Source organism: Parasteatoda tepidariorum, chromosome 10 (assembly GCF_982258835.1).
Source record: "Parasteatoda tepidariorum strain Cologne lab strain chromosome 10, Ptep-v5.0, whole genome shotgun sequence".
NCBI classification, from domain to species: Eukaryota; Metazoa; Arthropoda; class Arachnida; order Araneae; family Theridiidae; genus Parasteatoda; species Parasteatoda tepidariorum.
Genome location: NC_141764.1, coordinates 6,314,532 through 6,458,710, shown reverse-complemented (window position 1 = coordinate 6,458,710; position 144,179 = coordinate 6,314,532). Strand labels below are relative to the sequence as shown.

General features: G+C 31.3%; 5 protein-coding genes across 6 annotated transcripts; all 5 read left to right on the top strand.

The window, feature by feature from the left end:
* The first annotated feature begins 27,835 nt into the window (after positions 1 to 27,835).
* LOC122268295 (lysosome-associated membrane glycoprotein 5) lies at positions 27,836 to 64,667 on the top strand. 2 transcript variants are annotated; one of them, XR_015429955.1, is made up of 8 exons: positions 27,836 to 28,062; positions 34,019 to 34,077; positions 35,810 to 35,849; positions 37,029 to 37,156; positions 41,017 to 41,136; positions 41,222 to 41,315; positions 43,806 to 44,106; positions 44,307 to 45,726. XR_015429955.1 is itself a non-coding variant. In XM_087153987.1 (8 exons), exons 1-8 carry the CDS (start codon positions 28,026 to 28,028, stop codon positions 64,003 to 64,005), a joined length of 783 nt encoding a protein of 260 aa, XP_087010113.1. In that variant the 5' UTR covers positions 27,836 to 28,025; the 3' UTR covers positions 64,006 to 64,667. The 2 variants fall into 2 exon arrangements, 1 of the variants encoding a protein (XP_087010113.1); XM_087153987.1 differs by lacking the exon at positions 44,307 to 45,726 and adding an exon at positions 63,887 to 64,667 and having other exon boundaries at positions 43,806 to 43,991.
* A 10,034-nt stretch (positions 64,668 to 74,701) lies between these two features.
* Positions 74,702 to 83,139, top strand: LOC122271658 (uncharacterized). The gene is made up of 3 exons (XM_071184177.2): positions 74,702 to 75,120; positions 78,765 to 79,174; positions 83,004 to 83,139. The coding sequence occupies exons 1-2, from the start codon at positions 75,109 to 75,111 to the stop codon at positions 79,122 to 79,124; spliced, it is 372 nt and encodes a 123-aa protein (XP_071040278.1). The 5' UTR covers positions 74,702 to 75,108; the 3' UTR covers positions 79,125 to 79,174; positions 83,004 to 83,139.
* An 18,705-nt stretch (positions 83,140 to 101,844) lies between these two features.
* On the top strand, positions 101,845 to 109,274 carry LOC107445771 (neurotrophin 1-like; the record flags this gene model as incomplete). The annotated part of the gene is made up of 3 exons (XM_043053666.3): positions 101,845 to 102,251; positions 104,318 to 104,575; positions 107,052 to 109,274. Coding segments are annotated over 3 exons (837 nt in total), but the record flags the coding sequence as incomplete, so codon positions are not given.
* A 1,541-nt stretch (positions 109,275 to 110,815) lies between these two features.
* Positions 110,816 to 111,703, top strand: LOC107445769 (cilia- and flagella-associated protein 161-like). The gene has a single exon (XM_016060244.4). The coding sequence runs from the start codon at positions 110,816 to 110,818 to the stop codon at positions 111,701 to 111,703; it is 888 nt and encodes a 295-aa protein (XP_015915730.3).
* Positions 111,704 to 114,892: 3,189 nt separating this feature from the next.
* On the top strand, positions 114,893 to 133,563 carry LOC107445770 (lysosome-associated membrane glycoprotein 5). The gene is made up of 8 exons (XM_087153986.1): positions 114,893 to 115,114; positions 118,422 to 118,480; positions 121,297 to 121,336; positions 122,549 to 122,676; positions 129,252 to 129,371; positions 129,457 to 129,550; positions 131,173 to 131,358; positions 133,286 to 133,563. Exons 1-8 carry the CDS (start codon positions 115,078 to 115,080, stop codon positions 133,459 to 133,461), a joined length of 840 nt encoding a protein of 279 aa, XP_087010112.1. The 5' UTR covers positions 114,893 to 115,077; the 3' UTR covers positions 133,462 to 133,563.
* Positions 133,564 to 144,179: the final 10,616 nt, after the last annotated feature.

The following is a 144,179-nucleotide window of genomic DNA, read 5'->3' as shown; positions in this document are numbered from 1 at the left end:
AATGGCGGGAAAAAGGCTCAAATTTCAAGTCCGTCTAACTTTCTTTAATATTAAGCTATAATTTTCAAACTCGGGCGGAAAGTTGGCCTCTATGAGCCAATCCACCCTACCGAGAAAATTTTTTATAGACCATATAGGGGGGCCACAAAGGCCCCTCAAGTATTTTTTTTAGCTAACCGGGAGAGGGTACTTGAAGCTATGTAGTTGCCTGATCTCCGTATAAACGTGGTACAACGGCTAAGACCGCGTGCTAGTGACTTACGCCTTAAGCGAGGGGGTGCAGGTTTGAATCCCGGCTGAGGTCAATTTTTAAAATTTTTTTTATATTTTTTCTTTTTTTTTGCATTATATTATTTATTTAATGTGTTTTTCGATACATTAAAGGATCCTGCATGCAAAAAATAAATTTTTTTATTCGAGAAATTTCAAATACAGCTTAAAAACTGAAAATTTCCCGGAAAATTAGTTTATTTATATTATTATTTTTTTTTACTCCTGTTACAATATTTTCACGAAAGTTTAGCATCCGAAAAATGCTCTATGTTTAAAATCAAGCGTCTTTCTCGGTGACAGAACGGGTGGAGGAATAAATAATAAAACAAAATAAAATGGCGGGAAAAAGACTCAAATTTCAAGTCCGTCTAACTCCCTTTAATATTAAGCTATAATTTTCAAACTCGGGCGGAAAGTTGGCCTCTATGAGCCAAACCACCCTACCGAGAAAATTTTTTATAGACCATATAGGGGGGCCACAAAGGCCCCTCAAGTATTTTTGTTCAGCTGACCGGAAGAGGGTACTTGAAGCTATGTAGTAGCCTGATCTCCGTATAAGCGTGGTACAACGGCTAAGACAGCGTGCTGGTGACTTACGCCTTAAGCGAGGGGGTGCAGGTTCGAACATCGGCAGAGGTCAATTTTTAAAATTTTTTATATTTTTTTCTTTTGTTTTTTTTTACATTATATTATTTATTTAATGTGTTTTTCGATACATTAAAGGATCCTACATGCAAAAAAAAATTTTTTTTATTCGAGAAATTTCAAATACAGCTTAAAAACTGGAAAATTCCTTGAAAATTAGTTTATTTATATTATTATTTTTTTTTACTCCTTTTACAATATTTTCACGAAAGTTAAGCATCCGAAAAATGCTCTATGCTTAAAATCAAGCGTCTTTCTTGGTGAAAGAACGCATAAAGGAATAAATAATAAAACAAAATAAAATGGCGGAAAAAAGGCTCAAATTTCAAGTCCGTCTAACTCCCTTTAATATTAAGCTATAATTTTCAAACTCGGGCGGAAAGTTGGACTCTATGAGCCAAACCACCCTCCCGAGAAAATTTTTTATGGACCATATAGGGGGGCCACAAAGGCCCCTCAAGTATATTTTTTTAGCTAACCGGGAGAGGGTACTTGAAGCTATGTAGTGAACTGATCTCCGTATAAACGTGGTATAACGGCTAAGACCGCGTGCTGGTGACTTACGCCTTAAGCGAGGGGGTGCAGGTTCGAACCCCGGCTGAGGTCATTTTCTAAAATTTTTTATATTTTTTTTTTTTTTTTACATTCTATTATTTATTTAATGTGTTTTTCGATACATTAAAGGATCCTACATGCAAATAATAATTTTTTTTATTCGAGAAATTTCAAATACAGCTTAAAAACTGAAAATTTCCCGGAAAATTAGTTTATTTATATTATTATTTTTTTTTACTCCTGTTACAATATTTTCACGAAAGTTTAGTATCCGAAAAATGCTCTATGTTTAAAATCAAGCGTATTTCTTGGTGACAGAACGGGTAAAGTAATAAATAATAAAACAAAATAAAATGGCGGGAAAAAGGCTCAAATTTCAAGTCCGTCTAACTCCCTTTAATATTAAGCTATAATTTTCAAACTCGGGCGGAAAGTTGGCCTGTATGAGCCAAACCACCCTACCGAGAAAATTTTTTATAGACCATATAGGGGGGCCACACAAAGGCCCTTCAAGTATATTTTTTCAGCTAACCGGGAGAAGGTACTTGAAGCTATGTAGTAGCCTGATCTCCGTATAAACGTGGTACAATGGCTAAGACCGCGTGCTGGTGACTTACGCCTTAAGCGAGGGGGTGCAGGTTCGAACCCCGGCTGAGGTCAATTTTTAAAATTTTTTATATTTTTTTTTTCTTTACATTATTTATTTAATGTGTTTTTCGATACATTAAAGGATTCTACATGCAAAAAATAAATTTTTTTATTCGGGAAATTTCAAATACAGCTTAAAAACTGAAAATTTCCCGGAAAATTAGTTTATTTATATTATTATTTTTTTTTACTCCTGTTACAATATTTTCACGAAAGTTTAGCATCCGAAAAATGCTTATGTTTAAAATCAAGCGTCTTTCTTGGGGAAAGAACGCATAAAGGAATAAATAATAAAACAAAATAAAATTGCGGGAAAAAGGCTCAAATTTCAAGTCCGTCTAACTCCCTTTAATATTAAGCTATAATTTTCAAACTCGGGCGGAAAGTTGGCCTCTATGAGCCAAACAACCCTACCGAGAAAATTTTTTATAGACCATATAAGGGGGTCACAAAGGCCCCTCAAGTATTTTTTTTTAGCTAACCGGGAGAGGGTACTTGAAGCTATGTAGTAGCCTGATCTCCGTATAAACGTGGTACAATGGCTAAGACCGCGTGCTAGTGACTTACGGCTTGATGAGCGATGGGGTGTGGGTTCGAACCCCGGCATAGGTCAATTCTGGAAATTTTTTATGTTTTTTTCTTTTGTTTTTTTTACATTATATGATTTATTTAATGTATTTTTCGAAACATTAAAGGATCATACAAGCAAAATAAAAATTTTTTTATTCAAGAAATTTCAGATACAGCTTAAAAACTGAAAAATTCCCGGAAAATTAGTTTATTTATATCATATTTTTTTTTACTCCTTTTACAATATTTTCACGAAAGTTTAGCATCCGAAAAATGTTCTATGTTTAAAATCAAGCGTCTTTCTTCGTGAAAGAACGCATAAGGGAATAAATAATAAAACAAAATAAAATGGAGGGAAAAAGGCTCAAATTTCAAGTCCGTCTAACTCCCTTTAATATTAAGCTATAATTTTCAGACTCGGACGAAAAGTTGGCCTCTATGAGTCAAACCACCCAACCCAGAAAAAATTTTATAGACTATATAGGGGGGCCACAACGGCCACTCAAGTATTTTTTTTTAGCTAACCGGGAGAGGGTACTTGAAGCTATGTAGTAGCCAGATCTCCGTATAAACGTATCACAACGGCTAAGACCGCGTTCTAGTGACTTACGCCTTATTCGAGGGGATGCAGGTTCGAACCCCGGCAGAGGTCAATGCTGGAAATTTTTTATATTTTTTTCTTTTGTTTTTTTTTACATTATATGATTTATTTAATGTATTTTTCGATACATTAAAGGATCCTACAAGCAAAATAAAATTTTTTTTATTCAAGAAATTTCAAATACAGCTTAAAAACTGGAAAATTCCCGGAAAATTAGTTTATTTATATAATATTTTTTTTTACTCCTTTTACAATATTTTCACGAAAGTTTAGCGTCCGAAAAATGCTCTGTATTTAAAATCCAGCGTCATTCTTGGTGAAAGAACGCTTAAAGGAATAAATAATAAAACAAAATAAAATGGCGGAAAAAAGGCTCAAATTTCAAGTCCGTCTAACTCCCTTTAATATTAAGCTATAATTTTCAAACTCGGGCGGAAAGTTGGCCTCTATGAGCCAATCCACCCTACCGATAAAATTTTTTATAGACCATATAGGGGGGCCACAAAGGCACCTCAAGTATTTTTGTTTAGCTAACCGGGAGAGGGTACTTGAAGCTATGTAGTAGCCTGATCTCCGTATAAACGTGGTATAACGGCTAAGACTGCGTGCTGGTGACTTACGCCTTAAGCGAGGGGGTGCAGGTTCGAATCCCGACTGAGGTCAATTTTTAAAATTTTTTATATTTTTCTTTCTTTACATTATATTATTTATTTAATGTGTTTTTCGATACATTAAAGGATCCTGCATGCAAAAAATAAATTTTTTTATTTGAGAAATTTCAAATACAGCTTAAAAACTGAAAATTTCCCGGAAAATTAGTTTATTTATATTATTATTTTTTTTTACTCCTGTTACAATATTTTCACGAAAGTTTAGTATCCGAAAAATGCTCTATGTTTAAAATCAAGCGTATTTCTTGGTGACAGAACGGGTAAAGTAATAAATAATAAAACAAAATAAAATGGCGGGAAAAAGGCTCAAATTTCAAGTCCGTCTAACTCCCTTTAATATTAAGCTATAATTTTTAAACTCGGGCGGAAAGTTGGCCTGTATGAGCCAAACCACCCTACCGAGAAAAATTTTTATAGACCATATAGGGGGGCCACAAAGGCCCCTCAAGTATATTTTTTCAGCAAACCGGGAGAAGGTACTTGAAGCTATGTAGTAGCCTGATCTCCGTATAAACGTGGTACAATGGCTAAGACCGCGTGCTGGTGACTTACGCCTTAAGCGAGGGGGTGCAGGTTCGAACCCCGGCTGAGGTCAATTTTTAAAATTTTTATATTTTTTTTTTCTTTACATTATATTATTTATTTAATGTGTTTTTCGATACATTAAAGGATTCTACATGCAAAAAATAAATTTTTTTATTCGGGAAATTTCAAATACAGCTTAAAAACTAAAAATTTCCCGGAAAATTAGTTTATTTATATTATTATTTTTTTTTTACTCCTGTTACAATATTTTCACGAAAGTTTAGCATCCGAAAAATGCTTATGTTTAAAATCAAGCGTCTTTCTTGGTGAAAGAACGCATAAAGGAATAAATAATAAAACAAAATAAAATTGCGGGAAAAAGGCTCAAATTTCAAGTCCGTCTAACTCCCTTTAATATTAAGCTATAATTTTCAAACTCGGGCGGAAAGTTGGCTTCTATGAGCCAAACAACCCTACCGAGAAAATTTTTTATAGACCATATAAGGGGGTCACAAAGGCCCCTCAAGTATTTTTTTTTAGCTAACCGGGAGAGGGTACTTGAAGCTATGTAGTAGCCTGATCTCCGTATAAACGTGGTACAATGGCTAAGACCGCGTGCTAGTTACTTACGCCTTGATGAGCGATGGGGTGTGGGTACGATCCCCGGCAGAGGTCAATTCTGGAAATTTTTTATGTTTTTTTCTTTTGTTTTTTTTTTACATTATATGATTTATTTAATGTATTTTTCGATACATTAAAGGATCCTACAAGCAAAATAAAATTTTTTTTATTCAAGAAATTTCAAATACAGCTTAAAAACTGGAAAATTCCCGGAAAATTAGTTTATTTATGTAATATTTTTTTTTTACTCCTTTTACAATATTTTCACGAAAGTTTAGCATCCGAAAAATGCTCTGTATTTAAAATCCAGCGTCTTTCTTGGTGAAAGAACGCTTAAAGGAATAAATAATAAAACAAAATAAAATGGCGGAAAAAAGGCTCAAATTTCAAGTCCGTCTAACTCCCTTTAATATTAAGCTATAATTTTCAAACTCGGGCGGAAAGTTGGCCTCTATGAGCCAATCCACCCTACCGAGAAAATTTTTTATAGACCATATAGGGGGGCCACAAAGGCCCCTCAAGTATTTTTGTTTAGCTGACCGGGAGAGGGTACTTGAAGCTATGTAGTAGTCTGATCTCCGGATAAGCGTGGTACAACGGCTAAGACCGCGTTCTGGTGACTTACGCCTTAAGCGAGGGGGTGCAGATTCGAACATCGGCTGAGGTCAATTTCTAAAATTTTTTATATATATTTTTTTTTTTTTTTACATTCTATTATTTATTTAATGTGTTTTTCGATACATTAAAGGATCCTACATGCAAAAAATAATTTTTTTTATTCGAGAAATTTCAAATACAGCTTAAAAACTGAAAATTTCCCGAAAAATTAGTTTATTTATATTATTATTTTTTTTTAATCCTGTTACAATATTTTCACGAAAGTTTAGCATCCGAAAAATGCTCTATGTTTAAAATCAAGCTTCTTTCTCGGTGACAGAACGCGTAAAGGAATAAATAATAAAACAAAATAAAATGGCGGGAAAAAGGCTCAAATTTCAAGTCCGTCTAACTTTCTTTAATATTAAGCTATAATTTTCAAACTCGGGCGGAAAGTTGGCCTCTATGAGCCAATCCACCCTACCGAGAAAATTTTTTATAGACCATATAGGGGGGCCACAAAGGCCCCTCAAGTATTTTTTTTAGCTAACCGGGAGAGGGTACTTGAAGCTATGTAGTTGCCTGATCTCCGTATAAACGTGGTACAACGGCTAAGACCGCGTGCTAGTGACTTACGCCTTAAGCGAGGGGGTGCAGGTTTGAATCCCGGCTGAGGTCAATTTTTAAAATTTTTTTTATATTTTTTCTTTTTTTTTTGCATTATATTATTTATTTAATGTGTTTTTCGATACATTAAAGGATCCTGCATGCAAAAAATAAATTTTTTTATTCGAGAAATTTCAAATACAGCTTAAAAACTGAAAATTTCCCGGAAAATTAGTTTATTTATATTATTATTTTTTTTTACTCCTGTTACAATATTTTCACGAAAGTTTAGCATCCGAAAAATGCTCTATGTTTAAAATCAAGCGTCTTTCTCGGTGACAGAACGGGTAAAGGAATAAATAATAAAACAAAATAAAATGGCGGGAAAAAGACTCAAATTTCAAGTCCGTCTAACTCCCTTTAATATTAAGCTATAATTTTCAAACTCGGGCGGAAAGTTGGCCTCTATGAGCCAAACCACCCTACCGAGAAAATTTTTTATAGACCATATAGGGGGGCCACAAAGGCCCCTCAAGTATTTTTGTTCAGCTGACCGGAAGAGGGTACTTGAAGCTATGTAGTAGCCTGATCTCCGTATAAGCGTGGTACAACGGCTAAGACAGCGTGCTGGTGACTTACGCCTTAAGCGAGGGGGTGCAGGTTCGAACATCGGCAGAGGTCAATTTTTAAAATTTTTTATATTTTTTTCTTTTGTTTTTTTTTACATTATATTATTTATTTAATGTGTTTTTCGATACATTAAAGGATCCTACATGCAAAAAAAAATTTTTTTTATTCGAGAAATTTCAAATACAGCTTAAAAACTGGAAAATTCCTTGAAAATTAGTTTATTTATATTATTATTTTTTTTTACTCCTTTTACAATATTTTCACGAAAGTTAAGCATCCGAAAAATGCTCTATGCTTAAAATCAAGCGTCTTTCTTGGTGAAAGAACGCATAAAGGAATAAATAATAAAACAAAATAAAATGGCGGGAAAAAGGCTCAAATTTCGAGTCCGTCTAACTCCCTTTAATATTAAGCTATAATTTTCAAACTCGGGCGGAAAGTTGGCCTCTATGAGCCAAATCACCCAACCGAGAAAATTTTTTTTAGACCATATAGGGTGGCCACAAAGGCCCCTCAAGTATTTTTGTTTAGCTGACCGGGAGAGGGTACTTGAAGCTATGTAGTAGCCTGAACTCCGTATAAGCGTGGTACAACGGCTAAGACCGCGTGCTGGTGACTTACGCCTTAAGCGAGGGGGTGCAGGTTCGAACCCCGGCAGAGGTCAATTTTTAAAAATTTTTATATATATTTTTTTTTACATTATATTATATATTTAATGTGTTTTTCCATACATTAAAGAATCCTACATGCAAAAAATAATTTTTTTTATTCGAGAAATTTCAAATACAGCTTAAAAACTGAAAATTTCCCTTAAAATTAGTTTATTTATATTATTATTATTTTTTTACTCCTGTTACCATAATTTCACGAAAGTTTAGCATCCGAAAAATGCTGTATGTTTAAAATCAAGCGTCTTTCTTGGTGACAGAACGCGTAAAGAAATAGATAATAAAACAAAATAAAATGGCGGGAAAAAGGCTCAAATTTCAAGTCCGTCTAACTCCCTTTAATATTAAGCTATAATTTTCAGACTCGGACGAAAAGTTGGCCTCTATGAGCCAAACCAACCAACCAAGAAAATTTCTTATAGACTATATAGGGGGGCCACAAAGGCCCCTCAAGTATTTTTTTTAGCTAACCGGGAGAGGGTACTTGAAGCTATGTAGTAGCTTGATCTCCGTATAAACGTGGTACAACGGCTAAGACCGCGTGCTAGTGACTTACGCCTTAAGCGAGGGGGTGCCGGTTCGAACCCCGGCAGAGGTCAATTTTTAAAATTTTTTATATTTTTTTTATTTTTTTATTTTTACATTATATTATTTATTTAATGTGTATTTCGATACATTAAAGGATCCTACAAGCAAAATAAAAAATTTTTTATTCAAGAAATTTCAAACACAGCTTAAAAACTGGAAAATTCCCGGAAAATTAGTTTATTTATATCATATTTTTTTTACTCCTTTTACAATATTTTCACGAAAGTTTAGCATCCGAAAAATGCTCTATGCTTAAAATCAAGCGTCTTTCTTGGTGAAAGAACGCATAAAGGAATAAATAATAAATCAAAATACAATGGCGGGAAAAAGACTCAAATTTCGAGTCCGTCTAACTCCCTTTAATATTAAGCTATAATTTTCAAACTCGGGCGGAAAGTTGGCCTCTATGAGCCATACCACCCTACCGAGAAAATTTTTTATAGACCATATAGGGGGGCCACAAAGGCCCCTCAAGTATTTTTGTTTAGCTGACCGTGAGAAGGTACTTGAAGCTATGTAGTAGCCTGAACTCCGTATAAGCGTGGTTCAACGGCTAAGACCGCGTGCTGGTGACTTAACCTTAAGCGAGGGGGTGCAGGTTTGAGCACCGGCTGAGGTCAATTTTTAAAAATTTTTATATTTTTTTCTTTTGTTTTTTTTTACATTATATTATTTATTTAATGTGTTTTTCGATACATTAAAGGATCCTACATGCAAAAAAAAATTTTTTTATTAGAGAAATTTCAAATGCAGCTTAAAAACTGGAAAATTCCCTGAAAATTAGTTTATTTATATTATTATTTTTTTTTACTCCTTTTACAATATTTTCACGAAAGTTTAGCATCCGAAAAATACTCTATGTTAAAAATCAAGCGTCTTTCTTGGTGAAAGAACGCATAAAGGAATAAATAATAAAACAAAATAAAATGGCGGGAAAAAGGCTCAAATTTCAAGTCCGTCTAACTCCCTTTAATATTAAGCTATAAATTTCAAACTCGGGCGGAAAGTTGGCCTCTATGAGCCAAACCACCCTACCGAGAAAATTTTTTATAGACCATATAGATGGGCCGCAAAGGCCCCTCAAGTATTTTTTTTTAGCTAACCGGGAGAGGGTACTTGAAGCTATGTAGTAGCCTGATCTCCGTATAAGCGTGGTACAACGGCTAAGACAGCGTGCTGGTGACTTACGCCTTAAGCGAGGGGGTGCAGGTTCGAACACCGGCAGAGGTCAATTTTTAAAATTTTTTATATTTTTTTCTTTTTTTTTTTTTACATTATACTATTTATTTAATGTGTTTTTCGATACATTAAAGGATCCTACGTGCAAAAAATAATTTTTTTTATTCGAGAAATTTCAAATACAGCTTAAAAACTGAAAATTTCCCTTAAAATTAGTTTATTTATATTATTATTTTTTTTTTACTCCTGTTACAATATTTTCACGAAAGTTTAGCATCCGAAAAAAGCTGTATGTTTAAAATCAAGCGTCTTCCTTGGTGACAGAACGCGTAAAGAAATAAATAATAAAACAAAATAAAATGGCGGGAAAAAGGCTCAAATTTCAAGTCCGTCTAACTCCCTTTAATATTAAACTATAATTTTCAGACTCGGACGAAAAGTTGGCCTCCATGAGCCAAACCACCCAACCAAGAAAATTTTTTATAGACTATATAGGGGGGCCACAAAGGCCCCTCAAGTATTTTTTTTAGCTAACCGGGTGAGGGTACTTAAAGCTATGTAGTAGCCTGATCTCCGTATAAACGTGGTACAAAAGCTAAGACCGCGTGCTAGTGACTTACGCCTTAAGCGAGGGGGTGCCGGTTCGAACCCAGGCAAAGGTCAATTTTTAAAATTTTTTTTATATTTTTTTTTATTTTTTATTTTTACATTATATTATTTATTTAATGTGTTTTTCGATACATTAAAGGATCCTACAAGTAAAATAAAAAAAATTTTATTCAAGAAATTTCAAACACAGCTTAAAAACTGGAAAATTCCCGGAAAATTAGTTTATTTATATCATTTTTTTTTTTACTCCTTTTACAATATTTTCACGAAAGTTTAGCAACCGAAAAATGCTCTATGCTTAAAATCAAGCGCCTTTCTTGGTGAAAGAACGCGTAAAGGAATAAATAATAAAACAAAATAAAATGGCGGGAAAAAAGGATCACATTTCGAGTCCGTCTAACTCCCTTTAATATTAAGCTATAATTTTCAAACTCGGGCGGAAAGTTGGCCTGTATGAGCCAAACCACCCTACCGAGAAAATTTTTTATAGACCATATAGGGGGGCCACAAAGGCCCCTCAAGTATTTTTGTTTAGCTGACCGGGAGAGGGTACTTGAAGCTATGTAGTAGCCTGAACTCCGTATAAGCGTGGTACAACGGCTAAGACCGCGTGCTGGTGACTTACGCCTTAAGCGAAGGGGTGCAGGTTCGAACACCGGCTGAGGACAATTTTTAAAATTTTTTATATTTTTTTCTTTTGTTTTTTTTTTACATTATATTATTTATTTAATGTGTTTTTCGATACATTAAAGGATCCTACATGCAAAAAAAATTTTTTTTACTAGAGAAATTTCAAATGCAGCTTAAAAGCTGGAAAATTCCCTGAAAATTAGTTTATTTATATTATTATTTTTTTTTACTCCTTTTACAATATTTTCACGAAAGTTTAGCATCCGAAAAATACTCTATGTTTAAAATCAAGCGTCTTTCTTGGTGAAAGAACGCATAAAGGAATAAATAATAAAACAAAATAAAATGGAGGGAAAAAGGCTCAAATTTCAAGTCCGTCTAACTCCCTTTAATATTAAGCTATAATTTTCAAACTCGGGCGGAAAGTTGGCCTGTATGAGCCAAACCACCCTACCGAGAAAATTTTTTATAGACCATATAGGGGGGCCACAAAGGCCCCTCAAGTATTTTTGTTTAGCTGACCGGGAGAGGGTACTTGAAGCTATGTAGTATCCTGATCTCCGTATAAGCGTGGTACAACGGCTAAGACCGCGTGCTGGTGACTTACGCCTTAAGCGAGGGGGGGGCAGGTTCGAACACCGGCTGAGGTCAATTTTTAAAATTTTTTATATTTTTTCTTTTTTTTTTGCATTATATTATTTATTTAATGTGTTTTTCGATACATTAAAGGATCCTACAAGCAAAAAATAAATTTTTTTATTCGAGAAATTTCAAATACAGCTTAAAAACTGAAAATTTCCCGGAAAATTAGTTTATTTATATTATTATTTTTTTTTGCTCCTGTTACAATATTTTCACGAAAGTTTAGCATCCGAAAAATGCTCTATGTTTAAAATCAAGCGTCTTTCTTGGTGACAGAACGCGTAAAGGAATAAATAATAAAACAAAATAAAATGGCGAGAAAAAGGCTCAAATTTCAAGTCCGTCTAACTCCCTTTAATATTAAGCTATAATTTTCAAACTCGGGCGGAAAGTTGGCCTCTATGTGCCAAACCACCCTACCGAGAAAATTTTTTATAGACCATATAGGGGGGCCACGAAGGCCCCTCAAGTATTTTTTTTTAGCTTACCGGGAGAGGGTACTTGAAGCTATGTAGTAGCCTGAACTCCGTATAAACGTGGTACAAAAGCTAAGACCGCGTGCTAGTGACTTACGCCTTAAGCGAGGGGGTGCCGGTTCGAACCCAGGCAAAGGTCAATTTTTAAAATTTTTTTTATATTTTTTTTTATTTTTTATTTTTACATTATATTATTTATTTAATGTGTTTTTCGATACATTAAAGGATCCTACAAGTAAAATAAAAAAAATTTTATTCAAGAAATTTCAAACACAGCTTAAAAACTGGAAAATTCCCGGAAAATTAGTTTATTTATATCATTTTTTTTTTTACTCCTTTTACAATATTTTCACGAAAGTTTAGCAACCGAAAAATGCTCTATGCTTAAAATCAAGCGCCTTTCTTGGTGAAAGAACGCGTAAAGGAATAAATAATAAAACAAAATAAAATGGCGGGAAAAAAGGATCACATTTCGAGTCCGTCTAACTCCCTTTAATATTAAGCTATAATTTTCAAACTCGGGCGGAAAGTTGGCCTGTATGAGCCAAACCACCCTACCGAGAAAATTTTTTATAGACCATATAGGGGGGCCACAAAGGCCCCTCAAGTATTTTTGTTTAGCTGACCGGGAGAGGGTACTTGAAGCTATGTAGTAGCCTGAACTCCGTATAAGCGTGGTACAACGGCTAAGACCGCGTGCTGGTGACTTACGCCTTAAGCGAAGGGGTGCAGGTTCGAACACCGGCTGAGGACAATTTTTAAAATTTTTTATATTTTTTTCTTTTGTTTTTTTTTTACATTATATTATTTATTTAATGTGTTTTTCGATACATTAAAGGATCCTACATGCAAAAAAAATTTTTTTTACTAGAGAAATTTCAAATGCAGCTTAAAAGCTGGAAAATTCCCTGAAAATTAGTTTATTTATATTATTATTTTTTTTTACTCCTTTTACAATATTTTCACGAAAGTTTAGCATCCGAAAAATACTCTATGTTTAAAATCAAGCGTCTTTCTTGGTGAAAGAACGCATAAAGGAATAAATAATAAAACAAAATAAAATGGAGGGAAAAAGGCCCAAATTTCAAGTCCGTCTAACTCCCTTTAATATTAAGCTATAATTTTCAAACTCGGGCGGAAAGTTGGCCTGTATGAGCCAAACCACCCTACCGAGAAAATTTTTTATAGACCATATAGGGGGGCCACAAAGGCCCCTCAAGTATTTTTGTTTAGCTGACCGGGAGAGGGTACTTGAAGCTATGTAGTATCCTGATCTCCGTATAAGCGTGGTACAACGGCTAAGACCGCGTGCTGGTGACTTACGCCTTAAGCGAGGGGGGGGCAGGTTCGAACACCGGCTGAGGTCAATTTTTAAAATTTTTTATATTTTTTCTTTTTTTTTTGCATTATATTATTTATTTAATGTGTTTTTCGATACATTAAAGGATCCTACAAGCAAAAAATAAATTTTTTTATTCGAGAAATTTCAAATACAGCTTAAAAACTGAAAATTTCCCGGAAAATTAGTTTATTTATATTATTATTTTTTTTTGCTCCTGTTACAATATTTTCACGAAAGTTTAGCATCCGAAAAATGCTCTATGTTTAAAATCAAGCGTCTTTCTTGGTGACAGAACGCGTAAAGGAATAAATAATAAAACAAAATAAAATGGCGAGAAAAAGGCTCAAATTTCAAGTCCGTCTAACTCCCTTTAATATTAAGCTATAATTTTCAAACTCGGGCGGAAAGTTGGCCTCTATGTGCCAAACCACCCTACCGAGAAAATTTTTTATAGACCATATAGGGGGGCCACGAAGGCCCCTCAAGTATTTTTTTTTAGCTTACCGGGAGAGGGTACTTGAAGCTATGTAGTAGCCTGAACTCCGTATAAGCGTGGTACAACGGCTAAGACCGCGTGCTGGTGACTTACGCCTTAAGCGAGGGGGTGCAGGTTCGAACACCGGCTGAGGACAATTTTTAAAATTTTTTATATTTTTTTTCTTTTGTTTTTTTTTTACATTATATTATTTATTTAATGTGTTTTTCGATACATTAAAGGATCCTACATGCAAAAAAAATTTTTTTTATTAGAGAAATTTCAAATGCAGCTTAAAAACTGGAAAATTCCCTGAAAATTAGTTTATTTATATTATTATTTTTTTTTTACTCCTTTTACAATATTTTCACGAAAGTTTAGCATCCGAAAAATACTCTATGTTTAAAATCAAGCGTCTTTCTTGGTGAAAGAACGCATAAAGGAATAAATAATAAAACAAAATAAAATGGCTGGAAAAAGGCTCAAATTTCAAGTCCGTCTAACTCCCTTTAATATTAAGCTATAATTTTCAAACTCGGGCGGAAAGTTGGCCTCTATGAGCCAAACCACCCTACCGAGAAAATTTTTTATAGACCATATAGGGGGGCCACAAAGGCCCCTCAAGTATTTTTTTTTTAGCTAACCGGGAGAGGGTACTGAAGCTATGTAGTAGCCTGATCTCCGTACAAGCGTGGTACAATGGCTAAGACCGCGTGCTGGTGACTTACGGCTTAAGCGAGGGGGTGCAAGTTCGAACCCCGGCAGAGGTCAATTTTTAAAAATTTTTATATATATATTTTTTTTTTACATTATATTATATATTTAATGTGTTTTTCCATACATTAAAGGATCCTACATGCAAAAAAAAATTTTTTTTATTCGAGAAATTTCAAATACAGCTTAAAAACTGAAAATTTCCCTTAAAATTAGTTTATTTATATTATTATTTTTTTTTACTCCTGTTACAATATTTTCACGAAAGTTTAGTATCCGAAAAATGCTGTATGTTTAAAATCAAGCGTCTTTCTTGGTGACAGAACGCGTAAAGGTATAAATAATAAAACAAAATAAAATGGCGGGAAAAAGGCTCAAATTTCAAGTCCGTCTAACTCCCTTTAATATTAAGCTATAATTTTCAAACTCGGGCGGAAAGTTGGCCTCTATGTGCCAAACCACCCTACCGAGAAAATTTTTTATAGACCATATAGGGGGACCACGAAGGCCCCTCAAGTATTTTTTTTTCGCTTACCGGGAGAGGGTACTTGGAGCTATGTAGTAGCTTGATCTCCGTATGAACGTGGTACAACGGCTAAGACCGTGTGCTAGTGACTTACGCCTTAAGTGAGGGGGTGCAGGTTCGAACCCCGGCTGAGGTCAATTTTAAAATTTTCTTACATTTTTTTTGTGTTTTTTTTTTACATTATATTATTTATTTAATGTGTTTTTCAATGTATTAAAGGATCCTATATGCAAAAAAATTTTTTTTTATTCGGGAAATTTCAAATAATGCTTAAAAACTCGAAAAATCCCGGAAAATTATTTTATTTTTATTATATTATTTTATTTAAACTTCTTTTACAATATTTTCACGATAGTTTAACTTGCGAAATGTATTCTGTGTTTGAAATCAAGTGTCTTTTTAGATGAAAGAACGCATAATGGAGTAAAAAATAAAATAAAATGGCGGGAAATAGGTTCAAATTTCAAGTCCGTCTAACTCCCTTTAATATTAAGCTATAATTTTCAAACTCGGAAGAAATGTTGGCCTCTATTAGCCGAAACACCCTACAAAGGAAAATTTTCATATACCAATTAGAGGGGGCTGCAAAGGCCCCTCAAGTATTTTTTTTAGCTAACCGGGAGAGGGTACTTGAAGCTATGTAGCAGCCTGATCTCCGTATAAACGTGGTTCAACGGCTAAGACCGCGTGCTAGTGTCTTACGCCTTAAGCGATGGGGTGCGGGTTCGAACCCCGGCTGAGTTTAGTTTTTAAATTTTTTTCTTTTGTTTTTTTTACATTATTTTATTTATTTAATGTGTTTTTTGATATATTATAGGATCCTATATATAAAAAATAATTTTGTTTTATTCAGGAAATTTCAATTAATGCTTAAAAACTGGAAAAATCTCGGAAAATTAGTTTATTTATATTATAATATTTTTTTTTACTCCTTTTACAATATTTTCACGATAGTTTAGCATGCGAAATGTGTTCTGTGTTTAAAATCAAGTGTCTTTCTTAGTGAAAGATCGCATAATGGAATAAAAAATAAAGTCCAAGGAACTAACGCTTCACCGTTATAAATTTTGAACATTTTAAGCCAGTATTATAAACGAAAAGGAGTTAGAGTTATAATTAAAATATTTCAAGCATGATTTGGCCTAGGAGAATAAATTAGATAAATTTGGAAGAGATGCATAGAATAGTAAAAAACAACAATCTCGAAGACACTTTTCCATACATTGACGTTTGTCATATGTTTTTCAAGTGTGACATTGGGCAATTGTCATTCATGATAGCTAGATGCAGTGGCGCACGCTCATTCTCCATACTAAATTTGATAAAAAATGACTTAAGAAAGAATGAGTCATCATGAGCATTGAATATGATGTGCTGGAAAATGATTTTAGCAATGTGATAGAAGGCTTCACCTCTCAAAACGCGTAAAAAGTTTTGCTATCTTAAACTTTTGATGAAAATGATGTAATTAAAGCTTTTATAATAATGTACAAATGTTTTACTTTCTTAAAATTATTCAAAAGTAAAATTTTTTCTTTGAAATTACTCATAAAGAGCCCCCTAATGAAGACAGGCCGAGGGCTCCCAAAACGGCTCTGCTTTTTGGATTATAGATTTTCATTTAAAAAAGTTTAATATATTACCTTAACGCTAGTTTCGTGTACAAAATGAATAAATAATGAAAATTTGATCGAGCTTACACTTTATCGTTCTCATTTATCTGCTATATAACTTAAGTTTTTCTGGAGAGTATGCATAGCGCTATCGAAAGGCGGAGCTCCAAAACTAGCACAGCAGTACGTTGTAGTTCTGGGAGGTAATGTACCAATAGTTTCGTCAAGAAAGCTGTCCAAAGTTTAGAACAATTAATGTTAATTTTACTTTGTGTGTATTTCACCATATCTCGAAAACTTATAAAAAGAATTTGAAAAATTTTTGCTCTCAGTTATAAAGATCGTTTATCCAAAAGAAAATTCTATACAAAATATAACTTATAGCAAATGCTAATTATTTTATTTAATAATAGTCGAAAAATTGAACTGCAGGGTAGAAATTTTTTTCAAAATTTAACTTTTTACTAATTGACCGATTTTGCTACTTAAAATTGCATTCTTTAAAATGATGTAAAAAAATTATCTACTATACAATTCAAAAATTTTAAGACGTATATTAAATAAAAAACCAATGATCATTTACTAAAATATATATTTTGAGTGGAATTAAATTAAAATAAACGAATTTTACAACTGTGAACAAAAATCTTTCAATTCGTTTAAAAAGTACTAAAAAAAAAATTAACATGAAGGAATCCAAATTTTGGAATTCTCTTCTGTCCAAACTATTGGAAGCATATTTCCAGAGTTCCGGCTGCCCCCAATATCTTGGGGGTCAGACATCTACATCACTAAAAAAAAAAGTTGGTTTACTCAGAGAAAGTGCATTTTTGTGTCTGATTTCGTAAAATATTATTACTGTAAGACTGTATTTTTTGTGTTAAAAGGGCATTTATACTCTATTCCTTTATTACTTGTTAAAAGTGCCAAATACTGTCTTTGGAGATTCTGGACCTCATTTCAAATCAACTTAAATAGAGTTGAACCGTTTAATGCTCATTATATGAATTATTTGCTTATGCCTTACTGCTACTTTGTATCCTGAATTAATAGTGCTTTGTTTTTTTAATAAAGTGGAAAACTGTATTCTTTCTTCTTAGAATAAATCAATTATATTTTAAATGGGAATAAAAAGTACATTAAGTGCTTAATTTCTGGATCACTTTTATCAATATTAATGTACTTAAGTGTGTACTCAATAAAAGTTAATTTAAAAAAAGGAGCTGTTTTTGTACAATTGTTTTTAAAAATTCTGCAAAAAAAGTTTCGTTTTTTTTTTGCCTACTACGGCAGGTAACACAACTTTTTTTTTTAATTACAATTAATTTAAGGCAGAAAGTAAGATTTGTATACTATTGAATTTGTAATTTTTGTTGAGAAGAATATAATTACATGCAGAGAATTTCATATTGGTTCAAAATCAAAGTCACTGATCCTAACCTATTTCAAGCATTGATTTGAAATAAATACTGTACTAAAATTTGGATATATGTCCAATTTTATTGTGTTTTTAATCGATTTTATTAACACACTGCGTTTTTAATCGAATTTATTAACACAGAAACTGTTCGTGTAGAACAGTTTCTGTGTTAATAAATTAATTCAAATATGGTGTTTTATGCTTTTTAAAGTGTTGACCACGCTGTAATTGGTCTTGTACCAGGAAGGTTCTGCGTTCGAATCCCGCTAAGTGCATAGGTGTAATCTATCTGTCCTTTTAATGGTGACGTTGATCCACCTTAATGGGACCCACAAAACAGAAATAAACAATAGTGCCTGTCACGTGCCATATGTTGCCAAAAGTGGTGGGCATTGAAATGATATTTCTGAAAAATATTAATCTTTGGAATATCTGGCACATCATTAATACAAAGTCATCTTAAAGACTAACAGTTAAAATTGAGTCAGCGACTTTAAAAAAAAAATCTTTCTTGTGTTTCAAATTTTATAAATTAGAATGTCTTTAAAGATTAACAGAATATTGTATTTTAAGTTTATACAATTGTATAATATTTTTATGCTCAATTGACTGAATTAAATGATAAATTCTATATTATGCCTTTTGAGGTAACAATATGTCTTTTTAAATCTGTTCTGGCTTTTTTTTTTGTTGATGTGTCACGTTGATGCATTCTTTTATATATATATAACGTCGTTGCCGAGAGGAAGGATAAAAACAGGTCTTAGGCAGGGAAAGAAGGTACAATATTTAATTTTTAGAGAGAGAACAATCATCAAAGTGTCACAAAATTGTTGTGTTCTTCAATGAAAGTTAGTTTCCCAAAACTGTGGCTTTTCTTCAAGTCAAGTGTTCTATTGTTCAATACTTATCAGTGTTTCAATCAAATGACTTCTACAATCGTACTATTGGACATATTTTCTAAATTTAAGAAGTTTTTAATTAAATACAGTAGTATTAAATTCTAAATTGAAATTTATTTCAACTGAAACAGTTGCAGTGAAATAGTAGTAAGCTTGTATATAAAGTGAACTAAGTACCTTGGATAGATAGTCTATAAAATAGCAGCTTTCCCTTAATCTTCAAGAAATGATAAATAAATGAGATACATTTTCTTTTGATAATTTTTATTTTTACCTCTTTATTTATTTTTTAGTGGTAAGTAAGAGTACAGCATATATGTAAAAAGTACAAAATAGGATACAAAAAATAAATAAATAAATAAATAAAGTTAGAAAAATTGAAGCATGTCTATTTTTTTTCGTTCTTATACAATAGACAAAGAGTATTGGTAGACAGCTTGACTCTATGATGGTGCAATCACATTAGGTTTATGACAGCTACTAGTGGCAACATCCTGAGAAAAGGAGCAGCTAAAAGTCTTGTCTGCTTATTCAGCTGTAAAATAGAAGCATTTTTCTTGATAAAAAAATTTAAATCATGTTACCTTAAAGTTCTGCAGTGGGTCAGAATCTAATCTAAGACATAAATTATATTAATATCTGACAACTATGCCGAATAATGAAGAGCTTAATTATTTTTATGAATTTAAAATATTTACAATTATATCTAATACATATAACAAAATTAATGACTAAATTTTGACTTGTTATGGCACAGAGATATTCTTCAAAGCGAATGAAAAAGAAAAAAAAAGGTGCTTGTAAAGGAGGTATAAATTTCATGTTAAGGAGATTTTGTGTAAGTGGTGAAATTAAAATTTTTGATTTGCGAAATTCCGAGAAAATTTTGTTGAAATATAAATTATTGATTTACGAAAGTCCGTTAATCAATAATCTTGAGAATCGCGGAATTCTGCAAATTAACAGAAGAAACACATGCCTAATAAGAACAGAAATTCCCAATAATCCCAATTTAAAATGAATTTTAAAAATCAAATTGAATAAGTCAAATATATTAAAAAAATAATCGTAGATAAATAAAAAGGATTCTACCTATACATTATTAGCCCTTACTGTTTATATTCAAAACTGCAATGAATTTATCTTAAAAAAAACATACCTTTGGCATCTCCAAGATTAGAAAATATAGTTTTGATTTTACAAAGAATATTTTCAGTAAGTTCACGAGATTTTACTATCATTGGAAAAATATTTCTCTGATTATACATCAATTCCTAAAAGAAACAATATATAGCTGTAATGAAATATTACAAGTTATAAAATTATAATGTTAAGTTTTATAGTGTAATGAATAAAACAGTTCAACACATTGACTCAGCAATAATATATATATATATATATATATATATATATATATATATATATATATATATATATACACACACACAACAAAATAAATAAATACAAGAAAACACGAAGAAAGTTAAGAAAAACAATAACTTTCATTTATTGTGCATAAGCTGCAAGTAAACAGAACTCATTAGATAAGTTCAAAATAAAGATAAAACAAAGGAAAATAATAGACATAAGAAGAAAAGAAAAAAAAGGGGGGGAATAACTTTTTTTCTCTTTATTATTCCCCCCTTTATTTCTTCCTATGTCTATTATTATCCTTTGTTTTATCTTCATTTTGAATATATATATATATATATATATATATATATATATATATATATATATATATATATATATATATATATATATATATATATATATATGTATATATATATATATATATATATATATATATATATATATATATATATATATGTATATATATATATATATATATATATATATATATATATATATATATATATATATATATATATATATATATATATATATATATATATATATATATATATATAACAATTGCATTCTAGAGATTAAAAATGCAATCTGAATATTTAGTAAAAATGGCTGCTCTAGACACAGAAGTTACCCATAAGATTTCTTTTTGCGAGTAATGCAGATTTTTGCTAAACATTTTTAAATAAAAAAATTACAATAATAAAAACAAATTCTGAACAAAAAAAAAATCACATTTAATTTAACAAAAAATAGCTCAAAAATAATATTGACCCAACGGGGGAACGATTAGGTAACAAGCAATTGTCCTTAATTAAGACAAATAACCTATTAAAAATACACATAAAGCATTTAAAAAATTTCGTCAAATAATGTTTTCTTTTTCTGAAAAAATTCCCCCCCCCCAAAGTTTTTTTTTTACATAAATGAAAATTTCTTTCGGGAATATCAACTTTGCTATTCTCTCATAAAAAATAGAAGTATATTAAATTTAGAAATATTTTCATAATACTCTTTGTTATCTTGTTTTCTCATTTAATACTAAAATATTACTAAACATTTACATTCATTGTGTAAAACATTTACAAAAAAAAATGGATAGTTTTAAATCATATATTGAATAAAAATAGGGTAATTATTTATACTTAATTCATGAATTTATTATAATAAATAATACAGATCTCAGTCAGCAATGAAGTGAACTCAGTGAATTGATATGTCAAAATAATTACTGTTTTTTGAAATAAATTTCCCTTCAAAGTATAGAATTTTTTCTCTAGATACATCAAAAATAAATTTGAAAGCTAATTTAGATCATAGTTTAAAAAGTCTTTATTAACAAATTTCCAAACATAAATTTCTTCTCCTTCAATTTTTTAAAGTTGCAACACCCGATATTTTCTTTATGTTTCTCATGGCCAATCATAAAAAATGAATCATATGATCAGAATAAAAATTGCAATTTAAATATTGTTTTAAAATCACTGAGGTTTAAAGTAATTATTTCCTTAATTAAAACTTATCTTTAAAAATTATACTTACATTTAAATTATAATTATATTTTGTTAAAAAAATTCATCAACACAAAAATTGTAGTTGGGTATAATATTAGGCAGGTGAAAAACTGAAAACTTCAGCCAAAACACCATCTTCTTCACGTATAAATAAACAGCAAATTCACAAAATACAGAATATGAAACTTCTCATTGAAAAACAAATTATGAAAATAATTTTAGAAACTAACAAGTAGTAATAAAAAATTAAAAAAAAAACTAATTATAAAGCTTAAGAACACAGACTCATTTCTTTTAAAAAAAATAAGTGATATAATTCAAAGATGATATGAAAAACTTGTGATACCTATGATATATTAACAAAACTCATGATATACTAAAAATTTAGAAATGCAATAAATATTACTTTTAATATTTATCTGTGTTTAGAAATAAACACTTGTTGTTAAACAAAATTTGAAAATATTTACAACATTTAGATAAATTACTTAGTTTAAAAGAAAGAATGTATGTGAAATATTCAATTTACAAATTTTTTTATAACAATGAGCTCATAAGTAAATTATCAATTTATTTTAAAAAAATGATATCAAAAGGGATGAGAGCAGTTGGAAAGTAAGAAAGAGGAAATTCAAGAATATATATATATATATATATATATATATATATATATATATATATATATATATATATATATATATATATATATATATATATATATATATATATATATATATATATATATATGTAATACAAAAATTATAAATACTTTTGTATTAATAAAAGAATTAAAACTCTTTCGGTTTCATAAAATGTCTTTGTTAGAGAGTAAGCGTAGAGGTATTCTATTTTGGGAATTCAAGGCTGAAAACATACCCAGGGTTGCCACAGAAAAAAATGAACAAAATAGTTGCTTTTAGTAGCCTAAAGCATGAAAATAGTAGCCAAAAACTAGGAAAATAGTTGCCTAATAAGAACAAAAATTCATCAAAAATATGACTAAAATTTTGTTAATGACTTAATTGTCATATACCATCATCCATTCAGTCAAGTTGGTGGCAAATATGATAATTTTCATATAAATGTTTATATATATATATAAAAAGTGATTACTAAAATTCGAAATTCATGCATTGTAATACCGTTAAAATTTCTTTTTTTTTTAAAAAAAAAAATTAAGAAAATCATGCAGAATTTTTTAGTGATAATCATTGAAAAGGTGATCGAGATATGAAATAGATTTACAATGGAATTTGTGCAGATTGAACGAATTAAAAAGTGAAGACTCAAATTTGCAATTCAAAATTTTTAACACTTTTTATTTTTTATTCATTTTTTATTTTCTTTCACCAATTTATGCTTGAAAAAAAACATCTCTAGGAGTACAGAAAAGTCACCCAATAGTTTCCTTTTCTTGAAAATAGTTGCTTTTTTAGCTTTTTCAGGCAAAAAAAAGTTGCCATAGTCGCCTATGTCAAAAATAGTTGCAAATAGTTGCATTTTGGTCGCCTGTGGCAACCCTGTAATCAGGCATAATGACCACAGATTTGATAAACATTTAAAAAAAAATATTTTACAGATTTCAGTTTTTATTTTTTTATTTCTTTAAAGAGCTTATTGATAAGAGAATAATAAAATTTTGCAAAATTATTTCAAACATAATGTTTGACAAACAAAACTACTTCATTGGAATACAGCTAGTAAAAGAGAAAAATGAAAAATTAAGTGAAGTAACAGAAATAAAAAAATTAGCATAAAATAATCCAAATCAAGACGTTTATTTACTGAAAATAATACCAGGACAAGAAGTTTGCTTAAAATTTTGTAAAAATATGTTAGTGCTCAGAACTAGCATTCAACTTTCTTAGTTTTGCTGACTAGTAGAAATTAAGACAATTAACGCTCGTTAGCACAACTCTCTCTATTACTACAACCCTTCCATTTTAATGACCAATATATGAAGTATCACAAGCTTTTCGATTCCATAGACGTAATGTTATTGTAATGTCCATCAGAGAGCCCGAACTGAACTGTTCATTTCAATATAGCACCTGAAATTTTATCTTTTTGCTTAATTCTAAGAAAATTACTTCGAAAACAGAGGTTAAATATTATTATGTGCTTTTGAAGTAAACATTCTCTCCAGGAAATAATTCAAGCTAATATTTAGTTTGATGTTATATTATAATAGTTTTATGCCAATAAATCTCTATAAATAAAAAAAAGGACACTTTATTCTTACCCTAAGTAGTCAGGCCTACTTTATAGTCAAAAAGAGGGTGAAATATTGATCACTTTTCATTATAGAGATTTTGAAGCGTATATTGTGCTCCTATACGAAAATCGGAGTCACACCTGTATGCATTCATAACATTTATAAATTTCTGTACAAACGTTCAATTAATTCATGAATCTTGTTTTTTTCATTTGAAGGTGGCATTTACTCTTTTGCAATGTGATTAAGTGGCTTATTTTGGAATAAAAACACATAGTATTTATAACATTCTTCTTAATTTTATTTTTGCAAAGTATTTCTTTGGAGGTATGTTATTTAACGAAAATGGCTGCTTGTAACTAATGTAAACATCATACGTTTCAAACAAGAATTAAAAATGTTGAAGGAAGCTGATAAAAGAATAATCGTTAAATTCTTTATCAATTATTATAATTGTTTCTTCATGAAGAATATAATGTAATAAAACTGGATGTTTCATTCTTATGATTTATCAATAATATGAAAAAATTATTGCTTACTCATCCATTGAAGTTATTTTTTTCACATTCAACAGAAGTTGCTTTAGCACCAGACTTTGTATTAAATCTTTTTCACCAAAAACGAAGAAGGAAATATTTAATGATTTCAATTTTTATAGGCTAACCATAACAGAAAGAAATATTTTTTCAGTTCCAAAACAAAGAATAAAAGCAGTGGGTTTGCTTTTTTGGCAATGTCATAATAATATAGATAAATGTGAAGATAGTTAAAAGTAATATTAATAAATGTAATAGGTTTGCTTCCAATCAGTAGTTAGTGAAAGTCACCTAGGAGTTAAGGGCATCAACAGAAATTTTTCTCAGGGGGTGCAACTAGCAAAATGTTCCTTTAAATAATTCAAAAACCGTTTCTTATTGCAAAATATATGTGTTGTAGATCAGAAATTTTCACAATTTCAATAATTTAACTGCAGCTACAAAGCAAACAATTTGCAATTTTTATTAATATGAAAAAATTAAACAAATAATAAATAACAAACTTTATTTAAGTTTTTTAATTAAAATATAGTATGAGCTCAACAGGAATAAACAGAGCTCTAGTGTTCCATAATTTTAAATTTAATATTAAATAATTGTTTTTGCTATATCTTCCAATCAGAAAAAAATATATTCATCCATCCATCGTTTCAACAATCAATGCAGGTATAATAGTTAATTTTAAAGATATAAATTTAAAAATGTAACATTTGCAATAAGTTTATAAACCAGAAATTTTTTCCCTCAAAACTTTGATTTTTATTGATTCTACAAATAACTTTACTAAGCTAGTGTTTTTTAAATTTAACCCGTTTAAGAACCAGTTATCCAGTTGAATTAATTATGTCTTAATTTTCTTGAAGTGATTATTTAAATTATATAAATGTCTGTCCTCAAGACATTAGTATGTTCCTGATTTTGTTTTTATGTCTTGTTATGAGCTATTATGCAATATAGAAAACAAATGTTCTTCCAAATACTACAGTTTTCTTACTTGAAAGTGACCTCATTTTTTATGGTTTTAGAATTGGTTAACAAAGAGAAATTTTACAACTGTTAAACTGTATTACGTAACTAAGTGCTTATTTCTCAAATAAATCAATATTATGTATCAATTGTTATATTGATACATAAAGATTTAATGGCAAAGAAACTAAAAATTTATAAAAGTTTTTAGTTAAAACAAATTGTTTTATTAAAACAAATAATTATTTAATATCTACAAAATTAAATAAATATAAAAAAGAATGGGTTCAAAACGAGAAATTTTCAATGTTACATTGATACATAAAGATTTAATGGCAAAGAAACTAAAAATTTATAAAAGTTTTTAGTTAAAGCAAATTGTTTTATTCAAACAAATAATTATTTAATACCTACGAAATCAAATAAACATTTATACACTCACATATTGGTTTGTCAAATATTGGGGGACGGGTGCTGCTTGCTCTCCATCTAAAATTTTGATTAGCAAGAGAGTCAGTTAAAAACCTTCTAATACTGTCTTCAGCAGATGTATAACCATCATCCTTTTTTGGGGGGTTTTCACAATGTACCCTAATATAAACAGAAATTAACAAAAATGTATTACATAATGAAAAAATGGTAAACAGTAGAAAATTAAGTGTAAAAAAATACAGAATTGGAATAAATATACATCTCTAAATGAATACTTTGTACGCATAAAAGGCTAACATAAGCCTAAAAAAAGGGATGGATTTGTTTCTTTCTGTTGGCCACAACAATGCCTCAATTGCATCAAGAAACGAAACACGAATAATTCCTGATCGCGAGCACTAAGTTAAATAGCAATGACTTAATGAAATTTGAGGATCAGAACCAAAAGTCATAGAATAATTCAGTTTTTGCCACTATTTATCGCGACATAAATGAAAATTTTTGAATAAATTATTTAGGCCTAAATGTGTGGAATTATGTTCCTTTTCATTCAGTTAAGAAACCAGTAAAATACAGATAATTGAAATATGCAAGAAAGACAGAAGTAAATGCAAAACATTTCCATGACTTGCACTAGAAACTTGCAACAGAAAAACTTACATTGTACTACGTTCCCCCTTTTATATAATTTTTCACCGCATCTCCAAAATTCTCGAATTGTCTCAAAGACGACAGAACGTCTAAGATTCCAGAATCATCGCGTGAAAACCTCGCGAATGACAGCCAGTCTCGAAAACTATCGCGACTGGCAGAACAGAAAGGAACCAGTCCATAACAGTATCACGTAAATTTGGTTTCAAAAGTACAACCCTATTATAGTAAATGTTTTTTTCAGTATTCTGAGAAATACCGTGAGATAAAAAGGTAGGCATAAGGCGAATAAAAATATATAGTCTTAAAAATAATACCCGCATAATTTCTACTAAAATGTTTATTTTTGCCATTTTGTCTGAGCTCAAGGGGGGTGTTCAAACCCCTAAATCCCTCCCTTGCGTACGCCACTGTCAAGATTAACCGGTCGGCAATACTTTAGCCACCCATTCAGAATATCTGATATATAATGTTACAAAAAAGGGTCCATAACTAAACATCAGCTAAAATCTGGAAAAAGTTATAAAATCAACTTGTGTATAGCACTTCAATAACCAATAACAAATTATTTAACTGCCCTAATATACTGCAATGAATAAGAATGATAAGTAGGATGATGAACATATCAGAAGATAGAAATCGTTTCGGTATCAAATTTTGAATAGATGATGATATTTTGCAATGGGTAGATGGGTACTTTGTACTACATATTATATACCGGTACTTTTCAATTTCGCACGCGCTAGTAAATTCGACTATTTCATTTATTTATTTACTTTTTTTTTAAAATATATCCTTCAACTAAAAATTTTTTTTTTAAAAAATTTAATTACTTTGGCTGACTTGGCATTATAGACCTGATAGCCTACGCCGGCGAGAAAAAAGTACCTGCACAGATTACACATAAAAACATATTAACTTATAGTTCTTTCATAAGAACTGGTCAGGTAATGAAACATTTCTTCTAGGTCTGTAATATTTACAAGAAAAGTTGTTAAAGAATACACTTTTCATAAGAAAACAATGCACTTCTTACTGTTCATTATTATTTATTATGTTACACGTTTATTTAACAAAAAAAAATTCAACAGCACTTTTAAAACTCTCAATGAAATAGCCATTGTTAATGTAAATTAAAAATAGTCATTATTAATGAGTTAAAAAGAAATCTAATTGAACTAAGCTGGAAAAAAAAATATCATATTTCAAAAGCAACTTTTAAAGCAGGCGATAATAAACAATTAATCTTTAAAATTTTTCACTACCAACTCTTCTCATTCCTAACTTATGTGAGGGAATTTTATAGCGATTAATTATTAGCAATTTTGTTCACAAAATTACTGCATATAAATAGTTCTTTTTGAATTCGTTTCGAGACTAAATGTCCCATCATGCTTTACGTTAAGCATGATGGGAGATCTTTCGTACGGGACATGCGCAAACTTGTGTTCTCTAAGGCGCGATCGATTTACAATATTGGACGTCCAGACAATATTCTTTACTCTTCATCCATGATACCTATAAAATTATCTTACTCTTCTAAATTTAATATTCTATTTCATTTTATTTCCTGATTGCTCGCATTATTGAATGAATCGTTTAGCATCCTAAGCAATGGCAAAATTCTGCTGCACTACAACAACCATAACAGGTAAGTTCGTGCTCTATTTCATTTGATTTGGGCTCGGAATTCTTTTTTTAAATAAATTATTGAAAAATTGTTCGTAAATATAATGATTTACGTTGAATACCAATGAAAAATACTAAATCTGACAATAATATGCTATTAAAGCTACGCATTCTGGAAACTGACTTTTAAATATTTAAAAAAATAAGTTAACATTAAACTTTCTTCTTAAATATTTTAACACTAGTCTAGATTTTTACTGATTTAATTATCTTTTAAAATATTTTTTTTTCCAGAAATGTGAAGGAAAAACTAAATTGAAAAAAGTTTTAAAATTTGGAAAGTTGGATGATATATATTTTTATATTGGATGATATATAGTTAGAAAAGAACTCGAAGATATTGGATATAATTTATATTGGGTTGAGAGTTTATTTAAATATAGTTGAGAAAATTTTATGCAAATTAAATAATTAAGTATAAAAACTTTTTAAATCTCGAAATAAGTACAGGCGATTCAAATAAGAGCAAAAAATTTAAACTTTTAATAAAATATGCCCTTTTTAATTGACTATGTAATTTTTTTTATAAAAATCTCAGAATAAACAGGTTGCAAATCTATTAAAAAACATGTATGGTAAATGTTTCTTTTTTTTGGTGTGGAATGCTGGATATCATTGGACTACTTCTTTAAATTTTTTGTGTAATCTTCTGTTTCGACAAAAAATTAAATAAAAATATAACGAGTAGATGCAAAGGTTTTTAATACAAAAAGAATTTTGAAATAATTTTCCAAATGAAATCTCTAGCGTACCTTATGTACCTAATTTATGATACTGAAATCTATATTAATCTATCTCCTCAGAAATTCAGTAAGAGTCTTATAATAAGATTTATATATTTTTTTCAGCTTTTATATTCTTTTTGTATCACAAGCAATTAAATAGTTTTTTTTATAGTGCATATATATACTTTTAAACTCGTGAGATTTAATTACTTTTTTATCAAGTCACACAACTATACTGCTATATTTATACTTAAAATTTTTTTGACAATGTTCAGAATTCATAAACGTATTGTTTTAAGATGAAAAAAACAAGCTCTCTGTTCATTTCAATCATTTTGTTCCCAGCATTCTTTCTAATGAATTGTACCTCATCTAAAAGGTTTGATTGTTTTATTATTTATTGGCTATCTCAATACCCTTTTCTTTCTATGATGTAAAGAAAAATTTAAATAATCAATGAAACAGTATCATTCATAAACTACGAAATGATACACAAAACTGAAAGGTACATATATACCGACACAATTACAAAATTTAAAGTAGTTTAAATTTATTATTATTATTTTACTTTTTTGTTTTTCCCGAGAACTTTACTTTATAAAAATAGGAAAATTATGCCTTTAGAAATTCAATGCAAAACAATATAATAACAATATAATATATATAATAACGTACTTAATATTTTTTGGCACCAAAAATGATGCTAACACATGACAGACGATTTTTATTTCAATCAAGCAATTTTATGGATGTATCAACTCTTTAATATATAATTTATTTTTAATTACTATTGACTTTACTTAATAGAAATGCGTTTAAAAAATGTCACTCTAAACAAAATGAACACGTGATTTTAGACAGCTTTCAAAATATAATGTGGGGATGTCACTCCCACCCACATGCCATGCACATGGATTTTTCTTGTGCTCATGTGACATAAAAATCAAAGGTAAATAGATCTTTAAAAATGAGTCATTAATTCCTATTAAAACTCATTTTTCATTAAACAGAGCTGTAAGCTGACAAACATTACTAATACTGTCTTATAAATAACTGCACTTTAAATTGCAAGAATGTGTAATGGTATTTGCATTAGAAAAACTCTTCCATAAATCCCTTCAAAAAGATAAATTTAAATTTTTAAACGATTTTTATGATTAGGGGCTAAACTTTCTTCGTGATAAAATTTTAAACCTTCGCTGTTCAGATTCCAGGATCCCTAGTACGTAATAAACACTGTAGGGGCAAAATTAACTCTCACCACCGGCCACAAAGCGATTAAGTCTAAAAAATAACAATTAAATATTTGCTTCAAAATCGCCACTCGATCACCGATTGCTTTTGTCACCGAAAAAGTACATCATGTGCTCCAAAATATGTGCTTTCAACTTCTCGTATTATTCATTACATAAGAAATTCGTAATCATCAGTGTACGCTATTTTCAGTGGCGTAGTGAGGGGTGGGCAAGGCGGGTCATCATGCCCCGGGCGCTACTCACAAAGGGGCGCCAAATGGTCCGCAAAACAAAAAATTGCTGGATAATTTTTATTTTTATTATAATTGGTTTCTGGAAAATATATTTTAATTTTAGTGCCAGTGTAATATAATAAATGTTAATTCATAAATAAAAAGGAACACTGATAGTCTAATTCAAAGTGTAATAATATATTCATAATAGACGTCTTGTCTACTGGCAGCAGGGCTGACTCGACAAGCACTTGCTTATGGCATCAACGCTGTGTGGTTACAGAAATTATCTCCTTTCTTGATTTGTCTGATGAAACAATATGTTATAAAAAATATTTGAAGTTTACAAAGTACAAACATTCTTTCTTTCAGAACAATATTTATTTTCATTTCCATAAACGCAATGTAGCTTACGCTTGTAAAAACGATAACAATAACACTCTAATGTACTTATATGTACACGGAAAAAAGTAGCCGGAAAATAACAACTAAAGGATCGAAAGGAGACACACTACAAATACAGCGTTTTGCCGTTTCTAGGAAAGAACGCCGTATTTGTTGTGTGCCTGAGAAATATCTATATTAAAAAAATAAATGATTCCTTATTTGTTACCTTCCGGATACTTTTTTTCATGACTGTACGTATCTTTGATACTTACGACAGGTTGTGGAAGTCTGCAACAAATTAGGGAAATACTCGAAATATTAACGTTTAAGTTATTTCGCGCATTCAAGACATTCTTGGTAAGTAATGAAACAAATAATGAAGTCATGTTAAAAAACTAGCACTTCAAGTTGGTACAAAAGTTGGAAACCTATTATCTTTACTTAAACTTGTAGCTCAGTTTGATCCGCTATTAGCAAATCATCTTTAACATGCCACAGAAACTCCAAAAACTGTCTCATATTTGTCAACACAGATCCAAAATGAATTCATTCATCTTCTGGCATCTACAGTTCGAAATCAACTAATAAACGATATCAAAAGAAATAAATATTATGGACTTTAGTTTGATTCAACTCCTGACATCTCTCATCGAGAACAAATGTCCCAAGTTGTTAGGTATGTAGATGTTGATTTTATGAATAAAAAACTTTCCATCAAAAAATCTTTTTTTTTGGGGGGGGGGGTTATTGAAATACATGTTAAAGATGCAGCCTCGATCAAAAATACAATTATAGAATAATTAATTCCGATGAAATTTCTTTAACAAACTGCAGACCACAGAAAACATACATCTGTTTTTCTCACGTTCAACGTTACAATGGGAATTATTAAAAAATGCTTTAACAAAAACTGCAAAATGCAAGCTGTTAGCGTTATCATCAATGGGCTAAAGAATATAGTAGAACTATTTGAAAAATTAGCAGAGGACACTACCACTACAAGTTACACCAGAAGTGAAGCTACAATTCTGTTTCAAAATATACTAACTTTTAGTTTCATAACTTTAGTTCATTTCTAATATGAAATCTTAAGGAGGATTGATCGTGTGCAGCTCAGATTACAAGATCCTAGAATGAATTTTAGAGAAGGGTTCAATGATCTTGAATCATTAGCGACTGAACTACCTGAAATTCGAGACAAGCTCTGTGAAGAGGCAATAGAAAAAGCGAAGTCTCTTTGTGAAAAATGGGATATTGATGCAACAATACGTGTAAGAAGACGCCGCAAAATACTCGCAGAATTGGCTAAAGCTGTTGTTTTTTCCACAGAAAGTGAAATTTCTCGCTTTACGAAAAGCGTTCTTGATCGCCTGCAACAAGAAATATGTACCTACACGATTAAGTGACCTTAATTTCAAATTTGGATTTCTACTAGACATTGAAAATTTATTAAACGAGGATAATGTTGATAACGACCTTGAAAAAAAATTGCAAAAATTTGGGCGAATTTTATAATACAGATTTCAATGGAATAGAACTTTTTATCGAAATATGTGACTGTAAAATGGTACTCCGCAGTAGAAAATAAATTGAACCTAAAACTCCGTACTTTCATAATCTCGTATGGAGAAGATGTTTTTCCAAATCTGAGAGTGGTACTTCTGACTATCTCAGTATCAACTGCTAGCTGCGAACGTTCATTCAACAAATTAAAATTAATTTTGACATATCTACGATCTACGAAGGAACAAGATCGTTTAAGTGACCTAACATTAAGTGTGGAAAGAAACAAATTTGTAATTATCAACTTTGATGATATTATTGATAAATTTGCTTCATCAAAAGCAAGGAAAATTTATACATAGTAATTAGTTTTATTAATTTATTATAATCATATCATTATCAAATATATGTATCCCTTTAGAGATAATAAATATTTACTTTTTTATTGTTTTATTACTGCGTGTTTTTAAAATATTTCTTTATAAATATGTAAAATAAATAATATGTATCTTTTGAACTAATTCTAGATGATCATATACAATTCAGAATCTAGTCTTGTTTTCTCAACTGCATTTTTTGTCTCAAATTTAAAGTCTAGCTTGAGCCTATGACTTTATTTATTTTACATTATTTATTTAATAATTCGGGAGTATATTTTATATATAATACTATATGGTTTTCGAATGGGGGGGGGGCGCTAAAAAGGTATTGTGCCCCGGGCGCGAGTTAAGCTCGCTACGCCACTGGCTATTTTACACTGATTCAAAATTTCAGTGAGGACTGAATCTGGTTATCAAATGTTCCCTTCGATTTAAATTCATATCGTTTTTTAATTGCAATTGTATTTGATCTACTCTGTAACGAATAAATTTTATGTTGCAGTCTTGATTCAAAAACTCAAATATTAAGTTTAATTAGTTGAAAACGTTCTATACAATATTTAAATCTTGCATTAAAAAGGTAAGGAAAATGTTTCTTCATTTTAAATATGACTTTTTGCGTTTACCATATTTTTGAGAAATGCTAGGTACAAAAGAAATGAATTACATGAATAATGTCAATAATTTGTTTGGCAATAAAAATTCAATGTAATTTTTGTAAAAATGGCCATTATTAAAAATAACTATGGAAATATCCTGTTTTGTCCTACAATTTCTTATAGGTAGGTAGCCATATCCACAAAACTTCCATCACATTTATAATAATAGACGATATTAGAAGTAGACTTATTTGAAAATCTGTCACTTTACAAATGAACCAGGTGGATCTAATTGGAAATGTCTTCAATATTTTCTAATTTAACTGATATTTTTTAACTTATTACAATTAGCCTGTGTCTCTTTCGGCTCATGTATAAAGAATATCTCGATCCGACTGCATTAGCTAGTTGGCTTTAACCTCTAAGAAGGCTATTTACAATAAACCTTCACTGCTCTAAGCTTATTGAAAAGTGTTTGAAATAAGCTAAAGCTAATTGAAAAGTGTTATATTTTCTAATTAGCCTAAATGTTTGTGAGCTAACTGCAATAAGCCTAAACATTAGGCCGATAAGAGAATACTGGAGACTTTTCCAATTACTTCTGGAAAATATTCCAAAATGACAACGAATGTTTTTGAAGAGCCTAGATATTTAATTAGCCTACAATATCAAAAACACTAACTAGATCTGTGATCTTTTTATTAAATGTAGTTGATAATTCTTTTGATTAATCCAGAAATATTAGTCTGTATTTAAAAGAAGTACTACCTAATATGTAGTAAACTCTCTTCTTCATACAATTTTTGACTATAAATATTTTTAATACAATTGTAACTATGTTTTTTCCTTAAAACAGTCCTTGTAACACTGCTGAAGCTTTGTAGAACACAATCTGATTCTAAAGATGCCACTACAGTAAGTATTTAGATGTAACCATTTTAAATTTTTAAATAAAATACATATATTTTAATGGATTTTAAATGCACTATGACTTTAATAAAAATATTTCAGTTTGGCTGAAGTGTTAATACCTTCTGTATGAGTACTCTCTCCGTATTTCCTCAAAGCATCAAATATAGAAATTATTACGATATCGACGAAACTATTTTTGGTAATTGAAGAAGTACAGTAATAAAAATGATAATCATTCGATTTAACTATTGAATGCCCAACCTACTGTTAAGTTTAGATTTTGTTCTAAGTGTTCAAAATTTTGCGTGCACCTTTCGTGTAGATTAACTTCAACACTATAATAGAAACTAAAGAGTTGTAAGAATCATTAGAAATCACTCTAAAATAAGCTTAAATCTAAAAAAAGAAGAAAAAAAGGCAGACGTTGTAGGCATTGTAGAAATTGATTGTTTTCCAACCTGATCTATTTTTATTTTATTTTTATCAACGTGCACTTTCTATGTTTTTCCATGATATTTAATTTTAAATAATGTGATGTTATTTTTATGATTGACTTATTCATAATTAGTATCTCAGTGGAGATTTTAATATAAAAATGAATACTGATCCATACAATTATCGCCACTAATTTATCGCCGTTTCATAATTGTAATGAATCGCCATCATATTCTTACGTTTTTGATTCTGATTAATTCTATAACTTACTAATGACTATTCTAGAAAATTCCTAGTCGAACGATTTTCCTCAAAAATGGAAAGAACAATGATGTTATGTATAAACTAAAAACAACCCAGAGACTCTGATGGAGCATTAATGTAGGTTGATTATTTGAATAAAAGTTATGTATTAATAATTCTTAGGTTTTCTTTTTTTTTTAATATTTATTTTTTATATTACCAAATTTGTATTTCTTTGGGATTACTAAACACAGGTAATTTACTCCCAAAGAATATTTATTAATACTTTTAAGTTTTTAGTAAATTTGTTTTGCTTAAAACTCATATCCTATAAATTTCATTTTCATAAATAATGAATGCATTAAAATTTCATATTTTATCGAGAGCATTCATTTAAATGGTCCAGTTATAGTTATAATAAAAGGACATAATAACTATTTTTTCACAAGTAACTTTAACTTTTAAAAAAATTATTTATTATTTATTTATTATTAATCATATTACTCAGCAGCACAGGTGTAGAATTAGAGGGCACCACTTTCCAACGCTTTCTGTAGTTTTCCAAAAATGTAGAATTTTTTCATTTTTTAAAAATCTTTTTTTTTTCTTCTTCTCTTAAAGTTAGCACTTTCGCTTCAAAAGAAAAGTGTGTTCGATCTTTGTTTTTTTTATGAATCTCAACATATTTTTTTAAATAAAAATATTCTCGATCAAAATATAAATTTTTTTTAATGAAAACTATAGCGTTGTATAATTAAATTCCTTAAGATCCTATCTCACTTTCGATGCTGAAAATACGAGAAAATGGCAGTTTGAAAAAAAGTTGTACAAATAATAATAAAAACTTAATTAATTTCATTAGTGAAAATCTCAATTCAAAATGCCCTGCATAATGTTTTTACTGTTTTTTTTTTCTTCTCTATAACTCTCTTTCTTCCTTTTTGACCAAATATTACTGAAACACTTTCCGTATTACACTTTCCATATTACTTAAATTTAGAAAGATGTCCTTTTTACAATATTAATCACACATACATTTTCTTTTCTCTTTTGACAGACTCCAGTACCTATAGGCCATTTTCTCACACCAACTGACGGTAAGTTTTCTTCTCTTTTTTCTCAATTCTTATTTAAATGGGCTAAGAATTAATTAATAATTACAAGACAAAAATGCTCATCGATATTTGTTTTATGTGCTTCGTTGATTATATAGAATTTTAGCTTAGCTTTTTTTTCCCCTGACATTGTGTCACACAAGTCCAGAAAATGAAAGGTATGCATATGCATGAAAAGTAAGATGATATATGGATAGTAAGTGGTCCTGCATTCAGGATTCACCGACGGGTAAAAATTAAACTAGATTTTAGAATCTGAAAATAATCTAATAATTAAAAATAACTATTAACTTACTGTAAAATGATGCACGTTTTGATAACGAAAATATAAAATAAATCCTATGAGCTTTGGCTTTTCGATATCAGCAGGCTTGCTTGATGAAACCAAGGCAAAGGATGCATTTTTAAGGCAAAGGTAGCGTTTGTTTTTTTCTACAAGAATGCGACTTCAGCCACACACACGTCACAGCCCGTTTATAGGGTAGACCCATTCATACATTCCTCCAGAAAAGGATCAATCTCTTCAATACCTCCAGTGTTATGATTTGTTATGGGAACATAGAAGACTTTGTGACCTACTGATTTAACATTCACCAGTCACCATTTACTACATGGAGAGTCTTCGGCAGGCTGGGATCAAACTCACGACCTCTTGGACATGGGCCAAACACCCTACCAACCAAGCTATCCCGGCCCAACGCTTCGGTATGTTCGATACCTAGCTAGCTTCGGTATATTTACTCTACAACTGTTAACAATTTAAAACTTTCTCGTATTTTTCATGAAGGTAAAATAGTCGCGAGTACTTTTTAGTCTGGCTAGTAATTTAAGGACTGAAATTTCCTGCTGTAAGTCTTCCAAATTCTACACTTTTTGCATCACCTTCTGTAAATCTTGAGGAAAAAGATCTACAAATAATTCTTTTATATATTTTAAACTAAACACTATTTAAATTATAATTAAATTTTCTCCACATCAATATTTCCAATATAAGCCTTTTGTCTATCAACTTTAAACACTTTAACTTGATGGCGAGCATGACTTTTTTAAGATTTTATAAATTTTTTTGGAGTGAACTGCCCGTTAAAATATTTTTTAAAATTATTGTTTAATAAATAATAAATTCTGTGTGTTAAAAGTACTTATATAATGATTTTTCAGATGTACTGGCGAAAGATGTAGCACCAGATTTTACTTTTGCTGTGTGGGATGGAAACGGTAAAATATGCATATTAGCGAAATTCGCAGCCTCTTTTAAGATCACATATCCTAGCATAGCGGGGGAACAAGTAAGCTCCTTTATTTATGCTTAAGTTAAAGTATACTATTTCGAAAATGTTTACAGTACAGGAAAGAATAAAACGGAATGAGTTATGATCCACGTCTCTCCCGTGTACTACTAAAGTGTAGCCGCGATTGCAAAGTTTTATTTTCACGTGAAAAGTTTAATTTTTAAACTTTCTGCTTCCGTCAGCTTTTTATTTTTATTTTATAATCAGGGCATAGATGTTGATGATTTAAAATAAAAAAGTATTTAATGCAGAACTTGTACTAATTTATAAAGAAAAAAATTCATTCTCTTTCAGAATGCCCTTAAAATGAAAAATATATTTTAAAATTCATTAAAAAAGGGATTAAAATCTAAAAGGTGAAAAACTGACCGAAAAAACAGTTAATGATTTCACATCCAAATGTGTAATAAAGACAATAAAAAAATTAATATCAACATAGTCTAGTCCTGGTGACGACGTTAAGACATTTCGATATAAACATGTCGGGACAAATAAAATTAAAACAGCTTGGAAAAAACATTTCGAACTGACGCCGTTTATATAATACCACGCGATCAAATAAATATTGAAGAGCTTTTTTTTCTGTTAAAAATTGCATTTAAGCCGATCGTCATATAACGATAAAAAAAAAGTTGTAGAATGTTCCAGAAAATAGTTGTGATTCGTGGGGGGGGGGGGGAAATGTCACAACACTAGGTAAAGCCATTAAACTGCTTTCATGTAAAGAATCTCTGTAGCAATGATTTTAAACAGTAGATTTTCACTAATTTTTTTGTATTCAATACTGCGCAAACCACAGTTTCCTCCTTTAGAGGAAACTGAAGTTGGGTGATTGTTCTAAGAACTATCCCGTGGAAATTTGTGAACTGCAGGGAAAAAGAACGCGATCCTAATGGGTGCACCCACACTTGAGAAGTTAAAGTACATTCGCAAATGGAAACAAACTTTCAATTTTATGTGTTTTAACCGGTGCTGATAAACCAACCCAATTTTTAGTTTACGATTTTCAATGTTTTACTCCGTGCCTTTGCAATTTTGAATCCAACTCAGAAGACAAGGCAACTTCTTTCTCAAGCATTGGGACAAACATGCCTTCGTGATGGACTTTTTGATAGAACTAACCAGCATTTGCGTTACATGGAGATAGAAAACCACCAAAACTTTCTACTATTTGTCCGATGGCAAGGGGGGGGGGAATCAAACCACTGAGAATGTTTTACGTCAGCACTGTGGTCGGTGCAGGCAGGGAGTAACAACCATCACTGGGAGTCGAACCTGGGTCGCCTTTTAAAGAGGGCCCCGCGACCCCCAGTATTATGCATTGAGAGAAATGATTTGCATGAGTCATTTTAATATAGTTACCTCCTTTCCTCAACTTATCACATGTCACCTACCAAAATCACACATTCCTTTAATTATCCGTACTAATTGGGAGATTTAGAGAGGCCATTTTGCATATCATCACCTTTACGTACTGATATGTGATAACTGAACATGCCTACAACGGAAACTCCTCAATTAACGGATTCTTAGTTGCTTTAAATCACACGTACGTGAACGTTAAGTGAGGGGAAACAAATCTCTCTCGTAAAAACCTAAAAAAAAATTTCAGTACAAACATTTTGGTGACAATAAAAAGGAAATCCCAACACAAGGTTGGCGTAAGGTTACATGCTTTCCGAGCAGTAACTCACGAAGCAGAAATAAAAATTATAATTAACTTAATTCTGATATTAGGTGTCACTATGTAAAAGTAATGAAGCAATTATGAAATAGGATACTGCAACTTTTAGAAATATCCAACTTTTTGAGCTTCGTTAATTAAAAATCCTAATGAAGATAATTTTTGACGGAAAAATGTAATTCTAACTTTAAATATTATAGAATATTTCGTATTTCAATGAAAATTTACTAAAAGTTGCTATGTAAATGAGTGCAATGTAAACAGTGTACAATGTTTACAGTGTAACAGATAGTTACAATGTAAATTTAATGCTACACGCTGCATGGCTCTTTTCCACTTCCAAACTCAGTTTATGTAGTTGAAAGTCCTTTCACCTCATCTACGGTTTTGCTTTTAAGATTGATTGTTTTTATACATCGAGCTTGTGTCTTATGTTACAAGATAAAATCGACAATACATCGTTCGGCCAATTGAATAACCCAATTCTATCTAAATGTTCGCCTTCATTTTGAAATGTACCAGGCTAATGACCAACTTCACAAATTTTCATGTTGTGACGTAGCTAAGTTAACTGTTAACCGAGCTGGGAGTCAAAACGTAAATATTTTCTTCGTGAAGCTACAGTTTGTCTATGGTAAGAACTCCTCCCGCCACAAAATCTGAAACCATATGCAGCTATGGAAACAAGAATAGTGCATTTCAGGGAGGGTAGCTTCTCTTCTCTCTAGTGCTAGACCGAAGAAAAAAATTCCCTTTCTCACGCTGACCAGAGCCAAAACCTGTCCTAAACAAAAACTCCCTCCTACTTGAAATAGTTATACCTCGTTACCATAGTCACCGCCATGGGTCTGGACGAATGGCTAGGGGAGCTCTTACTTTAGACAAACTATACTTCATCATAGCTTTGAGTGCGAACAAAAACCGATTCTGAAGCGTGCGAGAGGTTTTCCCTTTCTAAAATATACACAAAGCAAATCTTGTTTCGTAAAAGACGGTAAAACCTCTTTCTTCGGAGATCACCATTACTGAAGTAAACATAAATATTTAAACCCAAACAGTTAAGAGGCTCCAACCCATTCTCGTTGCGAATTGAAAAAGTCTCCAATATTTTCTTATTGCAGTGAACTCACATAACTTTCCTTAGATTAATTAAAAATGTATCATTCCTTACTTAATTAGTCCCATTTATTTCAAGAAATTCATAATAGGCACTGAGTTCCAAAGGCTTATTGTGAATGTCCTTATCAAAGAAATATATTGTAATAAGCCTAAGCAAATTTAGCCTCATGCATTCCAAAATGACATTGATGATTTGAAAAAAACTTAAATATTCAATTAGCCAACGCAAATGTAAGACAATCATTGAAGAGCTTTTGCAGATTAGGAAATACAGAAGACTTTTTCATTTAGCCTAACTCAGAAATGGCGAACCATTTTCGTTCAGTGTACCAGTAAAATTACAATTTATTATTTTCAGATGCACAGTGTGCCCCTTGTCACAGCTCTTTAAAATAAATAAATAAATAAATGAAAATAGCTGTAATCTACTGGTTTGATTAGAATTAAATTGCGCAACACATTCGCTGTTGTTAACTTTCGTTAAATCTGAAACAAGGTGGTTTCATACAATCGGGTTATATACAAAGAAATCATTTTTTCCACATCATTGTGCAAATTTTTCTATTTTCTCATAATTGAAAATTTAATTTGGGTTCTAACAACTCATTACTTCTTACTTACTTCCCATGAAAGAACAAGCCGTCTCTGGTTTTCCGTACTGTAGCATAGTCACCCTTACGTCCTAGAAAATGCCTCTCTTATTTTTTCTTTTTTCAAACGAAGAAATTTTCAATGATTAAGTAATTAAAATGTTAAGTAATTAATCAGTACTAAAAATATTATTTAATAAGTACTTCTTGCGTAATGCATGCGTGCCAAAGATTTCATCTCTCGACAGTGACAATTGGTATTTGCAAAATTATTCAATGTGTCAGATATTGCTGATCTGAGGTTGTTTCTCTGTTCTTCATTTTTGATGCTGTTGTCGTTTCTTTAAGGCAGTTTTTTTCCCATAGCAAGAATGGAAATGTGTTGTGGTGAACCCTATAAGAGATGGGATCATTTCCTTTACCATTTATTTAAGTGTAAAGAATTTTTAATCATTTGTTTGCAGCACATCTCAGTGAATATGACTGAAGATGCTAAAGTGAAGGGAAGGTGTGGGACTTTTGACAGAGAACCCATACTTGAATTAGCATGGCCAGGATTCCGATTTTGTATGTCTTTCACGGTGGTACGTTTCATTTCTTCTCCTTCCCTTTTTTTTTTCTTCGTTTAAAATAGAATGTGGATTTCTAAGATGTTCTTCTACTTAACAGGTTAATCCAAAAGAAAATCAAAACACTTGGGAGTTATTGTCAATGGAGCTCTTGTATGATACAGCAAGTCCACTCTTTGATGGGGCAACAAATGGTATGAAAAAGCTACGCAAATTATTAGATTTTAACTAAAGAAAGAAAAATATGATAGAGGGTTAGCTTAAGTGATTCATATAGTTTCAAAGGAATATCTATGTATAAAGTTAACGACGTACAAATACGGGGAATACATGGAAAGATCAATCATCCAGTTTTTCATGCATACTAGAAATGTAAGTGTTCCAATGGTTATCCAGTCGTCCATATATTTAATAGCATAATTCTATGAATGCTAGTCAGAACAGCAATGATGCATGTCTGCAGTGTTGTCGGCCTTGTTTGTACATAAACTTTGTCTTTCGCAAATTGAAAGTGAGGGTATGTGTCTTTCTTTTGTTTATGAAATTTCAATGTCAACAGCATTGCAGAAAACGCGTCATTGTTACTGTGATGGAGATTGATAAAAAATATGCAAGGATTAAACTATTCAGAGATATTAGAATGTGATGTTAGATGCCAAAGGAGGTAAAAGTGGGGCTTTTGTAATAGGTTGCAATGAATGTATCTTTCCATGAACGAAACATGCAAGAATACGAGTGATTTGCTTTGTAAACGAACGAGTCTGTTTCCCTTTATCTATTTAAAAATTCTACTCATTGAAAAATGATGCTTTAAGGGCAATTTGCAACTAATGCAAAAACAAAAATTACAATTTGTTCATTTTCGCAATTGTAGTATGACAACAGCAAATTATTGTTATGAGTGTTATTCTCCCATCTCCGACATAATAAAAGGGAATTTATGACAGTTTACGCAGCAAATATTGCGACATGGCAATTCTGCATATCGTAAAATAGTATATCCAGCGATTGAACTAAGATATTTAACGTCATTATAAAAAAAAACTTTTCTTAATGATAGTTAAATAATTAAGTCCAGGATCGTAACCCTACACCGCGGGGGGCACACGATTTTAAGGGTGCTCAATCGAGAAATATTACTCTATGACAGAGATGCAAATATTTGGTTGTTGCTGTTGTCGTTCATTTGCGTCGCACTAGAGCTGCGCAATGGGCTATTGGCGTCGGTCTGGGAAACATCCCTTGAGGATGATCCGAAGACATGCCATCACAATTTTGATCCTCTGCAGAAAACCAAGTGGTCACCAAGTCGAGCACTTACCTGTAGAACAGTTTAACGAGGACCCATACCGCACACCCTCGGTCCCTACGCAGACTGATTCAAGTGGTCACCCATCTGCTCACTAAATTTTGCAGGGGAGCGCACCTAAGTCTAGGTACCCCACTGCCCTCTGAACTCGGTAATGAAAATCCCCCGGTAATTTCAGAGCCAGAAAACTCCACTCAAGATTAGGCCGTTAGAAAGCTAAGTTAGTACTACCGCCTTCCGATCTAAATTGTGGTACTGTTTGTGCTCGCTATTATAAATGATTAATATCAGACCATCGCCAGATGTGCATTAGTGTATCTGTGGTGTGACGTCAACAACCAAACCAAACTAATCTAAATTTCATAAAATGAAACCATTATTTCGAAGTTAAGAGTACAAAACGTTTTTCCTCTGCGAAATAATAGTTTTGAAACTTACTTATTGTCAAATAATAAATGCCCGAATCGCGAAGCAAAGATTTAGTTTTAATTTATATTTACTATCTTGCCGTGATCTGTGCTTTAGATAGGACAAATAGCTTAGATTGTTAAAAAATAAATATTAATTTTTTTTAAGAAAATCGCCAATTTGTGACATTTTTACATCTTGGAGAAAATTATTAAAATAAATGAATATTAGTTTTCTACTTCTGAAAGTTTTTATAATCCTAGACAATTTAACATTGGAGCACTATTCAGATATTTTATTTTATAACCGTTGTTGAACAGCCAACCCAATTTTTTGGGTTTAAGACTATTAATATCTACTCCGTAACCTTGTCATATGAATCCAGTCCAGAGGACAAACTCCTTCCTGGATCAAGTATTGGAAGAAATTTGCCTTCGTGGTGGACTTTTTGTGTGTGAAACTAACCCGCATTTTCGTGACATGGACAGGAAAACCACGAAAACCTCTCATGGTTAGCCTGACGGCAAGAGAACTCTAACTCACAATCCGCCTACCACTGAGAATATTTTTAAGTCAGCACTGTGGTCAGTGCAAACCGAATGCGGAATTCGTATTGCCCAGCCATCGCTGGGATTCGAACCCGGTTCACCTCATTGGAAGGCGATCGCTCTATCCTTTGAGCCATTACGGCTCACTATTCGAAGATTGAAAAACGACAACTGCTTTTCATCTTTACAAAACTGTGAGTTTCCTTCACATTTACATTTTCAAAATTATTATAGGGTGCATAAAAATAGGCAAAATTTAACCTGAATAACTTGCAAACGCGCAGAAGTTACGACTAAGCGTTTTTCCATATGAAAACAAAACGCTTCGAAAAACATCCTTAAACTTTGAGGTAATGTAGGGGTTAGTCATGAAATTAACAGATCTTGGAATAATAAAATGAGTGATTTTTGTTCATTAGTTGGGAAAAAGTTCGTTCGTACCCTGGAGGATGGATTATTTGCGACTCCCTACGGCAAATCTTACTTCTGCCCGTCTCCTGACGTCATTCCCATGTACAACTCCAGAAAGGAGAGAGTTGTCTTGACACGAATGAAGGACGTCCACCTACAAATGTACGATGTGCAAATGGGCAAATTTTCCCAATGTAAGTAAAGTATCATTTCATATATAAAAGACCTTGCGCTCTCTTTCCAGCAATTTAACAACTCTGTTGTATTTATTTATTCGTTCTAAGTCGATTACGTTTATGGATATCTATAGTTTGTCAATAGAAAGAACTCCCCTCGCCACGAAGTCTCAGGCATTCTGCTGCTACGGCAAACAAGCGCATTTCAGTGAGGAGGGCTGCTCTCTTCGCTGATTCACTTTCTCTCACACGATGACCCAACATCCCGACTTGAAATAGTTAAACCTCGTTACCATGCTCACCGCCACTGCTCCAGACGAACGGCGGGGGGAGTTCTTTGCATAGACAAACTATATGTAGATGGTTAACTGAATTGAAGTAATAACAAACTTTCTCAGACCGGAACGAAGTTTAGAAAACTTCCGGTGTATCCCTCCGCTTATAAGGCGATGTGTGAACAGGCTTGATATTCAAGTAAGTTCCATTATTGTGATTTTTTTTCCTTCAAATTTACGGGAAATTTTACCAATCATAAGAGTTTTCTATAATTTATAAATTCTAACCGGTCGTGAGCCGAAGAGAATTAATATCACAACATAAATATAGTGTTCGGACTTCTAAAAAAAGTCCAATGTCATATGGGTGGGAAGTAACACTTTGAGGGCCACTTTCACCTTCATCAGATTTTGTTATGCTAGAAACGTTTTCTTAAACGGAAACATCACATTTCTGTACAACAGAAAAACTTATATTGGTACTAGATGCTGTCACCTCACTAATTTCAGGTCGCGGTTTTTTCGCAAAATAATTAAAAATTGTTAAATTCTTGCGTTTTGACATCCTAAAGATCCAAGAACAGCAAATATATATATGGATTGGTACAGAAATATCCGCTATGCTACAATCTCAAAGTTTCGAGCTGGAATGAATAACTTCAACGAGCTCCATATCTCCAATGGTATTGTTACTGATTTCTTCACTAGTCGAAATAGTGGCGACAACGGGTTCGGCGGTTGAATGAATTTTTTCTTGAGATAAACCAAAACAGATTTAGCGGCAAGCTCCGAAAGACAAGTGGCAGAGATAAGTCTTAGTCTGACTAATTAACCCCACTGTACTCCGTTCCCCCTTTTATATAATTTTTCACCGCAACTCCAAAATTCTCGAATTGTCTCAAAGACGACAGAACGTCTAGGATTCCAGAATCATCGCGTAAAGACCTCGCGAGCCAGTCTCGAAAACTAAACTGGTAGGACAGAAAGGAACCAGTCCGTAACACTATCACGTGAATTTGGTTTCAAAAGTATAACCCTATTATAGTAAATGTTTTTTCAGTATTCTGAGAAATACCGTGAGAAAAAAAAGTAGGCATAAGGCAGATAAAAATATATAGTCTTAAAAAATAATAGCTCGCATAATTTCTACTAAAATATACTAATTTCTACTAAAACTATAACTTAATATTAAAGAGAATTAGACGGCTTCAGAATTCGAACCCCAGCCCGCCATTTTATTTTATTTTTTATTTTTTTATTATTATTCCATTATGCGTTCTTTAACAAAGAAAGATGCATACTTTTATTCAAAGAGCACCTTATGCATGAGAAACAGTCGAATATATTGTAAAAATAATTTAAAACAATGGAAATTAGCCAATTTTCCTGGATTTTTCCAGTTTTTACATATTATTCGAAATTTTAACAATTTAAAAAAATTATATCCTACATGTAGGATCCTCTAAAATATAGAAAAACACATTGAAAAAATAATACAATGCAAGATAGGCGAAAGAAAAAAAAAAGAATTTATTTGAAAAGTTGATAAAGCTGGGTTTCGAACCTGTGCACCCTCGCCCCAGCTGTCAGTTTCTAGTCCGGAGTCTTGACCACCAGACCACTCGAACACTAGAAGCCAGTCGCGATTTCGCTTCAAAAGCCCTCTGACGGCCAGCTATGCAATAGACCTTTGAGGGGTCCCCTGCACTCCCTAAATATCCTATAAAAAATTGCTTCAACGGACATGTTTGGACCATTGACCCTTACTTAGGGTCCGAGTTTGAAAATTATAACTTAATATTAAAGAAAGTTAGACGGCTTTGAAATTCGAACCCCAGAGCGCCATTTTATTTTATTTTTTTATTATTATTCCATTATGCGTTCTTTAACAAAGAAAGATGCACGATTCTACTTATAGAACACCTTACGCATCATAAACTGTCGAATATATTGTGAAAATAATTTAAAACAATGGAAATAAGCCAATTTTCCAGTTTTTACCCATTATTTGCCATTTTACTAATTTAAAAAAATTATTTCCTATATGTAGGACCCTCTAAAATATGGAAAAACACATTGAAAAAATAATATACTGCAAAATAATCGGAAGAAGAAAAAATGAAATTTGTTTGAAAAGTTGACAAAGCTGGGAATCGAACCTGCTCCCCCTCGCCCCATCCGTCAGTTATTACTCCGGCGTCTTGACCACCAGACCACTAGAACACGAGAAACCTGCCTTAATTTCTCTTCAAAAGTCCTCTCACTGTCAGCTATGCAATAGAACTTTGAGGGCCCCCCTGCTCCCCGTAATTCACCTATAAAAGTTTCGTGATGCAGATATGTTTGGATCATAGACCCCCACTTAGGGTCCGAGTTTGAAAATTATAACTTAATATTAAAGGGAGTTACACGGCTTCGAAATTCGAGCCCCACCCCGACATTTTATTTTATTTATTATATTTTTATTATTATTCCATTATGCGTTCTTTAACAAAGAAGGATGCACAATTTTATTCATAGAACACCTTACGCATGAGAAACAGTCGAATATTTGTAAAAATAATTTAAAACAATGGAAATAAGCCAATTTTCCTGGATTTTTCCAGTTTTTACACATTATTCGAAATTTTACCAATTTAAAAAAATTATTTCCTATATGTAGGATCCTCTAAAATATAGAAAAACACATTGAAAAAATACTATAATGCAAAATAGGCGAAAGAAAAAAAATGAATTTTTTTTGAAAAGTTGATAAAGCAGGGTTTTGAACCTGCGGCCCCTCAGCCCAGCCGTCAGTTATTACTCCGGTGTCTTCACCACCAGACCACTCGAACGCTAGAAGTCAGTCACGATTTCGCTTCAAAAGCCCTCTGACGGTCAGCTATGCAATAGACCTTTGATCACCATCCCTGCACTCCCTAAATATCCTATAAAAAATTGCTTCAAAGGACATGTTTGGACCATTGACCCTTACTTAGGGTCCGAGTTTGAAAATTATAACTTAATATTAAAGAAAGTTAGACGGCTTTGAAATTCGAACCCCAGAGCGCCATTTTATTTTATTTTTTTATTATTATTCCATTATGCGTTCTTTAACAAAGAAAGATGCGCGATTCTACTTATAGAACACCTTACGCATCATAAACTGTCGAATATATTGTGAAAATAATTTAAAACAATGGAAATAAGCCAATTTTCCTGGATTTTTCAAGTTTTTACCCATTATTTGCCATTTTACTAATTTAAAAAAATTATTTCCTATATGTAGGACCCTCTAAAATATGGAAAAACACATTGAAAAAATAATATACTGCAAAATAATCGGAAGAAGAAAAAATGAAATTTTTTTGAAAAGTTGACAAAGCTGGGAATCGAACCTGCTCCCCCTCGCCCCATCCGTCAGTTATAACTCCGGCGTCTTGACCACCAGACCACTAGAACACGAGAAACCGGCCTTAATTTCTCTTCAAAAGTCCTCTCACTGTCAGCTATGCAATAGAACTTTGAGGGCCCCCCTGCACCCCGTAATTCACCTATAAAAGTTTCGTGAAGCAGATATGTTTGGATCATAGACCCCCACTTAGGGTCCGAGTTTGAAAATTATAACTTAATATTAAAGGGAGTTAGACGGCTTCGAAATTCGAGCCCCACCCCAACATTTTATTTTATTTTTTTATTATTATTCCATTTTGCGTTCTTTAACAAAGAAAGATGCATACTTTTACTCAAAGAGCAACTTACGCATGAGAAACAGTCGAATATATTGTAAAAATAATTTAAAACAATGGAAATAAGCCAATTTTCCTGGATTTTTTCAATTTTTACACATTATTCGAAATTTTAACAATGTAAAAAAATTATATCCTACATGTAGGATCCTCTAAAATATAGAAAAACACATTGAAAAAATAATACAATGCAAGATAGGCGAAAGAAAAAAAAAAGAATTTTTTTGAAAAGTTGATAAAGCTGGGTTTCGAACCTGTGCACCCTCGCCCCAGCCGTCAGTTTCTAGTCCGGAGTCTTGACCACCAGACCACTCGAACACTAGAAGCCAGTCACGATTTCGCTTCAAAAGCCCTCTCACGCTCAGCCATGCCATAGCCCTTTGAGGGGCCCCCTGCACCCCCTAATTAACCTATAAAACTTTGCTCCAACAGACATGTTCGGACCATTGACCCCTACTTAGGGTCCGAGTTTGAAAATTATAACTTAATATTAAAGAGAGTTAGACGGCTTTGAAATTCGAACCCCAGAGCGCCATTTTTTTTATTTTTTATTTTTTTATTATTATTCCATTATGCGTTCTTTAACAAAGAAAGATGCACGATTCTACTTATAGAACACCTCACGCATCATAAACTGTCGAATATATTGTAAAAATAATTTAAAACCATTGAAATAAGCCAATTTTCCGGCATTTTTCCTGTTTTCACCCATTATTCGTCATTTTACCAATTTAAAAAAATTATTTCCTATATGTAGGACCCTCTAAAATATGGGAAAACACATTTAAAACATAATAATATAATGCAAAATAATCGGAAGAAAAAAAAAGAAATTTTTTTGAAAAGTTGATAAAGCTGAGTTTTGAACCTGCGCCCCCTCAGCCCAGCCGTCAGTTACTACTCCGGTGTCTTGACCACCAGACCACTCGAACACTACAAGTCAGACACGATTTCGCTTCAAAAGCCCTCTGACTGTCAGCTATGCAATAGACCTTTGAGGGGTCCTCTGCGCTCCCTAATTAACCTAAAAAAAATAGCTTCAGTGGACATGTTTGGACCATTGACCCCTTCTTAGGGTCCGAGTTTGAAAATTATAACTTAATATTAAAGAGAGTTAGACGGCTTCGAAATTCGAACCCCAGAGCGCCATTTTATTTTATTTTTTTATTATTATTCCATTATGCGTTCTTTAACAAAGAAAGATGCACGATTCAACTTATAGAACACCTTACGCATCATAAATTGTAGAATATATTGTAAAAATAATTTAAAACAATGGAAATAAGCCAATTTTCCTGGATTTTTTCAATTTTTATACATTATTCGAAATTTTAACAATGTAAAAAAATTATATCCTACATGTAGGATCCTCTAAAATATAGAAAAACACATTGAAAAAATAATACAATGCAAGATAGGCGAAAGAAAAAAAAAAGAATTTTTTTGAAAAGTTGATAAAGCTGGGTTTCGAACCTGTGCACCCTCGCCCCAGCCGTCAGTTTCTAGTCCGGAGTCTTGACCACCAGACCACTCAAACACTAGAAGCCAGTCACGATTTCGCTTCAAAAGCCCTCTCACGGTCAGCCATGCCATAGCCCTTTGAGGGGCCCCCTGCACCCCCTAATTAACCTATAAAACTTTGCTCCAACAGACATGTTCGGACCATTGACCCCTACTTAGGGTCCGAGTTTGAAAATTATAACTTAATATTAAAGAGAGTTAGACGGCTTTGAAATTCGAACCCCAGAGCGCCATTTTTTTTATTTTTTATTTTTTTATTATTATTCCATTATGCGTTCTTTAACAAAGAAAGATGCACGATTCTACTTATAGAACACCTTACGCATCATAAACTGTCGTCGAATATAATGTAAAAATAATTTATAACAATGGAAATAAGCCAATTTTCCTGGATTTTTCCAGTTTTTACAAATTATTTGCTATTTTTCTAATTTAAAAAAATTATTTCCTATATGTAGGACCCTCTAAAATATGGAAAAACACATTTAAAAAATAATATAATGCAAAATAATCGGAAGAAAAAAAAAAGAAATTTTTTTGAAAAGTTGATAAAGCTGAGTTTTGAACCTGCGGCCCCTCAGCCCAGCCGTCAGTTACTACTCCGGTGTCTTGACCACCAGACCACTCGAACACTAGAAGTCAGACACGATTTCGCTTCAAAAGCCCTCTGACTGTCAGCTATGCAATAGACCTTTGAGGGGTCCCCTGCGCTCCCTAATTAACCTATAAAAAATAGCTTCAGCGGACATGTTTGGACCATTGACCCCTTCTTAGGGTCCGAGTTTGAAAATTATAACTTAATATTAAAGAGAGTTAGACGGCTTCGAAATTCGAACCCCAGAGCGCCATTTTATTTTATTTTTTTATTATTATTCCATTATGCGTTCTATAACAAAGAAAGATGCACGATTCTACTTATAGAACACCTTACGCATCATAAACTGTCGAATATATTGTGAAAGTAATTTAAAACAATGGAAATAAGCCAATTTTCCAGTTTTTACCCTTTATTTGCCATTTTACTAATTTAAAAAAATTATTTCCTATATGTAGGACCCTCTAAAATATGGAAAAACACATTGAAAAAATAATATACTGCAAAATAATCGGAAGAAGAAAAAATGAAATTTTTTTGAAAAGTTGACAAAGCTGGGAATCGAACCTGCTCCCCCTCGCCCCATCCGTCAGTTATAACTCCGGCGTCTTGACCACCAGACCACTAGAACACGAGAAACCGGCCTTAATTTCTCTTCAAAAGTCCTCTCACTATCAGCTATGCAATAGAACTTTGAGGGCCCCCCTGCACCCCGTAATTCACCTATAAAAGTTTCGTGAAGCAGATATGTTTGGATCATAGACCCCCATTTAGGGTCCGAGTTTGAAAATTATAACATAATATTAAAGGGAGTTTGACGGCTTCGAAATTCGAACCCCACCCCGATATTTTATTTTATTTATTATATTTTTATTAGTATTCCATTATGCGTCCTTTAACAAAGAAAGATGCACAATATTTCTCATAGAACACATTACGCATGAGAAACTGTCGAATATATTGTAAAAATAATTTAAAACAATGGAAATAAGCCTATTTTCTGGCATTTTTCCAGTTTTTACCCATTATTCGCCATTTTACCAACTTAAAAAAAATTTTCCTATATGTAGGACCCTTTAAAATATGGAAAAACACATTGAAAAAATACTATAATGCAAAATAATCGAAAAAAAGAAAAAAGAAATTTTTTTGAAAAGGTGATAAAGCTGGGATTCGAACCTGCGCCGAATCGCTCCAGCCGTCAGTTACTACTCCGATGTCTTGACTACCAGACCACTCGAACACTAGAAGCCACTCACGATTTCGCTTCAAAAGCCCTCTCACGGTCAGCTATGCCATAGACCTTTGAGGGCCCCCCTGCACCCCCAAATTCACCTATAAAAATTTCCTGCAGCAGATATGTTTGGACCATAAACCCCCACTTAGGGTCCGAGTTTGAAAATTATAACTTAATATTAAAGGGAGTTAGACGGCTTCGAAATTCGAATCCCACCCCGACATTTTATTTTATTTTTTTATTATTATTCCATTTTGCGTTCTTTAACAAAGAAAGATGCACGATTCTACTTATAGAACACATTACGCATGAGAAACTGTCGAATATATTGTAAAAATTATTTATAACAATGGAAATAAGCCAATTTTCCTGGATTTTTACAGTTTTTACCCATTATTTGCCATTTTACTAATTTAAAAAAATTATTTCCTATATGTAGGACCCTCTAAAATATGGAAAAACACATTGAAAAAATAATGTAATGCAAAATAATCGGAAGAAAAAAAATGAAATCTTTTTGAAAAGTTGACAAAGCTGGGAATCGAACCTGCGCCGCCTCGCCTACTTTGAGGGGTCCCCTGCACTCCCTAATTAACTTATAAAAATTTGCTCCAGCGGACATTTTTGGACCATTGAACCTTACTTAGGGTGTGAGTTTGAAAATTATGACTTAATATTAAAGATAGTTAGACGGCTTCGAAATTCGAACCCCAGCCCGCCATTTTATTTTATTTTTTTATTATTGTTTCATTATGCGTTCTTTAAAGGCCTTTCTTAATAGTAGATGGATATAAAGATATTAGTAATTCGAGATAGTATTTATATTTAATGACATCTCCTTAGAAACAGTCGCAAAAATCAATTTTACAGTTACATATATCTGTTTTCTGTCACATATATTTAAAATGTTATTATATAAGAGCCTTACAATTTAAATATTTTTAAAATAAATGCCTTACAATTTAAATATTTTTCGCTTAAATGAAATAATAAAACTGATAAATAAATATTTTAAACTAATTTTTGCACGGAATTTTCTTTGAATAAAAAAATTCTATAACTGTGAGCCCAAATTTTTCAATTCGATAGAAAAATTTGAGTAATTATGATGTATGCAAAAAGTAAAATTACTTTCCTTAAAATTATGTAAAATTTTCTATACCTAACAATTTAGAATTTTTTTTGCTTATTAATAAATAAAATAATGAAATTGATAAATAAATATTTCAAATTATTCTTTGTATGGAAATTTCTTTAAATAAATTTTTTTTTAATTGTGCGCAATATTTATTCAATTGGATGAAAAAAATGGCTGAGTTATCACGAAATAGGCAAAAAGTAAAACTTTTATAAAGGAGTCCAAACATTCAATTGGTCAAACTATCGAGACCTCATTCCCCAGGTTGCAGCTACTCCCATATTTTAAGGGTTAAAATTCCGTTGGAAAAAAGAAAATTGCATGCTTATTCAGAGAAAGTACTTTTTTGTGACTCATTTCATAACTTAAAATATCGTCTGTTCTGGTTTTTGTCTTCGGCCATGAAGGCAGAGGCGAATGTCCTTGTTTTCCAGTGGCTCCCTCTATGGCCAAGAATTCAACTTCTACCACACCCATAGGTCACACTCGTTTTAAAAGGCATTCACGCATCCATTCATTCACCCACTGATCGTAATTTCATCCTTAACGAGAAATCTAGAATTCAGTACCCTCAGAGGTATGATTTGTTATGGGAACATGGAGCACTTTGTGACTCGACAAATTTAACGTGCACCAGTCACCGTTTTCACCACATGGATTTTTCAGCCGGTTGGATTCGAACTCTCACGAACATGAGTCAACCAGGATATCCTTCAAAATGCAGTAAGTCATAAATATAAAAAGTAGAGATTTAACAGGTAAGCTGTACTTTAGTGGACCATTCAGAACATCGGATGTTACAAAAAAGGGTCCATAACTAAACATCAGCTAAAATCTGAACAAAGCCATAAAATTAAGTGGTGCAGAGCACTTAGTTCAATAACCAATTACAAATTGTTTAACTGCTTTAATATAATATAATGAATGATAAGTTGGATGATGAATATATCAGGTTGATAGATATTTATTTTATTTACGTCGCACTAGAGCTGCACAATGGGCTATTGTCGACGGTTTAGAGGCGATACTTTGCAGAGGCTCCTCTGCTTTGGTATCCTGATGACCAGCGCTCGTCTTTACGGTAGAACAGTTTAACGAGGACCGATATTGTGCACCCTCAGGCTCTACGTAGCACTGTGGGCCAGAAGACCATGATCTTTGGCCAAAAGTCAAAATTAGATTTTCAACTAAAATATGTGTAGGCAGTTTTAATATCGCCCAAATTAAGTATTCATAATCATTCCAAACATTATTATTTACTTTTTGGACCAACGAGAGTGCAATGTAGTGAAAAATATGTTAAAAAATTTTTTCAAATGTAACTTTTAATTTTATATTTCAGAAATATATATAGGAATTTCTCTTTACTGTTACATTTTCATCAGAGTAATTAGTCTGAAATTATAGTACAATTTTTCAATTTAATGGATTAGTTAATACTCTTGACAAACTTACAGTTCCTATCTTATCATTTGACAATATACAATGCTTGAATCACTTACACAACTTATCTCCAAAAAGTTCCACGGGGTATAACTTTTTTTTGTTGTCTTCTTTGATGTTTCTTCTTTCGAAAAAACCTGTCCCATTTTGTCCGTATCGCAAAGGTGGACAAAATATACCGAAAAACAAAAATTATGTTTTTTCTTTTTCATGTTTTCGCGTTATTTTGTAATTAATTCGCGTTATTTTCTTCGGAAATATAATTTGTTTTTCATTTTTAATATAAAATTACGAAAATTATTATATTTTCATTGCTATATTTAATTATTTAAGCACATTATAATATTTTATCGAATATTTTAACACATTTTATCGAAATACTAATTTTGACCACGAAATCTTGGATGCTGGCCCACTGTGCGTATAGCCTAATCAAAGCAGTCAGTCTTACTGACTGCAGCCAGAGATGTTCGGTGTTCTACTGGGAACCGTGTCTTTACGATCAGTTTTCAGTATGAAATTTTGAAAAGATGAGGATATTTTGCAATGCGGTACTGTTGTATAACATACATGCACTTTTCCATTTCACAGGAGCTAATAAATTCAACTGTTTCATTTATTTACTATTTTGAAAATATCCTTTATCTAAAAAAAAAAATTGAAAAATGGAATTACTTGGGCTGACTTGGCATTATTGACTTGATTGCCTACACTCCTAGAAAAAGTAGATTACACACATTTACTTATAGTCCTTTCATAAGAACTGGTCAGGTAATAAATTAAAGTGAAGTCAACACTGCTTACTTCATTCCAGTGAATAAATATGATTTCAGAACTGTAATAGTTTTAGAATATTCTCTTTCGTAGAATAGTATATATTTTTGTATGTATATGTAATTCGGAAAACAACAATAAAGAATCACCCGAATGATTTGCAATCGTATCATTTGTGTTGATTATTAATAAATTTTTATCGTTTTCTTGGTAAGTATTTTTTCTAAATTTTGAATGATTAATTTCAACTGGAATCCAGCTATTCTGTTTTTAAGTTACGCATTGAAATTCATATCGAGATCTTGCAATTATAAAAGTTTATTGTGTGATATCTTAAAGTAATGATGGGATAATCTATGTATATATTATTTGAGAATAAAAATTTTCGAACGAAGAACATTTTATTTTGAAGTTATCCGGATTTATAAATTAGGTAAGTGTTATGATTTTTATAATAAAAAACTTACTTGTAAATAATTTATTTTTCTACATTGATGATAGTTCTCTATAGAATGGTTTTCTACATCTGATTAAGAATTAAAAAAAAATAACATGAAAGATTTTTATTTCAATGTGAAGAACTTTCAGGATCGTTTTCTTCGAAATCAATCTTTATTTTAAGTTCTTTACTTTTCAAGTACTGATTTTTTATTGAAACTTAAAATTTTTGATAAAAAATGTTGTCAAAAAGCCTTTTTTGCGAAATTAAATGATACAACATTATGGATTTATGTATACTTTTTGCATGTTTTAATGTTTGAAATAAGATGATTCATAAACCTATGGAATGTAAAGTTTAAATAGACCTTTCATGTTATATAATTAAATTTAGTAAAAAGATTTCACAGGCATTAGGTTTTAACTCTAATTAGAAGAAACACATTTTTTTCTGTTTATTTACAAATATTTTTCCGATGTGTTTCGAATGTTCCTTCTCTAAAAAAAAATATTCCAGTTTGTTTTCTCCTGCATAAGAAAGAATATCAACATTTTTCCTTCTTAAGTTAAATAAGTCACAATGAAGAAGGAACGTTACAATGCTACACTGAAGGCATTTCCAGTTTAACTGATGATCGTGTTGCTCTGCTAGCAGTTATTCGTCTCCAATAACAACGCGCTTTATAGGTCGCTGTGTTCGAGAATAATTATTATTAATGATTTTGAAAGAAATCGTTTGAATAAAGAAAAAAAACTATAGTATTTCAAAAGTAACTTTTAAAGCAGACGATTTTTAACAAATAATCTTTATCGATATCCTTACAATTTTTCACGACCAACTCTTCTTATTCTCATTATATGAGGGAATTTTTATGGTGATTAATACTTTGCATTTTTGTTCACAAAATTAATGCGTATAAATAGTTCTTTTTGAATTTGTTTCGTGACTAAATATTCCATCGGGGCAAGCGCAAACTCGTGTTCTCTAAGTCGCCATCGATTTGTAATGATGGACGTCCATACGATCGCAACGAACTATATGGGACGTTGTTGTATGAGACGAATACCTGCGATTTCTACATGAAAAGTCATTCAGTTACTCTAGAGACGTCTTTAAAGCAGCGTGTAGCATTGCAACGTTCCTTCTTTACTGTGGCTTAATAAATTTAAAAAAGAAAAATTTTTGATATTCTTTCTTAGCAAAAGAAAACAAAATGCTCTTTTTAGAGAAGGAACATCCAAAGCACATCGGAAAAATATTTGTACATAACCAGAAAAAGAAATATGTCTATTCTTATAAGAGTTAAAACCTAATGTCCAAGAAATTGTTTTACTAAATTTAATGATATAACATGAAAGGCTTTTTTAAACTTTACATTCCATAGTTTTATGGATCATATTACTTCAAAAATTAAAATGAACAAAAAGTATACATAAGCCTCATAATTTTATAAAATTTAATTTTATAAAAAAAGTTTTTTGACAACAATTTTTATCAAAAAATTTTAAGTTTCAATAAAAATCATTATTTAGAAACTAAAAAACGTAAAACGAAGAATGTTTACGAAACAAAAACAAAAAAACAATTCTTTTTTGACGCCATTTTTTAGTGCTAAGAAAGTTCATCTTTGGAATTTGCCAAAAACAAAACAAGATGCAATTTTATTTTTTCAGAAGCGAAGTATTTTACCAAAAAAAACGAAAATTTACCAATTCCCATAACATGAAACTTTATCTTGGTAAACGTACGTTTTGGAAATGTTATTTCATTTGGAATCTTATTTATAAGAGTTAATATGGCGACAGAAATAGCGATTGTTAAGATAGAGAAGAAAATAGAGATTGTTTTGAATCTATGTTAAACTCTATATCAGCCCATTTCCCACCGAAATCCGATTGACTACTTTGATTTTAGATAAAGTGGTTCATTTTATCATTTGTCGCAAAAATTTTAGGTATAGATTGGCAGCACTTGAAAACCGCCAAATCTGTAGCTGCGGTGGCGTTAATACAGGGTGGTCCCGAATTCATGGTACAAACTTTAATGGTAGGTACAGGACATTGTAACAATGATTTATTGTATAGGAATGTATAGTCGCAAGTGACGCGGTGAGGCGTAAATAGGGGAAATAAAAAGAAAGAGAAATGGATTGATCGGTTGGTATCATTGCCGGTAGAGGGCAGTAGATGTCTAGCCGCCGTTGAAAATGATGCATCGCAGTAGGGAAAAGCGCCATTCACAATTCTGTATGTTTCGACAACGTTTCTGTATGAATGTGTGGGCTGGTATTGTGAATGACTTTTTGATTGGCCCATACTTACTACCCACGCGACTCAGTGGCGGAAGCTATCTTATTTTTCTGAAAGAAGTGCTACCACAACTGCTGCATGATGTTCCGATCGCCATTCGCAACCGCATGTGGTTTCAGCACGATGGAGCGCCAGCACACTTCAGCATTGATGTACAGAATTACCTGAATGCCAGGTTTGGTGCTCGATGGATTGGGCGTGGTGGACCAATCCCTTGGCCACCCCGATCTCCCGATTTATCGAGCCTCGATTACTTTTTATGGGGGCATCTAAAGCATCTTGTTTATGAGACTCCAGTTGACTCAGATGAGGATCTCGTCGCTCGCATATCTGTAGCTGCTGCAGGTGTGCGTGAAATACCAGGCTCTTTGAACGTGTACGCCAATCGCTCCACCGACGCTGTCAAGCATGTATCGCTTCTGGTGGACGCAATTTTGAACACTTACTGTAAACATGACACTTGTCAACAACGCTTTCAATAAAATCTTTGTTTTTCCTTTCGGCCGTTATTTCTCCTGTTAACGCCTCACCGCGTCACTTGCGACTATACATTCCTATACAATAAATCATTGTTACAATGTCCTGTACCTACCATTAAAGTTTGTACCATGAATTCGGGACCACCCTGTATACATAAGTACCGAATTTTTATTCATACTTTTCTGAATCATATTACTTCAAACATTAGAATATGCAAGAAATATACTTAAACACATAATGTTATACCATTTATGTTTTCAAAAAAAGTATTTTTGACAACAATTTTTATCTAAAAATCAGAAATTAAAAAGCGTAAAACAAAGAATTTTCAGGATAAAAAAATTTTTTTCAAAATTCCTCATATTGAAATAAAAAACTTTCATATAGAACTTTCTGTAGAACGCCTTTTGAAAATGGCAGCTTTTAATCATAATAGGATTCGTTATCGTATCGAGAAATAAAGCCATAAATACACTTTATTGCACTCTAAAATAATCAACCGTCATTTTTCAACTTCTTCATGTATGTTTTATTTTGAAGGTTACACCATAGAAACATTTATTAGAACAGAATATATGTTTTGAAAAGATTAACCGCTTCCCTTACCAATTGTTTTGAGGGGCTGTAAATTCGTGTAGTAAGTAGTAAGTATGGATCAGAAGGTGAATTAAATTATCAATAAACACGAATTCACATAACAAACAAACTTAACAAGTTTTATTATTAAATATAACAGATCTGTAAAGAAATGGCAAGAAAAAGAACGATAATGTTTTTCTTATTAAAAAGCAAGCGCGTGGCTAGATAATGATTGCACGCGACAACTGGTAAACGGTTTCAGCGCAGTGTAAGTATTTAACGATAGGTGGCGGTCGCCACACCATCTCCCCTTCTGGAAAAAAATAATTAAAGTTCAAATTCCTCAGTTAGCGTTTTTGGGAAGTGTACTACTCGTCCAAAACGAGACTTTTTTATGGCAGCAGGAATTCGATCATTTTCAGTTGTTTGTAAAACAGGAACATTATGTACCAATTTAGAAGGAATATCTGGCGGTTCTGCTAAATCAGAACTATCTGAGAGTAAATGGGCTGGTTTTACTCTATCAATTGACACTACACAGTTTTTACCTTTTATTCTGATAGTGAAAGTTTTGTCGTTACGACTGTAAACTTCATAGGGTCCAGTGTAAGGTGTATGAAGAGTTGGTTTTACTGCATCAACTCGTAAGAAAACATGTGTGCAAGCAGCCAGATCTTTGAAAACAAAAACATTTCTTTTGTCGTGAGAAGAGGTCGGAACTGGCTTAAGATCGTGTAGGTGACGATTCAATTTTTGCAAAAACATATTATCGACCTTCTCTATTTCCGAAGAGGTAAAAAATTGTCCCGGAAGACGCAGATTCTCTCCATAAACCAACTCAGCTGGAGAACATCCCAAATCCTCTCTATACACAGAGCGCAATCCAAGTAACACAGCAGGTAAAGCAAAAGTCCAGTGGATTGAGGTATGACACATAATGGACTGCTTAAGAACCCTATGCCACCTTTCTATCATTCCGTTCGCTTGAGGATGATATGACGTTGTATACGAAAGACGTATACCAAAGATTTTTGCTAAAGTGCGAAATAGTTCACTTCTGAACTGAGATCCTCGATCAGTTGTTATACCTTCAGGAATCCCATATCTAGCAAACCAATGAGTGTAAAGAGCTTGAGCAACTGTCTCGGCTTGTATATTTGTCAACGGTATTGCCTCAGTCCATCTCGTGTACCTATCGATACATGTGAGACAATATGAAAACCCTTGCGAAGAAGGCATAGGTCCAACTAAATCAATGTTTATATGGCTAAATCTTTTGCTTGGGACAATAAACTCTTGCAGCGGCGAGTGAACATGGCGAGAAATCTTTGCTTTTTGACATGCTATGCATGATTTGGCTCTCTGTGATGATTTGGCTCTATGCATGATTTCTCTTTTCATGTTTGGCCAAATAAAACGATCAGTAATTAGCTTCACAGTAGTTTTAACACCAGGATGAGCAAGGTTATGCATGGCGTCAAATACTTGGATACGAAATTTTTCAGGAATAAATGGACGAATGAATTTACTAGACGTATCACAGAATATGAAATTTTCACTGTTGGGTATTGGAAGTTGTTGAAGTTTAAGGCAAGAATTTGTATCAGATAAAATTTGTTGCAATTCGGGATCATTTTTTTGAGAATGAGCGATTTCATCGAAGTTCAATGATTGAGGGAACTTAATGCTGTTGATTCTTGAAAAGGCATCTGCAACAGGATTTTGTGATCCGTCAATATGTCGAATGTCACTTGTAAATTGAGCAATGAAATTTAGATGGTTAATTTGTCGAGGTGAGAGTTTGTCATATTTTTGATTCAAGGCATGAGTTAAAGCTTTATGATCAGTGAAAACAATGAAGTTTACTCCTTCTAACATGTATCGGAAATATTTAATAGCTGCAAAAATGGCTAAAAGTTCTCGGTCATATGTGCTGTACTTTTGCTCTGTCATGCTAAGTTTACGAGAGAAAAAACCAAGAGGCTCCCAACTATTGTCACTGGTTACTTGCTGAATCGATGCTCCAATGGCCTTATCAGAAGCATCACACATTAGTGCAAGTGTTGCTTTAGAATCAGGATGGGCAAGAAAAGTTACATTTTTTAGCTCTTCTTTGCACTGAGTAAAAGCATTTTCTGACTCTTCTGACCATACTAAAGGAGTCTTGTCATTTTTCTTTGTGACACCCAACATTCCATTTAAAACAAATTGTTTTTCAGCAGCTCGAGGAAGAAATCGTCTGTAAAAGTTAATAATGCCAAGGAATCTACGAAGTTCATTAACAGTTGAAGGTTTGGGAAAATTCTCAATTATTTGAATTTTTTCAGGAAGTGGAGTTATACCCTTTTGGTCAATGAAGTGACCCAAAAATTTAACTTTGTCAGTAGCAAACACGCATTTAGATAAATTTACCTTCAAATTATGTGCCTTCAACCTACGGAGTACTTCATCTAGATGTAACAAATGCTCTTCAATAGAGGAAGAAGCGATGAGTATGTCATCAATGTATACGAAACAGAAGTTTAAACCCTGAAGGATGTGATCAAGGAGTCTCTGCATGGTCTGGGCGGCATTTCTTAACCCAAAGGTCATGTAGTTAAATTCAAATAAACCGAAGGGAGTTATGATAGCAGTTTTCTTTATATCGTCTTTATGCATTGGCACTTGATGGAATGCTTTTTTTAAATCCAAAGTGGAAAAGACAGTTTTTCCATACAAATTCGAGGAAAAGTCATGTAAGTGACGTATGGGATAATTATCCGGTACTGTCTTTGCATTTAATGCCCGAAAATCCCCACAAGGTCTCCAAGATCCATCTGATTTTTTAACTAAATGTAGAGGACTACTCCAACAACTATTAGAAGGGCTGCAAATCCCTTTCTGGACCAAAACAGAAAATTCAGCTTTAGCTGCTTCTAGCTTGTCAGCAGATAATCGTCTAGCCTTAGCTGCCACAGGAGGTCCTTTAGTCTCAATAACATGAGTGGTATCGTGAGTTTGAGTTTGGTTTGGCGTATATTCAATATCATCAAATACGGTATTGTATTTTTTGATGAGGCTATCAAGTTCAAAAGAAGATTTTAAAGTAGTTATACTAGGTAAATTGCCTGTACTTATTTTACCTCTAGTGGAAACTGATGTTAATCTGTCAATCAAACATTTTCGCTTTAAATCGACAAGTATATCGTAATTTGACAAAAAATCTGCACCCAAAATAGGTCTGGAAACATCAGCTACCGTGAAAGTCCATTTAAAAAGACGACGTAAACCTAAGTCAACAGTTAAAGAACGTTTTCCATAAACAGGAATTTTGGATCCATTAGCAGCTACTAAATTTAGAATTGACTCTTGTTTTTTGCGTTCTGAAACAGATGGTGGTAGGACGGATATATCTGCACCTGTATCTACAAGAAATTTAAGACCTAATGTCTTCTCACAGATGATTAAGCGGCATTTATTTTCTTTGCCATAAACGCCTGCCACCAACGACGTCTGGCGTTTTCCGACTTAAAACTACAAGGAGAAATGCATTTGTTTGCCCTGTCTCTAAACCGAAAATGATACCAACACATCCGTGTTTTGCTATTAGAGCGATCACGACGTTTGTATTCATCTCTGTTTTGGCTACGACTACGAAATCTCAATGCTTTATCTAGTTTTTTACTCAGTTCATTAATTTGAGTTTGCATGGTAATTATAGTGTCAGGTAAACCAACAATTTCGTTTTCAGACTGCAGTGTCGATTTTACCGTAGCAGAGTGAATTTCATTTGAATTTGACACATCGGCAATTTTATCAGCCATCATTGCTAGTTTACTTAATTCGTCAGACGAAGTACTAAGTATAGCTTGCATCTGTGTTGGCAGTCTTTGCAGCCATAACGATTTCAAAAATTTGTCATCCACACTATCGCCAGCTAAATTATGCATTTGGCGAAGCAATGCAGATGGGCGTTTATCGCCTAAATCGATATCTTGAAGGAGTTTTTTAAGTCGTCTCTCTTCCGAATCACTAAATACTTCAATTAGTCTATTTTTTAATGTTTTATACATATCATTAACTGGAGGTGAAGTAATTATATCACTTACTTGCGCCAAGATTTCAGTTTCGATCGATGCTACGACAATATGGTACTTTGTATTGTCTTGTGTTATTCCAGTCGTAATGAATTGCGATTCGACTTGCGAAAACCAGATGATAGGATTATCTTTCCAAAATTGTGGACATTTTACTGCAACTCGAGCCAACTCAGTAGTGCCAGTTTCACTTTCATTCGTGTTCGGCATAATTCACAGTTCGTGTCACCAATATAAATTCTCTGTCCGGGTCACCAGTGTAAATTCGTGTAGTAAGTAGTAAGTATGGATCAGAAGGTGAATTAAATTATCAATAAACACGAATTCACATAACAAACAAACTTAACAAGTTTTATTATTAAATATAACAGATCTGTAAAAAAATGGCAAGAAAAAGAACGATAATGTTTTTCTTATTAAAAAGCAAGCGCGTGGCTAGATAATGATTGCACGCGACAACTGGTAAACGGTTTCAGCGCAGTGTAAGTATTTAACGATAGGTGGCGGTCGCCACAGGGCAAAAGTTAAAATGCAAAAAGTTAACATATTTTTTTATTTCATTAATAAATACACTGTATTGCACTCTAAAATAATCAACCGTCATTTTTCAACTTCTTCATGTATGTTTTATTTTGAGGGTTACACCATGGAAACATTTATTAGAACAGAATATATGTTTTGAAAAGATTAACCGCTTCCCTTACCAATTGTTTTGAGGGGCAAAAGTTAAAATGCAAAAAGTTAACATATTTTTTATTCCATTAATAAATACAAGGAACTAAAACAAAACATAATACACAAGTTCTAAGTTCAAACTTTAATTTTTTTATGCGTAAAAAAAATGTTTAAGTTACCATCAGTTTACTATCCCAAATGATCTCGGGCAAATGAAAAAAATGTAAATATTAGTCTTTGTATATGTTCACATCATCTGAAAAATCACCTGCATTACTTTCAGTTTCGCTCGCGAGCGCCATTTTTTTTTTTTTAATTCTTTTTTCTCTATGTAAATTCATCAACTATCGTATATACCATTGCACAAAACACGTCTGCAGCCCCACAACTCCCAAACAAATATTGACAAACTTCCAATCATTACTTTTTGTTTGGCTACCGGCCGAGTAAAAAGGTGATAAAACTGACGAATTTTACTATGCCCGAGTTTATTCGGGATAATAAATATTTGCGATCTATACATACCCGAGTTAGCTCGGGATAAACAGGGAAGCGGTTAAAACTTGGAATACAATACTTTATGCTGTATACAATAAAATATGTGATTTCTTTCAATTATAATAATATATTTCTGTACTTTTCAGATGGAAGATGGGAGAAAAATTGTTCCAACAAATCTTCAATGAAGCGTATTAATTTTGCTTATTGTTTAATTTCTTTCTGTTGTTGTTGCTGTATTCAACTAGCATATATCTTACTGTGAGTGACCTTGTTGCCTTCCATCGGTGAATGTTGACAATCACTTTGGTAAATGTCCGAAATATATTCTAGTGCACATTTGTTCGGCATGCCCCACATCAATGTTATTTAAGGTCAAGTGCCACTGCTCAATATGTTTTTAACCGAATGTTTCTCCTAATCTATCCTCAGCAGACATTGAAATATCGAATAAATATAATAATATAAACGAATAAATTAACATCAAATCGGATATAACGAATATTTCAGACATACATCAAAATGACTATGTGATTGCTGACATTCACCAATGAATGTCAGCATTCTCTTTATTTATGTTATTCACGGTAACATTTGTATTTCAAAACTATAGTATTATTAATCCGACAATCTTTGATATTCATTCCTTTTCGAACCCACTTTGCTGCTTAATTCATCGGATACATTTCAACAAACTACAAAACATTCATGTCATATTTTATAATCATCTATGAAAGTGTTCTTATACCGAGGTTGTTTCTGTGGAAATTAAAAATAAAGAAAAGAAATAGAGCCTTTGTTAAGCTTTTACTTAGTACTCAATTTACCAGCTATACATGTCACTTTGAGCCATTAAATTCAATAATTGTTTTCAGATTTGATTTTGGAATGTATTAATGAAATTAATAAATTCTATAACTGAATTAATACTTTATTATACTCAACTTACTATTTTACTCAACCACGGGACAATTAAATCCCACTAATATTATTTTCATATAGCAATGAAACGAAGAAAAAAATATCGCATTGGAACTTGTCTGTCCCTTAAATGGACATTACTGACAAGTTTGCCATAGTGACAAGTTTGCTCCAACTTTTCTGAAATCTTTCCAATCACTTCTTTTAAAACATTTCGACCCATGACCATATTGACTGTAATACAGTTTTTGGAAAAGTAGCCTGCATGCAATGTTTTGAAAGCCACAGGAAAAAGTAAGTGCGTTTAGTTTTGTGAACTTATCGCTTATATTCAAATTACGCATTTTGCCGCTTGTTATTCAGCTACAACCAAACTTAGGATGTTGTTGACCTTAAAAAGTCTTTAAAAAAATGTCCTTGAAAATGCAATAAACACCTCCAATTCTCCAAAAACATTTGAATATGACCTTAATGCAAGACACAATTCAAATGAAGAATATTACATTAATTTTTTTATTAACTTTTCTTCCTCGTTTTGCTTAAATTTTCCAAAAAATATTTATTAAAGTGTTTATTTCATAGATGGCAGCACTGAAAAGAAATTTGATTCATTTTTTTCTTCCGAAATATTTTACGCAACTATTTTACACGATTTAAGTTATAAGCACTATTTTTTTCCTTCTTATTAGCGGATTTTCGTTAGCTGTTAGATTAGTATATTTTAAGGCACGTTAATTTTTTCTACACGTAGGCAAATCGAAAACGGGAAAAATAAAAATAATAATAATAAAAATAATTGAAATCCAAAGAAGAAAAATCTGGAAAAAAGGAAAAAATTGAAAATCGGGAAAATAAAAGATATATTATCTTTTCATCAGCTCACACGATTATATTCACTAATAGGAGTAATTTCTAATATTGTATCAATATAGCCAAGGCAAAATATATCAATACAATAGTGTGAGGAGCAATCGAAAAAATTTACAATAAAATAGAGCACATTAAGTAAAAATATCACGTAAAAGCAGAAAATAAAATGTAGAGAAAAAACAGAATAAAACGAAATCTATAAAGCGACTAACGAATTCAAATGAACTTACATGAACGGGAAATTTTAAAAAAATGATTTGAAATATTTTCATAACAAGATTGTCAGATTACAAAATATGAAAACAGAAGTGTAAATTGAGATAAAAGCTTGAATAGAGGCGTTTTGTTTCATAGTGCGTTCTTACTGCAGTACTGAAGTGCGTTTAATTTGTAGTTACCAAGGATGGACCCGAAAATGGATGTGCGCACTGTAATATAATACTGGAAAATTTAGAGAAGTTGACAGTTAATAATTTTAGAAAATTAACTTTTATTTATGAAAAAAAATCGAAAAGAGAAAGAAACATGAATTGCCTGTTTTGCGCAGAAATTTAGCCACGGATTTGCCCGAAATGATTTTTCATATGGTAAAAATTATATAAATTAACAAAAAAGTTTTTCAGTAAATTTATTTGCCATAATATACAATTAACTCAATGATTTTATATAGAATTTAATTACTTTAGTTGGGTATCCATTGTCTTTTTAATCAAATTTTGAGCGAGTTTGTCTATTTACCTCTTGGATAAATAAACATTATACATATTCCTTTAATTCTATTCATTTGATTAAAAATGATATTTAAATAGATATTCTTAGAAACCTTAAAATTCCAAGTAATTAGTTATTTATATTAAAATTAAAATAATTTCTTTTATCGTATAAATCAACAAAGCAGATATTTTCTTGTTTTATAATACCCATATCCAAAAAAATTTTTAATTAATATTATCATCATGATTACGAAGCAAGTTCAATTCCTCGGGTTAAATATTTTTCAATAAAATAGTATAATCTTGAAAATTAAAGATAATGAAATCATCAATAAATCTAAAAACAAATTTGATATTAAGAGTAGAATTTTTTTCATTATAGTGCAAAAATAAGTTAGCTAAGAGAGAAAAAAATAAGATTCTTGTGATATTCCATAAATTTGAAGAAAAATATCTTTTCCGTCGTAAAGATAGTTATTAAAATGACAAAAATTAATTAGAATTTCCTAAGAATCACAATCGCAATTAAGAATATTTTTAAAATCATAGTAATAATTCAAAAGGATATCTTTTAGTTTAGAAAGGGGAATGTTATTGAAAAGATCCTGAAAATCAAAAGTCGCAATAGAATAAATTTTATTATGTTTAATAAATTCTAAAATCGGTTGATTATTTATGATAATCCAAGAAAAACTTTTTTTTAAAATATTGTTAATAATTTTATTTAAGTAGTTAGAGAAAATGGTGCCAGGTTTAGTTAGGTAAGTATTAGACCCACATGTGATTGTTCTAAATTTTATTGGAATTTTATGAAATTTAGAACTGATAATTAAGTAAAGCAATTGTATATTGCTGATTCCAATTTTTAACCTCTTATATAAAGCTGAACAAATAATGACAATTTTATTATTTAATAAATATAATGACAATATAAAAATAATGACAATATTACTAAGTTCGAAATTTTTACTATTATTTAAAAGTTCAGCATAGAATTTTTTACACAAGATTGCATAATTATTGTTAGCTTTGTCTATGGGGGTAATTACAAATTTTTTTTTGTAGTTGCTTAATTGATTGAACAATTTTAGAAAATAGTTACTGTTATTTAAATTATCCTTATTATTGAAAACAAAGTTTTTTTAAGTAATAATAAATACTCCATTTCCATTGTGTCAGCATACCTAAAGATAAAGATAATCTAGTATTTGATATCTTTAAACAAAAACTATTGAGATCATTAAGAAAGTATTTTAGAATTTAATTTATTGATATATGGTAAATGGGTCTAAATTTTGTGCCTTTTATCATTAAATTCCTAAGTTCTAAGTTTTCTGTAATATTTAAATTACCAGTAATAATATGTTTATGATGTTTATCAACAAATTCAAAATATTTCTCTTCACAGTGACATTCATAATTGGATATATTAATCTCCCTAAAGTTTTGCTCATATCATTATAATTAAATATAGTTCTACCAAGAGATTTATTATATTTTAAGTTTTTTTATTATGTTGAAACCTTTTAAAGGAAGCAAATTTTTAAAATTTTCCAAAAATATTATGAAATTTAATCTTATTGAAAATAGAGTTTTGAAAGTTTATACCGAAATATAAATTATATAATTTTTATTTATTGGGGAAAATTTTACTCATTTCAGAGATTGTAGTTACAAGATCGAAAGTAAGAATTTTGAAGTGTAAATTGATACAAGAAAAGTTAATAATAAGATCTTGAAGCTCATATACATGGGGAAAACAAAATCTTTAATTTGTTTAATATTATCATGTTTATTGAAATATTTTTCCATATTAGAAATAAAATTTTTATTTAATTTGTCACTATTAAGAGAGTTTCTATTACTTCTTGAATCCCGTTTACCACGATTTGTATGCTTATCTTTAATATGAAAAAGTGAATAAGTTGAGGAGTTATTAAAGTTAATCTGTTGGAAGAGCAACCGAAACCTTATATCTTGATAAACTCTGTTCAACATTTGTTATTGGAAGATTTTTAAAATAAAAAGATTCAATGCCAAATTTACTCTAATTTATATTTCTCAAACAAAACGCTCTTAAACTGCAAAATATCATTCGAAATTCATAAAAGATTGTTAAAAAAGGGCAAAAAAACCAAAAAGGAAAAATTCAAAGGAAAAAAAATATGAATAATGAACACGAGAAAAACTTCAAAAAAAAATGCAATATAATAATAAAAATAATAATGCATTTTCTATCGCCAGGCTTGTAATTTTGAAATTCAAATTCAATTAGTATTTTATGACAGATAAGAAGAAAAAAATTGATTTAGGATGTAAATTTCTGATCCTCAAAGTTTGGAGGATAGCCGCAATCTGTGAATGCTGCAAAAAATAATTTCTAATAATTATTTGTTGTTTTTTATTTAACAATAGTAAAAAAAAAATTTTTATTGCGAAATATCTACATTTTTCCTCCCTTTTAACAAAAGCAATTTTTACTTTGCAAAATTTGAACGAAATCGGTCAAATAGTCCTTGTAAAATCAGTTTTTAATTTTATGAATTTTTTAAAATTTGATAACTGACGAGTTAATTGCACTAATTAATTAGCATGTTTAAAGTTAGGCCCTTTAACAATAAGATTGAGCCCTAGTACGAGAAAATTCGATCAGTGAATAAAAAATTATTCAAGATTATCCGGAGTTTTTTTCCGCACTCAGCATTTGGAAGTTTTCACACCAGATTGAAACTAAATTCTATGAGCATGCAAGGTCGCCAAGCATTCGCCAACTAAAACGATAGTTTAAAACGAAAGAAGATGAAGTTAAATATACTTAATCCTTTAATTTAAATTTCGAGGTCTTTCAGCTATTTAATGAGGTACTATCGAATCATTTTGAGTCAATAATCCGACAGTAAAGGTCGTTTTCAATTGGCGGAAGTCATGCCTTTGACCTCTGTGTGTTACTTTCCAATCTTGTGCTATATCATGCATTTACATAATTGCATTTTCTTTAATTCCCCCTTTCATCTCATAATGTAAAGATGACTCATTTTAAAAACCTATTCATCATGAATGAAGTTCTTCGATCCGTGATAGAGTCGAATCATATCTTTTTACTCACAGGAAAATCGATGCAGAACATTTTAATCGTTCCCAAAGATTTCCTTTTTAAGAATTATAGAATTTCTGGAAAGTTTAATTGGCAGCGCTCATTTTTGCAATATTAATATACAGTTGTTTATCTTAATGGCTCTAAGCCTAATTCTGTTGAAAGGAAAATTTCGTTTGGGTTATTCTTGTGATGATGTCAAAGCACCGGGAAGTAGAACACTTCTAGCGGAATATAATATAACTAAGGGCGAAGCTAAGCTATAATATAGCTAGCCCCTTATCTATAATATACTCACCAACCAGAAATTCAACACTTAAATTTTTTCTAAAAATATTCTTAAATGTTGAACAAAATATCATCACTTGCATTCGCATTTATTTAAAATTGCATTTATTACATCACATTTCAAAATTCGAAGACGTAGCCGTGGCCTTGCAACTGAACGACAAGTCTTTTCTTTGGCTTCTCGGAAAATTTTCCACAAAAGAAATTGGTCTAAATAGACATAAACTGGAATTTTTCTTCTAAAATGAAAAGATAAGTAATTTAAAACATATATTTTTTTAAAAATGTTCTTAAATGTCGAAAAGAGTCATTACTTACATTGCATTTACGTACATCAACTTTCTGTCTAAGAATTTAGACTATAATTACTATAAGTTATAGCAATAATCATTGTAGGTCAAATCTTGTTTATTTGAAACTCTTCCTTTTCTAGAATTAAAAAAAACAACTATGGCAAATGACAAGAGCAAATTATTCTTGAAATGTTCCAACTCAAACGCTGTAACTCTATTTAATTATATCATATTAAACTTGATTAACGCGATTAAAACAATTAATAGCAATTAAAACTCTGATTTTTAATAGTTATCTATGCGTAACTTCAATAAGAAGAGGACCTCCTATACCCCCACCTATCACGTCAGCGCCAGCTATTCTTTATCAGCAAAATGGCGTATTAAAGTTGAGCTTAGTTTCTCTACATAAGTCATAGTTTACCTGTCATAGCCAACTGGTTATGCTCGCATGCATTTCATTTTATTTTATAACCGTCGTTGAACAGCCTGCCCAAGTTTTTAGTTTATGACTACTAATGTTCAACTCCAGAGCCTAGTCATTTTGAGCTGAATCCAGAAGACAAGGAAACTCTTGGGACAAATATTGGGGGAAATTTACCTTCGTGGAGGACTATTTGATGGAACAAACCCACGTTTGAGTTACAGGGAGAGGGAAACCACGAAAACTTTCATGATTAGCCTGACGGCAAAGGGACTCTAACCCATGATCCGTCTGCCACTGAGGATATTTTGCGTCAGCACTGTGGTTCGTGCAATCCTGATGCAGAATTTGTACGACCAGCCTTTGCTGGGATTCGAGCCCGGCTGACTTCCTTGGAAGGCGAACGCTCTATCCCTGAGCCATCTAGGCACGCATTGCATTTTTATCTATCTAAGTTACCTCAATTTTTTTATTATTTTCCTTGTTATATCTCGATATTAAAAAATCATAAGGGTCACACCCCCCCCCCCTACTTTGGGTGTTTAACTTGAAGTTACATTTTGTTTTGCTGCGCAAGAACTATGAAAATTAGAAACTTGAAACTATTAGGCTATCTAAAAAGGTGTACTGGAATTTATATAGGTGTGGAGGATGGAATAAAAAAAATTAACATTCGATAATTTGTTCAATAATTGTTAACTGTTAAATTTCTTGGAAAAAACACTATAACGGTCGCTCTACAAGAAGCAGGAATGTGACTAAAAATTTGAAATTTGTCACGCTGATTTGATCACGTGTGTTTACAAACTTAACGGAGTTTCTTTTTTTCCTCGAACTTCCAATTGGTTCAAAAGTTTTCTCAATTTTCAGTGCTTTTATGCGAAATTTTTCTCACTTATTTTTGCTTTATGTTATATTTTACTCTGCTGCTCAAAATCTGAAAGAATAAGAAATCTGAAATTTCGGAAATGTGTAGAAAAATGTACAAAGAGTTCGATAGAATAAAAAATAAACTACAACGCGATTAATAATTAGAGTATTAATAATTGTTAAATTTGTAATAAAATAAAACGTGTTTTCCAATCTACTCCCCTCTAAAATGCAGCTGCAGGGTCGATGTTATGTATCGATAGAATCATTTTGCATCGTAATTTTAATCGGAGTATTTTCCGAATTCCTATTTGTTTGAAAGGTATAGCAAAACTTTCAATTTTTCTTTTCTGCATTTTTACTTTAAATAATGACAATTTATCCATTGTTGCAGAAAATTTCCTCCCCTCATGAAATCTTCATTTGATGCCAATCAAAAGTAGCAAGAGGGAGATTACATGTTATGAAATTTTTGAAAATTGAACAACAAAAAAAAAGAAGTTGTGATCGCCTTATTTCGATCATTGGTTAGCCATGGGTCAAATGCTTTTTTCTTTCTGGATTGACTCCGTTAAACATTTCAAATCATGGGTTGCAAAATATGTCTCCATGGATGCTTGTCGTCGGATTGACTTTTCATATCCTGCCTATGTACGTGTTTCACGAAATACTTTTCCTTATTCAGCATTCTTATATTTATGTTAAAATTACCGTCAAGCTAATAAGTATACGTTAAAATTTAAAAATAATATACAAATACTTTAAGTTATTTTGTAAATACATTAAAGATGTCTGCTAGCGAAAATATAAAGAAAAACAGCAGCGGTCGCCATAGCAACGCATGCCATGACGACGCATGCGCACTGCTTACTATTACTTTTAAACACAGTTGTAAGTACACTTAAAAGTATGTGAACGTCATCAAATCCAAACCAAGACCCATTTTGTCAATAGGTGAAGAAAAAAAAAACTTAATAAGTAGCTATGTAAACCATTCTCTATATGAATTTTTATAAATATCTTCAGCGAGTAAAATTACATATAATTTATTTCTTCTGATTGAATATGTATGTTATACGTTAATTTTGTTTCTCAAATACAGATCATTGTTTTTCAAATATAGTGAATGGATTAATCGTCGATATCGTAACGATGCACTTATGAACATAATGTTCTTACATAAAGCTACAATAATTGTATATTTTGAAACCAAAGTGTTCTGTGTTTTTAACGAAAATATTGATATTTGAGCAATGATCAAGAAACAAATGCAATGAGCAATGACTATCAGTTCGGGGTTTGGCGAGCGGAGCTAGCAGAAGTCTCTTAATTTCTTTTTATTAAAAAAAAAAAAAAAAAAAAAAAAAAAAAAAGCTTTTTAAAAAAGTCTTAGAAATATGACTTTATTCACGACATAGCTCAGAATGCGTATTTTAAAAATTTGAAACTGCATATTTAAGAAAATAAGTGCAGCTCTCGAAATGCGCATTTAAAAAAATGGAATCAGCTCAAAATGCGTGTTTGAGAAAAAGGGTTGTTCAACAGACGAGTTTAAGAAAATGGACACAGCTCGAAATGCATATTTTAAAAAAATGGACACAGCTTAAAATCCGTGTTTACGAAAATGTTTATTCCTCAAAATTGTATTTAAGTAAATATGTATAGCACGAAATGGACATAGCGTGTTTAGAATTTGAATATTGCTCAAAATGCGTATTTAAGAAAATTTAATTGAAGAGAGATAAAAACATTTTCTTATTTAAATTGCTCATTTATAGTGTTGACACAGTAAACCACATAGATATAATGTTATCGTTAAAGAATTAAATTACTTCTTCGTGTTCTCTCACACATTCTATATTCCTAAATGGAAGTTGTTGTTTTTTTTTCCAAGCGCAGTTGAATATTTTCAAATCCATTTCATTCCGTTATGATTATTAATATATGATTGTTACATAAAACTGAAAAAATATATATATTTTATTAAAAAAATATTCCTTGCTTTTATGGAAAAAAAATGGTGAAAGCGGAAGCGATCATGGGGGTTGGTGAGCGGAGTGAACTGGGGAGAAACTTCCTAGTGTATTTACAGTCCGTGGCCCTATTTTTAGACGCATTCTAATAAGATTCTATGTAAAATCTTTATAAGGTGATACTATATACAACTTTATTGTTTTTAATGTGACTGTTTGCACTTGCTTATGTCAGGGTATCAATTGGTTAAATTAGACAATGTATGATATAAATTCGATGATTAGATAAATGAGACGATATATTAGACAAATATAAAATATTTATTATATCAAGCATTATATTAGTATGTTATAATAATTAAACCAAATTATTCGAAGCACTGTAGTGTTTTAATAATGACATGTTTTGCACGAGTTTATAGGTAATACTTTTATATTTAAACATACATGTAATGGGTTTTATTTAGGAGATTTTTTATATATTTCCGATTTGCATTAATATATTTTTTCTTAACGTATTGCATTGCAATGTTAACTAATTGATAAACGAACGTAAACAAGTACAAACCGGTTTCATCCGCGTTAAAACAATATAAGCTGTATAGCCTCACCTGATAATTAAGATTTTTCATAGAATCTTACAGTTCGTCTATTAATATTATGGCCAGGGACTGTATAAAATCTAGTTACTTTAAGAGAATGCAATTAATTAAAAAATTCAGAAGAAAAAAAATGTAGAGTTAGAAATTGACGATATATCCCACTTAAGCTCAGCACTTGCATTATGCGTTGAACAAAAAAAAAAAAAAACGATTGTTGTCCAACTCAAAATTAAGCAGTATAATTTTTACTAATTCTGAGAGCGAATTTATGAGGGTGTTAAGCAAATACGAAAAAGACAAAAAACTATTGTTGTCTGAGCATTCGGTGGATTCTAACAGAATGGAGTAGTTTTCGTTCGACTTATTTACTTACTTGGATAGCTTATTGTAGTGAAAGTAGGTAAGGCTTTACAAATGTTTTTGTTATTTTTAAAAAAAATAGTTAGCATAATTTTCATTTATTGTCGTTTTGTTTACCTTTATCCCTGAAAGTGACAGCCACCGCTTTAAATGCATAGTAAAATTATTGACTCAATAAAGTATAGAAATAAACATATCTGCATATTTATTAATAAAAAGAAATAAATTTAATAAGTAAAAAGGTTTTGTATACACAAAGACGTTCTTTACTTGTTAGTACGCATTTTTGATTGATGAGCGAGATAATGCTGCCTAAAATAATAACTATAACTATACAAATAAAATTTGTAATGAAACAACTCAAACAATAACATTCGAAAAGCTAATTTAGACTAAGTGAAACAAAAGGTGTTGTTGTTGTTGTGCGACGTAACCAAACAAAACAGATACAAAATGAAAAAGAGCAGACGACCTTTTTTATCAGAACAAAGAAATTGATTAGAAATGAAGTGAAGAAGTGATTTAATCTCCCCTTGTGAAAGGAATCGAACACCCATTCGTCGCGTCGCTGACCAAGGCCGCTTCCTAATAAATCCGGTGTAATTACTGGGGATGATTCGAAGGCCCCGGATGCATGTGGGGTGAAGATTGTAAAAGTTTGTTTGAAAAAATTAAAAAACTTCCATCTTTTTTTAAAGTGATTGCCACACGAAAGAACCTGTTTCTCAAAAAAAGATATGGAAACGAAAATTGTTTGACCGCATCGGACGCGTTGCATCATGGGTATTGCCCAAGGAAAGATGATGAGATCAGTTTTGTCCTCGGAAATGATTGAAAGGGGTCCCGGTGAATGGGGGGAGCGAGACACCTTTTATGTTAGCTGCCCCTATATAAGGGCCCACTCTCTTCAGCTCTTCAGGAAAACTTCATTCCTCTTTGGTATTAAACAGAACGCTTAGCATGAAGCTGTGGGTAAGTTTACATAGCCTATGGAAAAGGGCAATATTTTTGACATTTTCGTGTTTAAAAATTAAATATTAAAATATAATATCAGTTATAAATATATACTTAACTGTTATCATATATATTTCCTATCGTGTATGCTATTCTTGATTTGCTGCAATATATTTCAAGATATAAGTATTTAATATTTTTGTAATATTTCTGGTTGTTTTTGTTATATTTTCAAGATATAATTACATTTTATATATACATATAATTATATTTTTAATTAATTTTTTGCATTGTTTCAAATTTGGCTGATTTTATAGAAAATTATCTTTATATATTTCATATTTTATATGCTTTGAAATATTTATTACGCTTTAGTTATCTTATATTATATTTCAAAATTGGCATATTATAAAGGAGATTTTTTAGTAACGCTTGACAATTTATATATATTTATTTTATTTTATATGATTTGTTATATTTTTTTTATATTTTATTTTACTGTTTTATATTTTTATAACATTTCAAACTTGGCTGATTCTAATGAATTGTTTTTATTTTTTACGCTTAAATATTTCATTGTAAATGTTTTGCTATATTTTTATTACTTTTATATTTTTATAAACTGTTTTATATTTTTATGGCATTTCAATCTGGTTGGATTATAATTAAATTATTAATTATTAGCATTTGATTATTTTTATGTCTTATAGTTTTCAAAACATACTTTTCTTAGAATTTTAACCTTTTGGCTTATCGAAATTATAAGTAAAATTAAGTATTTTAGTTTGTTTTTTTTAATTTTTCACACTGAATTTTGTAGGCTCTTGTCTGGAAAAATAAATAAATTTAATATGCTATTTTTAAAATATGTTCATGTTCATATGTTCATATCATCCTTTTTTTTGTTAATTCCTATAGTTCTTTTACTGGAAATTTTCTCAGTTTTATTAAAGAAATGAATTTTAATTTAGCTGAAATATATCTTATTTTTTGATTTATATTTAAAAATTTCATAAAATTTTTTTTAACTATAGGAATTAAAATCTATTTTAATCACGCAAATTTTTACTTTTAATTTTACCATTATGTGTAACCATTTTTGTCCAAAACATTAATTTTTGGAATGATTGATTTTAATTTTATTTCAAAATAAATAGGATCATAAATATGTGGAATTATAAATATTTTTAAAAAAACCCATAAAACTGAGTTGTCTTTATTATTAAAATATATTGATTAGCCAATATCATCATAAATATAAACTGCTTTAAAAATTAAGAATGATTATAGCTTTGAAATATCTGTATCTCTTTTAGCTTTTTTCATAACTTTATTCAATTGCTTTTTTTATTTGCAAGCTTTCTTACGATTTGGGTAGCTTTAGCAAAAATAAGATAAAATTTAATCCATTGATTTGCAATTAAAATAAAATTGCAACATGGCATTTTTTTCAAGCTCTTAGCTTGCATGCTTTTCAACGTGATTCATGTAAGTGGACTGTTTTTCATTTATTACCATGAAATAATTTTAATGCCAGTTAAATAAGTTCTAATAATCACGCAAATTGAACAAATCGAACATTAATAAAATGAATTATAGCACTAAGATTGAAAGTTGAGTTGAAAGTTGATTTAAGTTGAAATTTTAACACAAATGCAAAATGTATCTAGTGTTTTACAAAGTCTGTATTAATCGTAAGTAATTTTATAGAAGCATCGCACAAAATAAAAAAAATAAAAAATTTAAAAAAATAGTAAAGTAATTACAAGTTTAGACTTGAAATTTTTATTGCAATTCGTTGTAATTTTAATTCATTTACAAAATATAATCAAGTTCGTATTTAATTTAGACTTTAGAAACTTAAGCAAATCAAATTAATATCATTAACAATGGAAATATTAATAGAAGTTGTTAATAAAAGTTTAGAGTAATTTTAATGACTCAAAAAAAAAATTATAAATTAAAAAATTATAAAAAATTATTGAACTTAGTTTAAGAATTATTTTAATTTTTTTCAGATACATTTTTTTTAATGAAACTGAATGCAAAACATCGATTACTATTACGATCACGCTAAAAAAAAATTGTATGGCATAATTTCCTCAGCACAGAATTCAATACTATTTTCTCAATAAAAATCCCTCTCTAAATTCTTTTCTGGAACAATTTTGATACTTTAAAAATTCATTTAAACTATAAACATAAGTTTGCTTTAATCTACTAAATGTTCAGCTAGAATTTTATGAAGTAATTTTGATGAGGCGAAATTTTCAAGTATACAGTAAATTTGCAGAAAAATAAATCGCACTATTAATGCAAATTCAAATTTAACTTGCTTTGACAAAATAATTTGTATGTAACTAAATGAGTATTAGATATCCATCGTTTACTGCCTTTATAGTTTTAAGAACAATGAATAAATGAAAAAAGTTAATATTTTGTATTGGACCAACTGAAAGGAATTAAATGACAAAAAATAAATATAAATTTATATTAATAAACGCATTTCTAGTTAAGGAATTCATTTAAAAAAATGTTAATGAATTTATTAAAATGAAATATAATATTGTAAAAGCGTTGCGATTCTTCTATAACTTTAATTTTCATTTCGAATTTTTGTACTATTTATGTATTTCCAATTTTTTTCTCCATAACTGTATTCTATAAGCAATTCTCAATGCTATTTAATTACTATTAATTTAATTGATTTAGAACTGAATTTGAGATAATAGTTTTTAAACAATATATGCTTTTATTATAATTCTGGCGAAAAACGGGCGAAAAACTATCGTTAAAGAGTTTGACGTGTAAATAAAAATATCGCCTGTATATTTAGACTATATTGAAAAAGGTTTTCTTAGTTTGTTTTAATGTTGTTTTTCTTAATGAAATATGTATTTTGAATATGCATTTGATACAATGGGTGTTAAGAATCATTAAAACATTTCATTACCTGATAATCAGTAAATCAAAATAATATTTAAGAATAATAAAAGAAATATGAAAAATGTCTGCCATTTGCTAGAAAATGAAAGAAAATTTTGTAAATAGGTCTAGATTCACATTACCTTTTTTTCATTTGTAAATATAAAATATAATTTAATGCATGAATATATTTTAAAAAAGCTCAGAATTTTATGATAATCGTGACCAGACAACTCGTTGGTCAAGTTTTTATTTTGGACATAGTTTAAAACGCGTTTTCAATTAAAATGGGCGTCTCTTGAAAACAATAGTAGTACATGATCGTTTCAGAAAATTGGTATATCAGGATACGCCAGAGTTTGATCACTAAAATAAACATTAAAATGATGTACTAAGTCAACTAAAGTACCAAAGACAAAATTTTATAATCGTTATTCACTATGCTATTCTTTTAAAATGCATTAATCATAAAAGTAGTTTAAAAACTGAATGTTAATTTTTTAAAAAGCGCAATCTAAGTTATACCTAAAGTAGTAAGTATACTGACTATCTAGTAGTAACAAATATATGTACAAAAATTTAATCACATTTAATTTAATCAAAAATGTTTATTTTTCGGCATAAATACAATTTGTTTTTAAGAAATATTCTTAAAAAATTATATTTTTTCCTGCTTGATTGTTTCAGATAAATAATTTTTTTTCACACCTCACTTAATCTATGATATTCCATTTTAGATTGTATTTTTATTTGCGTTGCTGGCACTGGCATCTGCAGCCGGTAAATATGGTGGTGGTGGCGGCCATGGAGGAGGAGGTCGAGGTGGTGGCCTCGGAGGATACCGTGGAGGTGGAGGAGGAGGCAAATGGGGTGGTGGAGGTGGACATGGCGGTGGCCTAGGAGGTTATAGAGGAGGTGGAGGAAGTAAATGGGGTGGCGGTGGAGGTATGCGTGGCCACGGAGGTGGTGGATACGGTGGCGGTGGAGGATATGGCAAAGGACATAGAGGAGGTGGAGGAGGCTACGGAGGAGGTGGTGGAAAACGCGGAGGAGGAGGTGGAGGATATGGTGGAGGAGGATATGGAAAACATGGTTAAAAGGAAAAGAAAGAGGGGAGAACTCACATAGCCAAAAAACTTAAGAAAAGGTGAATATCTCAATTTTGTAATTGCATATGTATACCTTAATTATGTTTACTATTATAATTAAGAGAATTTCGAAGCGCAATAACCTTTTTCTGTCGTGTCTCTGCTCTCAGCCATCCAAACCTTTTTTTTTTTTTTTTTTTTTTTTTTTTTTTTTTTTTTAACCGTTCCAGTAGTATGTAAACTCTCCGAAACCTTTTTTTAAATTTATTTATTTAATTTCTTGTCGTTTCAATTGCACATCTGCTCCCAGCCACGATTTTTTTTTTTTTTTTAGGCCGTTCTAGACATTTACTAACTCTTTTTTGCTAAAGTTTTTTGTTGTTCTAGTAATACTCTTCACCACGAGAAAATTTTTCCAATCGTATGATTTCTCTAACAGGCATCCCACTAATGATGATCTGATAGTATCAAACAATATTGTTCTTATAATCTTCAAAAATAGTACGTAAAATTCAAAATTTTACGAAGTTGTGGAAGACCGATCACTAGGCTAGTGGTTACTGTAGTGGTCTACTGGGTCAATGGTTGTGGGTTCGAATCCCTAGGTAGGCATGGATCTAACTTTCTCTCTGTGTTCTAAGAGATAAGAGAGTAGCATTTATGAGGCGAATGGAAAATAGACCCAAGGACCCGCCATTTAAAAAAACAAAAACAAAGAAAAGTTGTAAGTACTGTGAAGTTTCCCTATTTTTATGAAAGAGAGTTTCCTTCGTTGTCCTACATTATGATTCCGACAAAAATTGATTGCGAACCATAAGACAACTATTTATAAACTAAATACAACAACAAAAGGATTAGCTGAACAAGCTTTATTTATTTTTTTTTTTTAATTATCGTAAAATTAGTTTTGTAGCGTTAGTTGGAAATCTTTCAAAGCTATTTAAAAAATACTATAAATAGAAGGTATTGCAATTCTTCTTGTGTACTCATTAACTTGACATAAATTTCAAAGCACTTAGAAATAAGAAATATAAAAATTTAGATCAAAATGCCGTAAAAATTACGTTGTCAATCACTATTTTCTTTTTCGCGGGAAAGAAACAGTCCTTTATTCTGGTTATAACTGTTTAAAAAAATCTTCGTTATTGTATATATTTTACTCTTTCCGGAAAAAAGGCTAGATTGAAATGAATTTTCTTCCCAGTTTATGTTGTTTTTCCTCCTTTTTTATGTACAAATAAGTGTTCAGACATGTTTATTATTATTCTTAAATATTAATGTGGGATCCCCAATACGTGCCCTTCTTTGTTTTCATTTATGACAAGGATTTTAAAAATGCGTATAGATTGTCTAAAGGAAGAACTCCCCTAGCTATTCTTCTGAACCCGTGACGGTGACTATGGTAATGCGGAATAACTATTTCAAGTAGGGGTGTGGGTTCATGGCTTACGCCAGGTTTCGGCTCGAGTCAACAAGAGAAAAGGAATCTTATTTTTCGGTCAACTGTGTTTACCCTAAAGAAAAGCCACCCTCCCTGAAATGCGCTATTCCTGTTTCCATAGCTGCAGACAGCCTCAAACTTTGTGGCGGGGGAGTTCTTACTGTAGACAAACTATAATAAAGGTTTTACGGAAACCCAGTATAGTATTCATCTCATTATGAAAACTTTCATTGGCGTGTAGACTGCCTAAAAAAAATAAGTTCAGAGACAAGATTCTTTAGAATTGGCGTTCTTTCTTGTGATTTTTAAAAAGGTAGCAATCTCATTAACAATGGAAATACAGAAACTTGGTATATAATTGCCCAAAAGCAGTCAAAAGGACTGGATTGTGAAAGAATAACTAATATGTAAAGAAATTCGTTTAAACTTAATTTTTAATATTATTTACAGTTATATAACAAGTTATTATTAAATATTAACAATTAAAAAAATTACATGCTGTGCAAAAAGTAATAAAATTCTAAGTTCTTGCGTCATTACATACATCATTGTTTTTCCAATTGAAATTAAAAAGCAGTGAAAATGACTACCTCGGACAATCTAGTACAAAAAATCTCGATATTCTGTGAAAGGAATACTTTGTGGAAGGAGTTGCGAACCCCAAGAAGGGCCTCCCCTAAGCGCTTTACTAATTGAAAACGAACATTCTTCTTTGTCTCTCGACAAGAGAAAGTTCTCACGTAGACCTTGGCCTTCTTTTCAATATACGGTATGGGCAGGTGTGTGGCATTTCTGAAACTGACCTTTTAACATCGTTTGGCCGTTGTGAAGACCCTTTAAAACTCCTCTCCTTCATCTTCTTTATCACCCAGAGTTGCTCGTGACTGTCCCCTCGGGGGATCATTTTTATTCGTTGAACGACTTCATTGGAATCAGAATGAAGTTAAAATAACCGGTTTGCACATAAAAACGGCACTTTCAAGATCTGATAAGTGGATATATTGAAACATTTTCTATTTTGCAGTTCACATTAATAATAATTTATTCCTTAGAGAGTAATATGATTGTGAATTCTAATAGCATGCAGGATACACGTGGAATTATAAATATGTAGCTATTTCATTTGTTTTCCCAGTGAATTTTAAATCATCCCCTAACAGCGGAGGTGAAAGCGAAAATTAATATTAGACTTTTATGAAATAAGAGAAATTGCAAGTTATAGCCATCTGTGTAATGACCACCTGTGTGTTTTTAGAAGGCTTTCTCATCAATAAAAACAGATTGAGGGTCAAAAATTTAAGCGATAAATATTTAAACGAAGAAAAAATAAGGCACTAACGACTTTTGACAAATCACTGTTGAAGAAGGCAATAATAAAAACCTGTTTACTTGCCTGTAAAAACTTGAAAGTAAAAACCTTTCTTTGTTTTTCTTCCCGCAATCGAACAGGTTTTTATATTTTGTATACACGCTTTCTTCCATTGTGATTAGTCAGACTTTGATAGTGTCTTCGTTTCTTTCTCGCTCTTATGTTAAGTAGTGACCCTTGACGTGTACACTTTTTTGTCTTAAATTTTACAATGGTAAGGGTGGTTATTACTTTAATCATTATTTTTTGTATGTATTCATTTTGTATGTATTCATTGTATGTGTCAACCTAAGAGAGAGCAACAAAAACTTATTTCTATGAAAAAAAGTTTTTGTTGCTCTCTCTTGAATCTCCCCTCAGTAAATTCAAGATGGCAGCTTAAACTCACCTTGGCGAAGGAGACAGACTTTAGATATCCATAGCAAATCTAAATCACAACTAATAAAGCAATTTCCAACTAAATTCTAATTATTTCCGTATTCGACTACTTAGAGATTGGCCTAAAAAGGAATTTCGGCTTAATATAATTTTTAAAAAATCTACTGTGCAAATAATTGATGAAATAAATTAAATTATAAATTAATTTAAATATAGTAACATTTTTTTTATTCTAGTCGCGAATATCAAAGTGATAGTCCAAATCAACTCAAGAGCGCGCCTACCTAGCTTTTCAGGAATTTCGCCAAGTTCAACTGTGATTTTTTTCCTCTAAATAAACAATAATTGGAGTAAATTAAAAATTAAAAACAATTTAAGCTAAAGGGATCTATTTTTTCCTTTATTTTGTTATTTTTTTGTGTGGTGTTACTCCTGAATTTGATTTTTAAAAAAAAAGTTTAATTTCATTTTAATAGCAGAGGAAAATCATTAAGATGCTGTCAGTTAACGGTTTCATCAGTCTATTAAAATTTATTCAAGCTATTTAATTATTTAAACTCATAGTTCATATTAAATATTGAAAATTGAGTAGGCATGAATTATGCAATCAATATTCATTTTATATTTAACTTTTTGGATCATATTAATGCGCATATTTAGAACTGTCTTTGCTCACATATTATTATTTTTTCTTTTACAGGAAGTGAACGTTAAGATACACAAAGAAGCCTGTGCAGTCAACTAACGAAGAAAAGAGATGATTTTTTTTATTTTTAAAATTACGTTTTAGTGTTTTTAAGATCTACAAATAAAACACATGTTTTTATTTTTACAAATTTTGTCTCTTCCTCTTTGCTTTCCATTTAAGAAAAATAATTAATTTTCAAAAACTATGCATATGAAGCGGCAAATTTATATTTTGAACGATAAAAAGCGTTTTCAAATTATGGCCAATCATTTGAAATCAGGGAGAGTAAAAGATGAATTGAAATCATCAGCAAGTTTAATTTTTTAGAGCTGAAATAAATCCAAACTGCAAAGAAACTGGTTTTACAAGATTTTAATACTTCATTTGCTCTTATCAACACCAATAGTGATTTTTATTTCTAATTTCGCAACCCAATTTTTGGGTTTACGACTAATCATGTTCAACTCTGTTGCCTTGAAATTTTGAACCCAATCCAGAAGACAAGGGAACTCCTGGATCAAGTATTGGAAGAAATTTGCCTCCATGGAGGACTTTCTGATGGAACTAACACTCATTTGCGTTGAATGAAAAGGAAGAACATGAGGACCTCCCAGGGGTAACCTGACGGCAAGGGGACTCTAACCCATGATCCGTCTACCACTGAGGATATTTCGCGTCAGCACTATGAACGGTGCAAGCCAGATGCGAATTCGTATCGGCAAACCATCGCTGAGATTCGAACCCGGTTCACCTCATTGGAAGGCGAAAGCTCTATCCCCGAGCCACCGTGACTTACCAATAGTGATTGTTAACTTTTTCCCTTCAATTATTAGTTCGTAAATCGCATGTTTGACTTCATTTAAAATAATGTAAAAATGCACATTAACGATGTAACGTACCAAAAACCGAGCCAGGTGATAATATGCATCGTTATTGTTTTTACGCGATTGAAACTGGTTTGCCGTTGTTTACACTCCTGTATCAATGGGTTAACATTGTAATGCAATACGTTAAAATTAAATACAAATAGGAAGTATATTAAAAATCTCTAGAATAAAAACCCACTACATGTATGTTTAAATACAAAAGTATTGCCTATAAACTCGTGCAAATCATGTAATCATTAAAAAGCTACAGTGAGTCTAATAATTTTAACTAAGTATTATAATATAATAAATATTCTATATATATATATATATATATATATATATATATATATATATATATATATATATATATATATATATATATATATATATATATATATATATATATATATATATATATATATATATATATATATATATATATATAATTCTATATTTATATCATTATACGTGATATAATAAATATCCTATATTTATATCATATATCGTCTAATGTATTCTATCGTCGAATTTATATTATATATCGTTTCATTTATTTCATTGATAGACAAATAAATTTATTTAATTAAAATCGGCAATTTAAATGCATGCGTGATTTCTTCAAAAAATTATTTAATTTGCATAAAGAATTTGGGTAATATTAACTTATCTGCAAACGATCGTTCATCATTAAAAAAAGAAGAAGAAAAAGAAAAGAAAAAACTAGTTACAACACTAGCTACAGCATAGGTCTAATAATCTAAAGTGGATTGTATTTGACATTCTTCTGTTCAAATACAATTCACCAGTGTTTTCCTGCTGTTCAACGACGGCTATGAAATAGAAATAAAAAAAAATAATAACGGGCAATATAGGGCCATACATATATATAACCAACAATTTCTCCATTTTAATGCAATTAAAAGCACTTTGAAATATATGCATACATAGTTACATATTGTGCCAAATTGTGGGCCCCCAAATATAATACCCGACTTAGTTTGAAAATTATAGGATAATATTAAGGGGAAATATGGGGCCACATATGTATACAAGCAATACTTTCTTCATTTTTGCATTTTTAGTAATATACACACTCAGGTAAAGGAAAAAAAATTATTTTATTACATTTAGTAGAATATTTAAATTTCAATATTGTGAAATAAATAAAAAAATTAATTTTATAAAATATAATTTTTAAATATTGAGTATGTCCAGGATTTGATTTGGGACTAGCAATGTTTTGCTTCATATCATTAACCCTACCGGTCACATCTTGTAACAAGTTTCATGAGTGTTTTCTGCGGTTTACCAATGGAACCATAGTGTACCCCATTGTGGATCCCCTATCTTGTCTATTATATTTTATTGGTATGATATAGTTTAGAATGTTATATTAAAAAAATCTGACGGAGTTTGAATATCATAGAATAATATTAAGGAGAAATATGGTGCCTTTTATATGTATAGTATTTCAGCAACAATTTCTTCATTATGCGCCCTTAGATAAGCAGTCGGACCTCTATTTAACGAATTCGCTAAATCCCGATAATAAGTTCGTTATATGGAAAATTCGTTAAATAGAAAATCACATTTTGAAGTACTTAAACATCACAAAACAAGTTTTAAATTCATTAACACTAGACATAATTAAAATAGTAATTGTAAACTAGCATCTTTATCTCGTAAACTAGTATCTAACCTTAAAATAAATCAAGTCTGTATGGTAAGCAAGAATAGAGCAAAACATTGTCCATTGTTACACTAACATTCTGAGTAAATGTTCAACTAAAAAAAGCTTAATTTATGTATAAAACTATTGCTTGCTTTTATTATAAAAAATTTCTTAAACATATACTACCACACGTATTCTTAAGTTTAATTGCTACTGATAAAATCCGTTAATTTTGTCTGAATTTTTCGTTTGAAACGGGAACTAAAAAGTAAAGGGATTTTACTGCTTTCTCTATAAGTTAAGTGGCTTTTAAAATCAGTTCAAGGTCATTTCCCAAATAAAATGCGATAAGAAGTATGAAATGTTCTGAAATATTTTGGGAAAGAGGATTTCAAAGAAAAATTCGTAAATGGAAAAATCACTTCACTATTTGGAAGTTATTTTACAAACAAATTTCTAAACTGCTCTTGGTTCCTCAAAAGAAAAATCGCAAAATAGAGAAATTCGTTAAATAGGGATCCGACAATATATTCAAACATACTTTAATATTGTTCCACATTGTGGGCACCCTAATTTACCTGTAATTATTTCCTTCTGTGTAGTAGAATATTATGTTGTAGTATAATAACTGATCGAGTTGTAAATATCATAAGTTAATATTAAGGAGAGGTATGGTGGAAAATATACAGTATATGAGCATTAGTTTCTCTATTTTTACGCTGTTATTCACTCTTGGAAAAATATACATACATACTTAAATTTGTGCTACATTGTGGCCCCTTAATTTGTTTATAATTATTTAATTCGGTATGTTAGTATAGTATGTTATAAAATAGTACCATACAATGTTTAAAGATTATAGGCAAGTGTTCACGGGCTATTTATATGTGCAGTACATGAGCAACAATATCTTCATTTTTACGCGATTATACACACTTTGAAATTTGTGCATACACACTTAAATAGTGTGCAACTTTGTTGGGCCCCCTAAATTGTCTATAATTATTTCCTTTAGTAGGTAGAATATTATGTTATAATATAATAACTGAACGGGTATGAATATTACAGGTTAATATTAAAGGGGCATATAGAGCTATATATATGTACAGTATATAAGCAAACATTTTAAAGCTATTGTATATAAGCACTAAGAAATATATACATACTTAAATATTGTGTCAAATTGTGGGTCCCTTAATTTGTCTATAATTAGTAAATTTTTAATATTAAAGGTAAGTATTAAAGAGAGATACAGGATCATTCATGTGTACATAGTGTGGGCAAGTATTGTGGGCAATAATTATATGTACATTGTATGGCCTATGTCCGAGAGTTCATGAGTTCGATCCCAGGCCGGCCGAAGACTCACCGTGCAGAAAATGGTGACTGATACACGTTAAATGTGTCGAGTCGCAAAGTCCGCCATGCTCCCATAACAAATCAATACCTCTGGGGGTACTGAATTGGAGATTGATCGTTCTGATTCAGGTCAAAATTACGTTATTAAATTGTTTATAATTTTGAGAATATAAAGCGTTCTTAATGAAAGAAAAAAAAAGTTTTGAAGTTTGCAACATTACTGCCTTAATCCTGAATATCACTGTAATTTAATAGTTTGCAAACTAGATACAAGGCATTAAAAAAGAAAAAAAACAACCTCGATATACAAACTAGTTTTTTGTTGGTTAAGGTTTAAGCAATTATCTTAATCATTGAGACTTTTGTTTAACTATATTTTAAGTGTTTGTTTATTCAAGCTGGGAATATTATCATTTTTTAGATCTCATACCGTGATGCCTAATTCCAAAGGTGTTTTGCGGTAAAGTCTGTCAGATATATTTATTAACAAGTTTGCCTGATGGCCCTGACATTTCCAATTTTGATGCCCACAGCGATTGGAAAACAGGAAATCATCGAGAAGATCCCATCAAAAGTCGTCAAACAAAAATTTCCAAGGTCAGGTGGCGAATCATTGTCTTTTCACAATTACAATGAGATTGTTGAAAAAAGGGGGAGACTCTTTAAAATCCACTTCTGTTTGATTAGGTCAATGCATTATTTCACAGCTTGGTTTTGTTTTGTTTTTTACCCCCTCAGGGAAAGTGAACGCGACCATGTTCTCTAAAACCTTCTGGATAAAGTGCACCTCCCATCTCACAAGCTTGAATGTCAACAATTAGGTGAAATCTTCTTGGAAAAAAAATCAAATTGCCGTTGTTTGATCAGTTGAAATTAAAGCAATTTTTTTTTAACTTTTTTCCTTGGCGAAAGAAAGAAATCTAAAAAAAAAATTACTGACATTTTTTTTTTCAAACCTGTTTTTGTTTAAGAAAAAAAAATCTTTGAGGTCTTTGTGAGTTGGAATAAAGAACATAATTATATGTTTGAACACCTGGATGTTGTAAATCTATTATTTTATTAGTTGAAATTGAAAAGCTTTTTTGAAGGTCGATTTTTAATGTCGTTATTCCATACTAAGTCCGCCTGATCTGGACCACATCTTTGTAACATATTTTTATAAAATGCATGGATTATTTTAATTTTTTGTGCCGTTGTATTTATAAGAAACGTCGTTTCTGCGTTATAAAAAGTAATAAGCTTTAAAAAAGAACACAAATTCTCTATGAAGCATTTGTAAAATTTTAAAGCATTAGTGCTTTGAAATGTTTTTTTAAATAATTAAAAATATTAAATTTAAAAATGAAATTTTTTAATATTATTTTGACTAATTGTAATAGAATACTCTAAACTGAGCTGTTTGTGGAGCGCCATCTGGCGACATTATTAGCAGTTGAATTGTTAGGTTGCGTCTCTAAGAATAGTAAATGTTCTATTTCATTTTATGAATTGTGTTTTGTCTCTTTTATTATGTTATGCGTGTATTTATTTGTGTCAGTTATATGCATTCTATTTTATGAGTGTTTAATGAGAGCTAATCGGAATATCAGTTTATATCACGAACATTTACATTGTGAAACCTAAAGAAAATTTCTAGTTTTGTACAGTTACACGCTTTAGTTTATATCTTTATCATTATTTAACATTAGCTTTTCGTACAATTTAAACAGCATATCTTTATTTTTTAAATTTATGATGAGAACACTTCATGCAATTATTTTAATTAGTTTTTGAGATAGGTTGTTTAAAAAATTAAAGAAAACAAGCTCAAAATTATCACCAAGAAATAAATCTAATTTCGATATCAAATAGAAGAAAACAATTTTCTTTCTTTCTAGTTGAAATAAGAGCATAATTTTTTTTGTCATTTAATAAAGAATTGAAATCCTGTATTTTTTCAAACAATGTAAATTTCACCCAGTGGTCGGAAATAGGCGAAACAACTGTAATCGCTTTTTTCTGTAATTTGTGCGCTACTTTTTAAAAGAAGTAGTAGTAAGTAGTGCGATATAAAAAAAACAGTAGTTTGTAGCGATTCCTGACAAACTACTGTTAACATTAGTTAAATAAAGAAACAACGATCAAAAGCTAAAAATTTTCGAATCTCATCAGTGCAAATCCATCGCGGGCCTCGCATAGTATGCAATGAGAATGCCTCTGTGGCCGAGCGCTACTAAGTTCTACATCTGAAGCTCGGAAAAAAATAGTGCGAAATCACTAGAGTTGTTCCTGAAAAATCCAATTTTAAATATCTAAACTACTAAAAAGTACTTAAAACTACCTTTTTTGAAATTCGATTTCGCAAGATCTATAAAATATGTTTATGTGTCTGATTTCGAAACTTAAAATATCGTCTTCATTAATTAATTAACATATTTGCGGTCACCCCCACCAAATTATTAAGATTGAATCCCAAAACGTGAAGATCCGATCATTGAATAAAAAGCTATTCAGGGTGGTCCAGGTTTTTTTTTCGCACTGTACTTTATTTCTTGGAGGATATAAAAAAGTATTGATCACTTAAACCACAAATATTTGATATTTCCCTAGCATTTGTCGAGAAAATCATAGAATTTAAAAGTTAAAAGAACAAATTCGTAAATAGTGCTTCAGAATTAAAAAAAAAATTTCATGCAAACAGGAATAAGACTTCTTAATATAATATTTAGCAAAGCCAATTTTTTATTCAAAATATTGGTGAAAATTAAGTTCTCTAGTTAAGTTTGTCTTCTAAAAGTAGCTGTAGTTAACTACAAAGAAAATGTAGTTTTTCCGACCATTAATTTCAAGATATTTAAGATTTTAGTGTCCTGGACCCCTTTCGTCATATCACCCACATGAATATGTAACCTTTTTTTCTTGTTACCTGACAAGTGCTTTGCTACTGTGGTCTACTGTTTTTCTATAATATACAGTACAATGATGAAAGAAAAAATTTATCCTTGATTTCGATGAATTTCAAAACTTTGATTGGCTGTGGGAGTTAAGGTTTTGTGTGATTATGCTAAATGCAGCTCTTAATTTCTAGGACTGAATAACTCAAAAAAATACTTTGCTTATTATAGACCAATTAAATACGTTTGATATTTTTTTATGAAAGTTGATAAGGGAAGAAAAAATATATGAAATGAAACTCAATTTCAGGAAACTATTTTTTTTTAAATGGCAATTAAAATAACTTTGAAGCAGAAAAGATAATTTTTTTTCTTTTCGTTTTTCTGGAATAAAGGCATTACTTATTCTTTGTGTTAAAAAATGTAAGTGCTACCGCTGTTTTTTTCATGTTCACTTTTACATTTCATTTTTTTTTACCATTGAAAATAAAACGCACCGACTTAGAAACTTGAGCAAAGTAGGATTTAGAAATTTAGCATTACGAAAATGTGTTGTAAAATGTACAAGGAGTACGATAGAATAAAAAAAAAAAATTTAAATCTGATTATTTGTTTGAGAATCAGTAAAAGTTTTAGCTGGTAGTAAAAAAATACCATGCGGGTCAATCAAAAGCTCTCAAAAACGCAGCTATCTAATTGACATTTGACGTACTAATAGCGTACTTTTTATTCATGAACTTAAAACTAGTTTGTTTTTCGAAATTCTAAGTTCACAAAAGACATTGCAATTTTCAGTGCTTTTTTTCACAAATTTTTCTACATTTTTTTCTGCTCTACATGATAAATTATTATTATTTTATTGTTATGGTAATATGTATTTGTCTTTCCAGAGGATTTTTTGTACTCATCCTTGAGTAGATATAGAAAGTATCAACAAAAAAATATGTAAATAAAAAAAAGAGAGAGAGAGTCGATGTTGAGATATATAATCCTCATTATTTAGATTTTATTTTTTAAAGTAAAAACATCTTGATACCAGAAATAGAAAAAATATTCCCGATAAAAAAAAAATCTGGTTATGAATTGAGTCACATGGTCTGTGCTTTCCAAACTTTACATTTTGTTCAAAGCCCAGTTGAAAGTTTTCAAAGCGGGGAAATATCTTTACAATCAACATAGTTGCAAAAATGTTCTTACATAAAATTATAATAATTATATGTTTTATTATTAAGGATCCTAGAATTTTTTTAAAAAAGAACAACTTTAAAAAAGAACTATAAAAAATAAGTAATAATCACGGTGTTGGTGAGCAGGGCTAGCAGGTTTCAGCATCCTAATTTATTTTTAAAAAAAAATAGATTTCTTGAAATATTAATTTATAAAAGATAAATTTTAGACTACATCAAGAACCATAAGAACGTTGAATAACACTGGAGAGCCCATTATGTGTTGCATTTATACAAATACTTGATCTTGCCTCATTCGGGTGCTCAATTCTGAATTTAATTTTGTTCCTAAAGTTACAGATTTTTTAAAACGACGTTTTCACCCTATTATATTTTTTTTCGAAACGTAGAAGTTTTAAAACGTTATATACAGGGTGTCCCAAAACGTCGTTTACAAACTTAACATGCTGGTCTGTCATATCTTGATGAACAATATTTACATAGGAACTTGTGTCCGAAAATTAAAACTGCGACCGCTAGAGGGCGATAATTGCACGAAAACGGGAGAGTGGGAAAAACAATCATTTCAGGCGTGGACGTTGAAGGAGAAAGATGAATGAGTTTAGTAACGCAGAAATGGTCGACATACATTACGTATACGGCGCCGCTGATGGAAATGGACGAGCCGCGGCATGGACGTACCTTGAGTGCTTCCCAAACAGACGCCAGCCAAGTCATGTTTTGTTTGGACGATTTCACCGCAGATTATGTGAATCAGGTGCTTTCGTAGCAAGTAGCCACATCGGTCGAGAACGTGCTACACGCACACCTGTCGTAGAGGAAACCGTGCTACAGGAGTATGCCATCAACCAGCAAGGAAGTCTCCGAGAAGCCGAACGTGCCTTGGGTGTAGCTCGTTCCACCATAATGCGCATACTGCACGATGACATGCAACACTCTTATCACTTCCAAAAAGTACAGGCATTGTGCGCTGACGATTATCCCAAACGCATTGCATTCTCACTCTGGTATTTGCAACAACGGGTCGCACAGCCAGATTTTCCATCATGGATTTTGTTTTCTGATGAATCCTGCCTTACACGGGATGGTGTCGTGAACCTGTACAACATGCACGTATGGGCGCATGAAAACCCAAGATGTACACGTGCCCATGCACATCAACAACGTTTCAGCATAAACGTTTGGGCTGGTATTATCGGTGACGTGTTGATTGGCCCTTACCTTCTACCTGAACGCCTCGACGGAAATACCTATCGCATTTTTTTAGAAAGAGTTTTGCCGAATCTGATAGATGACGTTCCAGCCGCTACACGCCGAAACATCTGGTTTCAGCATGATGGAGCGCCTGCCCACTTTAGCTATGCTGTTCGAGAATACCTCGATAGGATTTATCCTAATCACTGGATCGGTAGAGGCGGACCAGTCCCATCGCCGCCGCGATCCCCCGACCTGACTCCCCTGGATTTCTACCTATGGGGACACATGAAGTCCATAGTGTACGAGACACCTGTAACATCGGACATGGATCTTATCGCCAGGATTGCGGAAGCGGCAGCACGTGTCCGTGACACTCCTGGCCAATTTGAACGGGTTCATGAATCCATGCGCCGACGCTGTGAAACGTGCATTGTGACGAATGGAAGGAATTTTGAGCATTTGCTGTGATGTAATGCTGTTTTATAATAAAAATCATATTAACACCGCTATCGATATAATTTTTTTTCTCCTCATCCAAACCTGCACTTATCGCCCTCTAGCGGTCTCAGTTTTAATTTTCGGACACAACTTCCTATGTAAATCTTGTTCATCATGATATGACAGACCAGCATGTTAAGTTTGTAAACGACCTTTTGGGACACCCTGTATAACAGAGGGTCGCGTAAATATTACGACAAACTTCCACGCAATTAAGGGCATATCATCAGGATTAAATATGCATAGGAATCCATGGTTCGAATTTTTCATAGCATTCCCTATTATGACCTGTTCAGAAGCATATGAAGAAGCAGATCACATACGGGAAGCACCACTAACGGCGGATATGAAAGTATTTCCGAGCATGAGTTCCAGAACAATTTCAATGCCCTAACTACCTTAGAAGTTTGTTGCAGCATATAAGAGACCCCCTGTTATATATAACGTTTTTTAACTTGTATATTTCTAGAAAAAGAGACTAAAAATGTCATTTGAAAAAAATTGTAGGTTAGAAACAAAAGTGAAAAAACAGTAGAAAAAACCGTTTGTTGATTTGAAATCAGCAATTCAAAAGTAGCTAAGATTTGTTTAAAAAAAATCTCGAACAACAGAAGGAAAAAAAATTGCACTTCGGAGTCATGAGAGGACTTTCATTCGTATGAATGCATATTATTAAAAGAAAGTTCAGTTGAAATCGAAAACCTCAGTCATACGTTCAATGTGATTTTAAAACATATCCGAAAGCTCAATCATGAAACAAAAATACGAGCACATTCAGAATATAAAAAAAATGACTTAGTCTTGCAAAAGGTCATCTTGTTAGAAAACATCAATTATACTTGCACTTTCTTTTTTTCAAACTTATTTCTTTTGACAACAGAAACACTCATAAAGCGATGTTCTTCAACTTATAAAGAAGCTGTTTTTTTTATAACCCCTTTTCTTACAAGCGACATAAAAAAAAATGTTCTTTAGATAAACTGAGGTGAACTAAAACAAGTTTTATGGGCACTTTGGGTCATTAAAATATCGGTTTTGGAAATTTTTATTGCGAAAGAGCACAGCCTTGTCCGAGTTGTTGTTTTTTTTTAACACATATATATGAGTGTTTTAATGAAGTGCTTATTAATATTCTAGGAATAACGGCAACAATGCAATTCTTATCGAGGCATTTATTTTGAAAGGATGAAATAAAAACCTTATGCATTCTTGGAAGATGTTAAACAAATTTCTTGAGGGGCCATACGAAACCTAGGTCAATAGATTGAGTTGCAGTTGTCTCTCCTTATATCGAACCTCCTTATTCCGTGCACTCGGTTACATTTGTATGACATCTGAAAAATATTTATATATATAATAACAGGGCTACATCCTTGTTATCATTGTTGTATTCAGCTTTAATAATCCAGTCATAAGCCATAATAAGTTCTAAAAAGGTTTATTTAAAGGTAGGCTGGTGGTTATGACAGTTCACATCCCCACTCCACAAGGGAGGGGGTGTGGACAAAACTCCGGATGGTTCCGGCAGATCTTTTATGGATCACGTTATTCAGCAAGAGACATGCGTAAACCATCGGTCTCGCATTAAATACTAATAGAAAATGAGTAAAAAGGCTCAGTCTTGTAACCTTACGCATTAAGGAAAATCATTTAATGCTTCCTAATATGGAAGTAAAAGAGGGAGAAGATTCTAAAAATGAAAAAAGTTCTATGAAATTTTTTATGTGGGAATTTTTAAATATACTTAGAAAAACGGATAGAAAATATGATGAGTTATTCAACTCAAAAACACAGAATAACCAGAAACTATATCTAACTTAATATTAAAATACTACTAAAGTTTCGATACAAAGATACTTTCGTAACAACTAAAACTTAGATGGAGAAGGTTTCTATTTTAATTCTAGCATAAAACACACGTGGACACAGCTACATGTTTGAAAATTTAACTCAACTTAGTGTGCGAAAATGAACTTTAAACTATACTGTTACGACGGTTAATGCTTTTTTAAAAGAATTAACTTGTTACCCTCATATCACTGATTTTCATGAATATTTTTGCTCTTGTTAAAAAAAATTCTAAAAATATAATTTTTAGAATTTTTGAACAAAAACTCGAATAGCCCCCTCATCATAATTTTGGTGCAAAAAGAATTTTAAAAAAATGTTTAAGTCCTTTTTCAGTTAGTACTTTTCATAAAAAATTATCATGAAAATCTGTGACATGACGGCAATGGCCTTGGGTCCATTTGCTTGGAGTGAGCCACAAATCACTTTTTTCATATATTTTATTGTAAGTCTTGCTTAACCAGGCTTTCATGTTCTTTTTTTTTGCAGATTTTACATATTTATATTAAATGTTATCGACTATACTTGCTAGGATATTATTTTTTAAGATACTACTTTATGTTTAAAAATCAGAAATCGCAGAATTTTGATAATCATGTTTCCTTTATAAAATAATATGTAGTGGTGGTTAAAGAGTGTAGTCCCTGTTTGCATGTAAGATTTTCTAAGATTTATTTTTAATACAATTGTGGCATGTAGGAGAGGACATTAAAAATTAAAAGCATTATTTTTTTATTTATGAAATTATACAATTACACTAAAAAAAAAATTTTATGAGCAACTCACTTTACAGTTTAAATAATTTTAATTGAAATCGTGTGAAAACTCATGTGATAGAACAAATAACTATGAAAATCCGGAGTTGAAACATCACTCTTCAAAATTTGCAAATGCCTGTTTCCTTCGTATGCGTCTCTAGGAGAAGTGTGTTGTTTTGAAAAGTCCATAAGGCTGCATTTTTTATACACACCTATACTTAAAGATTATGAATTAGAACGTGGAAAAAAATCGTTTATTTACTAATTTGGTTATAAAAAAATAATTCATTTAAAGGCTTTGATGGCCTGGTTGGTAAGGAACTGGGCCCATAAAGAGGTCGAGGGTTCGATCCCGACCAGCCGAAGACTCCCTGTGTAATAAATGGTGACTGACGCACGTTAAAACTGTCGAGTCGCGAAGTCCTCCATGTTCCCATAACAAATCAATACCTCTGGGGGTACTGTTCCAGGAGTTTCCTTGTCTTCTGGATTGGATTCAAAATCAAAAGGTTACAGAGTTGAACATTAGAAGTCGTAAACCCAAAATTGGGTTAGCTGCTCAACCACGGTTATAAAATAAAATAATTCTTTTAAAAATGTATGTTTTTTTAAGAAGAAATATCATTGAGTTTTTTGACAAAATGAGAAATTAAAATTTATATTTGGTGAAATCGTTTTAACGATGTTTAAAAACGAGCTATAAAAGCATAAGTAAACAAACACTTGATGGTGTAAATAACGCATTTATTTATTGAAATAATGCATTTGTTTATGCGCTGCAGATGCTTCACACCAAATTATTATTATATACTATCTTATGCCTGCTTTGTATGACATTCTTTGTGCTTTTGCAAATTATTTTAACTTTATTCTTTTTAGTCTTCATTTTAGCCCACTTGTATTAAAATTAAGTTTTGGGAGATTTTTACGGACTCGGATCAATTTAGTGATTCTTATTTTTTCTTTTCCAGGATAAAGCTTGAAAATGAACTCCTCAAAATAGGAGCCATTTCAATGTTCTTCCCAAGTTTAAACAACTAAACGAGGAATTTCGAACTTTTTAAATCACTGTGCATAATCGTCACAGTAGCTATTAAAGGATGAAACTTTTCAGGCACTAGACGATGAAATGGTTTTAAAACATATAAATTCTTCATCACTATTCATATAAATTCTTCATCACTATTCATATAAATTCTTCATCATATAAATTATAAGACTCGCGACATCCTTTATAAAAGTACTCTTTATTTTTAATATCGTTACAATGATGACTAGTTTTTATTTTATAACCGTCGTTGAACAGCAGGCACAATTTTTGGGTTTACGACTACTATTATTCAACTCCGTAGCCTTGTAACTTTTCGCCCAATTCAGAAGACAAGGGAACTTTTGGATAAAATATTGGAAGAAATTTGTCTTCGAGGAGGACTTTTTGGTGCAAATTTGCGTTACATGAAGAGGAAAAACACGAAAATCTCCCACGTTTAATCTGGCGGCAAGAAGACTCTAACCCATGATCCGTCTACCACTGAGGATATTTTTTTTAAGTCAGCACTGTGGTCGGCGCAAGCTTGATGCGGAATTCGTATTGATCAGACATCGCTGGGATTCGAACCCGATTCACCTCATTGGAAGGCGAACGCTCTATCCCCTGAGCCATCAAGGCTCAAGACTAATTTTTTCTAAACAAATGTACTGAATCTTGATCGTTGGCTTATTCCTAAAAGGAATTAATTGTTACTGAAATGATTAACTATTAAAAAAAAATTACTAGTAATTGCTAATATAAATGAAATCCTATTACCCACTATCAAAATGGGCCTTGGTTTGGATTAGATGGCTTCCACACACTTTTCAACTCTGTTCAAGAGCAATAGTAAACAGTGAACATGCGTTGTCATTGCATGCGTTGCTATGGCGACCGCTGCTGTTTTTCTCTATATTTTCACCAGCAGGCATTTTTAATGCATTTGCATAATAATAATTTAAAGTAATTAGTGGGTTTCGACCCCTGCTCGCTAACGCTCGCCAACCCCCGAAAATTGCCACGCAATCTTATATGGTTTGCTTCGCAAACATAGCTCTCTTCACTCGCTACTAACTTAGGTACATTGCGAATGCACAAAATTCTAAAAATTCAAAACAATTATTCAAATCCATATAACAACTTTTTTTTTAAAAAAAAATTGCATATTTTTAGTAAATACTAAGTCATTAAAATAAATTTGAAATCAACAGTTAAATCTTGAATGACAGCACGTCGTCTACGCATTCTTTCACCATAGCTGTCATCAATGCTCTCTTCCAATCTTCGAGCACGCTTCTTTTGATTATACTTCAAAAGCGTAACAGCACGACTGAGACTCATTTTTCAATGAATAACTAATAACAATAATAAAACAAATTAATTCGTGATATAAATCAAAATCGTCAAATAAATTAGTAATATATAAATTCGTGAAAAAGGCGCTTTCGACAAAATACTAAAATAGAGATCTATCGACAAAGACTACTCACTTCTGCCTAGCTCAATAGTATGAGATTGCCGCAGCTGATAGTGTGAATTTCGGAAGAGATCACATTTGGTGAGAATGCTCTCTCTGGTTATTTCAGTTTCCGTTTTTAAAAGTGCTATATGTTGGGCCACCTCAGATTTGGCATGTGACATTTTCAGCTGCAATCATTGGTCGATTTTCTAGCGTTGCCATTCGATGAGGCCTTTTTTCGTCGCCGTGTAAGAGAAATATATATATAGATGTTATATTCTTTTTATTATTAACGTATAATGACTGGCTTGACGGTGATTTCAGTATAAATATGAATACTGAAGGAGGAAAAGTATTTTGTGAAACACGTACATAGGCAAGATATGAAAATCAATCCGACGACAAACATCCATGGAGACAGTTTATGCAACCCATGATTTGAAATGTTTAACGGAGTCCATCCAGAAAGAAAAAGCATTTGACCCATGTGTAACCAGTGATCATCATGAGGCTATCACAGCTTTTATTTAATATTTAAAAATAATACAGTCAAGAGCATGCAGGTCCACGTATGTAGTAGGTATAGCGAAATTTATTTCAAATTGATTTTGTCCCATCAAAAAACAAAACAAAAAATCAGATATTTTTCACTTCAGCCAAAAGTGTTATAATTCGTATCTATTTCAGTTCCAGAAACGATTATCAACCTCATTGTATAGCGTAGCATGAAGCTCAACGACTTTAACTGTAATCAATTAGAATTTACTTGCACTTCGTTTTCATATATTTTTAATTGAGTGCATCCCTTTCTGTACAAAGGTCAGATACACGAGTAAAAGAGGCCAAGTTTGAATGAACACAATTTATAAAAACAAAAACAAAAAATTAGGGGATGAAAGCTAAGACACCTGTCCTTTTCGGAATCGCTCAACTCTAACCGAAAATTTAATTGTTCTATTTCTCCAACATTGCTTTCGGTTTTATTTTCGGTGTTTGATCTTTCTATTTACATTTCTGTGTCAAAGAAAATATACATAAATGGAATGCATATAAATATAGGTGGTATCTATATCTAAGTTTTAGTTTAAGAAAACTTGTGGTGTATCTATAGCTTTGCTCATGGAATTGGTAAGTCATAAATGTGGTTTTTAACCCTTCATTTTTCACCATAATATAAATTAATTGCTTTCCAGAGCAATTATTTTATTTTAAAATAGTGGGACCTTGATAACTCAAAAAATTTTCCATCCGAATATCCGGAATTTTTTTTTCTTCTCTACACACAGGATAAATTTAATCTTAGGATAAATTTATTTCAATTAGAAATAAATTTATTTGTTTACAGTAGAAACTTTGATTATCCAAATAACTCTATTAACCAACGCCGGTTCTGCAAAAGGAATTTTTTTTTTCTTTTAGTGCGCAGGTTTATTATATTGTTTACTTACTTGTTTCATTATTGATTTATTTATTTAAACGGCTATAAATTTATTTGCATGCAGTTAATCCTTGATTATCCGAATATCTTTCATTCCAGTAGCTCTGTTAGCCGAAATCAATTCCGGAATGTTTTGTTTTTCTTTTAGGGCATATGAATTTTTTTATATTTTTTTTTTCGTTTCTGGAAAGCATTTTTTTTTAAACTAACGTGCTTATTTTATTCTTTTAATTATTTGTTTTATTATTTATTTATTTATTTTAGCGGCTATAAATTTATTTGCATGCAGTTAATCCTTGTTATCCGAATATCTTTCATTCCAGTAGCTCTGTTATCCAAAATCAATTCCAGAATGTTTTGTTTTTCTTTTAGGGCATATTAATTTTTTTTTAATTTTTTTTTCGTTTCTGGAAAGCATTTTTTTTAAAACTAACGTGCTTATTTTATTCTTTTAATTATTTGTTTTATTATTTATTTATTTATTTTAGCGGCTATAAATTTATTTGCATGCAGTTAATCCTCGATTATCCGAATATCTTTCATTCCAGTAGCTCTGTTAACCGAAATCAATTCCAGAATGTTTTGTTTTTCTTTTAGGGCATATTAATTTTTTTATATATTTTTTTCGATTCTAGAAAGCATTTTTTTTAACTCACATGCTTATTTTATTGTTTTAATTATTTGTTTTATTATTTATTTACTTATTTTAACGGCTATAACTTTATTTGCATACAGTTAATCCTCGATTATCCGATTTTCGAAGTCAGAAAAAGCATATTTGTTCTACAGTCCTTGGACATATATTAAGCGCACTCATAAGATTCTATGTAAAATCTTAATTATCAGGTGATACTCTATACAGCTTTATTGTTTTTACGTGACTGTTTGCACTTGTTTACGTTACTGGTTTGCACTTGTTTACGTTACTGTATCAATGGGTTAAATGTGACTATATATTATATATATTTGACGATTGGATAAATTAGACGATTTATTAAATAAATATAGAATATTTATTATATCAGGTATTATATAACTCGTAGTATATTATAACAATTATATCAAATTAATAGACGCAGTGTAGTTTTTTAATAATTGCATGTTTTGCACGAGTTTATAGGTAATGCTTTTATATTTAAACATACATGTAACGGGTTTTTATTCAGGAGAATTTTTATATACTTTCTATTTGTATCTATTTTTAGCGTATTGCATGTTACGTATGATACCAATTGATACAGGAACGTAAACAAGTACAATCCGAGTAAAAACACTAAAGCGGTATAGTATCGCCTGATAATTATAATTTTACATAGAATCTTATAGTGCGTCTTATAATATGGCCAGAAACTGTATTTCTTGACCAGGCATTCCTTTTTCTTTTTTAATGTCGACATTTAGAAGACTCTAAGCTGGGCATCAGGAAATATCACATTCACTCTATGGATCTTTTCAATACAGTTAAAGAAATAAAATGTATTGTACTGCATATGCAGCCATTCAGATTTATTCTACCTGTTATCAATGCGTAAGTAAAAATTTACCCAACTAAGACAACACCTCCTAGAAAAGAGAAGGCCTCAGTACGGGCTACCATAAACAAGAAATTTGATTCTTTAGTAGTCCAAATGTAATGACATATTTAGCTCCCCCCCCCTTTGAACAACTTAGTAGCCCGAGCGTCGTGACATCTTTCTTATTTTTCGCCCACTGCGCAGTTTAGGTTCGTTGCGTCGAATTACTAAATAGATCCGTGCTGAGGCCTTCTTTCTTCCAGGAGGTGGTTCTAAGCCCGTTGTGGGACAGGTGGGTCTAGGAAATTGAGACTCTGCAATTTCGGAACCAAATGCATCATGGCATATAGTCAGTATTGCACCAAAGAAAATAAATTCTTTTTTATTATCTCAGATGCGATCTTACAGTCCCTGGCCACATTATTAGACGCACTATAAGATTCTAAGTAAAATTATAATGATCAGGTGATAACTATACAGCTGCATTGTTTTTACTCGGATGAAACCGGTTTGCACTTGTTTACGCTCCTGTATCAATGGGTTAACATTGTAATGCAATACGTTAGAAATAAATACAAGTGGGGAGTATATTAAAAATCTCCCGATTAAAAACCCATTAAATGTATGTTTAAATGTAAAAGTATTGTCTATAAACTCGTGCAAATCATGTCATTATTAAAAAACTACAGTAAGTCTAATTATTTGATCTAAACATTATAGTATAATAATATAATGCCTGATATAATAAATATTCTATATTTACATAATATATCGTCTGATTTATCCTATCCCTCAAATTTATATTATATATCGTATCATTGAACTAATTGATACACAAACGCGAGCAAGTGCAAACCGGTTTCAGTCAAATGAAAACAATAAAGCTGTATAGTATCACCTGATAATTACAATTTTACGTAGAATCGTATCGTGCGTGTAATAATTTGGCCAGGGTCTGTATACCCATCAGCAACAGCCGGTGATCGACCTGCCGTACTTTATCCTGTCAGTACAGTACCTAACACACCGTATCCTCACAGCATCAATGTGAAATTTTAATTCCTTTCACAGAACACTTCCTTGATTATAAAATCAACAGCTATTTTACTTTTAATTGCATGGATATTATTTGATTTATTTTTCCAAGATAAATTGGAAAATGTTCTTTTCTTCTTATAATTTTCATAATCAATAATCTGATAAGTCAATGTGTATTTTTTAAGGCCATTGGTGTCAGCATTTTTTATGCCTTGACCAGATTCGCCTCCTGCTCAAGTAACTATGCATCGACCAGCGGTTACTGGAACTCCAGAGGTTCTTATCATTCCTCCCTAACCAAAGGTCAGCCAGTGACATCTAATCAGTACAATACAAATAGTTATGGTCCTCCACCACTGGGACCACAGATTCCTCAACCCCTCGGTTCGAAATCTGTCTCGACTGGATTTCAACCCATAAATGGTAGGCCGGACAACAGCTACATCAATCAGTTGCCTACAGAAAGACCTTCCTGTGCGAGGAAACGAGACTATTGTCTTGCTGACCACGATTATCCCATGTAAGTAGGCATTTTTTAATTTGTCTTTCACTTTAGAGAACTTACTCTTAGATAGATACGGAAGAAGAATGTTCAATTTGTCTTTCTTTTTCGCACTTTAGAGAATTTACTGTTAGACAGATACGGAAGAAGAATGTTCAATTTGTCTTTCTTTTTCGCACTTTAGAGAATTTACTGTTAGACAGATACGGAAGAAGAATGTTCAATTTGTCTTTCTTTTTCGCACTTTAGAGAACTTACTCTTAGATAGATACGGAAGAAGAATGTTAAATTTGTCTTTCTTTTTTGCACTTTAGAGAACTTACTCCTAGATAGATAAAGAAGAACAATTTTCAATTTGTCTTTCGTTTTTGCACTTTAGAGAACTTACTCTTAGATAGATATGGAAGAAGAATGTTAAATATGTTTCATCGTATTTAATTTAAATTTCTATGGTACCACAGTTGACTGGTCGTAAGGACACGATTCTCAGTAGAGTACCGAAACCAAGCATCACTTGCTAAGGTCAATAAGCTGGTGGGTGACCACTTTGATTAGCCTACATAAGGACCGAGGGTGCACGGTATCGGTCCTCGTTAAACTTTTTCATCATAAAGTGCTAGACTTCGCGCTGAGGTCGTCGGGCTACCAAATCAGGAAGCCATCCCCTCTGCAGATATCTACGTATCTTTACGTTATGATGGCGTGATTTGCTCTACAAAGACTAAGCTACAAGCAAGCTGTTTATAGCTGTCAAATGTTGTTTTATGTTTAAGCCTACCTTAGAACTAAAAACTTGGAATGCGAATTTGAAGAAATGCATGGATGAAATTTAGAAATGAATTGCGGGATCTTACAAATATTGATTCATAAAATAAATAAATTATTTTATTGGTTTTTATTTAACATTATGTTTGTCCAATTGCTCGGGTTCCATAAGAAACTAGATAAATTGTCGCTATTTTGAAATTATAAATTATGTTTATTTTAACAATACAATTTAGTTAAAAAGAAGTAACATTATCGATAGAAGTTCAATAATTTTTTTCCTTTTAATATTATTATTATTGTTGTTGTTGTTAATTTACGTCGCACTAGAGCTGCACAATGGGCTATTGGCGACGGTCTGGGAAACATCCTGGAGGATGTTCCGAAGACATACCATCACAATTTTGATCCTCTGCGGAGGGGATGGCACCCCCGCTTCGGTAGCCCGACGACCTGCGCGCGAAGTCGAGCACTTTACGGTAGCACAGTTTAACGAGGACCTATACAATATTATTATTAAATATAATAATAATAAGCTGTATTCCTTATTGCTGAATTGGACATAATATGAAAAAAACACAACTACTTCGATTTAGTAGGAACAACATATGACGCAAAACTAAACGAATGGAATTTAGTTGTCGTTTATTTAGTTATTGTTATTAGTAGTTGTTGTTATTCGTTTTAGTTGTTGTTGTTTATTTAGTTGCATTTAGTTTCAATAACTTTTCTTTATAATGCAATAAAATCTGGCGAGCAGCTATTTAAACGATCGAACACTTCGTTTGTTTATTTGTGGCTTGAAGTTAGGCTCGCAGAAAATGCCGTTCATGGTATAAATTTAGTAGGAACAACACAACCTGTGACGTAGGCTATAGTATACCCAATTCATCAAAATCTATAATTTACCACATTTTTTTGCTCACTGAACCCCAGCTTTCCGTAGAGCAAAATATCTTGAATCGTATGCCACAGCTTTTTAAGAGATAGTCTACGTATCCATTGTAAATGTTTGTTTTGATTTTGTGGTCAGAGTTGAAAAGTTATTCCACTACGTTCTCTTTTTTAACTTACGGATATTTGCAAAATCTCTTATTTTCACTTACGTAAGTTTGATATTTTTTCACTGGTGCATTTCACCTAAATGACGCATGCACACGGATGCTAACGCAAATTTGCGAAATATCCCTAATAATAACTGTTACCAAACTCTACATTAGTCAAAAATAAATTTCAGTCTTTATCTCACTTTACAAAAGAGCTTTTTAAAGTATAGATTCAAACTCTTTGAAAAAAGACGGATTCTGTGTTATTTTCAGGGAAATGGTGAAATCGGTGGTGCAACGCTATCAGGGAGATGTGCACCGGATGTATTCAGAGATGCAACCTTTGCCCGTAGATGTTGCTGGTGGAAACGTCAGCTACAGGTACAATTTTCCATCTGAAAGAGGAGCCTGGGCCTGCGAGACTGATATATTCACCATGAGGATAGGATGGGCCCGAAACTGGGCCGGTCGGTGGAAAGTTGTCCTCAACACTGATCAGTTCCCACAAGCAGTTAGACTAGAGCACTGCAAGTAAGCGCCATTCTTTTATTTTACTTATTTTGTATCGTGTTAAGCAGTAGAGACGAGGGGGAGATTTCCGTATCGAGATCTGCGGCAGAATAATCGCCAAGTCTTTGCAACTTCTGGGCAGCGACCCGAAAGGAAAAAAAAACAGAAAGGGACCAACTCGAAAGGTATAACTCGTAGCCACCTCCGGGTTAACATTAACTTTTTTTGGTGAAAATTGCAAGTTTAAGATCTGTTTGGCACCTTGGCGTCAGTAGTTGGCGCGACAGATCACGATATGGAAATATCCCCGAGAAGAGAGGAGAACTGAACATGCTAAGTAAAATTTCGAAAACAATATAATTGAATTAAAGCTGTGTTATATGGTACAGGGCTAAATTAGCGGTGACCGCCGGCCGCAGGGACACTAACAATTTGAGATTGAAAAATTGTCTGTTGATCGGTGCTTTTTTATCCGAAAATGCACTCCATGTACAATGAGCCTGAAAAAAAACGGGCCACCCTGAATATCTTTTAATCTAAGGATCGGATCCCCACGTTCTAGAACTCATTCTTAATGGTTCGAGGGGGTGACCTCAAATATGCTAATTAATCAGTGCAGACGATATTTTAAGTTACGAAACCAGACAAAAGAAACAAAACAAATATTTTTTTCAACAGTTTCGGATGCCTGACCCCAAAATATAGGGGGTCGCCGCAATCTGAGATCTGATTATTAGTTCAAAAATTATTCTGGGTGGTCTGGTTTTTTTTTTTCCGCATTGTACATTATATTTTATGATATTCTGAAAATTTCGTTATTTCACACTTTTTTCTTAAAACTTTTCATCATTTTATGTATGAACCTTATAATGTTAATTATATTTTGAGATATGCATCAAAAGAAAATATTATTAACATCAACAGTTTTTTTTGTTTTGTTTAAAGTTCTCATTATTTGAAAAGGGGCCACTGCTGAAACTAATACAACTGACTAATATCACAATTTTCTAATTTTCTAATTCCTATATTGACGGCTGCTGGCGTAAAGTACCTTAAATTCCTTTTTTTCCCAGTTTTTATTCGTTTTATGTATTATTATTATTTCTTTTTTTTTAAGAAAGATGATTTTAAATGAAGCTCAAAATAATGACAGACTTTTAAATATTTATATATATTTAAAAAACACCATTAGACAAATTATAATAAGTCATACACAAAATTTAAAAAAAAATAGACAGTTAATTTTTTTTAATTACTAATGCTTGAAGTGTAACCCATTGTTTTACGCCAAGTCTGCCAGCAATTTAAATTTTTCTAGTTTCCGTCGCCCATTTTCTAGTTTCTGTCGATTTCCAAATACTGCAAAAATACATTCTTCAAAAACTCGCAGTGTTTTTCATCACAAACAGTGTCTTTGACATAATCCTATTAAAGGAAAAACGGAGTAAGGTCAGGAATCTTGGTGGCTATGTGAAAGAAATGTGAAAGCAGTGGTGAGGGCGGGGATAAGGGGGGTGCCCCTAAGTAGTAAATGTTGTTGAAAGAGCCGTGGAGACTCAGGGGATAGAGCACTCGCCTCCCAATGAGGTAAACCTGGTTCAAATCCCTGTGATGGCTGGTTAATTCGAATTCCGCACCTAGCTCGCACAGCCCACAGTGCTGACCTTAAAATATCTTCAGTGGTAGACGGATTATGTGTTAGAGTCTCCTTGCCGTCAGGCTAAACTATTAATTTCTGCGGTTTGTCGAGTGAATATTATAATTGTGCCCCATTGTGAGCCTCCTAATTTATGTATAATTATTTCCTTTGGTATGGTATTTCTTTTTGTATGGAGGTTTTAGTGGTTTTCTTCTCCATATAACGTAATGGTATGGAGGTATTCGTGGTTTTCTTCTTCATGGGTTAGTTCTATCAGAAGGTCCTCCGCGAAGGCAAATTTCCAGGATTTTCCTTGTCTCCTGGATTGGGTTCAAAATTACAAGGATACGGGGTTGAACAATAGCAGTCATAAAACCAAAACATTTAGGTCGGCAGTTTAATGGCGGTTACAATATGTGTAAACTAGAGGATAAACATGGCTCAGGGGATAGAACGTTTGTCTTCCAATGAGGTGGAGCTGGGTTCGAATCCCAGCAAATGGCTGGTTGATGCGATTTCCGAAACCGGATAGCACCGACCACAGTGCTAACTTAAAATATCCTCAGTGGTAGTAGACGGATTATGGTCTCGAGTCCTTTTGCTGTCAAACTTACCGTGGCAGGCTTTCGTATTTTTCCTCTCCATGTAACGGAAATGCGGGTTAGTTCTATCAAAAAATCCTCCTCGACGGCAAATTTCTCCCAATACTTGATCCAGGATTTCCCTTTTCTTCTGGATTGGGTTCAAAATGACAAGGATACGGAGTTGAATATTAGTAGTCATAAACCCGAACATTGGGTCTGCTTTTCAACAACGGTTATAAAATGTTGTTATGATAATGTGTGACTTTTGTTTTAGGTACGAAAACCGGTCTTGCCAAATGATGCCTCCTTGTGTGAGATCTTCTTGCCTACAACGGTACACAGCAGTGCAACTTCTGAGTACGGATCCTCAGGCTCCTGACCAAAGTCCGACCGTGGACACGTTTCTTCTTCCCGGGGGATGCTCTTGTTATATTGACTTCCTATGATCTTCTTGACCACAACTTTAAAAAAAAAGTTCCTATCCGAGGTCCCGAACATGATCCTTCATCGCGATTTGGAATGTCAATTTATTGTTGCCAGTCAAATCGTTATTCTCATTTGCTTGTAGTGTAATTAAAACGTAGGTGTGATGCATACGCAGACAAAATAGTTCCTGATATTGAGATAAATTTTCAAATTATGAACAAAAAATAATTAAACAGAGTACAGTCCCTGTTCAAATCATTAATAAGATTCTGTGTAAAATCTTAATTATCGCGTGATACCCTATACAGCTTTATTGTTTTTATGTGAATGTTTGCACTTGTTTACGTTAGTGTATCCATGGGTTGAATTTGACGATAGATAATATAAATTCGACGGTAGGATACATTAGACGATATATTATATGAATATAGAATATTTATTATATCAGGTATTATATTGGTATATTATAATAATGAGACCAAATAATTACACACACTTTAGTGTTTTAATAATGATACGTTTTGCACGAGTTTATAGGCAATACTTTTATATTTAAACACACATGTAATAGGTTTTTATTCGAGAGATTTTTTATATACTTCCCATTTCTATTTATTTTCAAAGCATTGCATTGCATTGTTTACCAATTGATACACGAGCATAAACAAGTGCAAACTGGTCTCTGCCGCGCAAAAACAATAATGGCGTATATCATCTGATAATTAAGATTTTATATAGAATCTTATAGTGCGTCGAATAATTTGGCCAGAGACTGTAGCTATTTGAGGAAATAGAATACCAAGATTTTTTTTTTTGTTACGCTTATTAGAAACTTTTGTTTATGACTTATTATTTACTATTTATTTTATCTATGGGAGCTCGATTTGTACTTGTTACTTGACAAATCTGTCAATTATTTCCCTGTGTACAAACAGTTAAAAATCTAACTGTACAGTACCGGAAGAAAGCCCATTGGGGCAGCTGCTGGTCCAGTTGTATTAGAATACAACATAAAAAATAAATAAAATAAAACTTTGCACATTAGTGGTTTTAAATTGATATTTAAGTGAAATAAGGACCGATAATGTATTACCTTTATTTTTAAGATTATGTTAAAGTTATCAAAAAAAAGTTCATTTGTCTTTTGGGACTGTCCTTTCGTTAGTAACCATCTTTAAATTTCATTCTTAAAACTAGTACTTTTCTTTTCACTACGTTACTTTTGAAAATTGGTAATTTTTTTCGTTTCGTGATTACTTTTGAAAATAATTAATTTTTCATGTACTATTTCGTTACCAGTTTAAAATGGAAAAGTATCGTACTTTTTTTTTTTTTTTTAACAAAAACATTGAAAGAATTTTAACCTTTCTTCTCTTTCTAAAAAGCTTTGTTACCAATTCTTAGAATAAAACTTTTTTCACGCTATTCTCAAGCAAGATTGTCAATTTCCCAAAGTTTATTTTAAAATAACTTTCTAACTTTAGCTTTCTAACCTACAAGCTTCTTAACCACTTATGCTGAAAAGACATATAAAATGCGCGTCGAGATGCTTTTGTCCCAACAACGTGCCGTGCATGTCGTTGGTAATTTTGTGAGGAATTATCACAGAATAAAAAAAAGACGTTTGCTTCTTAAAAATTAAAAAATTAAAAATATTTAGAGAATCGATTGAAAAAAGTTGCATCGAACACTGTCTGCCGTTTTGGTAAGCACATTTATGAGTATCTTGACAAATCAAGTGGTTAAATACATATCTTATTCGGATTACCAACACTTCGTCAAATACTTTGTTTCGTGAACTTGTTCATTTTGTTCCATTTGTGAAGAATAGTAAAAAATTGTGAAATAGTGAAAATTGACGAATTATACCAAGTTTTTCTATCTTATCTTGAGAATATATTTTTTATTTAATAATATTAATAAAGCAAATCAATTTATAAAGTAAAAATAACCGAAGCGCAAAGCAATCGTTTTGTAAAATGAGCAGTTAATTGGTAAAAAATCAAATAATTCGCGAAATTAGTTTGAAAAAAATATTTCAGCTTTCTACACATTTTAAAAGCAGTTTATGTTATTTTGAATGCATTTTCATTTTGGTTTTATGTGTTTGTAAATAAAGTCGTTACTTTTTAAGATTTCTACTTGTACTTTTTACTCAATATTTTTAACCCATTAAATAGGTTGTAACCCATAAGGGTTGTTTTTTAAAAACTTCCAAATTTTATTTTTAAGCGACAAAAAATAAATGAGGTTTTTATGTACTTTAACTTCTGTAATAAAATAGCCTATATAGGCTATACAGTTGGGGAATTTAATTATCGACAATACCAACCTTCATCTTTCAAAGGGTTCCTCAAGATTGAATCCATTTAGCTTGTCTTATATACTGGTGAATTGATGTTTAATAATCATAGTGGTAGTTACGCCACAGTACTCCCCTACCAGAATATTAACAGAGATAGAATTCAAGGAAAGCATACAACTAGCGAAAGACCGGGAGAGCTGTATTAAGTTCACCGTATTTGGAGCGCTTGTGGTGAGAACTGTATTAAGTTCACCGAGTTTTGAGAGTATAACGTGAGAGCTGTACCGTTGCGTGTGTGGTCTCTCTTGTGTTACTAGTTGCAGTCGAGTGTGTGTAGGATCCCGTTGTGTGTAAATACGACTGAGAAACAACAGCGTGAAGAGGACGATTGCGCAGTCTCAAATAGCAAATCAACTGCTCAATGGGAATCATCCATCGAAGTAAGCGTGCTCAAATCAAAGCGGGCATTGCTTTCGAGGTCAGCGGCTTCATATCGCGTCCGGGTCACCAATGTAGAGAATGTAGAAATCGATAATGCCAACCTTCATCTATCAAAAGGTACCTCTAGATTGAATCGAGTTAGCGTGTCTTAAACACTTGTGAATTGATGTTTAATAATCGTAGTGATAGTTACACCACATACACTTGAAGATTTTTAATTAATCATTCAAGTTTTAATCCCCTTGGAGTAACTGTAAGCCTTATTCAGAAACCAGCAATGTTTTTTCATAAACTTTTTAATTTCATGCAGCCTCCATTTATTTTTTCTAGATAGAGAAAGGCATAGACAACAAAAAACAAACATATTCCGACTGCTTAAAATATAAATGAATATGATAATATGAAATAAAAAGTCACAGAAGAGAAAAATGCTAACATTTTGTTATTAAAAGAGAAGTGTTTTATTTTTGATTTCCAAACTATGAAATCTAAATAAATTACATCTGCTGTGCCTGCCTCGAAAATATGTAATAGAAATGAAAAATCCACTCTCACAAGGGATTGAGCTTGCAATTGAAGGGAAAAATCTTTAAAGAATACTTGCTGCAGCATCGAAAAAAAAATTTCATTTCCAAAGCGAGTTATAAGCAAGAATATTTTATTGATAAAAAATATACTTACCTTCATTTCCTCTCTAAACTTGCTGTTGTAAATTCTTAGACATTTTCTTTGAATTATGAGTCAATCTGAATTTATGCAATAAATTTTAGCTGAAAATACTTCTTCTTGATTTAACTCTTTATAATATTTTTGTATTCAAACAAACGGCAAAATTGCTTTGATTGAAGTATCAACACTAAATTCAAATGGATTACAGCATATTTTTTGAAACATCATCAGATCGTAGAAAACGATATGTCAGTGAAGTACACGATTATCATAACGACGCCGTTCTTCTCGGTTATTGGTCCGATGAGAGGGCTCGAAAAGAGATCGAAACTGAGAGACTTCTGCAAGCTTTTGCCAATGAAGAATTGCCCTTTCAGAAACTCGACAGGTACGCATCGCTATTAGCCAAACCCGTTCAACTCACCCGGAATTTGGATGGTTTCTTGCACCACGGTGACATAATTCGCTTGAAATGGTCACACCAGAACGAAACATTGTACTTGGCGGCTTTACCTCAAAATATTGCCACAGATGGTACATTCGACGAACCTTGCTGGGTTACGGCAAGTGCAGATTCAAGAATAATGGCAAGGAATTCTGTTTACATATTCCGCAATAACAATTTTGTACCGAATCACGTTCCTTTAACATACGGAGAAATGATAATAATCTGCACTGTGGATGAAGCGGGCCATCGTTTATTGAACGGCGAGCCGAAAAATTTTACGGCATTTGCTCAAAAATCCGGTCACATGGAAGTGACTTTTGTCAAGGAATTGTCCGGAAGAGGATTGTGGAGGATATTTTGCACCCATAAAGACGATAGGCTGAAAACAGAAGGACAGTTTATACCGTGTAATACAGACATAATTATTCATCACGTGGCCAGTGGACAAAATTTAGCAGTTGAAAGAAAGACCGAAATAAAAACAGTTTTAGGATATGAGAGAGAGATATCTGTACATTCGTACATAAATCGGTACAAGAAAGATGACGAACCAAATATCTGGCGAATCGAAGCTCCTTTCATTAAACCAGAGGATTACGGCGAACCAATCGAATTACCGTGCAATAAAAAGTTATAACGCAGCTATAATTTCAATGTTTACTTGAAGCTTTTCCGTTTTTATTGAACGTTAACTATTATTGATGCCAGTGATACTGAATTAACTGTGGTATTAAATACTACGGAGTGTCTATTATACCCGATCAGTCGATTCAATAAAATTTATTTTACTGTCGCGCCGAAACAAATTTCGACCCATTCCTAAATCGATTCTGTTCACGTGACTTTTTCTAATTTATATTTTTAGGTTTGATATCCCTAGCGTCATGATTGCTGTTGGATCACTTTTTTCTTCGTATGAAAAATTAGAATGTGCTTTCTCTGAATTGAGATACCTTACACTGAGGATTTTTTAAGGTTAAGTGCCACTGCTCGGTATGAATTTTTTTTTCTTCATGTATTCTACACTCATGTTTATAAAGGTTGAATGGTTAAGGTTAATTGGATGGTTTTTATCGGTTTAATAGCGTCACTGTTATCGTACCGACACAAGAAATTGGTTTTTTAGCATTACCGCTATTGAGTCGAACTTATCCTGAACTTACAGTGGTTCTGTTGTCAAAATTCGGTTGAACAACGATTGAAATATTTAATCGAAGTGCAATTCGATTTCTTTTTTTAAAATTCAATTTATCGAGAATTATTTGACCGTAATTCGACTATATTCGACATAAATGAATAAACATGACGACGAATCTCGCCAAATCTACAACTACGACAGCAAGCTTTATCGCCCTCCCTAACATCGCCAAAACCACCGATTAACGTATACCTTTTTTACTAATATCTAATTTAATATCAGAGTTTTTTTTCCTCCATCAGGGCCGTCTTAATAGCAAGCAAAACCCCTTTAACATGCCATACTGTTTAAAATCGAACTAAAAAAAACTTCACATACATAAAATAAAGCATTTTTAAACTATGACAATTTTTTTTAAATAATTAAATGTTTAATCAAATATTTTTCCAAACCAAGAAGCTAATTAAAATAGTTAAATTAAAAAAATATGTAGGGTATAACAAATGTAAAAATTCAGAATGTATGCATTATTTCGTCGCACTAGTCAGTTATTAAAGCACTTTATGGGAGAAATGACCTTGAATTGATGTTAACTTTTAGAGAAAGCGGTTGAATTCCTTTTTGTTTGCATTTCATACAGGAATCCATGCCAAAAATCAATTTACGAGAAAGCATAAGAGAAATCTCTTAGGCATGGAACTATGATGTTACAAATCGGAGCTGGATTGTTTGTCAGCGCGGAGAATTTGGAAAGTGCGGAGAAGAAGGATGACATTTCGTTTGAAGTACTTAAAAAATGTGCGTACAGTTAGGAGAGAACCACGAAATTAACGGTGATGTAGTGATTAATGATTTTCTTTTTATTCATTCTGAGGCTACAACCACAGAAACATTAACTGAATGGCATATTTTGGACAGTGTGAAAAACAAAAACAATACAGCAATAAATTGTGAGGAAGATGAAGGCTATGATGAAGAAATCACCAAACCTTCATACAATAAAATGTTAAAATCATTTTAAACAATTCGATAGTATATAATCATTTACAAGATAAAGGTTTATCAATTGCTTATTTAATTATGTCTAGTGTTTATGAATTTAAAACCTGTTTTGTGTTGTTTAAGTAATTTAAATGGCGATTTTCCATTTAACGAACTTTTTAATCGATATTTAGCCACTTCGTTAAATAGTGGTCCGACTGTATTTTTTAAACCTTTGACAAATGACTCGGTGTAGTGACAATGATGAAAAGCAACAGTATAAAAATAGTCTTTTATGTATCGCTTTAGAAAAGAAACTATCCGATTAGTAATGTTGCATGATGAATACGCTTTTATAAAAAAAAAATATTAAAATTCAAAATGCAGTGAGTCATAAATACAGTGCCAGATTAAGCGCACGCGGGGCCCTAGGCCATTCTAATTTTTGGGACCCTTAGATTAAATTTTTTTCTCGTATATTTTTTATTTATTCAAATATAAAAGTATTTATATATCTTTTCATTTAAGAAAGCATATTTAAAATTAAAATAAATAATAATGAATTAAATTTTACTTTATTTTGTTAAATTAGAACTAAAAAATAATCATAACATTTTATAATCATAACATATATATTTGGAATTGATTTTTTTTTTTTTAAATCATTGTTTTTCCTAATTTTTTGAAATTTATTTTCAAAAAATTCATTTTAAGGGGGCCCCCATATAATGTTACAAAAAAGGATCCATAACTAAACATAAGCTAAAATCTGGAAAAAGTTATAAAATCAACTTGTGTATAGCACTTCAATAACCAATAACAAATTATTTAACTGCCCTAATATACTGCAATGAATAAGACTGATAAGTAGGATGATGAACATATCAGAAGATAGAAATCGTTTCGGTATCAAATTTTGAATAGATGATGATATTTTGCAATGGGTAGATGGGTACTTTGTACTACATATTATATACCGGTACTTTTCAATTTCGCACGCGCTAGTAAATTCGACTATTTCATTTATTTATTTACTATTTTTTTTAAATATATCCTTCAACTAAAAAATTTTTTTTTAAAAATTAAATTACTTTGGCTGACTTGGCATTATAGACCTGATAGCCTACGCCGGCGAGAAAAAAGTACCTGCACAGATTACACATAAAAACATATTAACTTATAGTTCTTTCATAAAAACTGGTCAGGTAATGAAACATTTCTTCTAGTTCTGTAATTTTTACAAGAAAAGTTGTTAAAGAATCCACTTTTCATAAGAAAACAATGCACTTCTTACTGTTCATTATTATTTATTTTGTTACACGTTTATTTAACAAAAAAAATTCAACAGCCCTTTTAAAACTCCATTGTCCAACAGCACATTTAAAACATCCAAAATAGCCATTGTTAATGTAAATTAAAAATACTCATTATTAATGAGTTAAAAAGAAATCGTTTGAACTAAGCGGGAAAAAAACTATCATATTTCAAAAGCAACTTTTAAAGCAGGCGATAATAAACAATTAATCTTTACAATTTTTCACTACCAACTCTTCTCATTCCTACTTATGTGAGGGAATTTTATAGCAATTAATTATTAGCAATTTTGTTCACAAAATTAATGCATATAAATAGTTCTTTTTGAATTCGTTTCGAGACTAAATGTCCCATCATGCTTTACGTTAAGCATGATGGGAGATCTTTCGTACGGGGCATGCGCAAACTTGTGTTCTCTAAGGCGCGATCGATTTACAATAATGGACGTCCAGACAATATTCTTTACTCTTCATCCATGATACCTATAAAATTATCTTACTCTTCTAAATTTAATATTCTATTCCATTTTGTTTCCTGATTGCTCGCATTATTGAATGAATCGTTTAGCATCCTAAGCAATGGCAAAATTCTGCTGCACTGCAACAACCATAACAGGTAAGTTCGTGTTCTATTTCATTTGATTTGGGCTCGGAATTCTTTTTTTTAAATAAATTATTGAAAAATTGTTCGTAAATATAATGATTTACGTTGAATACCAATGAAAAATATTAAATCTGACAATAATATGCTATTAAAGTTATGCATAATTATTCTAGAAACTGACTTTAAAATATTTAAAAGAACAAGTTAACATTAAACTTTCTTGTTAGATATTTTAACACTAGTCTAGATTTTACTGATTTAATGATCTTTTAAAATTATCTTTTAAAATATTCTTTTTCCTGAAATTTGAAGGAAAAACTGAACTGAAAAAAGGTTTAAAATTTGGAAAGTTGGATGATATATATTTTTATATTGGATGATATATAGTTAGAAAAGAACTCGAAGATATTGGATATAATTTATATTGGGTTGAGAGTTTATTTAAATGTAGTTGAGAAAATTTTATGCAAATTAAATAATTAAGTATAAAAACTTTTTAAATCTCAAAATAAGGACAAACGATTCAAATAAGAGCAAAAAATTTAAACTTTAAATAAAATATGCCCTTTTTAATTGACTATGTAATTTTTTTATAAAAATCACAGAATAAACAGGTTGCAAATCTATTAAAAACACATGTATGGTAAATGTATCTTTTTTTGGTGTGGAATGCTGGATATCATTGGACTACTTCTTTAAATTTCTTCTTCTATTTCTGACGAATGAAATCTTCTGTTTCGACAACAAATTAAATAAAAATATAGCGAGTAGATGCAAGGGTTTTTAATACAAAAGGAATTTTGAAATAATTTACCAAATGAAATCCCTCGCGTACCTTAAGTACCTAATTTATGATACTGAAATCTATATTAATCAAACTCCTCAGAAATTCAGTACGAGTCTTATAATAAGATTTATATATTTTTTTTCAGCTTTTATATTCTTTTTGTATCACAAGCAATTACATAGTTTTTTTATAGTGCATATATATACTTTTAAACTCGTGAGATTTAATTACTTTTTTATCAAGTCACACGACTATACTGCTATATTTATACTTAAAATTTTTTTGACAATGTTCAGTATTCATAAACGTATTGTTTTAAGACGAAAAAAACAAGCTCTCTGTTCATTTCAATCATTTTGTTCCCAGCATTCTTTCTAATGAATTGTACCTCATCTAAAAGGTTTGATTGTTTTATTATTTATTGGCTATCTCAATACCCTTTTCTTTCTATGATGTAAAGAAAAATTTAAATAATCAATGAAACAGTATCATTCATAAACTACGAAATGATACACAAAACTGAAAGGTACATATATACCGACACAATTACAAAATTTAAAGTAGTTTAAATTTATTATTATTATTTTACTTTTTTGTTTTTCCCGAGAACTTTACTTTATAAAAATAGGAAAATTATGCCTTTAGAAATTCAATGCAAAAAAATATATATGTATAATAACGTACTTAATATTTTTTGGCACCAATAATGATGCTAACACATGACAGACGATTTTTATTTCAATCAAGCAATTTTATGGATGTATCAACTCTTTAATATATAATTTATTTTTAATTACTATTGACTTTACTTAATAGAAATGCGTTTAAAAAATGTCACCCTAAACAAAATGAACACGTGATTTTAGACAGCTTTCAAAATATAATGTGGGGATGTCACTCCCACCCACATGCCATGCACATGGATTTTTCTTGTGCTCATGTGACATAAAAATCAAAGGTAAATAGATCTTTAAAAATGAGTCATTAATTCTTATTAAAACTCATTTTTCATTAAACAGAGCTGTAAGCTAACAAACATTACTAATACTGTTTTATAAATAACTGCACTTTAAATTGCAAGAATGTGTAATGGTATTTGCATTAGAAAAGCGCTTCCATAAATCCCTTCAAAAAGATAAATTTAAATTTTTAAACAATTTTTATGATTAGGGGCTAAACTTTCTTCGTGATAAAATTTTAAACCTTCGCTGTTCAGATTCCAGGATCCCTAGTACGTAATAAACACTGTAGGGGCAACTCTCACCACCGGCCACAAAGCGATTAAGTCTAAAAAATAACAATTAAATATTTGCTTCAAAATCGCCACTCGATCATTACTTTTGTCACCGAAAAAGCACATCATGTGCTCCAAAATATGTGCTTTCAACTTCTCGTATTATTCATTACATAAGAAATTCGTAATCATCAATGTACGCTATTTTACACTGATTCAAAATTTCAGTGAGGACTGAATCTGGTTATCAAATGTTTTACTTCGAGTTAAATTCATATCGTTTTTTAATTGCAATTGTATTTGATCTACTCTGTAACGAATTAATTTTATGTTGCAGCCTTGATTCAAAAACTCAAATAGTATTAAGTTTAATTAGTTGAAAACGTTCTATACAATATTTAAATCTTGCTTTAAAAAGGTAAGGAAAATGTTTCTTCATTTTAAATATGAACATTTTTGCGTTTACCATATTTTTGAGAAATGCTAGGTACAAAATAAATGAATTACATGAATAATATCAATAATTTGTTTGGCAATAAAAATTCATTATAATTTTTGTAAAAATGGCAATTATTAAAAATAACCATGGAAATATCCTGTTTTGACCTACAATTTCTTATAGGTAGGTAGCCATATCCACAAAACTTCCATCACATTTATAATAATAGACGATATTAGAAGTAGACTTATTTGAAAATCTGTCACTTTACAAATGAGCCAGGTAGATCTAATTGGAAATGTCTTCAATATTTTCTAATTTAACTGATATTTTTTAACTTATTACAATTAGCCTGTGTCTCTTTAGGCTCATGTATAAAGAATATCTCGATCCGACTGCATTGGCTAGTTGGCTTTAACCTCTAAGAAGGCTATTTGCAATAAATTTTCACTACTCTAAGCTTATTGAAAAGTGTTTGAAATAAACAAAAGCTAATTGAACAGTGTTATATTTTCTAATTATCCTAAGTGTTTGTGAGCTAACTGCAATAAGCCTAAAAAACATCAGGTCGATAAGAGAATATTGGAGACCTTTCCCATTTCTTCTGGAAAATATTCCAAAATGACGACGAATGTTTTTAAAGAGCCTAGATATTTAATTAGCTTACAATATCAAAAACACTAACTAGACCTGTGAGCTTTTTATTAAATGTAGTTGATAATTCTTTTGATTAATCCAGAAATATTAGTCTGTATTTAAAAGAAATACTACCTAATATGTAGTAAACTCTCTTCTTCATACAATTTTTGACTATAAATATTTTTAATACTATTGTAACTATGTTTTTTCCTTAAAACAGTCCTTGTAACACTGCTGAAGCTTTGTAGAACACAATCTGATTCTAAAGATGCCACTACAGTAAGTATTAAGATGTAATCATTTTAAATTTTTAAATAAAATACATATACAGGGTGGCCACCCACCTGGAAAACCTTGAAAACCTGGAATTATCAGGGAATTTTTTTTATACTGGAAAAAACCTGGAAATATCTGGGAAATTTGGATAAAAACCTGGAAAAATCAGGGAATTTTAAAGAAAAGCTGGAAATTTTTTCCATTGATAATTTTTTAGTTCCTCTAATTTAAATTATTTATTAATTTTCTTTTTTTTTAACGGAAATGTATCGCCAAACAGTTGAAATATCATCAACTTAGCGATACTTTGCTTGCATCAAAATTTGCTCCATTACAGCTCTGTTAAACTAGTATACCACATAAAATTCTCCTACGGTTGCAAAGCGAATGCAGAAACCTTTGACAGCTATGGGACTCTGCAATTTAGGAAAGATTCTGGTGGATGTGAAAAAGGGATTAGGATATTAGCTCTGTTTTTAAATTCTGTCCTTGGGCTGAATCCATTTATGGCTCAAGTTTGTTCCGATGTTTTGGTGGTAATTTTTTTCTTCCTATTTTGACAAAATGTTTTTGTATTTTTAACTTTATAAAATTCTCCAAAAATTAGTTAAGTTATGATTTAATAATAATAGATTTTATATTGCACTCTTTTTCTGAAAGCTTTTCTACTATCATTCAAAGAAATCTGTGAATTATTTTTTCTCAGCAAACCAACCAATCACACATTTTTTTACAATCGCTAATAGCAATGTTTGTCGATAAATCAATTGTTGCTAATTTTTTCTATTTCATTTTAACCTTTTGTAACATATTTTTAAAAAATGTTTCTTTTAAGAACCAACTATATATTAATATTTAATTTTACTCTTTTGTTGGTCAATATATGATTTTTGATTCAAAATTTTGTACCAAAACATTTGAAAAATAAATAAAAAGTCTTGCCAAATTGTCAAAATAAATTATTTTTTTCAAGATGATATGTTAAAAAAATAACATTTTGAATAAAATATTTCATAATATAGACACTTTTCTTGAACACATCCTACACTTTATAAGAAAAAAGAAACAAAAACCTGGAAATTTTAAGATTTTTATCTGGAAAACCTGGAAAAATCAGGGAAATTTGAAATCTGATTTGAGTGGCCACCCTGATATATTTCAATGCATTTCAAATGCACTATGACTTTAATAAAAATATTTCAGTTTGGCTGAAGTGTTAATACCTTCTGTATGAGTACTCTCTCCGTATTTCCTCAAAGCATCAAATAAAGAAATTATTACGATAACGACGAAACTATTTTTGGTAATTGAAGAAGTACAGTAATAAAAATGATAATCATTCGATTTAACTATTGAATGCCCAACCTACTGTTAAGTTTAGATTTTGTTCTAAGTGTTCAAAATTTTGCGTGCACCTTTTCGTGTAGATTAACTTCAACACTATAATAGAAAATAAAGAGTTGTAAGAATCATTAGAAATCACTCTAAAATAAGCTTAAATCTAAAAGAAGAAGAAAAAAAAGGCAGACGATAATTGTAGAAATTGATTGTTTTCCAAACTGAGCTATTTTTATTTTATTTTTATCAACGTGCATTTTCCATGTTTTTCCATGATATTTAATTTTAAATAATGTGATGTTATTTTTATGATTAACTTATTCATAAGTAGTATCTCAGTGGAGATTTTAATATAAAAATGAATACTGATCCTTACAATTATCGCCACTAATTTATCGCCGTTTCATAATTGTAATGAATCGCCATCATATTCTTACGTTTTTGATTCTGATTAATTCTATAACTTACTAATGACTATTCTTGAAAATTCCTAGCCGAACGATTTTCCTCAAAAATGGAAAGAACAATGATGTTATGTATAAACTAAAAACAACCCAGAGACTCTGATGGAGCATTAATGTAGGTTGATTATTTGAATAAAAGTTATGTATTAATAATTCTTAGGTTTTCTTTTTTTTATATTTATTTTTCATATTACCAAATTTGTATTTCTTTGGGATTATTAAACTCAGTTAATTTACTCTCAAAAAATATTTATTAATACTTTTAAGTTTTTAGTAAATTTGTTTTGCTTAAAACTCGTATCCCATAAATTTCATTTTCATAAATAATGAATGCATTAAAATTTCATATTTTATCGAGAGCATTCATTTAAATGGTCCAGTTATAGTTATAATAAAAGGAAATAATAACTATTTTTTCACTAGCAACTTTGACTTTTAAAAAAATTATTTATTATTTATTTATTATTAATCATATTACTCAACAGCACAGGTGTAGAATTAGGGGGCACCACTTTCCAACGCTTTCTATAGTTTTCCAAAAATGTAGAATTTTTTCATTTTTTTCATTTTCATCTCTTAAAGTTAGCACTTTCGCTTCAAAAGAAAAGTGTGTTCGATCTTTGTTTTTTTTATGAATCTCAACATATTTTTTTAAATAAAAATATTCTCGATCAAAATATAAATTTTTTTAATGAAAACTATAGCGTTGTATAATTAAATTCCTTAAGATCCTATCTCACTTTCGATGCTGAAAATATGAGAAAATGGCAGTTTGAAAAAAAGTTGTACAAATAATAATAAAAACTTAATTAATTTCATTAGTGAAAATCTCGATTCAAAATGCCCTGCATAATGTTTTTACTGTTTTTTTTTTCTTCTCTATAACTCTCTTTCTTCCTTTTTGACCAAATATTACTGAAACACTTTCCATATTACACTTTCCATATTACTTAAATTTAAAAAGATGTCCATTTTGCAATATTAATCACACATACATTTTCTTTTCTCTTTTGACAGACTCCAGTACCTATAGGCCATTTTCTCACACCAACTGACGGTAAGTTTTCTTCTTTTTTTCTCAATTCTTATTTAAATGGGCTAAGAATTAATTAATAATTACGAGACAAAAATGCTCATCGATATTTGTTTTATGTGCTTCGTTGATTATATAGAATTTTAGCTTAGCTTTTTTTTCCCTGACATTGTGTCTTACAAGTCCAGAAAATGAAAGGTATGCATATGCATGAAAAGTAAGATGATATATGGATAGTAAGTAGTCCTGCATTCAGTATTCACCGACGGGTAAAAATTAAACTAGATTTTAGAATCTGAAAATAATCTAATAATTAAAAATAACTATTAACTTACTGTAAAATGATGCACGTTTTGATAACGAAAATATAAAATAAATCCTAAGTGCTTTGGCTTTTCGATATCAGCAGGCTTGCTTGATGAAACCAAGGCAAAGGATGCATTTTTAAGGCAAAGGTAGTGTTTGTTTTTTTTCTACAAGAATGCGACTTCAGCCACACACACGTCACAGCCCGTTTATAGGGCAGACCCATTCATACATTCATCCACAGATCTTTATTTAGACCTGAACCAGAGAAAGATCAATCTCTTCAGTACTTCCAGTCTTATGATTTGTTATGGGAACATAGAAGACTTTGTGACCTACTGATTTAACATGCACCAGTCACCATTTACTACACGGAGAGTCTTCGGCAGGCTGGTATCAAACTCACGACCTCTTGGACATGGGCCAAACACCCTACCAACCAAACTATCCCGGCCCAACGCTTCGGTATATTCGATATCTAGCTAACTTCTGTATGTTTACACTACAACTGTTAACAATTTAAAAATTTCTCTTATTTTTCATGAATGTAAAATAGTCTCGAGTGCTTTTTAGTCTGGCTAGTAATTTAAGAACTGAAATTTCCTGCTGTAAGTCTTCCAAATTCTACACTTTTTACATCACCTTCTGTAAATCTTGAGGAAAAAAATCTACAAGTAATTCTTTTATATATTTTGAACTAAACACTATTTAAATTATAATTAAAATTTCTCCACATCAATATTTCCAATATAAGCCTTTTGTCTATCAACTTTAAACCCTTTAACTTGATGGTGAGCATGACTTTTTTAAGATTTTATTAATTGTTTTGGAGTGGACTGCCCTTTAAAATACTTTTTTAAATTATTGTTTAATGAATAATAAATTCTGTGTGTTATGTGTTAAAAGTACTTTTATATTATGATTTTTCAGATGTACTGACGAAAGATGTAGCACCAGATTTTACTTTTGCTGTGTGGGATGGAAACGGTAAAATATGCATATTAGCGAAATTCGCCGCCTCTTTTAAGATCACATATCCTAGCATAGCGGGGGAACAAGTAAGCTCCTTTATTTTTGCTTAAGTTAAAGTATACTATTTCGAAAATGTGTACAGTACAGGAAGGAAAAAAACGGAATAAGTTATGATCCACGTCTCTTCCGTGTACTACTAAAGTGTAGCCGCGTGCAAAGTTTTATTTTCACGTGAAAAGTTTAATTTTTGAACTTTCTGCTTCCGTCAGCTTTTTAATTTTTTTTTTATAAGCAGCGCATAGATGTTGATGATTTAAAATAACAAAGCATTTAATGCAGAACTTGCACTAATTTATAAAGAAAAAAATTAATTCTCTAGAAAAATGCCCTTAAAATGAAAAATGTATTTTAAAATTCGTAAAAAAAAAGGATTAAAATCTGAAAGGTGAAAAACTGACCGAAAAAACAACAGTTAATGATTTCACATCCAAATGTATAATAAAGGCAACAAAAAAAATTAATATCAACATAGTCTAGTCCTGGTGATGACGTTAAAACATTTCGATATAAACATGTTAGGACAAATAAAATTAAAACAACTTGGAAAAAACATTTCGTACTGACGCCGTTTATAAATTATCACGCGATCAAATAAATATTGAAGAGCATTTTTTTCTATTAAAAACTGCGTTTAAGCTGATCGCCATATAACGATAAAAAAGAAGTTGTAGAAAGTTCCAGAAAATAGTTGTGATTCGTGGGAAAAAAATGTCACAACACTGGGTAAAGCCATTAAACTGTTTTTATGTAAAGAATCTCTGTAGCAATGATTTTAAACAGTAGATTTTCACTAATTTTTTTGTTTTCAATACTGCGCAAACCACAGTTTCCTCCTTTAGAGGAAACTGAAGTTGGGTGATTGTTCTAAGAACTATCCCGTGGAAATTTGTGAACTGCAGGGGAAAAGAACGCGTTCCTAATGGGTGCGCCCACACTTGAGAAATTAAAGTACATACACAAATGGAAACAAACTTTCAATTTTATGTATTTTAACCGGTGCTGATAAACCAACCCAATTTTTAGTTTACGACTTCCAATGTTTTACTCCGTGCCCTTGCAATTTTGAATCCAACTCAGAAGGCAACTTCTTTCTCAAGCATTGGGACAAACATGCCTTCGTGATGGACTTTTTGATAGAACTAACCAGCATTTGCGTTACATGGAGATAGAAAATCACCAAAACCTTCTACTATTTGTCCGATGGCAAGGGGGGGGGGAATCTAACCACTGAGAATGTTTTACGCCAGCACTGTGGTCGGTGCAAGCAGGGAGTAACAACCATCACTGGGAGTCGAACCTGGGTCGCCTTTTAAAGAGGCCCACGCGACCCCCAGTATTATGCATTGAGAAACATGATTTGCATGAGTCATTTTAATATAGTTACCTCCTTTCCTCAACTTATCACATGTCACCTACCAAAATCACACATTCCTTTAATTATCCGTATTAATAGGGAGATTTAGCGAGGCCATTTTGCATATCATCACGTTTACGTACTGATATGTGATAACTGAACATGCCCACAACGGAAACTCCTCAATTAACGGATTCTTAGTTGCTTTAAACCACACATACGTGAACGTAAAGTGATAGGAAACAAATCTCTCTCGTAAAAACCTAAAAAAATTTTTCAGTACAAACATTTTGGTGACGATAAAAAGAAAATCCCAACACAAGGTTGGCGTAAAATTACATTCTTTCTGAGCAGTAACTCATGAAGCTGAAATAAAAATTATAATTAACTTAATTCTGATATGAGGTGTCACTATGTAAAAGTAATGAAGCAATTATGAAATAGGATACTGCAACTTTTAGAAATAGCCAACTTTTTGAGCTTCGTTAATTAAAAATCCTAATGAAGATAATTTTTGACGGAAAAATGTAATTCTAACTTTAAATATTATAGAATATTTCGTATTTCAATGAAAATTTACTAAGAGTTACTATGTAAATTAATGCAATGTAAACAGTGTACAATGTTTACAGTTACAATGTAAATTTAATGCTACACGCTGCATGGCTCTTTTTCACTTCCAAACTCAGTTTATGTAGTTGAAAGTTCTTTCACCTCATCTACGGTTTTGCTTTTACGATTGATTGTTTTTATGTGTCGAGCTTGTGTCTTATGTTACAAGATAAAATCGACAATACATCGTTCGGCCAATTGAATAACCCAATTCTATCTAAATGTTCGCCTTCATTTTGAAATGTGCCAGGCTAATGGCCAACTACACAAATTTTCATGTTGTGACGTAGCCTAAGTTAACTGTTAACCGAGCTGGGAGTCAAAACGTAAATATTTTCTTCGTGAAGCTACAGTTTGTCTACGGTAAGAACTCCTCCCTCCACAAAGTCTGAAACCATATGCAGCTATGGAAACAAGAATAGTGCATTTCAGGGAGGGTAGCTTCTCTTCTCTCTAGTGCTAGACCGAAGAAAATGATTCCCTTTCTCACCCTGACCAGAGCCAAAACCTGTCCTAAACAAAAACTCCCTCCTACTTGAAATAGTTATACCTCGTTACCATAGTCACCGCCATGGGTCTAGACCATTGTTTCTCAACGGGGGCGATACCGCCCCCCGGGGGGCCGTTGGAGTATGCTGAGGGGCGGTGAGCTTGTTTTGGGCAGTAGGGGGGCGGTGAACTTGTTTTGGGCGTTAGGGGGCGCTGACCATGTTTTGCCATTCAAATTTAATGTTGAAACATAAAATTATTAAATTACTATTGATTTAATAAATAAAATTAATCTAAAATTAATGTTAAAAGAAAGATTAAATCATTATATTAAATTAAGATTATCCGATTCACCATTTGTTCCAGCAATAAAACGAACTTATGTGATCTATATTCTCGAATTCGAACCAGCGCAACGCATGAGACAGTTGTTTTTGCCTCTGACTCATACAAGTCATTTGGCGAAAATTGAAATGCATATGCTTTCAGTATGAATGTTTGGTTTGACCCATGTTTCTTATGAAGGTTTTCGTTAGCTCCTTTTAGTATTTTCCCCCAGTTTCGATTCATTTTCACTGTTTATTTGGCTAGGAACGTGCGCGAATTAGTTCTTCATCGTAAATTATTTATTAATTTTGAAAAATTGTTTATTATCTTTCACCGTTTGTATTTTGCTGCCTCCAACAATGTCGGCTAACAGAAAGAATTGTCGTTAATACTTGAATACTCGTCAGTGTCATGTACTTGAAGTTCGGATTTGTTCAATCGCCATTGAACTCTCAACTTCACAAATGTTTACTTTGTTAGAAAGTTTTATCTAATGAGGCAATAAAACCTTCCCGTTTGCAGGAGCATTTTCAAAAAATTCATCCTGACAAACAAAATTAAGATCTGTCATTTTTCACGAACATCAAGCACAAGTTTCTGACTGGCACCATCGGTCTCGGGTTTGCTAGCAAACTCCTCACAAAAATAGGATAGTTCGATAGCCTCTTAAAATATATCAAAATTAATTGCTAAATCTGGGATTCTTTCATACCAAAGGCAAAGAGTTGATACTGCTGGCTGACAAGGAAGCTTTAGAAGCAGTTTTACATCATCCAGCTGTATCCAATGCAATCAAAAATATCCCATTAAGCAACGATAAATTACAGCGACGAAATGATGAGATGGTTGAAGATATTGAAGTTTCTTTATGCAAACTTTTGATATCCAACATATTTTCCCCTCAAGTTTATGAGTTAACCTTGCCAAGTAATGAGGTTTTACTTTTGGCGTACGTCCGGTTAGTTAAAGAAGGAAAAATTATTCAAGAGATGCTTTTTGCAAGAAGCTTGATTGTAGAAACCAAATGTGAATCTATTTTTAATACTACCAAAGATTATTTTAAACAGAAAACATTCGTCTTGCGAATATTACCTCTGTCGCCCCTGATGAAACTCCTGCAATGGTTGGTCGACATCATGGGTTTATCACCCTTTTGAAGAGGGAGGTACCAGATATTTTAACTGTTTGCTGCGTGATTTACAGACAGCATTTAGTTGGAAAAAATCCCAGTGACTGTTTGCGTCAGTCATTGCAATATGTCGAGCTCTGCTGTGAACAAAATTAACTGTAATGCTCTCAACGATCAAATATTCATAAGCTGTGTAAAAAAAAAAAATGAATTCAATCGCTTGCTACTACACATTGAGATTCGCTGGCTTTCCTAAGGCACCTGTCTCAATAGGTTTTAGCTTCTTTTCGAATTTGTACTTGAGTTCCTCGAAAACAGAAATGTAGTTCTGAAAGACGGATTGCTAGAATTTAAGATAGAAGTTGCATACATGATAGATTTATTTGCAAAATTTAACTGCGTTAATTTACAACTTCAAGGCCACAAGTTCAATTTGATCACTACAAAATTAGTTAATTTTTGCCTTTCTAAAAAAATTATTTTAAGGAAACAAAATTTTGGTCGGAATGAGTTTAACTAATTTCCAATCTAATCGGATCTTAAAAAGAATAGTGAAATTCCCTCTAGGGATACACAAGAATATTGCTAACACCTTGAGTCTTTACACATGGACTTTTCCGACCGCTATAAAGATGTTTTGTCCCTGGAAGTCCCTAAATGGGATATGAATCCTTTTGTGAATATTGAGACAACGGAGGTTTAGATTCAGGAGGAATCGGTCGAACTTTCAAGCAATGAAACTTTGAAATGGTGATCATCTCTCTGAATTTTGGCTCCAAGGTAACACCACTCACCTGGACTATAAACTGTTCTCAAAAAGTTTAAGTTGCCTTCCCTTCCTCCTACCTTGTCAAACAAAGATTCAGTGCTGTGACGGATCTAGTCACAAAAAGATTTGCGTCTTTATCTAACTAAAAATATTGAACCGAATGTTAAGAAACTAGCTCTGAACCATCAAGCACAATCATTCCACTAACATGGCTATTTGATTGTTTCGTTGATAATAATTTTTAGAGTAAAAAAATTATTTTTGTGTGTTTTTTTATTATCTAATTAAGAATAAATTACTCTTTTCAACTATAGACTTCTTTGTTGTATTTTTTTCAATACTGTATTTATTTTGATTACAACAAATAGAATGCGATTATCTGCCGGAAGAAAAATATCGAGTTAACGTGCACATTATTTTTTTTAAAAGAACGAAGCAAATTTTACTCCTAAAAAATTGCTTAAAAATGTTGCCTCTTATAATTCAGCACCTCCCCTCCACTCCTTTGCTTAAAATAACTAAATTTTTACAAAGGGGGGTGTTGAAATTTTTTTTGCTCCTTAGGGGGGCGGCAACGTTAAAAAGGTTGAGAATCTATGGTCGAGACGAATGGCTTGGGGAATTCTTACTTTAGACAAACTATACTTCATCATAGCTTTGAGTGCGAACAAATACCAATTCTGAAGCGTGCGAGAGATTTTCCCTTTCTAAAATATACACAAAGCAAAGCTTGTTTCGTAAAAAACGGTAAAACCTCTTTCTTCGGAAATCACCATTACTGAAGTAAACATAAATATTTAAACCCAAAACAGATAAGAGGCTCCAACCCATTCTCGTTGCGAATTGAAAAAGTCTCCAATATTTTCTTATTGCAGTGAACTCTCATAACTTTTCTTAGATTAATTAAAAATGTATCATTCCTTACTTAATTAGTCTCATTTATTTCAAGAAATTCATAATAGGCACTGAGTTCCGAAGGCTTATTGTAAATGTCCTTATCAAAGAAATATATGGCAATAAGCCTAAGCAAATTTAGCCTCATGCATTCCAAAATGACATTGATGATTTGAAAAAAACTTAAATATTCAATTAGCCAACGCAAATGTAGGACAATCATTGAAGAGCTTTTGCAGATTAGGAAATACAGAAGACTTTTTCACTTAGCCTAACTCAGAAATGGCGAACCATTTTCGTTCAGTGTACCAGTAAAATTACAGTTTATTATTTTCAGATGCACAGTGTGCCCCTTGTCACAGCTCTTTAAAATAAATAAATAAATAAATGAAAATAGCTGTAATTTGGTTAGAATTAAATTGCGCAACACATTTGCTGCTGTTAACTTTCGTTAAATCTGAAACAAGGTGGTTTCATACAATTGGGTTATATACATAGAATTCATTTTTTCCGCATCATTGTGCAAATTTTTCTATTTTCTCATAATTGGGAATTTGGTTTGGGTTCTAACAACTCATTACTTCTTACTTACTTCCCATGAAAGAACAAGCCGTCTCTGGTTTTCCGTACTGTAGCATAGTCACCCTTACGTCCTAGAAAATGCCTCTCTTATTTTTTCTTTTTTCAAACGAAGAAATTTTCAATGATTAAGTAATTAAAATGTTAAGTAATTAATCAGCACTTAAAATGTTATTTAATAAGTACTTCTTGCGTAATGCATACGTGCCAAAGATTTGATCTCTCGACAGTGACAATTGGTATTTGCAAAATTATTCAATGGGTCAGATATTGCTGATCTGAGGTTGTTTCTCTGTTCGTCATTTTTGATGCTGTTGTCGTTTCTTTAAGGCAGTTTTTTTCCCCCATAGCAAGAATGAAAATGTGTTGTGGTGAACCCTATAAGAGATGGGATCATTTCCTTTACCATTTATTTAAGTGTAAAGCATTTTTAATCATTTGTTTGCAGCACATCTCAGTAAATATGCCTGAAGATGCTAAAGTGAAGGGAAGGTGTGGGACTTTTGACAGAGAACCCATACTTGAATTAGCATGGCCAGGATTCCGATTAGTTATGTCTTTCACGGTGGTACGTTTCATTTCTTCTCCTTCCCTTTTTTTTTTCTTCGTTTAAAATAGAATGTGGATTTCTAAGATGTTCTTCTACTTAACAGGTAAATCCAAAAGAAAATCAAAACACTTGGGAGTTATTGTCAATGGAGCTCTTGTATGATACAGCAAGTCCACTCTTTGATGGGGCAACCAATGGTATGAAAAAGCTACCCAAATTATTAGATTTTAACTTAAGAAAGAAAAATATGATAGAGGGTTAGGGATGCAAATATTTGGTTGTTACTGTTGTCGTTCATTTACGTCGCACTAGAGCTGCGCAATGGGCTATTGGCGTCGGTCTGGGAAACATCCCTTGAGGATGATCCGAAGACATGCCATCACAATTTTTATCCTCTGCAGAGGGGATGGCACCAAGTCGAGCACTTAACTGTAGAACAGTTTAACGAGGACCCATATCGCGCACCCTCGGTCCCTACGCAGACTGATTCAAGCGGTCATCCATCCGCTCACTAAATTTTGCAGGGGAGCGCACCTAAGTCTATGTACCACACTGCCCTCTGAACTCGGTAATGAAAATCCCCAGTAATTTCCGAGCCAGAAAACTCCACTCAAGGTTATTAGGCCGTAAGAAAGCTAAGTTAGTACTACCGCCATCTGCCTTCTGATCTAAATTGTGTTTGTGCTCGCTTCGGATCATTATAAATGATTAATATCAGACCATCGAAAGATGTGCATTAGTGTATCTGTGACGTCAACAACCAAATCAAACTAATCTAAATTTCATAAAATGAAACGATTATTTCGAGTTAATAGTACAAAACGTTTTTCCTCTGCGAAATAATAGTTTTGAAACTTTCTTTTTGTCGAATAATAATAGAAATAATAAATGCCCGAATCGCGAAGCAAAGATTTAGTTTTAATTTATATTTACTATCTTGCCGTGATCTGTGCTTTAGATAGGACAAATAGCTTAGATTGTTAAAAAATAAATATTAATTTTTTTAAAAAAAAAAATCACCAATTTGAGACATTTTTACACCTTAGAGAAAATTATTAAAATGAATGAATATTAATTTTCTACTTCTAAAAGTTTTTATAATCCTAGACAATTTAACATTGGAGCACTATTCAGATATTTTATTTTATAACCGTCGTTGAACAGCAGACCCAATTTTTTGGGTTTAAGACTATCAATATCAACTTCGTAACCTTGTCATTTGAACCCAATCCAGAAGAAAGGGAACTCCTTCCTGGATCAAGTATTGGAAGAAATTTGTCTTCGTGGTGGACTTTTTTGTGTGAAACTAACCCGCATTTTCGTGAAATGGAGAGGAAAACCACGAAAGCCTCTCATGGTTAGCCTGACTGCAAGGGAACTCTAACTCATGATCCACCTACCACTGAGAATATTTTTAAGTCAGTGATCAGTGCAAGCCGAATGCGGAATTCGTATTGGCCAGCCATCGCTGGGATTCGAACCCGGTTCACCTCATTGGAAGGTGATCGCTCTATCCCCTGAGCCATAACGGCTCACTATTCAAAGATTGAAAAACGACAACTACTTTTCATCATTACAAAACTGTGAGTTTCATTTACGTTTACATTTTCAAAATTATCATAGGGTGCATAAAAATAGGCAAAATTTAACCTGAATCACTTGCAAACGCGCAGAAGTTACGACTAAGCGTTTTTTCATATGAAAACAAAACGCTTCGAAAAACATCCTTAAACTTTGAGGTAAGGTAGGGGTTAGTCATGAAATGAACAGATCTTTGAAGGAGAAAAAAATAATAAAATGAGTGATTTTTGTTCATTAGTTGGGAAAAAGACTGTTCGTACCCTGGAGGATGGATTATTTGCGACTCCCTACGGCAAATCTTACTTCTGCCCGTCTCCTGACGTCATTCCCATGTACGACTCCAGAAAGGAAAGAGTTGTCTTGACACGAATGAAGGACGTCCACCTACAAATGTACGATGTGCAAATGGGCAAATTTTCCCAATGTAAGTAAAGTATCATTTCATATATAAAAGACCTTGCGCTCTCTTTCCAGCAATTTAACAACTCTGTTGTATTTATTTATTCGTTCTAAGTAGGTTACATTTATGGATGTCTATAGTTTGTCTATATAAAAAAGAACTCCCCTCGAGACGAAGTCTCAGGTCGTCTGCTGATACGGCAAATAAGCGCATTTCAGTGAGGAGGGCTGCTCTCTTCGCTGATTCACTTTCTCTCACACGATGACCCAACATCCCGACTTGAAATAGTTAAACCTCGTTACCACGGACACCGTCACTACTCCAGACGAACGGCTGGGGGAGTTCTTTGCATAGACAAACTATATATGGATGGTTAACTGAATTGAAACAATAACAAACTTTCACAGACCGGAACGAAGTTTAGAAAACTTCCGGTGTATCCCTCCGCTTATGTTTCCGCTTATAAGGCGATGTGTGAACAGGCTTGATATACTGATATTGAAGTAAGTTCCAATATTGTGATTTTTTTTCCTTCAAATTTACGGGAAATTTTACCAATCATAAGAGTTTTCTATAATTTATAAATTCTAACAGGTCGTGAGACATAGAAAATTAATATCTCAACATAAATATAGTGTTCAGTTTGCCACTTTTTTAGTGTTACCATTTATTTGGCTATAAGTGTGTAAAATATCTCCGGTTGTTATTTTTTTTGTTGTATCATAGCATGTTTGAGAGTAATTTGTTATTTGTTTCATTGAAAAGACGCGTAATACTGTGAACACTACAATTATAATAATATGGGATGGCGCGCTTGTCCAAGCTTACGCGTAAAAATCAATCGGAAGTAGTAAACCGGAAGTGCTACGGCGCCACCTGTACTTAGCTTTATACACTCAACCATCTATAAATAAAAATCAGATAAATGCAATTCATGCATTCTCCATGGAAAAATAAACCCCATGGTATGATGCAGCTCTCTGACATGAAGTTCAAGGTTTCTTTTCCTTTTTTTTTTCCACATCAGCATAAAATTAATAAACGGTTATAAAGGTGTTTTACTAATAAAATTTATTTATCATCTTTTTCTTAATATTATAGCTATTAATACGTTTTTATTTCGATTAATACTCCAATTTAAAGGCTTGAAGCTAAGAGCGTTATTTCTTTAAAGTAATCCTACATACGCTTCGTACACTGATGTCCCTAAATCTCAAAGCATTTTACAAATATTGTATCTATATATAGATGTGTGTGTTTAAAGGTACTTCTTTGACTAAGTAACATTTTCAAAGATTCTTAGTAATAATCTATCTAACAATGTCACATATAGGGCATATGTTTTTTCCATGGGGATGCTTTCGTAGTTGGTGTCAGTAATATTTGTGCTCATCGGAATTATTCATATAAAATTTGTTATACATGACTCATCGGATTTGGTGGTCCGTTTTCATCGAACCACCAAACTCGTGGTCAATCTTCATCCCAATTTTTTTTTTCGAAGTATTACCTGGTGACCGGCTTCTCCAAATTTGGTTTTGTTGCCTTTTTAATATATTTCAAATTTCGGTTATTTTTTTAGTTCTCGGTGAACACTAAATTTTGATACAAGAGCAACGTCGAGTTGTAATGCAGCAGTACATGTGAAGAAGGGAAAAAAAGAAGAAAAAACAGCACTTTAACAATTTCTGATTGTCAATTGGATTCTCACATGAGACACAATGTTAGTCATTCGAGGGGTAGACCTTAATGACAGGTTTATTATATAGTACACACTGTAAGTTCATTAATAAAATCAGGCACAAACGAAGTAATTTCTATGACATTGTATTATCTGAAATTTCCATTTCCAGATTAAAAGTTAAAAGGTGGTCCATTTTACATTTGCGTTGTTCTAACCGACCTGATTAAAACGTCCTTTTAAACAATTTTTTTTTCTTTCCTTTTCCAGTTCAACGATGTAGTTTAGTCAGAATAGGAGGATTACCGGAGCCTTTCGGTTTAGACGAGACAGTACCAATTGCAGTTGGCAGCACATTGGCTGTGATGTCCGTCTTAGTGGTACTTGGCTACGCTCTCTGGCGGAATGTGGCGACAAGGAAAACTGATTATGACACAGTGGAATGAGCAGAATACATAGGAGAAAAACTTAGGAAAATCAATTCATTTCGTAAATAATGTTAAAAGTGTTGTAAACAATTAAAAAAAAATATTAACTATTGTTGGCGGTTTTAGAGCGAGAAAGAGCAAAATAATTAAAAATAATTTTAAAAAAATAGAGCAACAAATAGCAATAAATAAATTTAAACAATCAAATTGCATATGTACTAAAAAAATATCTAGAACTATGCATAGGAAGCTAATTCCCTGCTAAATGCTCGCAGATGTTTGAATAAACAATATATATATATATATATATATATATATATATATATATATATATATATATATATATATATATATATATATATATATATATATATATATATATATATATATATATATATATATATATATATATATATATATTGTTTATTCAAACATCAGTTTTTTTCTGATACATAAACTTGTAATCCAAATTCAACCTTTTGCGGATCAAAAACAAATTATTTTGAGATTCAAGATCGACATTAAACCTCCAACTATCTTTATTGTAAAAACTACTCATATTTTTTGTTAATTTACTTCATTTGGAATTTATTTAACATTTTCAGAAACACTTTTTGTACTAGCAGTCCGAATAAAAAAAAATTTCTGAAACAATTCCAAAATTTTAAAAACAATTCGCACCTCTTTTTTAAGGCTCCTAAAATTCCAATTATGTAACTTGTTACACAAAATTCTGAAAAATAAGTTAATAATTAAAAAGAAAAAAGAAAAACATGCGCTACATTTAACGATTGCGAATATATGTGATTTCGATAAGAAAAACAATATGAGAGCGATTTACACGCAATTCAAATTGGGAAATCCATTCGGGCAAAAAAGTTCAAGGATATGCCTTTTATTTTTCACCAGCTGTTCAAAATTGCAGTTTTCCGTATGGTTTTCCCTGATTAAAATAGTTACATTTAAATTGCGTTCCATCATCGATTATTTTGATAAGTATTTAAAGATTATCATGTCTTGTTAACCATTTTTAATACGTAAATTTCAAATTTAAATTGTAGTTGCAGGTCATTTCCGTATTATATTGCAACACCTGACTTTTAAAAAAATGTTATAAAAAATATATATACATTTGTCCCTTGACTTAGAAAATGCTTACTTCAAATAAATCTCACTCCCATATGGCGACAATTATCGGAAGAAAAAATGTTACATCTTGCATAATTTTTAGTGAAATGATTAGTTAAGGGAATATTTTTATAGGAAAATATTATTAACGTGGTTATTAATTTTTAGGATATTTTACGTCAAATTTAAAGAAGAAGAAAATATTTTTAACAGCGTGATTCAATTCTGTAAAAAAAACTATTTGCAAAAGGATAATTGTGATATTATGCAACGACGTATTCTTAATTCAGATGAGCAAGGCGCCTCACTTAGTTTAAATTTCGAATTAATTTTGGTGGAATTAAGTAAATTATATTGACAGTTTTCTAATGTTAAGGATAAACTATTCTCAGTGAAATTATAACTTTTTGCAGAACTACTTACGCTTATGACTAAATATATATATATTTGCCCATTTTTTAGAAAAAAATATCGGTATATATATTTAGTTTTTAAGTTATTAAAAAACTGAGTTTTAGTGAATTTCATTTTGATAATCCGAAAAGATTAACGAAAAATTTGATTTTTTTTTCTTTTAATGAAAACCTGCTAAATGTAATTTAAAATGTTTTTGCTAAGTTTAATTAAAATGAATGCTCTTCTATTATAAGTTCGAAATTTAAAAATATCATTAAAAGCATTGAATAATAAAATTCTCAGCTCTAAAAATAAATACTTTTATGAAAATATACTTTTATGAGTATTTACGATAGTGCATCGAAAAAAATATAAATTACTTTTAAAAAAATTTTTTTTAGCTAAAATTTCAGCAATTCCTCAATGACATTAAAATCAATTTGTGTAGATAATTAAAAACAAACTTTGTACATAGAGTTAATTTAGTTTCAACTTGGTACTCGTAATTAGTATTGTAAATGCTGGCAAGGATAATTGTTAATAATATTGTCCTTAGGAATAAAAACTGCCTTATTTATCAATATTCAAAATTTATTTATATTTCATAACAACAGAAAATAAGCGGATAAACTTGGAAAATTTATCTGTGGTATATTTGATACTTTAGCGGAGTATCCTTCTCACATGGCGTGCTTTCAGTAGATTTAGACATTTTGAATTTAATTACTTTCTTTTTTAATTTAATATCTAATTTATGGAAGGGAGCAAAATGTTCTAACAAGCCAAAAATATTTAGATCTTTTATGTTTAAATTTTACACCTTGCAAAAAAAAAAAAGAATAATTCCTGTTAAGCACAATTCATACATCAATACAAGTTTTGCTTAATACTTTTTAGTACTGACGATTTAATGAACATTTTAGTCAAGAAAATGTACAGCAGCTATGATTATACAAATTACACCTTCTTGATCAAAAGATTTCAGCTGTTAGTCATTTTAGTAAAAGGAGTAAATATGAAAACGATGATCTAAAGTTTATAACATTTCCGAATATAAATGATGTATTATTTTGCCAATTTCCAAAAAAATAAAAATAGAATATAGTGTTTAAAAAAAATAGAATATTTAGACTGATATGTGATTATAGATTTATTTATTTAAAATAAATTGAAAAATGAAAGACCTATAAAAAATGGATTAAATGCTAATACCTTTTTCAAACTGATTATATTTCTAATTCAGATATATGCTATAGCTTAGCCCCAAAGGACAACTTTATTAAAAAATGCTTCAAAATAAAATAAAAAATGTAATTATTTTTTTTTCAATACATAAACTTTTGCTCCCGACATAAACATTGTACAATACTGACTTAAGTACATAAAATTCAGCAAAAATAGAATTAGTAATTTGTGTTTTTAACTGTATGAGGAGATTCTAAAGTACCGATACCTCAGCAATAAATATGCTTCATTATGAACTATATTTTATTGCACCAATACAAATTTAATAATCCACCCATCATTCTATAGGATGTGTTTATGCATGGATAATTCGTACAATGTCTCCATTTTTATGCAAGTTAAAATTATGAAAAAAATAATGGTTCACTAATGCATTGTGTGCCGCAGTGACTGCCCTTAACATTTTTTTTATTAGTTTTTCTGAGAGCGAGAAAAATTCACAATAGAGTTCGTAATTAATATTTAAAGAACTATCAGTCTATGATGAATCATCATAAACATAGAGGATTTGAAAATAATATAAATAATGGAACATCAATTGCACATTAAGAGCAACTATAACAGGATTGCTACAGGGAAAAGCTGCAAAATTCAGGGAAATCACCAAAATTAACTGGGAAAATACAGAAAATTTAGATTTTTATTTTAGTCTTTTGAAAAATGGTTGACCACTCAAAGGGTATTTAAGGAAGATATTTTAGCTATACTATTTCATTTACTATGGCATTATTTAAGTATGTTCAGCTGTTCCTTGTATGTTCAATTTTTCCAGCAATTAAAACAAGCATAGTTACAACAGGGTGCGTAGCCAGATTTTTCAACAAAAAATAAGCACCTCTTAAGTACTTTTTAAGCACTTTCCAAAAAAAAAAATCATAATTAGGTTCTGTGCACTAATGAAAAACTACTTTTTTTTCTACAGTTTAAAGTTTTTAGTTTTAAAATATAATATCAATAAAATTCAAAAAAGTTTTCAAAAACTTAACATAATCAGGATAGAATAACTAGTTTCTGATAAATATTGCGGAGAAAATTGCGAAACTCGTGCATTTTTTGTAATTTAGATCGACAATCGATACGATAAAGAAAAAATTGCTTTTCAAAAGATAGAAAATTGAGCGATTTTTACAAATTCCGAATAATACAGATGGCTACAGTTTTTTTTTTTTTTAATCTTAATACATCGTGCACAATAATATGCAGGGAAAACAGAGAATTTCTTCCCCCTCCAGATTTGAGTGGCAACCATGTATTAACTTAAATTGAGATCGATAGCAAACTCCCTATCAAATTTATTCATAAAACCACTTTTTTTTTTTTTTGGAAAGCTAAAAATGGAAGAATAATTATTTAATTTTCTTCGTTTATCTACTCAGCGGGATATTAATATAATTCTTTTAATTCGATTCTTCGATATTTCTTATTAAAATTATTTAGTAGATTGCATTAAAAGAATACCCAATAAATTCAAACATTGATGTTTTTATCTTACTTTTAAAAACATTAGTTTAAGTTAGTTAAACAAACAAAAATTAGTTTAAGATAAAAAGTGAAGTATCAATACTTTCCTAAAAATGTTGATTTTTATGAAATCAAAAAATAAATTAACCGCTTCCCTTACCTATTGTTTTTGAAAAAAAAATGCAAAAAATCAGTATATTTTCTTATTTTATTAATAAATACAAGGAACTAAAACAAAACATAATACACAAGTTCTAAGTTGAAATTTTAATTTTTTTTATGCCTACAAAATATTTAATTTACCATCAGTTTACTATCCCAAATTATCTAAAAGTTAAGTGTTAGTCTTTGTATATGTTCACATTTTCATCATCTGTATTACTATCACTTTTGCTCTCGAAAACCATTTTTTTACTCTTTTTTTTTTCTTTGTAAATTCATCGTATATACAATTACACAAAAGATGTCTGCAGTCCCACAAATAGCAAAACTCCTGAACAAAAATTGTCAAATTTCCAATCATAGCAAATTATTATTATTTGTTTTGCTTCGGATAAAACAAAACGCATTGACGAATTCTGCTATGCCGGAGTTATAATAAATATTTGCAATATATACATACCCGAGTTAAATCTGGATAAATTATTTTGGAATATAAATGCATATTATTTGAAATGCATTTGAGCACTATAAGGTTTAGAATCTCTTGCATACACAATTTCATAATAACTCACTATTTCAAACACGTACACAAAAAGAAAAGCAAAAAAATGTGTAATAATGTTTCTGAAGCTTTGCACTGTAACTTGTTTTTGTAAAGATTAGCGAAATGTTTCCATATAAACGATCTTCTAGTAAGAACATATTTAAAAAATAAGTTGTGATCTCTGAATGTCTTCCATTTATCTATCTACATTGTAAATAAAGATCTATGTACTTTGCCATTGTTTTTGGAGAAATGTCAGCTTGTTTACATGTATTAGATGATATAAAAGTACTACTTAAATGGCGACATTTCACTAATATGTCTTCCAAATAATAGTGAGAAAATTTATGAATGAACTCTTCCAATGTTATTGTATCATAATTTTGAATGTTATTTGTGGAGTTTTGTTTTCATGATGTTAATTAATAGTATCTTATATTAAAAAAATAAGAAATCAAGAGTTGTCAGTTTATTTACGTCTCTATCGTGATATTCTATAACACAAGTCAGGGTCGGTAAGGTTTTTTACCAACTTCTATCAACTGCCCTAACTCTCCTCCCGACACTAAGTCAGATGCCGTCATGGCGCATTTTAGGGAGGGTAACTTCACTCTAGGACTAACACAATAGACCCAAGGAATAGATTTCCTTCCTCTCGTCGAAACTACTCCAAAACAGTGACCCCTCACCCCTACTTCAAATAGTCATACCTCGTCACCGCCACAGATCCAGACGAATGTCTTGGAAAAACTGAAGTTCCGTTAGAGTAATAAAAATACCTTAAGGAATAAACTACAATTGTTGTTGTTAATTTACGTCGCACTAGAGCTGCACAATGGGCTATTGGCGACGGTCTGGGAAACATCCCGGAGGATGATCCGAAGACATGCCATCACACTTTTGATCCTCTGCGGAGGGGATGGCACCCCCGCTTCGGTAGCCCGACGACCTGCGCGCGAAGTCGAGCACTTTACGGTAGCACAGTTTAACGAGGACCAATACCGCACACCCTCGGTCCTTACGCAGACTGATCCAGGTGGTCACCCACCCGCACACTGACCGTAGCCAGTGATGCTTGACTTCGGTGATCTGCTGGGAACCGTGTCTTAACGATCAGTCCACTGCTGGACTAATTATTATTCAGTATGGGGGGGGGGGGAAACAGGAATTAAAAACAATGTTACCCTTTTTTGTGCTTAACTGTCCAAGACTAGATATTGTACTATAATGTATGTGAACAATACTAAGCAGTTTGAACAATTGGCAAAAACTATAACAAGTAAAGAATAAAACTTATTTCTAAATGTGCAACTTGAATTGTAAACACGTTTAAAAAAATAAATAGAAGCTTCTGTTTTAATTATTTCACTTATTAGAAGTTTTAGGTACAGAATTTTAAAATAAAGATATTTGACTTAATGTTATAAATTTTTATCTCATTTACATTTTAGAATTTAGATCTTAAGAATTCATTCCAGATCTTAAGAATGCAATAATTGAGGGATTTCAATCAATACTAAATAATTATTTAAAATATTAAAAGAAATGTGTAATGAATTTATTTTTTACATATACATAATATATAAGTATATTTAATATATATATTTTACATATATATAAGTATATAGTGATTAGTAGGGTGCGATTTCGTCTACTAACAAATCGCCAGTTAAGAAAAAAAAAGGTTAGTCACAAAAAAATGCAGTAACATAAGTTGTGAGCAACTTCAAATAGTCTAGATTTTCATTTTTCTATGTGCGTTGGGTGATTTTTCAAATTCTAATGTTTTTAACATAATGTGAATAAGAGATATCAATTCATGACGATCTTGATTAACAACGATTATATCGTTAATCATTATCTTTTACCGATCATTTCTTCCATAGTTAACTGTTTTAATTTCCAATGGCAAAGCAAGAACATATAAAAAAGAATAAAAGAAAAACAGTAATAAATATAGAAGTAAAATAGAAATCTAAGTGACCAAAGTCATTGACTTAAAAAGCCTAAAGCATGCCTCTGAAGTGTTGCGCCAGAGTCACTGCAAAGTAATGCACATAGACCGAGATCATTCAATGGAATCTGTTGAACTACAGAAGGGGCAGTCGGGATTCGAAAAGATTCCAATACGATGGAGATAATATACTATACAAAAGATGGAGATAGACAGTCATAAGGCTTAATAATAATTTTAAAAAGAAAAAAAAGGTGAGACTGAAAATCATATTAAAATGTAGGTAAAAGGACACAATTTTTTTTTTTTTTTTTTTTTGTAAAAAGTATAGAAACAAGTAAATGAACACCAAGAGCTACTTTATAAGAAACTTTTATTAAAATAGCTTGCCATAAAAAAAATGTATTATAATCTAAAAATATACACATATCATGTTTACATTTGGAAGATTAGCTGTTTGCCATAAAGCTCTAGCAAAACTGAGAGACATATCGTATACTATAAAAATTTCATTGATATATTAATTCATGATCAAGTGGACGGAATGTTGATATTTTTTAACGACAACAGCAGCTAGATATAAACATTTCCAAGGCCTGAGATAAGGATTTCAAATTATTAGCCACTAAATCAGCCAAACACAAATGCAAATCTTAAAAAAATTTTATGAATATTTTTCTTTCCAATGGAAAAAATTATTCGCCAATACTTTCGACGAAACACAATTTTATTCGCCAAATAGACATCGCATTTGGCGAGGTGGCGAATGCTTAGAGCAGGCCTCGCATTCCTATCAAATGACACGTTTTTCTCATGCAAGAAATCAACATTTTCAAGATATAGGTCAAAATATTAGCTTAAAACATACTGAATTAAAACAAAATACTAATAAGACTTCAAAACTCTTAAAACAATGAATTTGTAAAATGATATTTTGATTTCAGTTTACCTGCAGCTCAGATATGATATTGCAAAAAAAAAAAAAAAAAAAAAAGAACACAAAACAAAATATTGAAAAGCATTTGAAAAAAAATTGGAGACTATTTAGTATCCAGAACTCTTAAAATATTTTTTGTCTAAATGCTGCTCCATAAGATGAAATATAAAAATTTTAGTAATATACAATATTATACAGTTTTTTTTTTTTTTTTTTAAATCTTTTTTCTTAAACTTTCAGCAAAAAGACTTATTGATTACAAATAGATGAACTGATCAGAAAATAAAATAATTGGAAATTGTCCAGAATATTTTTTTTCAGATAATGGAATATTCATAAGGTTTTAATTAAGTTGTATAGAAAAGTTAAACTATAAATAGAAGTATGAAAGACTAAACCTCATTTTGACTGACTAACTAAATGATTTTACAAAAATAACACTTTCAAAAACCATATTGAAAAATCAAAATTGTATCCACTTAATTTTTATTAATCAATGCATTTAAAGTTTTATTACTATTTCTGAAAACTTTTGGCTGTGTGAGTGTTAAATTATTTTTCAACATGTTAAGAATTTAAAAAAGAAAATAAATAACTGGATAAAACAAGAATAGCATGCCTCATAGTCATATTAAAAAGCAAAATAAAATATTTAAAAATCAATATATCACACTTTTCCCAAATAATAAAATTACAATTTCATCAGCTCATCCGGAGTTTTGGGAGTGGCATCATCGAAAACTCTACTGTAAATGAACGTACTGCTGTATCATATTTGTCCAATATTTGGAGATCATTTTTTTCAGCTCTTTATCTCTTTTAGCATGACATAACCTTTTGCGGATTTTAATCTTTTTACCATTCCTGTCTCTTTTCTTACTGATAAAGATGTAACATTAAAATGGGTATAGGTTTTTAATAAATTTTTACTATTTATTAATTCTAAAATGTCTTTTCAATGAAATTAAATGAGATATGGTTCAGGATAATTCCATTCTAACACTTATAGATAAAAAAATATTAGATTATTACACTAAACTAATACATAAAAATAATTGAAGCATAGATGCCCTTAGAAATCATAACAAATAAAAGTCTTTACAATAAATTAAAGAATCTCTACAAGTAGTTATAAAAAGACGCCACCATAATAAACATGCAGAAAATACCTTTTTATAGATACCTTTATATTCAAGCAAAAAAAATACTATATTTCATTCAATGAATGACATTTTATATACTGAGAATTCAAAAATATTTTTTGCTAAAATTAATAAAATAAATTTTTTTCCCTATAGCAGAATAACATCTGGAGAAAAAAAGCTTTTCCACATTTTTTCATACATATCATATCTGCTGCTGTGTCTATTATATTAAATACTTGCTCAATAAAATCTGCAGTTCCAGATGAACTTTCATGTGGAAATCTGACAACACTACATGCTTTTACATAAATCAATATACTTAAATATATATCAGAGATTCTGCTAGACTGTGGAAACGACAGGTCCTTAAGGACCCCGGATTTCAGAATTTCTTGGTCCCTTTTTATTAAAATTCAGTCTCCGTTTAAAATATGAACTCTATATCTTTATACATCTATTAACATGCATATTCATTATTATTACTACCATTAATGGACAAAACAAGGAATTTCAAAACATGATTTTAAAATAAATATATAATTCAATTTTGGTTAGACATTTGCGTGCATAAATGCTGATGTGCTACTTTTTATTAGGCTGGAGAATTATGCATGATCGCTTACTTTTTATCAACACAATGTATAAACGGAATCACTAATTAATAAATAATTATATATATGCGTGTGTGTGTAATATTTACATGGGATTATCTTTCTTTGTATATAAGATTGGTAGTCTGAGTTAATCAAAGAAGCAGAAGCTTCAATAAACAAATAAGTTTGTGAATAGAAATTACGAAATTATCCTAAGAAATGAGGGGTCGCACCTAAATTCAAAACTGATCATCATGGAACAAAAAAATACACTTTTTAAAAAAACTTAAGTCGGCTTCAAAATTTTCTGTTTGCGTTAGACATTAAAAAGAGTTGAATAATTTTTCTTTTCATTATGCTTATTATATTTATAAAATGTAGGAAAAGATTCTTGTTCTTTAATAACATGTAGGCTAAACATTTTCTTGATAACAATACATTAATATTTCAAAAGGGATATAAAAATTTAAAGTTTGCAGAAAACTAAAATCACAATATATCATTTCGTATTTTTATGTATTTTAATTATCAAGTAATCTACCTTGATGGTAACTTTTTAAGAGAACTCAATTTTTATGGAATTTTTTAAAATACATAAACAGCAGAATAATTTTAAACTAAATCAGTAAAACTGACAACTATGCAAGGTAAAAAAAAAAATTGAATTAATAAAGGTCATTTATTAAAACTGAGAAATTTAACTTTTTCTAAGTTTCCAAAAACTTTCAATAATCTTATATTTCTATAATCTTTATTTCTATAATATTTGAGGAAAATTCATATTTGGTATTCTGAAAGAATGAATTCTAGGAATTAAGAATAAAATCAAACAATTAAAAGTGATCAAGCGTTAAATAAATGCATGACATAAAACCAAAAAAAAAGCTAGAAATTTTTTTTAAAAAAACTATTTAAGCGTTACACAGAGTATTTTTTTCAAATGGAATGCATAATGAAGAGATATGAAAAATGATGATATAAGAAAATAGTGACTGGTGACTGCTATATACACACAAGAAAAAAAATAAAAATAGATGTGCATCATTTGTACAAACTGTTAGAAACATACAAAACAAAATGTATTTACAAGCTGCATTAAAAAAAAAAAACCGTTAAGGTTGTAAACAGACTTAAATACCAAAGCAAAATAGTTAGAATAATGAGTAAATTT

Bases quoted from the DNA above. Each gene is read 5' to 3' on its own strand.
- LOC122268295 (XM_087153987.1), top strand. From the start codon at position 28,026: ATGGCAAAATTCTGCTGCACTACAACAACCATAACAG. The intron at 41,137-41,221 runs GTACGTTTCATT...TCTACTTAACAG, and splicing joins TTTGTATGTCTTTCACGGTG to GTTAATCCAAAAGAAAATCA. The intron at 43,992-63,886 runs GTAAGTAAAGTA...TGTACTTTTCAG, and splicing joins AATGGGCAAATTTTCCCAAT to ATGGAAGATGGGAGAAAAAT.
- LOC107445769 (XM_016060244.4), top strand. From the start codon at position 110,816: ATGGATTACAGCATATTTTTTGAAACATCATCAGATCGTAGAAAACGA.
- LOC107445770 (XM_087153986.1), top strand. From the start codon at position 115,078: ATGGCAAAATTCTGCTGCACTGCAACAACCATAACAG. The intron at 121,337-122,548 runs GTAAGTTTTCTT...ATGATTTTTCAG, and splicing joins TTTTCTCACACCAACTGACG to ATGTACTGACGAAAGATGTA. The intron at 129,372-129,456 runs GTACGTTTCATT...TCTACTTAACAG, and splicing joins TAGTTATGTCTTTCACGGTG to GTAAATCCAAAAGAAAATCA.